Source organism: Microcebus murinus, chromosome 2, assembly GCF_040939455.1.
Source record: "Microcebus murinus isolate Inina chromosome 2, M.murinus_Inina_mat1.0, whole genome shotgun sequence".
Taxonomy (NCBI): Eukaryota; Metazoa; Chordata; class Mammalia; order Primates; family Cheirogaleidae; genus Microcebus; species Microcebus murinus.
The window spans coordinates 113,966,308-114,080,304 of NC_134105.1; the positions used below are offsets into that span (position 1 = coordinate 113,966,308).

Here is a 113,997-nt window from a genome sequence, read left to right on the forward strand (position 1 = left end):
CACTATTCAATGTGCACAAGAGCTTCTCCACAGTGCTAACAAATATTTTTGTGTCATGATGAAGGTCAAGCATTGAAGAGGTCTTTGGCACTCTGGGCAGGTGGAGATTCCAAACTGATGCACTGTCACTGGAATTGCTAATGACATAGCAAGACTGTGCTGGATGACATCGTCTCCTGGAAGGGGAAAGCCACAGTGTTGATCCAGAAAGATGAATTGCTCTTTGGTGTTGCCTCAAAAAATCTGACCCCAGGCAAGGGATTTGATAAGCGAATTTCAGAAGATTTGGCTAGACCCATTGGTTGAAATCCAGGAGATAGTTCACTTCCTTGAGTTAAGGCTGCAATTATACCGAAGAGAGCTTTCTATCCTTGGGAGCTAAGATTTCCCCCAAAGTAAGGAGCTCAATCTTGCATCTTTTATTAGCTTTATGCCCAATTTCTTTTACAAATATTGTTGCTCTTATAAAGACATCTATTTTGTCTGTTACCTTGTCCCCTTATTGTGTATAATTTGATTTGTTGGTACTTTGGAATGAAAAACAGCATGGTGTTAAAGTGCAAGCTCCAGAGCTAGTTTGCTTGAGGTTTGAATCCTGACTTTTCCTAATTTAGCTGTATGACTCCGAACAAGTTACTTAATCACTCTGCCTCCGTTTCCACATCTGAAAAGTAGGATAGTAACACTACTTACTACTTCATTGTTATAAAAATTAAATTATTATAACATGTAAGAGTACATGAAGCCCTTGGAACATGCCAGGCATGTAGTAAAAAAATATGTGATAGCTATTATTATTATGCCTACCTAGTGTATAGCAACACTGCTAAACTCCTTTATTAGTTCTAATAGCATACCTGCAGAATTCTTAGATCTTCTATACAGACAATCATGTTGTCAGCAGATAAGGGAAACTTTGTCTTTTTCTTTCCAATCCTTAGGCTTCTTTTTTCATTTTCTTGTGTTTTTGTGTGTGTTGCCTGGACCAGCACTGTGCATTGGAACTTTCTGCAATGTTCTATAGCTGGGTTGCCCAAATAAGGTAACCACATATGGCTATTTTGCACTTGAATCAGGAACCAGATTTTTTTATTAAATTTAAATTCGAATAACCACCTTTGGCTAGTGGCAACCCTATTAAGCAGCTCAAGACTAGACCTTCCATTACAGTGTGGAGTAGTGGTACTGAAAGTGGGCCTTTATGCCTGGCACCTGGCTTCCATGGCTCTCCTCCTCACAGTTCAGCAAGAAGTATGATATTTGCTGTACATTTGGAAAGGCACCCTTTATTCCCAGTTTGCCAAGAAGCAGAACCAATAAAAAAGGAAAAAAGTATATATATATATATATATATATATAGAGAGAGAGAGAGAGAGAGAGAAAGAGAGAGAGAGAGAGAGAAACAAAGAGAGAGAAAGAGAGAGAGAGAGTGTGTGTGTGTGTGTGTGTGTGTGTGTGTGTGTATTTATTATGGGAATTGGCTCATGTGATTATGGAAGCTGAGAAGTCCCACCATCTGCCATCTGCAAGCTGGAGCAAAAGGAAAGCTGGTGGTATAATTCAGTTCCAGTCTAAGGGCCTGAGAGATGGTGCGGACAGGGACTGGGGAGTCACCAATGTAAGTCTTAGAGTTCAAAGGTGGAGAATCAGAAGGCCCCAAAACCAAGGGCAGGAGCAGATGGATGTCTTAGCTCAAGAAGGCAGAGAGAGTTAGTCCTTTTTGTTCTATTCAGGCTCTCAACAGATTTGATGATGTCCACCCACATTGGAGAAGACAGATCTTTACTCAGTCTACTGATTCAAATACTAATCTCTCCCGGGAACACTCTCACAGAGGTATCTAGGCATTCTTCAGCTCAATCAAGTTGACACATAAAATTAACCATCACAATGCATAAACGCGTCTTGGCATCTATTCAGAGTTACACTGATAGATTGTTTTTTTTTTCTGATGTCCACTTTTGTATCTCTGAGATAAATGCTTCTTAGTTATGATGCATTTTTAAAATATTCTAGGCCGGGCACGGTGGCTCACGCCTGTAATCCTAGCACTCTGGGAGGCCGAGGCGGGAGGATCGCTCAAGGTCAGGAGTTTGAAACCAGCCTGAGCAAGAGCGAGATCCCATCTCTACTAAACATAGAAATTAATTGGCCAACTAAAAATATATAGAAAAAAAATAGCCAGGCATGGTAGCACATGCCTGTAGTCCCAGCTACTCCGGAGGCTGAGGCAGGAGGATTGCTTGAGCCCAGGAGTTTGAGGTTTGTGAGCTAGGATGGCACCACAGCAATCTAGCCTGGGCAACAGAGTGAGACTCTGTCTCAAAAAAAAAAAAAAAAAATTCTACTCTATTTGATTTGATAATATTTTGTATAGATTTTTTTGTATGTATGGTCATAAATAAAATTAGCCTAATAATTCTGAGCACTGTCCTTGTCTGAATATCAAAATTTTATGCATTGCACCATGAAAGGAGTTGGAGAATTTTTTCACTTCTTCTATGCTCTGAAACAATGTTTTAAAAAAGGGAGGGGGACTTCTCTGCTCTCATCGACAATTTAAGAAAATTCCCAGCGAAACTATCTGAGCTTGTTCTCTTGGTAGAGAAGAGGGCAAAATTTTTGAACTGTCCAATTCAATTCCCTGGTTATTTGGGTTTCTTATTTCTTTTTGAGTTAATTTGTGGTTATTTTGTTTGTTTGTTTTTTCTATATACAGTTCCTTTCTCTCCATGTTTTCAAATTAGCTCAGTTTTGACCAGTGGTTATTTTTTTCTATTTTTTTAATTTTTATTTATTAAAAATTATTTTCTTAATTTAATTTTTTTTCTAATTATTTTTAGGGTTGCATTTGCATTGTAAGTGCTTGTTATTTTAAAGCCTGTGTCAAAAGTGAAAATACAATCTTGTGCTTCCTTTGGCAGCACATATACTAAAATTGGAACGATATTGAAAAGATTAGCATGGCCCTGAACAAGGTGTAAGGTTTATCGGCGGCGGCGAAAAGAAAAGACATACACAGAGAGAGAAAGAGTGGGGGCCAAGCCACGTGGCTTTATTATACACTCGTGGACGAGGTTCTGGGGCCCCAAGAGAGGGGGGCCCCAGAAGTCGCCCAGACCAGTGGTTATTTTGCTAGGGTCAGGAAGGGCTCCTGAAGGTGTGTGAGTATCCCATCCCCTTGGTTACCACCACCACCCTTCTTTGCATTTTGGTGGCTACAAGATACACTGTTAACTATCTTCCTGACATCTCAAAGAATGGCCCCACCTCTGGCTTAATTTGCTGGACTTTATTACAAAGAAAACTCAGTAGGGCCACAAGATGAAGGAAAGGCTGAATTATGGGTTCATTAAGTCTGAGTCCTAGCCCTTAGGCCTTTTTTCTTCTTTTTTTAAGAGGCAGTTTATGTTCTTAGATTTGCAAATTCAGTTTAAGCGCTGGGTCTCCTTTTAGGCAACTCGAGCAATTGCTGGCCTGGAAAATCTATGTTCAGCCCCACCAAAGTAAACCCAACCAAGGGCGCCCCAGGGCATCCCCCAAAACTTTCTGCACGGAGAAAGCAGATCCCCCCATCTCGGGGCTGGTCTCTGTCCTGCTTCTTCCAAGAAGCTTAACAGTGGCGGGGCGGCCCGTGGGCCGGAAGCAACAGCGGGCAAGTTCCCGGCGATGCAACCTTTCGCCAGGCCAGCAGGTCTGCCCGAGTCGGTCCTGGCCCTGCTGGTGCGCCGCGACGCAGGCACCTGCCCAGGCGTGCCCGCGCGAAGGACTTTGCGTGCTGTCGCCCCCGAGCGGCTGGCGGAGAGATCAGGGTCCCCGCGCCGCCCCCCCCCTTGGCTTTAAATCCCCTCCTCCTGCAGGAAGCCGGAGTGGGGAGTTGGCTTTGGGTCGGTGCATCTTTCCCAAGGCAGCACCACGGTGCTGCGTCCAGCACCAGAGCGGCTGTGTCCCGAGAAGAGAAGCGGACAGTCAGGGCTGGTCTCCCCGGCGAGCGACAAGTCTCGGTGGCAGTGCATCCTACCTTCCCTAAGGGAAGAAGAGGCGCTCGGGCGCGCAGCACCGCTCCGCCCGCCTGGTGTGCGCCCCGCGGCCGCCAGGGGGTGATGCGCCCTCACCTTTCCTCCAGGACGCCGGGGATGCCAGTGAGCACCGCGGGTCTCTGCATCCCAGCCAGAGCCTTTCGGGCCACGATGATACCACTGGCCACCGGCGGGGCTCTGCTGGCCAGCTGACGCGCGCGCATTCCGGTCTACTAGAAGAAGAAGCCCCTGGGAAGTCCTGGCCTTTGGACTCACACACCTTGGCCGTCCAAAGGTGGGATTTTCGGACCCTTCAAGAATGACAGGGATAGGCTCAAAATCATTGCCCTATTCCAGACAGGGTTATCACCTGCAGGAAGAAATGGACTAATTGCCACATTTGGGAGCAGTCTGGGAGCTGCGGACCCAAGAGACCTTACAGCAGTTGGCTGGTGGAGGCAGGACATACAGGGGGGTCTGTAGAGCTCACCCAGCCCTGAGAGCATGGGCACAGACGAAGGGAGAGGGCAGAAAGCAGCCCGGTGTGAGCGCTCTTTCCATCACCTGCTGTTAATACATAATGATAGCTAACGTGTATTAACCAACTACTAGCCAGGGGCTACTGCATTGCCTCCTTTAATCCAAACCATAACCCAGTGAAGTTTGAACTGCTGCTGGCCCCATGCCACAGGTGAGGAAACTGAAAGCTTAGGAAAGTTTGACTGCTGTCGGTTACACAGTAAGTGGCAGAGTTAAGACCAGAACCCAGGTCTGCCTGGCACCAGGGCCCACGTGCTTATCCACTTCTCCATAACAATCACAGCAGTAAGAGTTAACTCCAGTGAGCATTTCATAGCTGCCAGGCATTGTGCTGAGTCTGTTTTTTGTAATGCTTTCTTAATTCTCACCACAACCCCAGGAGGTAGGTACTATTATTGTCATCCCCATTTTACAGGGAGATAAACTAAGTCACAGAGGGTTAAGAAACTCGCTCACAGTTACACAGTACCTGATAGAGCTGGATTTAAGCCCAGGCAGCCCCACTCCAGAGCTCAAACACCAGCTGCCTCGTTCTGCTGTTTGCCCTATTATAGGTGCCTGGGTGTCTCCACCATCTCTTCCCAAAGATTTCGTCTGAGGCAAGCTGGGAAGGTGTGAAAACGCCTCGATAACCTCCAACCAGTGTAGCTGATGCATCCTTTCAACCATCGGCTTTCCGCTGCACCTCCCTGCAGCCCTGGGTTCCCATGCCCGCTACGATGGGGCTCACACATGCCCTGTCCCCATGTTTTGAGAGATGCCCTCTACAGGCTGCCCTGGCCTCAGTAGGTGCACATCAGCTAGGTGAGAGATTTAGAAGGAATAATCTTTTTCTTCATTACAAATGTCTGATGCCCGACTTTATTGCCTTCCCCCCAGTTACCAAGTGTTTTGCAGAGTACAAACCTAGAAAACAGTATCTGAATGGTTGACCCAGCTTGGCATGATGAGGCAAGTCCCACCCAGGCTTCCTCCATGTCGAAGAAGGACTATACAATTGCCATGTGGTGTTTGAAACGGACCTTGTGAGACTGTGTCTTTATGGTAGAGCCGGGCACAGGCTTTACTCTTACTGTTTCCTAGTAGGATTTGGGCGGCTTACGACATCAACAATGACAACAACAACAACAAAACAGACAAATACCAGAAGTGTGCCCTTTGCTATTTCTGCATTATTATGATCTGTTGGGAGCCTGAGATGTTAAATTTGTGTGTGAAGAGGCTTACAGCTATGGTAAACCTGGGTCATAAAATTTGGCTGCTATCCTCGCAGTGATTTTTAACCCGAGGGATGCCTGCCCAATACAAAACGGACAGTAACTGGAGATCATTTCTTTACTATACATGATGGATTGTTGGGAAGCCTCAAACCTCGTGGTACTTACTGTATTGCTGGCAGGCCTAGATGGCACGTTTTCCCAGAATGCCAATGACAGGAGCCGCAGCCTTTTCTGCTGTGTGCCAATGTGCACTGTGTGTGTGTATTCTAATGCCCAGAAGAGCCAGCTTTTGAACAGATAATAATAATGTTATTAGAAATAGGTGATAGGCTAATAGGTAGAGGGCAACTGCAGCATTAGCCAGGGCAGTGGGGAACCCCAAACTTACCTGGAAAGCCCGAATGTTAGGAAGACTGAATTAAAGGAGGCAAGTTTCAAGATGTTTGCTACGGCTTAAATCAGAAATCCATTTTATAGGATCATTTTCTAAAAAGCTATATGGGCTTGTTGAGGGCAATCTGGGATGGAGGTAAACTAACTTCAGTCACATGGAGGAGGATGAGCCTGGGCCTTGGTTCCCAAAGTAGTCTTGTCTGGTAACTAGTTATAAGTTATTTCTTTGGTTATGCCTGAACATTAAGAAAATTCTCACCCCAAGCAACAACCTGGTTTGAGCTGTGCTGTGGGGAATCAGAGAAGAGTCAAATAAAATAGGAGCAGTAACCTTGTTTCGGCCAATGTGGTGGCTGGACACTGCGGGAGGGGGTCAGCAGTGGTGTGAGCAGTGACCACAGGCAGAGAAAGGAGCAGTGTCCAGAGCCAGGTAGTGGCAGAAATACGGTGGTGTCACAGACTGACTTACAGCCTGGGGGAACCCCTTCTGCCTCCGGGATTACCCCAGTCTCCAGGGCCCCTGAAAGTGAGGCTGGATGTTCTGTGTGAAGAGGGAGAGACAGAGAAGCATTATTATTTGGACATAATGATAAGTGTGTAAAGTCTGCCACATGTTGGTAATAATGAAATAGCTCAATAGTTTATAGCTCAAGCCCTAATCAACCAAGCCCCACTCCCAAACATACATATATATATATATATATATATATATATATATATATATATATATATATGTTTCTTTTGGGCCTTAAGTGTTGGGCAGAAGTCTTTATGGTTGCTGCAGGGAAGAAATGTGTGAGTAGTTTCCCCCAACAACCAAGCAGCCTGGGCATCAGACGTCTAGGACATGGGGACATTTTATATGTAATATGAATTATATTGGATGGCAACTTCTTTGAATAAAAGGCTGCTCTTTAACTGGCGCAGTCATAAGCAGCAATGACTGAATAAAAGCTTGTGCTCCTCTAAATCTATGTCGTTTCTGAATAATTTTTTCTCTAGCCTCCCCTAGGGAACCCTGGGGAACACAGAACACTGGGGGAAAGTGAGATACTAATCTCAATTTGGCCACTAACAGTGTCATTTTGAAACCTCTGTAACATACCTGTTTACCTTTTTCAAAATCCTCACCAACAGAGTCACAGTATCCCTCCAGTCATAATTTCGAGCACTGTGTCTCCATAGTGATGATTCAGGCTCCCGTTGTCATGGTGATTGTTCTATGGGCTAAAACACTTCCATCAGTCCTTCCCCTCCTTCTCATTACCATTGCCAGTTCTTCAGCGCAGGCCATTATTATGTCTTCAGAATCTAGCACTGGGCCTGACGAATAATAGGCGGTCAATGTATTGAACGACCATATCTAACCAAGACTATTAAAAAAGCTCTTACCTGGTCTTTCTGTCTCCAGGCTTTGTCCTATGAGCTATTATGCCTTATCTTTTTTAAAATTTCATTTCATTCATCTAGTTTCATTTACTGGAATTTTAAATTACAGGAGGAAATGCATGCTCATTTTAGAAAACTCAAACAATTTAGATGCCTACAAAGTTAAAAGTAAACATTCCTCTCTCCACCAAAATAAATTCCAGCTGGATCAATGATTTAAACATAAGAAACTACAAAAGCTCTAAAAGAAGTTATAATTCTGTGATGATGAAGGGCTGTTTTAAGTAAGAACAAAATCCAGAAGCCATATAAAGCAGCAAAACTAATATATTTGACCATAGAAATATTTCAAAAAGTTGCATGGGGAAAAATGGCATAAACGAAGTCTGATGGTAAAGACTGATGGTAAACTGGGAAAATGTATTTGAGAAACAAATGGTGAAAAGATAAACTCACTTAGGAAAGAGCTTTTACAAGTCAGTATGAAAAAGATGACCAACCAGGAGAAAATGGTCAAAGGGTATTAATGTTTGAGTAAAAGAAACACGGCTGGTCAGAAAACAAATGACAAGGTGCACTACCCCCTACGCAATTAAATAAATTCAAATGATCAAAACTACATTGAATAAATAAGATTTTTTCACTTCTCTGATTGGCAAATATAGATGTTTAAGGACACCTGGGGGGAAATCATTGGTGGAAATGTGCCTTGTTATTTTTTTTTTTGAGGATAATTTGACAATATCTGCCAGAATTTAAAAGACATATCTCTTTTCATGTGTAATTCCTGTGCCAGAAATTTACCCAATAGATAGAGTTACAAACATTTAGCAAAATGTTATGTACCAGAATGTTTATTGCTATACTGTTTTGTAAAAGCAAAAGATTGGAAACATCCAGTATTCATAAGTGGAGGTCAAGTTAACTAAATAACAGTAAATCTATATGATGGAGTCAGGATGCCTCTGTGAAAAGAATAAGGTAGTTTTCTATCCTCAAGAGTCAAAAGAACAAGTTGCAGTGCAATGTGTAACATTTTTATAAGAAAAGAGAAATAGGTGCACATATGATGTGAATATATGCATGCATTAAAAGAGGTTTTGAAATACAGGAAACAATGGGATGGGAGCTTGTGTGAAGAAAAGGAAAAAGGCTTTCACTTTCATTTTGTATCTTTCACTCATTAATTTTTTCATCTTATACATGTTTCATGCATGACATTTTAAAAAACTGTCAGTAGGGGTGTCCTTTTCTCTACTTCCCCAACTACAATGCCCAGAGATACTTTTTACATTCAGTTTTTTCTTCATGCATATAGGAAAGATGCAAATGTGTATTTTTGAATATGCATAATCATAATCTTTGTTGTTAAAAAATGGGATTATATATAGCTCTTAAATTTTCTTTTCCTAGTTTATATTAATATATCATTCACAGATTTCCATGTAAGGACATACTGCATAAAATTCCACATAAGAATATGCTGTAACTTATTTACCCATTTTCTAGAATGTTCTTTCTAATTTCTTGTGTTTACACTCAATTCTGCAATGACCATAATTTTGCATGATTTATTTGTGTATGCATGCACTTCTGTAGGATCTATTCCCTAATGTGGAATTCTAGGTAAAAATGTAGATAATGGAAGCACAGGAGGTCAATGACATCATGCTTGTCATTTAAAACTGCTATTATCACGTTTTTAACCTTCCATTGGACAACACAAGTCACATGGCCAACCCAAAGTCAATAAAGTCGGGAATTACACTGTGCCCACCATTCAGCAATGGCAAGGATAGAGGAGGAAGATTTGGGGAATATAATAAAAATCTAACTTAGTCTGCCATATTACTGGCATGTCTGTATTTTTGGTTTTGTGTTTTTTTCTTTAGCAGCGTTAATTTTTTCAGCAGTTGCTGTCAATGTTCCATCTATATCCCCTTAACATTCACCTCTACAAGCCAGCGTTCTTCACTGTAAACATCCACAACTCTCTGCCTGGAGACTTGTCTTCAGCCCAGCAAAGAGGACAAGCAGGATGTGCTGAAGAATTAATGACCTCAGAAGCAGCCCTCAGCCAGAGATGGGCAAGGATTTGAGGGATAAATGCTCCAAATGCCTCACTCCTCAACGAGGATGATGGAGCCATTCCCACGTAGCCTCCCAGAATTCCCCATCAGGATTGAGTTCCAGATGCAGGAAATGGTAACTGCCTTGACAATGCACTCTTTACTGACTTCCTTCCTTTCCCTGTCTCACTTCCCACCCTCACCCCTTGCCCTGGGCCACCTCTTTGCCACGAACTACTTGTCCTCAAATTCTTATTTCAGAGTATGATTTGTGGGGAACCCAAGCCAAAGCTGCTCCACTCCCAATATTCATAAAGTAATCTCTTGTGTGTTGAGAGTTGGATGTAAAGACACCTAGAACTATCCATGGATTCTAATTTAGCAGATCAAGAGTTAGGCACAAAATCAGTACCTTAACCTAAATGTTCTTTTGGAGATGACATTAAATTTAAGAGAGTCTTTACCTTATATGATCATAACTTTTTATTTTTTATTTTATAAGTTCACCAAAGTATTAACAAGTGAACTCTGAGAAAAGACTTGGAAAAAGTGAACCAAATATAAGATGGTTCTTCTTTAGAGAAAAACATAAAATTTACTCTACCTTCATGTCTGGCTTGCATCCTTATGAGCTCTAGATATCTGGGCTCACTTTTACTTCTCACCAGTTATTTTCCAGGAATACAGATTTTATTCCCATGCTGCTATTTTTTTTTTTTTTTTGAGACAGAGTCTCACTCTGTTGCCCTGGCTACAGTGCCATGGCATCAGCCTAGCTCACAGCAACCTCAAACTCCTGGGCTCAAGTGATCCTCCTGTTTCAGCCTCCGGAGTAGCTGGGACTACAGACATGTGCCACCATGCCTGGCTAATTTTTTCTATATCTTTTTAGTTGGCCAATTAATTTCTTTCTATTTTTAGTAGAGACAGGGTCTCGCTCTTGCTCAGGCTGGTCTCGAACTCCTGACCTTGAGTTGGCCTGACCTCCCATGTTGGCCTCCCAGAGTGCTCGTGCCCGGCCCATGCTACTATTCTTTACTAGATGCATATTCAATAACTCAATCTTTTATAATAGGGTCTCTGCTGCACTCAGAGCCTAGGCAATAAACAGAAACCATTAACTCCTCAGGCAAAAGGGGCAAGGAGAGGAAATAGTGTTACCAGTGAGAATTGAAACTATGGAGGAGATGTCTCTCCTTTTATCAGGTATACGACCTCAGGGCAGGTGTAGTGAGTTAAATTGTGGCCGCCAAAAGATATATTCAAGTCCTAACCCTTGCCACCTGTAAGTGTGATCTTTGGAAATAGGATCTTTGCAAATATATTTAAGGATCTCAAGATGAGATCACCCTGGATTTAGAATGGGCTTACTGGATCATCTTGGATTTAGGGTGGATACCAATTACTGATATCCTTGTAAAAGAAAGGAGGAGAATTGAGACCCCAAAACAAACATGGGGGGAAAGTCATGCAGAAATGAAGGCAGAGATTGGGGTGAGGTACCTATAAGCCGAGGAATGCCAAGAGTTGCAGCCATGAGAAGCTAGGAGAGAGGCCTGGAAGGGATTATCGCTAAGAGTCTCCAGGAGCCAACCCTGCTGACAACTTGATTTTGAACTTTTTGTCTCCAGAACCATGTGAGAGAATAAGTTTATGTTGTTTGAAGCCAACCCATGGTAATTTGTTACGACAGCCCCAGGAAACTAATACAGCAGAGAAGGAGTGGGGGAGAGACACCCTGGCCTTCCTCTCGTCCTGCCCTCTGCTCTCCTGCCAGTGCTCGCATCGGCCAAACTGAAGTGGCAAGGGAGCCCAGAAGATGCCGTCTGCAGAGAAGGCACAGAGTGGCTCTGGAGTGGGAGCACACTGAAAATACCAGCACCCTAATGGAATCAAAATTATTGTAAACAATAATTATTTTAATCAAGGTAATATGAAAAGCACAACAGAGATAGTTGGTGAATTGCTTCATAGAAGACATAGACCATCAAAGCTAAAAGTAATTCCTTTGCTGTGGGGTCACAAAAGTAAAAGAGCATAGAGATCACCCAGCCTAAATGCTCTCCCATTCTGTTCACAAGGGAACAGGGTTGCAGAGATCAGTGACATGTACACCTTCACGCAGTCAGTAAGGGAGAGGACCGGGCCTAAAACAAGATCTGCCCAAATCCTTGTCAGTTTTCCATTGGCTGATGTGTTATTTCCCTTATCTAGAGAGATTTCTTTCAGTCAAGAACTCCATCCTAGTGTTTAACTTTCTCCATTTGTACAGTATTTTCAGCAATGGAAACCCCCCCTTTTCCAGATGCCTCTCAAGCAGAACTCGACATGCCAATGGAAAGAGTTGCCCCATCCTCTTGGGAGAAAGCGTCACTCGGAGCACCAGGCACCGCTGGTTCTGAGGGTGCTTTCCTGGAGAACCGTCCTGCCAGGCACCCGAGGTACGGCTGGAGGCAAGCATGCTTTAGGGCAGCTATCACACGCTCTGATTCGCTGATGCAGCACGTGTGCACTAAGCACCTACTAGATGCCGGGCCTTGTGCCCAGCAATAGGGAGAAGCACTACACCAGCTCGGCCCCTGCCCTCAGGGGCCCACGGCCTAGCAGAGGAGATGAGCAAGTAAATGGGTGAGTTGGGGAGTGGCCGGTGCATAGAGTACCTACCTCACCCAGCTTGGCATGCAGGGAGGTTCTGAGCCCTGGGGAGCGTAGAAGGCTACTCTTTCCTCAAGCACCACAGAAGCTCATGGACAGATGTTGCTCTCAGCTTCACGAGTAGCTGGGACTATAGGCACGCACCACCATGTCCGGCTAATTTTTTGTTTCATTTTAGTTGACTGGCCAATTTTTTCCATTTTTAGTAGAGACAGGGTCTCGCTCTTGCTCAGGCTGGTCTCGAACTCCTGAGCTCAAACGATCCTCCCGCCTCAGCCTCCCAGAGTGCTAGGATGTGAGCCTCCACGCCTGGCCTCAACCATTTAAAAGTGAAAAAAAAAAAAAAATTCTTAGCTTGGGATAGTATCAAAGCAGGCAGTGTGCTGCTGGGTTTGGCCCTCAGGTGGCAGTTTGCTGACCATGACCCATGAGTGTTTTTTTTAATAGACTTTATTTTCTAGAGCAGTTGTATGTTCATAGGAAAACCGAGCAGAAAGTACAGAGGTTTCCCACATACCCTCCTCTCTCTTATACATATAACCTCCCCCACTATCAACATCCCCCAGTAGAGTGGCTCCCTGTTGCAATGACCCTACAATGATGCTTCAATATCAGCAAAGTCCACAGTCTGCATTAGGCTTCACTCTTGTTGCTGTACATTCTATGGGTTTTGACAAATGTATAATGACATGTATCCGTCATTATAGTATCACACAGAATACTTTCACTACCCTAAAAGTCCTCTGTGTTCCATCTGTTCATCCCTCCCTCCCCACTAACCCTTGGCAACCACTGGTCTTTTTTCTGTCTCTATAGTTTTGCCTATAATCCAGAATGTCATCTAGTTGGAATTGTTCAGTATATAAGCTTTTCACATTGGCTCCTTTCACTTAGTAATATGCATTTAAATTTCCTCCGTGTCTTTTCATGGCTGGATAAAACATTTGCTTTTAGCAATGAATAATATTCCATTGTCTGGATATACCACGGTTTATTTATCCATTTACCTACTGAAGGGCATCTTGGTTGCTTCCAAACTTTGGCAACAAAGTTTCTATAAACATTCGTGTGCAGATTTTTCTGTGGACATGTTTTCAACTCATTTGGGTAAATACCAAGGAGTGTGATTGCTAGATCATATGGTTTAAGAGTATGTTTAGTCTTGTAAGAAACTGCCAAACTGTCTTCCAAAGTGGCTGTACTACTGTCTATTTTTGAAATGACTTAATCTTGTACCCAGTGGTACCTATATGAGGTATGTTTTCCATGACTCAAGAAAACTCCCCCGCTTGGCCAAGTTCTTCCCTCTAATTGTAAGATTCCTCTCCCCTCTGCCCTTTATATTTTATTTTCTTAGTTTAAGTCTGAATTCTGTTAGAATGGCAATCCCTGTACAATGGGTAACAGTTTCATTGTCATTGATTATGTATACCTCGACTAGGAACATTCTAAGAGTGTTTTTTTTGTTGTTTTGTTTTTTTTTTTGAGACAGAGTCTCGCTTTGTTGCCCAGGCTACAGTGAGTGCTGTGGCGTCAGCCTAGCTCACAGCAACCTCAAACTCCTGGGCTCAAGCAATCCTTCTGCCTCAGCCTCCCGAGTAGCTGGGACTACAGGCATGCGCCACCATGCCCGGCTAATTTTTTCTATATATATTAGTTGGCCAATTAATTTCTTTCTATTTATAGTAGAGACGGGGTCTCGCTCTTGCTCAGGCTGGTTTCGAACTCCTGACCTCGAGCAATCCGCCCGCCTCGGCCTCCCAGAGTGCTAGGATTACAGGCGTGAGCCACAGGCGCCCAGCCTTAAGAGTGTTTTGATGAAGCAAAATCAGGTGATGGTTAAGGGAAACAAGAAGCAGTGTATATAACTGCCCTGCAGACTTCTTGTCCCAGAAGTACGTGCTGTGTGCAGGGAAAGAGATTGTCCTGTTTAATCTCGTAAGTGGGGAAGGAGCGAACAGTCACCAGGCATTGACCCAGAACTGAGGACACAAAGCCGAAGAGGGATTGTCTGTGTCCTTGAGGAGCTCACCACCCAGGCATGTACAAACACAATTTCAATACAACATGATAAGTACAATAATTACAAAACACATTTTTCCTTGATTTTCAAATAGTCTGCCTAGATGTCAGTTGAGGTGTCAAATCATGTGTTGCAATCTTTGATGTAGAAAATATATTAATAGTTTGCTCCAAGAGAGGCATTAATGCAGCACAGAAGCTCAGAGGTGAGTGTGACAAACTCAGCCCAGAGGGCCCGAGACGTCCTCACAGAGGAGGCGAAATTGGAGCTTCATGCTGTAGGGGATGAAAGAATATCTTTTCTCCCCATCGTAGGTTCATGGCTGAGGCCCCTACAACGAAAGACAGATTAACAAGGGGAAAGCATACACATTTATGTAATATATTTATGGATACAGAAGCCTGGTAAACTTGTGTATTTTTATGCCTAAGTTTGGTGATTCATGAACAGTCTTGGAGACAAATGACTGGAGGGCAAAAGGGTATCCTCTAGCAGTAATGGCCTGGGGAGAACTTAGCAAGGCCTGTTTGTTCAGATTCTTCTCTGTGATCCCATGTCTTCAGAGATAGGGATGTTTCTTTCCTCTGGGTGTAGGAAGGGCACCTCTCAAATGAGGGTCTTATGACCTACTTCAGAGGGGAAGGGTGGGAGAAGGTTTGAGAGCGAACTTCTTAGGTTTTATGACCTTCCTCAGGGAAGAAGTGTAGAGAGAAGGTGAGAGTAGTCTTCCTACTTTTCCTGTATTCTCAAATGCCAAGGTGCCATATTTTTGTGCACCATGTCCTGAACTCCATCAATACCCAACAATACATGTGACTTTTCCTGGCTTTATTCCTGAGAGACAGAACTTTTAAGGCAGACAGGTCAGTATGGACAAAGGTATAGACATGGGGAAAAAGGCAGTCTGTTTGGGGGAAGAGAGGGTGGTTTGGTGTGGCCAAAGAAAGAGGTGCCGGTGGTGGCAGCAGGAGGGCTGGGGAGGTAGGAGAGGGGATAAAATGGAGGCAAGAGTCAGCACGTAAACGACTTGCCTGCCATGAGCAGGAAGTTGACTCTGCGCTGTAGGCCTGTGCTGTCCACAAGCTAGCTGCTAAGCACGTATGGCTCTTGAGTACATGAAATGTGGCTAATGCAACTGAGGGGAAGAAGTTTTCATTTTATTTAATTTTATTCATGTAAATTTAAAAATAGAAGCAGTCTTAAATGTGTACATATATATACACACATAGATAAGTATATATAAATATATTGAAATAATATTTTGGAAATGTTGGGTTAAATAAATTATATTATTAAAATTAACTTCAAAGTACATTATATTTCTATCCGTCAGTGCTGCTACAGGCAAGTGGCAGCTATTAAGAATTTGTAGCCCATTGGTCAGGAAATGCACGTGATCAGGTTGGGGGTTTAGAATAACAACTATGAGCAAAATCAAAGATGACTTGGTGGGAGAGCACACCTAGAAGCAAGGCGACCAGGTAAGAGGCTGTGGCTATAGTCCTCATGAGAGCTGACAGGGACCTATGCAATGGCAGCAGGAATGGAAGAGAGGAGCTGTATTTAAACGATATTTAGGAGGGGAAGTTGGTATGGCTTGGTAATGCCCTGGCTGTGGGAATTTGTCATATAATAAGGAGTTTGGGTAGTCTTTATCCCTGATGTAATCTCTAAACTCTTGGAATTTCCTGAGTGATAGGAGTGTCTTCATTATTCACAGTGGTCTTCTTGGACCATACCTCATTTATGCTGATGAGGTGGCTCATGGTGAGCCCCTAGATAATTTTAGGATGAGAGCTGCCCATGTCAGAAACACCAACCTTAGATTAGTGGGTTGGAGCTGTGAGCCAGCCTTACAGAGTGGAGGGGATTGGAGATTGAGTTCAATCACATGGACAGTGATTCAATCAATCATGACTAATGGCACCACAATAAGAACTGTTTTTTCATTTTTTATTTCAAAATATTAAGGGGGTGCAAGTGTTTTTGGTTACATGGATCACTTTTATAATGCTTGAGTCATGGCTATAAAGGTGCCCATCACCCAAATAGCATTCATTATACCCATTAGGTAGGTTTTCACCCATCCCATCCTCTCTCCTCCTCACCCCCTGCTTGATTTCCACTGAGTTTTACTTCCCTGTATGCACATGTGCACTCACTAGTTAGTTCTAATTTAATAGCAAGTATATGTGGTGTTTGTTTTTCCATTTTGTAGTTACTTCACTTAGGAGAATGGTCTCCAGTTCCCTCCAAATTGTTGCAAAAGTCATTAATTCATTCTTTTTTTATAGCTGAGTAGTACTCCCTGGTATACATATATCACATTTTGTTAATCCAATTGATGGGCACCTGGGCTGATTCCACACCTTTGCAATTCTGAATTGTGCTGCAATAAACATTTGAGTACAGGTGTCTTTTTGATAAAATGACTTCTTTTCCTTTTGGGTAGATACCCAGTAGTGGGATCGCTGGATCAAATGCTAAGTCTACTTCTCGTTCTTTAAGGAATCTCCATTCTGTTAGAGGTTGTACTAATTTTTTCAGTCCCACCAACAGTGTATAAGCATTCTTTTCTCACTGCATCCACACCTGCTTCTATTGGTTTTGGACTTTTTAATAAAAGCCATTCAAACAGGGGTAAGGTGATATCTCATTGTGGTTTTAGTTTGTGTTTTAAGAACTCTGGCTTCCTGGTTAATCATACACATCAATGACCTGGGAGGGTGACACATTCTGAGGACATGAAAACTTCACATTTGGGACTCTCCCATACCTTGTCCTATGAGTCTCTTCCTTCGGCTGGTCCTGATTTGTACCTTCATAATAAAACTGTAGTTAGAAGTAGAATGTTTTCCTGAGTCCTATAAGTTGTTCTAGTGAATTATCAGGGCTGAAGGGTCATTGGAAACCCCAGAATTTGTAGCCCATTGGTCAGAAGTGCAGGTGGCCTGGGAATCCCCAGCCCTGTAGCTGGCACCTGAAGTGAGGGCAGCCTTGTGGGGGAATGTGCCAGCAACCTGTGAAATTTGCTTTCACTCTGGGTAGCCGGTGTCAGGATTGCATTGCAAGGTGAAAGAAACCAAGTCAAGCATGACTCCATAGTTTCTAGGTTTAACAGTATAAGGAACCCACAGGAAGTGCAAGTCTAATCAGGGATGAACTTGGTGTTATGCGTGTCGACTTTGAGGAGTCTGTCTTCAGGGTTGAGCTGTCTAGGAAGCAGTGCCGCTGGAGTTCAGGAAGGAGCCCGGGTGGGAGGCAAAGATTTAGGAGTGCTCCATATACAGGATGTTAAAACCGAAATCTTTCTGCCTTGGCCCCTTGCTCCTGCCATCCACTTTCCCCCAACTCCGTACATCATCTGGTGTCTTTTCTTTTTCTACCAAAACTCATCCCCAAAGCCATCCTTTCCTCCAGAGTAGCCCCCGGAACTTTCTTGCCGTCTGTGTGGAGCCAGATATCCAGAGCAGCAAGATGCGCAGGTGGCTGGAAGCTCGCCCTCCCCCACCTTGGGTGCAGTGCATCTTCTGCACTCACCGACTTTCATCTGACAACCTGCCCACATGACTCTTTCCCTTTCTCCCTCTTCTGGATAAGGAGGAAACAACCACTAATATGAACCTTTGCATGTTAAGTTTGTCTATTACATGTACATAACATAACACGATGAGACAGTTCATTTTTTAATGCCAAAGACATTCATTTTTTTCCTAACAAACATTGGACTACCTTACATGTGCTTAGCATTATGTGTATAAAGATGAAAAAGATATACTTGCTACCCTCAAGGAGTTTACAGTCTGAGAGAATTTGAACATTTACATGCTAACCAATTTTTTTTTGATCATGTGATTGTATAAGTTGTACCTGAGGGGGTAACCTAATATAAATCCATTTTACCAGCTGACAGGAGTTTAGTGGATTCAAGATGAGCCATGGGCCTTTTTGCTGTCTGCTCAAGAACTCATACATAGAAGAAGCTGGATTTCAGAAAATCAAATATTTCTCCATGTTTTATGGATTTGAAATTGGCATCAAACATTCAAACATTAAGTTCTGCTTTTTAAAACCATTTTCATATTTTTGTGTATATTTATATGCTAGCTTTCCCCTATAAAACCCCCTTTCCCATTGCCCTGCACTTCTGTGAATGTGCACAAGCGGTCTAGGGGAAGATGGAGAATCACCCTAGGACAAGCTCCATGAAGCAGAATGCAAACAGGTGTATGAGAGTTCCAAAGATGGCTGCTTTAGTCGAAGGACAGTGCGAGGCTTGGCTCTATTCCCTTCTGCTGTGGACCATTTACAATCCAGCAGAATCGACATCACCAGGGAGGCTATCAGAAGTGCACAGGCAGGGGCTGTGCTACCTATGAAGTAGGTAGGGTTCTTGTCCTCATTCTAAGGTGGGGAAACCAAGGCTCAGGAAGGCTACATAACTTGCCTAATTCAGAGAGCTGGAAAGTGGCAAAGATGGGATTTGAACCTAGAAGTCTGACTCTGGGAACTGGACATTTCCCTTCCTCCCCTCATCCCAATGCTCAGACGAGAGAATAAGAGAAATCCGTGATGATTCCTAGACTCAGGTTTATTAACTGGGGCTGGTGATGCCACCAACAAAGGTAGGGAAAATAGACGAAAGGGTAGAACTTTTGTTTTGAAGGGAGGTGTGGATAGTTGTAAGTTACTGTTACTCCTACATTCCTACATTAGAATTCCCAGTTTATTTCTAAGGTTAAATTTTTCAATTTCCCTAGCTTCTTTCTAGGTTCTAGGTTGATAACTATTAACTCTGATTTTTAGAATTCCACAGACCAAACTCTCCCTGAAGGAATACAGGGTGATTGGTCGAGCAAACCCAAAACACATTGAGAAGTAGAGGCAAAGCACCCATTGCTTCATGGCTTTGCCTGGTCTCTTTGGCCACCTTCCACTTTTAGCAGTTGGAACTGATGGCCTGGAAGTACACCCTGGGGCTACAGGGGGTCCAGACTCTGTGTATCTGATGCAAACTAATTGGGTACTATCCCAAATGCTCCATGTCCCCTGAGTTTCTTAGGTCTTGGCAGCAACACCTACGATTAGGAATAAATTCTGCTCCCATCCTCTTGGGGGAAAACAGATGGCCTGACCCACTTCTACCTTACAATCATTGGGTGTTTCGGGGTTGTCACAAATGTTAAGTAAGACCTTCTCCCAACAGTCCTCTCTAAGGCCAACTGTGAACAGCTTTTGAACAAGTTTCTTATTCATAGAATGACAAAAAAGAAAGCCACCTGCCCAGAGAATCTGTCTCCCTGGACAGCAGGTCAGGCTTTTGAAACCAAAATGCCATTCTCACCAGTCCTCTCCTCCCCACTCTTTCATCCTGGACCAAGCTTCCTTTTGCCCTCAATGGCACTGCCTCAATTTGTTTTTCATATTTAAGGCCTGATTTCTCAAAATGTCATAGGCTTGACTTACAAAAGAGAGACAGTTTTAGAACCCTTTGTGATCATTCCCTAGCAGGCCAAAAAGACTGGATTCCTAAAACACAAAAAACCAGGGCCAGCAAGAGTTTTATTTTGCCGCCTTCTGCCCTAGTTACCCCACAAGGCTGCTTGGACTCATCAGTTGCAGACAGCATATTGGTGTCACCAAAAAAAGTCACTGAGATTCACATCACCTCGTCTGAGCAGCAGTTTTGGCATAAGGTAAAGCTGACGCTAGGAGTGGCCTTCCCCCTTGGTGCCAGAGAGACTCTCGCTGTATTTTTTTTTTACCAGTTTTTTAGTTTCTTTCTTCTGACAGATGCAAAAATCTCTCTCTCTTCTTCTGTGAGAGCCTGGTCCTCCTCTGTCTGCCAAGGCTGCACATATATCTGCCTCCCACTTTCACAGCTTAGGAGAAAGAAACAAAGAGCTGAAGTGCAAAACATAAACTCTTAAGCGATCCTTCCTCCTGTCCTCCCCAACAGAACCTGACCTTCCCCGGCGTCATACACTGCCTGCTACACCCCAGCCTCACTTCAGACGGCAGTAACGCCACGCCTAGGCTTTGTTCGTCTGAGCCAATCAGAACATGGCAGACCCAGAAATTTCAGAAAATTCAGGCTAGAAGGAAGGACTTGTACTGTATGTTTAGAGAAATGGCTTCTCTCTCTTCCCTGTTGGAGGTGAGCAAAGAAATACATTCCCTCAGTCGCTGACCAGAAGAGGAACCAGCGTCAGGATGAAACTTAAAACTTGGATGGCAAAGAGGAGAGTTAGACATAAGACGTTGATAAGGCATTTAAGCTATTGGAACAACCAATCATTGTAGCCTGTTCTACATTTTGTAGGGTAATAAGTTTCCTTATTGTTTTTTGCCAGTTTGTGTCAAGTTTTCTGTTTTTGTTCTGTTTTGTTTTGTTTGCAGTCAAAATATCCTATCCCATTTGGCACTTCAATCTTCTCCACCTCAGGAAATTCCACCACTGTTTCATCAGTTATTCAAATCAGACGTCTAGAAATCATACTTTTTTTTTCTTTTCTTTCACCTTCTCCAAAATTTAATAAATCAGCAAGCCTACCTGCTCCACCTCCAAAATATATTCATAAACTATATCCTGTATCTCATTCTCTACTGCCACCATCATATTTCACTGTCCCTCACATAAAATCTGCATTATTCTGTTTTCCCTTCTTCTACTCTTGCCTTCCTGCAATACATTCTCCATACAGAAGTCAGAATAATTCTTTTCAAAACAGAGATCTCGTCTCTCATCTGTTTGAAACTTTCTAATGGTTTCCAAGTTAGAAAAAAATCCAAATGTCTGATTGATTTAATTATAATAAAGTCTTTATCACTATAATAAAGACCTCAAAATACAGTGGCTTACATATTAATAAGATAGAAGATTGTTTTTCTTTCATACAGTCCAGCAAGATGGTTTTTCCATGAGGTCATTCAGAAACCAGGTTCCTCCCAACTCATTGCTCCCCCATCCCTGGGGCTAGTATGCTGTCTTTATTTGCAAGGTTGGTCACGCAAAGGAAGGGGAAAGAGAGAAAGTTAAAGACACGCAATTTCCCTTCAATCAAGTGAGGTGGGTGTTGCACACAACGCTCCTGCTCAGATTCCATTGGCAATAACTTTAGTCACATGACCACACTTCCCAGTAAGGAAGGCTGGGGATTTAGTGTGTGGCTAGGCATCCATTCTCCAAGGAAGAATAGGAGAGTAGATTTTGGGAGGTTGCCTAGCAGTCTGCTATTCTTCACGGCCTAAAGGGTCTGGCCCCTGCAGCCCCTCAATATCGTCTTCTACATCATCTCTTATTTACTAATTGGAAGCCACAGTGGCTTCCTGTCTGTTTCTTGAGCATTCTGAAATCATGCCCACTTCTTGCACTGTGCACTTGCTCTCTCTTTCCTTGGAACTCTGCCCAAGATCCTCACAATCTTGGTTTCTTCTTATCCTTCAGGTAATGATTTGAAAATGTCCCTTCCTTAGAGAGTCCTTCTCTGACCTCTCTTCTAATATTGTCCATCCTCTTGATGCTCAAGTCTATACTCCTGATTTATTTTCTTACTAACACCAATACTTTTATGCAATCATTTGTTTACTTGTGTATTGACTTTCTCCCTCACTAGAATTTGAGCTCCATGAGCGTAGGAGGTCTTATTTGTTTTAATCTTGTTCAGTTCTGTAACCTCAGTGCTAAGACCATTGTTATAGATATGGATTAGTGCCCAACAAATATTTTTTTTAAAGAATGTATTTTATTTATTTAATTAATTTATTTATTTTGAGACAGAGTCTCACTCTGTTGGCAGGGCTAGAGTACCATGGTGTCAACCTAGCTCACAGCAACCTCAAACTCCTGGGCTCAAGCAATCCTTCTGCCTCAGCCTCCCGAGTAGCTGGGACTACAGGCATGCGCCACCATGCCCGGCTAATTGTTTCTATATATTTTAGTTGGCCAATTAATTTCTTTCTATTTTTAGTAGAGACTGGGGTCTCGCTCTTGCTCAGGCTGGACTCAAACTCCTGACCTTGAGCAATCCGCCTGCCTCGGCCTCCCAGAGTGCTAGGATTACAGGCGTGAGCCACTGTGTCTGGCCCCAACAAATATTTTTTAAAAGGAGTGGAATAAAAGGATAAGGGATCCTAAGCAATAGCTCCCCATCTCATCCTTGTGCAATTATCTTTCAGATCAAAATGTAAGGTTTTGCATCTATCTCTTCTGATTTCCTTCCGTTAGATTTGGCCCATGGCTCCTGTCTATGGGGCTCTCTTGGGATGTGATTCTGGGCCTGTTCACCGCCAGTGAGTCTGCAGGTCCTTCCCAGCATCTCACGCCAATTGGCAGTCAGCTTCACCTCTGGCACGTGGCAGTGGACACTCGCGACTGCTGTTCGCTGCACCTCCTTTTCATCTGAGCTTCTGCGATCTCTGCACTTGTTTACAAAGCAAGAACTAAGTGTCATGGGGAATAATGGACAAGAATGCAGAAGATCTAACTGCTAGCTCCAGTTCCACTGTTGTCTTTTTCTTTTTTTAATCACCTTAAGAAAGTAAATCCTCTCTTTGTGGTCCTGGTTTTCTAATCTGTAAAACAGAGAAAATAATGTCTGTTCTGCTTTCTGCCAAGCTGTTATAAACATCAGATAACAACATGCATAAATATGCTATGCAACAATTTAAAATTCTATTGGAAGAGAAGGTAGTATTCCGGGACAGCCTGGGCCAGATGTCAGGAGTCAGGGAGAGTCTGTGTCACTTGGGGAGACCAGGGACGCCCAAAGCCCATCCTCTGGAGCGTATCACCAAAATCACCAGTCCCCCCACTTCACTGTACACGGTGGGGCTACTTGGCCTTTCTTCCCCTGAGTTTCATGTCCAGCATGGAGACGCTTTCTCAAAAAAGATGCAAAAACACCCTTTGTGCTAGATGACAAGATAGAAGCCTTGCTAAGAAGAGAGACTTTTGAAATACTGTTATAACCAGTTTATCCCTTGGCATATGCTAAACTCTCTGAAAAATGCCAAAGGGCATTGTGTTCATAACAAAAAAAGAAACCCCAATCCTTAACATCCTCTTTTAATATGTCTCTCAAAAATCCCATATAAATGATGGTTATACTCCAAATCCATTTTTTTCCCTCTCCAAACTCTATTAGCCCATCCTGGCCACGATCGTTTATCCTCTTCTGTCCCACAGTCTGCTCGTTCCATGTCAATCAATTGAGCCAGGCCAGCCTCCGTTGGTTTCTTCCCCTGTGACCCCATTACATCGGTTTATACACAGAACTGCAGAAGTTGAGCTGGCTGTTGAGAATTTGGTGTGCACTGAAAAAGAAAGAGGTTGAAGAGTGCTCGTGACACTGTTATTTTCTACCAATCACACTGATTGGTTGCTTTTTGGACTAAAAGAAATTGAAGCTCAGATATGGCGGAGAGGAAGGGAGCAGACTCGGGGCCTCCCAGAGGTGAAGTGGATTTCTCCGTGCCTTAGACCCCCCTCTGCCTGGACAGGATGAGCAACACTGATATCCTCTCACATATACAGCTTATCCTCTTTTGTAGTTCTCTTGAGTGTGGGCACAGGAATTGCTAGTCTAGGTGCTGATGGAAACATGTGCAGCTTTTGGCCTACGGACTGGTTGCCTCTTTCATGTCCCGGCCCAGCATCACCAGGAACCTGTATAGCTATAAATAAATCATCAGCTGGAGTAGGCAGCGGTGGCTGACAGCTGATATAGGGCCTCAGGTGTTTCTGCCTCCAAAATACATGGCCATCCTATCTCAGAACTTCTTGCCCATGGCTTATAAGTAAAAACGATCCTCATCTCCTGCTCTCCAAACTCCTCCATGCGTTTATGTAAAAGGTACACGTTTCTTGCCAAGTCCCTTTGAGAAGTTTCCTAACCTCTGCTGCAGTGTACAGCGAGGCCAAAGCCTTAAAGTGACTGAGATCATTAGTGCTGGCTGAGATGTGACCTGGATGTAAAGGGGTTTGGGCATATTCAACCTGCATAGCAGTGACTGCTTCCCAGCACTCCCGAGGTGAGAGCTTTCAGAATATCATCAAATGATCTCACTCTGGTTTAGTTAAGCTAACACTGCAGAACCTACTGTGTGCCACACATCATAGTGGTATGAAGGATACGGAAAAAAAAAAGAGAGAATAATTTCAAAGAACTTACATTCCAGTGAGTAGCCAGACACACAAAAAAGACTTTTTTGAATTAATGTATAGAATGCAATGACAGGATGAAGAGTGCTGAGGAACCACAGAACTGGGGCTCTGAGCTCAGCCTGGTGGGAGTGGGGCTTCCTAAAGGATGAGACACCCAAACCAAATCCTAAAGTGTGTGTGAGAAAGTGCCCAAAGAGGGGGAGGAAGGCATTGTGAATTAAGGAACGGAGGTGCAAAACAGCACAGTGTACTCCAGCTCAACAAATGGTTCTGCGTATTGGAGCATAGCAAGGAAGTAGAAGAGGTAGAAACTGTCAGTGAAGCTGTGATGGCAGGAAGGGGTTGCATCACACAGATCCTCGTGTGTGTTCTAAGGCACTTGACTTTTTGTCAAAAAAGACTGTGGAGAGCCAGAGTGGTTTTCAGTAGAAAGTGACAAAGTCAGACTTTAGTCTTGCTGGGTCTCTTAATTTCAACTGAATTACTTATTACTTACGTTTTCTGCTTAGCATGCATTTGCACGTCTGGAATTTCACTGCCGAAGGTCGTTATGAGAATATGACGTGGCTGCAGGTGAGAGTTCAGGCGTACCCTCAAGCCTACCCTCCTAGATGGACTATGCGATGCTCCAGGCTTTTCCCTCCATCCTGGGAGCCCAGAAACCGTCGGCACAGGGCCTCCATGGAATGCAGCCCCGGCGCCCCGGCGCCCCGTCCTCTGGGCCTGTCAGCACCGCTTACAGCTGGGCTGCCCTCAACCACAGCCAGAGGCAGGTAGCTCCCTTTCACTCCTTATAATTCTTACCGTGCGAGTCTTGAGGTCAACTGTTTCTTTCTCATTATGTGAAGAGCATTTGGCAGCTTTCTCAGAACTGCTGGTCTCCTTAAGTCAAGAATTTAAAACATTTAATTTAGTTCTGAACTTCCTTGAGAATGAAAAAAAAAAAGTGTTGATAAGTCCCTTGGAACAAGAAATACATTTGCTGTGATCAAGAGCTGTCTGCCAGTTCTTGAAGACTTTTCCCTCTGAAGCACCGAAAGTGTACACAAGAGCCCTCAGACACCTGGAGAAGAGCTTTCCTTTTGAAAATCCCCCATGGCCTGCTCAGAGTGACTTGAGTGTGGATTGTTATGAAAATCTACTGTCACTTGATAGAGTCATTTAAATCTGAAGAGTCACCAGGAAAAAAATGAACACTTTCCGAGTTCTCCTCCTGGTGAGTGCCCTGGGCATGGTATTCACTTCTCTTGAGGGAACATCTCCTAATAAATGGACTTCTCCCCCAAGAATCTGCCATTCTAAATTTTTTTTACAACTTGTCCAACATATTTTTTGAACTCCTGTGTCAAATGCTGGAATGGAAAGAAGGTGTAGTGGGTATTCCATGATCAGATGAGTGTGAAATATTGGTTGCTTGAAAGCAATTAATGAGGTTTTTAAACATATATATATATATTTTAAAAGTTATATAATATAATGTAAAAATTACATATGTACATATATATATATTTTTGAGATAATCTAGTCCTATTTTTCCATAACCAATGTTGCATACACATAAAGATTACAAGTTAAATAGGAGTTCACTAAGGGACAAATAACTCCCCAAATGCAGGGTTTCTGATAACCATGTTAGAGAATGTAGCTTTGGTCTGAAGCTGAGATGCATAGGAAGGACTCTGCTCAGGGAATGTGCTCTCCTCCATGTGAGAGAAGGAAGCACAGAGGTGCTGTCCCTCCCCGAGAACAGGACGTGCAAGAGGATGTAGGAATGTGGGGCGCATAAGCACTCACCTTTACGCTGTGAAATGTGGCACAATGAACTTCAGGCTCTCACAAATCCACTTAGCTCTCCTTCCTTGCTTGTACAGAAAAGAACGAAGAGGCGGATACCTGTCTTAGTCACTTTGGGCTGCTATCACAAAAATAGCATGGACTGCGTAGCTTAAGCAACAGAAATGTATTTCTCACAGTTCTGGAGACTGAGAAGTCCAAGGTCAAGGGACCAGGACATTCAGTTCCTGCTGAGGGCCCTTTTCCTGGTTTGCAGGGGCTGCCTTATTGTATGCTCACATGGCAGAGAAAGCAAGGAAGGGATCTCTCTCGTATCTCTTCTTGTATGGGCACTAATCCCATCAAGAGGGCTTCACCCTCACGATCTAACCACCTCTGAACATCCTTGTCTCCAAATACCATCACATTGTTGATTAGGGTTTCAACATGTAAATTTGGTGGAGACACATTCAGTCCATAGCAATAAAGAAGCAAAATGTTCCTTGTTGTATGGAAATTAGAGAGGAAAGAGGAAAGCATCCTGTTTGACATCAAGTATTTTTCTTGAAACTGTCTAGAATCTCTGGCAACAACATAGCAGGTAAATAACTAGAAGACATTGGGGGTAGGAGAGAAGAAACGAGGGTGTTGGAATAATCCAGGGAAGAGATGAAAGGTCCAAAGTGAGGCAGCGACACACAGATGGATTTCTAAATTCAGAATGAGTCAAGTGTAACCAAGGAGATACGCTGGCATGTGGAAGGCTCTGGTGGGATTTGTCACTGAACTGCAGTGAAAACAGCCTCCCTGAAGCCCTGGGTAGGGATACTATGTCTGAGGAGTTTGGCAACAGAAGGAAGCCAGAAGGGCTGGTTGTTCAGGGCTCTGTGGCTACAGAGGAATGTTCTAGATGCAGTAGTGGATACCTGTTGTTGTTGTTGTTGTTGTGTACATGTTTTGTCTGCCCAGCACCTCCTTTCCCATTTCCATTAATAACGCCTCCCTCTCTCCTTTGGAGAAATGTTCCTATCCCGCATTGCAACCCATCGCAGCCTCTCCTTCCTGGTCACACGTGGACTTGCCATCTCCCTGTCTACAACGATTGGCTCAAATATGGGCACAGACTCGGTATGGGTCAATCACAGGCTTCCTCCACTGTGCTCATGCAGAAGGCCTTTTGCCTGTCAAATAAGTTGGGAAATTGTGACTCTCAGACTTCTGTTGGCTATAGTCTTGCCTTGTAGAGAAAGTCTATCTTCCCTGGGAAAAATATAGATGTAAGAGGACAAGCAGATATGGGTGATTGACAGAGAGAATCTTACTACATCAAGACCCAGATTTGTCCTCAGTCCCTACAGTTCTTCTTCCATCCTGTGAGCGACTCCAGGATCTCTTGAAAAAACTACCTCCATCCCCTCCTTTTTTTTTTTTTCTCTTAAGTTAGTCTGAATTAGCTTGCTGTCATTTGTGACCAAAAGATTTTCTGCTAATATAGCTTTCAAAGGAAAGAAACTTTAGTGGCTATTTCCCTGGCCTGAAGGGATGAGAAAGCTAGTTGCCCAGATCATACCAGCAGCTCTAAGAGGCTAGGAGGAAGGGGCAGCTATTGCTGCCCATTATCAATGAATTACTTTCAGCTGAACATAGGGCTTTTCTAAGAACAGTGCTAAACAAAAATTTATATGTATATATATATATATATATATATATATATATACATACACATATCCCTTTAGCTTTGCTCTACTGGAGACTGATATCTCAGGAGGGGTAAAAAAAAGAACCAGGAAGAATACACTATGCACTGAAAAAGATATGTAACAAGACATAAGCAAATATCTCCTGAGATCAAGGATTGTTTTTTTAAAAAGTGCTTTAACATGAGACTGTGGAATTTTCTCCTCTGCTTGTTATATAGAGACAGTGAGAGTAAGGACAAGAAAGAGAGAGAGAGAGACAGAATGAGAGAGAGAGAGATTGATTCATCTTTGTATAGCCAAAGGCCAGGGAATGGACGATTTAGGTCCTTTGGTTGCATAGTTCAATGACATAGTTTTTCTTGTTACAGAGAAACTGGCTCCACTATAAATCTGCAAAATCAGAGTCCTGACCTGACTTCAGAAAGCATTTGTAACTCAGTGGTGTTAAAAAGCACACTTTAAAATAGCCTTAAAAAGCGTGTGCCTAATTCCCACTTGGTCCCAAGCAAAAAACGTGAGGTTTGCCCACGTGGTATCCACAGAAGTCTGTCCTGAAAACATAATATGGCAAGTTCTAAACTTGCAAAACATACAGAAAAACTTCTAAATAAAGAGCTCCTAATGCATTTAATTAGGTTTTCCAAAAGTTAATCCATATATAGCTTTTTAAAAATACATCTCTTAAGTAATGTGAAGCACACTTCTATGCAGTACTTTGAGTACTGGAAGATTACCAATCATTCCTTTGGATGCATGCCACTAGATGGCGTGTCAGGCTAACTCACTCGTCTCTTAGTTACTTGCTAGCTACCTCCACACCTCATGCCATATTTGGTGAGTCATCTCAGGCCACTTGATATGCATTCAGGAAATGATTATAACCAATTCAGCAGAAAATGTAACTGTCACCTAAATGGTGTAATGAATATTATTAGAATGTTCTGCCAAAATTTTCCAAGAGAACCTGATATCAGTCTCTTATTTCTTGAAAGAATATAAAAATTTGGACTAGAATTAAGCAGTTGTGAGGAAAAATAAAATATTTCATTTTGGCTAACTCTAATCCAGCCTATGAATCTAGTCCTTCCTTGCTTCTTGAACGAAATATAAATCCATAATAATTTCTTTGGCTACTCTTAACAGTTAATGGCCTTCTGTTCACTTTGAATCCCTAAAATAGTTTTATGTCTTAAGAGATTCTGCCATTCTCTTATATTTATCAAACTCTGAACAATATATAAAATTAGAGCATCTTGCTCTCCCTATCTTAAGTTTTTTTGTTTGTTTTGTTTTTTCAGTTTGGAGCTTGCATTAGTGAGAAATGTATGTACCTTTTTTCCCTCACTCCTTCTTTACTCAATCACTCATTCCTTTTGGGGCCTCCAGGGTTGCTGTGTATATGTGTAGTCATTATGGAGAGAAGGAGAGCAGATAGGAGCAGGAAAGGTCTTACTTGACTGGCACTGATGTAGTATGGCATTCTACCAAACATGAATTCACAATTAAAAACTATAAAACACATAAAGAAACAAAATCTAGCAGTGAGAGTTAGTAGAAGTATCAGTAACAAACTCCAAAATTAGATGTGCAAGGACTATAGATATTGGAATTACTGAATATAAAATTTAAAATTAGTATGTTTAATATATTGAATGAAATAAGAGAGAATTGTACACAAGAGTATGCAGTGAGACACTATCAACAATGACTGCAGATTTTAAAAAGAACTAAATTAAACTTCTAGAAATGAAAAATATATTAATCAAAATTAAAACTCAATAAAAGGAGAGTAGAGCTAGTTAAAGAGAAAATCAGTGAACTAGAAGATAAACTTGAAGAAATTACCCAGAATACGGAACAGAAGACAAAGAGAGAGAAAATACAAAAGACAGATTAAGCAATGTGGAGGATAGAATAAGACCTAACATTTAATTGAAATTCTCAAAAGAGAGTTTAAAAAGAAGAGAAAATATTTGATGTGTTAATAGCTAAGTGTTTTCCATATTTGATGGAAAATCCAATCCACAGATTCAGGAAGCACAACAAAAAGAAATCTATACCTGGTCCCCTGTTAATTAAACCAAAGAACACTAGAGACAAAAAAAAAATCTTTAAAACAGCCCGAGAGAGAAAACAGATTGCTTACAAAAGAAGATTAAATTGGTAATTGACTTTTCAAAAATAACAAAAGTTGGAATAGAGTGGCATAATAACTTCAATGTGCTGAAAGAAAATATCTATCTAGAATTGTATACCAGTGAAATTATCTTTCAAGAACAAGAATGATATAAGACTTTGTTTTAGATCAACAAAAACTGGTAAGTATCCCGCCAACATATCATCACTAAAGAAAACTTCTTTCAGAAAGAAAAGATGTCAAAAGGAAGATCTGAAATATAGGAAGAAAAGATGTATAGAAAAAAACACGTGGGTGATTCTAAACAAATACTTTATAAATAAAAACAATATATTTTATACAGCTGAACAAGCAAGATGGAATTAAAACATTAGAATAGCACAAAATTCAGAGGAGGTAATCAGAGTCAAACTGTTTTAGAGTCTACATTTAAGTCAAATCCACACATTAACCTTTTAGGTTAACAACTAAAAGAAAATAATTGAGCCCACATGCTTTAAGCAAGGAGAGATTTTCCATTCAACCACACCCATAAAATCTGGAACTCTCTTAAGGGGGTCTGGCTATCAAGAGAGGATTAATAGTTCCCTGAGGTACTTATCACTTCTTTTACTAACAAAGGTTTCAAGTTGCCTTCTATTAATTATGGTGCTGTGGAATTTCTCAACTCTTTTTAGAACTTAAAATATCCTCCCATGAATAGCTTCCTTCCTCCCATCCCTAACTATAATTTCTTGTAGGCAAATGCTTGTGCCCCTCTTGAAAATGAGCTAGGTACCATTACCTTCTCCAACCCCACCTCTCTTACCCCTCATCTCCTCCTGAACGTTAGACAGTCTGTGGTGAGTAGCAGAAGTGGCAACAGAACTTATCCAGGCTGCAACTTATTATAATCTGTAAAAGCATGTATTATTCTCTATCAGTACTGGTTTCTGCTATAACCCTACAATAGGTTTTCCTCTATTATAGTATTTTAAACAATCTGAGGAAGGCAGGTATTGTATGATTCTTCTTCCTGCTGAGGCCTTTAATGTCAGATCATGATTAACGATAGTTGTTTTAATTAAGACTTCTTGGTAACAAATGTAGGTGAGAATGCTTTATTTAGTTTAAAACATTACAACCAAATTCACTTCATATGTCTGACACAGAAAAAACAATCATGGGCAACAATGATATGAACATTTCAGTTCTGATGTCACAAACAAGGCACAAAAACAAATGGACATGTGACTCATGAAGCAGACTTCTGACCCTCTTTGTCCCATCGTTTCTTCTATTCTCTATTCTTTATTCCCATAAGGACATTTCTCATGGGGTAGTGTCTAAAACTTTCTTTTTCGAATGATGTGGCTTTTCTTTAAAGCCAAAGTAAAAAAGAAGCTATGTATGTCTATTTTAGCCTTCCCAGAAGAAATAGGTCAGACCACATTTACCTTGTGTCCAGCCTCACCAAGAAACGCTGACGAAACTTTTAGCTAAGCTGCTGCATCTTTCTCCTTCTCACCTTCCTTGTTTCTCTCTATATACGGCCCCTCTTAGTTCTACTTAAAATCTCAAAATGTAGTGAAGATGCCAGATATTTTGCTTCTAAGCAGCTCCTGCTCCCAATCCTGGATTTTCTGAGCCTAGATAAATCTGTAGTTTTGGTTCAGAAATTCCTCTTCAAGGATTTCCAAAAAAAGCTGAAGCACATATTTACCAAAGCCTTTTCCCCTTACAGCATGACTAATGAAAATGAAACTCTCCTTGAGTGAAGCCAACTCCCTCTTAGAAGAACATTTGAGGAATGGTGCTTGGTTAGATGAAGCAGCAACAGTGCCTGTCTTCATAGCTTCACTCCACCCATGACATGAGTAAGCATCAAGTCTAGGTCTCTTTTCACCAGATGTTTGGCTGTGAAGAGAATTAAACCAGACTCTGGTCTCTCTGGTATTGTAGGAATTGAAAAGAACCCTATGTGGACAGTCAGAAGGCCTGGCTCTATAATTTTTAAAGCTATTTAACTATAGGCAAATCACTTAGCCTTTTTCAACCTCGGTTTTACGTTCTGTATGATGGGATCACAACATCCTTCCTACCTCTATCATAGGGGTTGATGTTAGGATCAAATGAGACAATGCATGTGAAAGTGGCCTGTAAACACTAACACACTATAAAAATAATACAAATTATTATTAACTTTCTTATCACTCTCAGGCAGTGCTAAAGCTCAGGCTGCTGCTTAAAGCAGCTAAACGTTATCTTTGCCCCACTCTGTTAAAAGCCTCTTATTTTGACTTCATTGATCAGTTTCCAAGGTGCCTAGGAGGTAGGATCCTGGTGGAAAAAAACTAGGCACTTTTTCCTTCTAGGACTTTAATTACCTGGGCCCCTATTTTAGTGATTTGCATTTCTACATCCTATCAATCAATTTCAAACACCTGTAAGATTCTGGCAGCATTTAAATCTGATTTTGGAAAGTCATATAATGTAGATTTTATTATTCTTGCCCACCCCACTTTATTAAGCCAGGCTTATAATTTGTGCACTTTAAAAACTTATTTACTTTTGCCATTTCCCCAATGGCCTCTCTTCTTCCTATTCATGATCTAAGTTTTGTTCAGAATGGCATCAAGGGAGTGAGAAAATTACCTGTAATCTTGTTGTCTGATCTAAGATTGTCACAACAGATCACTATTCTGGGAATAGAAACATCTATAGCAGCCTCTTGGGGAGTGCTCCTAACTCTCTTTCTCTCTGCCTCACAGTTTTCCACTTAACAGGGTCACAGCCAGACTGCTGGAAGCCTCACCACTGCCATCCCTAAGGGAGTGAGAGGGACCTCACTAGGACATTTGAAACAACAAAAAAAAAGAAATTCTAAAGCCCAGGGAAGCCTCAGGACCAGCTTCTTAGGGTACACCAGAGGTATGACCTAGGGCGACATTTTCCAAATGCATCTGACTGCAGGACTCTCCTGAAATGCGCATTAAAAGGATGAACCCACCCAATCAATCCCCAAGGCCCAACAATACCTTTTTAACAACAGCAATCCAGTAATTCTTATGGTTAGGTAATTTTGGGAAACACTGATCCAGCAGAAAAGGCCCAAAAGTTAGGACTCTAAAGACCCAACAGGTTTGCGACTTCACTATTGACAGTGATGGTTTCTCCATCAATTAAAAAAGTATGTTGAGGGGGTGAATTACATGTTACTTCAGCCTCTCTCAAAGGCTATCTAAGATCTAATCAGGTTGTCTACGTTAAGTTTTGCAGACTATTCATAAATATTTACAGTATGGCTGGGCACCTCGAGTTTGAGTGGCAGCCGTTTCCCATCCCTACACCCCCAATGTGCCCAGTCCTATGCCAAATGCAGAGTAGGATCATAAGAAGGGAGATGAGAAGCCACCATCTCTGTGAGACCTGCCCTGTGTTATGAAGGTGGGTAGCAACACTCAGAGCTGCAGTAACTAAGCCCCTGGTGAAGCAGACAGCAAGCTCCTCCCTGAGCATGCTTGGGTAGAATAGCTGACATGCATCACCAGGTCCATGGACACTGTCCCCAACTTCCTAATGAGTCTATGCATGGCTTAGAGAAGGAGTGCATCTACCAGGGGACGCCTCCTGCCACCTGCATCCACACTCCCACCTCCAGCACATCCCTGATTCAGTTGTGACTCACAGGCAAACACAGCTCATGTGCCATTGCTCTGGGCTCCCTGCAGCTCACCTCTCCTGATCCTAATTCACCTCCTTTCAGTTCAGACTTTTGAATATTGGCTTTTCAAATTACTGAGTGTATCTTCAAGCAGGATGATGGACAAACACACACAACACTTAAATATCAAAATATTCCCATTTAAATGTAAAAAAACCTTTAAATCTCTGCATTTATTATAATTTATCCATAGCACTATTTCATACTACATGTATAAAATCTAATTCTTTCTTGGGCATGTCTTATTTCTCTATTAAATTGTAGGGTCCCAGTGGACAGAGACTGTCCTACACAGACTTACTTTGTACCCCAATAAAACCTAGGAAGGAAACTAACGTGTACAAGCACTTTCTATGCAGGACACACTATTCAAGGGAAAGGAAACAAAGGGATACATAGAGAAAAGTCCAGGGTGCTGAGGATAGCCAGTTTTGCCTTGTTAATTCAACCTTATCTCCTGTGCACACACCCAGAAACAATTGCTTTTTCTCTCTGCTGAAGGCCTGGAAGTCTGAATGATTCATGCAGCTCCACACAGGACAACCTGGTCCCAACCCCTCAGGATATCCAGTAGCCTGCTATCTTCTTTGTATTTTTTAAATCTTCTGTCTGTAGTTTTGTCGTCTTTGGAATTACAGTTTCCAATTTTCATAATTCTTTCCCACTGCTACCTTCAACCTTCACCAAAATCATACATGCCCACAACTGAAAAAAAAAAAAAAACAAGCAACATTTTTGGTCTCTGTAGTTGGTGCTCTTTGGTGGTGAGAAGCCTGACACAGTGTATAAAGTGATACTTGGCTACTGCAGCTACCCAATATTCTCCAAAATTGCCTGAGCAAGTTGAAATCCAAAGCTGGTGACTAAGAAATATTTTCATCATCTTTTCCATCTGAACTGGGGCCCAAACAGACTCGACCTAGGCTTTCAGAGACCAGGGACACTAGCAAGTCTAAAACTCAGCACCAGGGTTATGGCTTGTGTCTTCCAGCCCTTGGAAGTGCCAACACTGGGTTGAACTGTCCTGCTGATTCCTCTGGGATAAGCCAAAGCAACTGTGAAGTCCTCTGATGGGCCAATTCTCCAAGCAATGTTACCAGTTCATCCTTCTGACTCTCAGCCAGCTGTTTCTTTATTTCATTGCAAACATGGGACATTTTTGGAAATACCATGAAGTACAATGGATACTAGTGAAATGATACTATGAAAATAGGGCCCAGCTCCAGTCAGGTGGTTCTGGAGAAAACCAAGGAGATGCTGAAGAAGAAACATTCTTCAGAGGTTGTCCATGGATCCACAGATAGGGAATGAGTCACTGATGCATTAGGAGATAGCAAGGTCAAGCATTTTTGTATTCCAGTGATTTCACCCAACCATGTGTCCCACTATAAGAATGCAGGGTGAAATGCTTTGATAAAAGCCTATCAGACAAAGTAGAGGCTGTGAGACACCTCAGTGTGGATGGAGTAAGGAATTCAGGGCTGAACACTAAAAAAGAAGAGTCAGTTTTGTCCTTGAATAGAAATGAACATATAAAGTGTGTCAACTTCTCATAGGACGAGTAGGAATCAGAAATTTGGGCTGGGCTCAGCTAGGCAGTTCTTCTGTTGGTTTTGGCTGGACTCACTCATGTTTGCAATCAGTTTAGAGTTGACAGGCTGTCAAACAGTATAACGGGTAATTGGGCCCTTTTCTGTCATCATGCAGCAAGATAGTCCAGGCTCATTTATTTGGTGGTGGTTTTAAGGTTCCCAAGAGCAGCAAGAGAGCACAAGCCCCATGCACAAGAACTTTCAAGTCTTTACTTGTGTCACATTTGCTATTGGGCTATTGAACAAATCAAATTACACGGCCGATTCCAGATTCAAGGGGTGGAAAAAAACACTGTACTTCTTGATGAGAAGGGAGGAGTTTGTGGCCATTTTTGCAATCTACACAAATTACAAAATCCAGAGAGATCTAGCTTTGAGATTTAGGCAAAATGTATCACTTTGGCAAGGGTGAGAACAGGAAGTGCTCCTTCCTGAGAAAGCAATATCCTTCATCTCCTGAAAGCATCTACAGAGTTGCCTAGTTAGGCCAAGAGATACATGCTCCACATCCCTGGTGTCCTGGAATAGCAGAAACGATTCATGGTAAATGAAATACAGAACCAGAAAAGGCTGAGTGGAATTTGTGGAGGAAATGGCCCACATTTCAACTATGTTATTTTCCTCTTAAATTCATTCTCATTCTTTTCTATTTGCATTACTGCTTTCTCTTCTTTTTCTCCCTCTTCTCTTTCATGTGTGTATTTTAAGCATTTATCAAAAGGCACCTGATGACAACCTACTCAGAGTGCAGAGGGAGGTGAGGCTCTGTGTGTGGCACCAACCTGTGGAAAGTTGAGAAGAGGAAGAGAAGAGCCCTTAATGTCCAAGACTCAAATACTGATGTGTACTGCATACGGAGAAAAAGCAGTTTATGTTCCCAGAATGGAAAAAGAAATAACATTTAGACAGCTTTCAAAAGGTATACTCTCTCTTGTCCCAACCACTCAAGAATTGTCATTCAGAACAGCAAATTGAAGTCATTTCTGTGACTGTCCCAGAGGTCACTGTCACTGAGCTTACCAAAGGCTTTTTGATTTTAGTGTAACAATAGTCATTGACTAGTGACGGGGAAGTGATGGGGATAAAAGGTATATTTTGCCTTGAAGCTATCTTCCTTTGTCAGCAGAAAGCCTTCTTCTAATAGTAGTAATAAATTCTTCTGTCTCTAAGCATAGCACAGGAGGTATAGAAAAGCATACTGTAGGCATAGACACTTTCTGGAGATTAGCAGTCCAGAGCTAATTCTCTTTTAAAACTGGAAATGGAATCCTGGTTCCATTAAGGAAGGAGGTTTAACTCTATGGGCGAGAAACTCTATATGTGGGAATATTCCCACATGTTGTTTTCTTGTTAGATGGCAACAGAGATTTGAAATCAGCCTCCCTTGAAGGCTGCCTCCCATCCCTTGCCAAAGCAGAGGTCAGCAAATCTTCCAAGGTGATGGCCAGAGAAGGTCCCGGTCCTGCTGGCTCTTGGAATTGTGTCTTGTCCCCGTAGGCTGCATCTTATTTCTAGTCATCCAGAGAGATGTCGAAAACATCAGACCACAAGAGACATCCTGGTTGGAAAGTCATTCTAGGGAAGAGCAGAAAGAGCCCGACATTAAACCACACGCTAGGTAAAGAAAGCAACCAACAACAGATGGTTCACTGGGCAGAGTCCACAACCTGTTCAGAGCCAGGCTCACCCTGACTCAGGACGTTTCATTAGACTTATGATGACAGATCCTAAGCCTCAACTGGTGCTGAAGCCAACATACACCTGATAGAACTTAGTTCTGTGGCCAGAGAATAACTTCCCGCCCTCTGAGGGTAACTACAATGCTTATAGCTCCACAAAAACAAGTGTGGATAGTGTACTGTAAATCTGAAATCATTTGAAAGTTTCTTCCCTATTTATGGTACTTTGGTCATTGCATTTTTCTATTTAAAGGACAAAAAAGACACTTAATTGTTTTGGAGAGGTTAGTGATAATGCCAAGATCTCTTTATGTTCATATTCTTTCTCTCCATACTACACACTAAAGAAAATATCAGCTTGAAATCACTAAAAACAAAATGGCGAGGAGGCAGGAGCAGAAACACTGGTGCTTGGAGCGTGGTCTCCAAAGCATGGAGGTCAGAAGAACTTTTGCACCCCACAGTAGACATCTATGGCTGTCCCCCAGTGTTTCTCTGAGGTCCAGAGCTCACATCTGGGGGAGTAGGTCATAAAGTCTGTATAAGGCCACTTACAGAAGAGACGGGGAACTGGGCAGGCATCATAAGATTTTCTTCACATACACTGTACCCAGTATACAGTTTATACTCAATAAAATGTCAATGAGGAAAGAAGTAGTAAGTTGCCCTTTGTAAACAGCAGTGGCTCTTAAACTTCTCAGCGACGTGGATTCTCGTGAATTTGATATAAGTTACCAAACCCTGGCCTCAAGAGGGGTGACTGTGGGGAGGAATGCACATACAAACACGCACTGCACATTCCGCGCACAGATCTCTGAAGCACCCCCAAAAGGCCTATTGTTATGATGGTGCTTAGAATCCCTGATGCTGAGTGCTTCGTAAAGCTGGTTGCTAATTACCAAAGGCTCTGTGTAAAACTATCTACACACCTCTATTTTCTGCCTTTATTCAACTCTCCAAGGCCTCACGCTTTACTTCCTTCATCAGACCCTGGACAGAGATTGAAAAAGACCCCTGGCTAACATCCACGGGACAAATTCCCCAAGCAGGACGGCAGGACCCCCTCACCCTGGCCCCCAGGCGACACCTCAGGATGGGGGGGTTCCTGCTCTGCTCTCCTTCCTCACGACCCCCAGCCCTCCCGCCATGCCGGGCGGCTCCCTGCTCAGCCCACTCGGAGGGGGGGCACCGGACGCGGCCTCACAGTTTTCTTGGCGGGCTCCTTTTTCCTCTTCTTCTCCGAGTTGCTGTGGTAGGGCAGGTCGCGGCTGCGGTAGGACGGGCCGCGGCTCAGCTCGAGCTCGCTGTAGGGCGGCAGCGCGTCGTCGGACGCGTCCTCGGGGTCGTCCTGCGACTCGCCCGCCTTGTAGGTGCCGGGCGGCGACCAGGCGTAGTAGGAGGCGCTGCGCTGGCTGAGCTGCGCGCTCAGCTTGGACGGCGTCTCCAGGCTGCCGCCGCGGCTGGCGCCCTCGGGCCGCGGCTGGCGCTCCAGCACGCCGCTCAGGTACGAGTGGTCGTACTTGGGCGCCGTGCCCGGCGTCCGGCTCACCAGCCGCGGCAGGTGCGCGTCCTCGGCCGGCCGCCGGCGCGGGGGGCTGTAGGACCAGCCGCGGTCCGCGTCGGTCAGGGGCTCGCGGCTGCGGCTGCGCGGGCCGTAGTACTCCTCCAGCGAGCCGTCCTGGTAGAAGGCCCCGTGCGCGCGGGACTCGGAGCGCTCGAAGCGGCTCCCGCCCCGGGCCTCGTGGCTGTTGCCGTCGGCCCGGCGGGGCCGCTGGCCGTAAGAGTCTGCGAAGGCCGCCAGCTCGTCCATGGAGACGGCCGGCACGCCCGTGGCGAAGTTCTTCCGGGACAGCATCTCGGATTTGGAGCGCTGCTGGCTGCGGGCAGAGGAGGCACTGGTCAGTCGACCCCGAACCGCGCATGCGCGGGACCCCGAACTGCGCATGCGCCGGACCCCGCCGCGTGTAAGGCGGGGAGCCCGAGACTTGGTTCTAAGAGCGCCCACTGCGATCTGGGGCCTCGGCCAGGAGACCTCGGTGCAGGCCTCAGCTCTGCTCCTGGCTGCATGAAATCATCTCGGGCACCTCTCACGCCTCAGAATTTCAAGTGAGGGTAAGCGTGTATCTCATGGGTTTGTGCGAAGGATCAAAATGGAGTTGTGTGGCTAGAAACATTTCGTGGTCTACTGAGTGCTGAAACACCGTGGGGCCGCCTTCTGACCATCAGGATGTGACCTCTGGTTGACAGCCCCACATCTCACTCCACCCACCCTCAAAGCCAGCGTAAGAGGCAACACGCACAGTTGTGGCCCCGGGAGCCCCTGTAGTATATTGGTAGCACACGGGCCTTTTCCTCCTTCAGAACCAAGGGCCAAGTTACCTCTTAGGGCAGGAGGCTACAGGGACCCGTGCAGTTGGTAAGAGAAAGGCAGTGTCCACTGTCTTTCAAGGTAAAGGACAGGAAAGTGGTGAAGGTGCTATTCAGGGGGAAGTGGTCACACAAAACTGAGTGCAAATCTTGGCCTTGAATACCTGTTGGCCATATCACCCTGGTAAACTCCTTAGCATCTGTCAGCTCACATTTCCCCAGCTTAAAATAGGGACATTAAAAGTAGCTGCCTTTTAGAGTAATGAGAATTAAATCCAACAGTACAAAGTGGTTAGCATTTTACCTTTCACAAAACAAATGATCAACAATGATGGAGATGATGGGTGGGACTTATGAGAAGGGCAGAGATATGTTAAGGTTCCTCAAGGGGTCTAGGGCACCCATTTCAAAACGTCTTGAATGATTTACACATTGTGTCTCAACTGTCCCCTTGCTTAATGAATGTGCGACATTCAACAGCCTATAGAAAGAGATATGGCAGGATAACCCAGAATGGTAGACAGAGATGGTATTGGATAACAAGAGCCTCAGATCTACTCTGCCTTCCAGTTCCTGCCCCATCATGTCCAGCACCAAGTCTGCCCCTCACAGCCATCACCTGTGCCTGAAGCTCTCCCGATCCTCTTTGTTATACTCCACAGCTGAAGGCCCCCGGCTCGTCCCGCTGTTGCCGCCCATGACACCTGACCAGTAGTCAGGATTGCTCTCCAAGTCTCCAGACACAGGGAACTGCTTGCTTCGCATCTGATGGTAAGACTGGCGGAAATTGCTGTCCTCCTCATGCAGGGAGCTGAGTTCTGAGATGGTGTTGTTATCTGCAACAACAAAATCAGCGATGATTTAGAGCTTTCTACGTGGAACAGTAAGGGAATGGAATTCTTCTGTTAAAGGCTGAGATCACAGGCCCCAGGAAACTCCTGCCTGAGGGCCTCAATCCTGTCCAGGGTGGGTTATAGACATTAACTAGTAATATTTGTGTTCTTAGCTCCACAGGAACTGGCTCCAGTTGGAAGCCTACTTGTTTACAGAGAGGGAGGCTTCCTACATGCTCTGTTCTTGGAATAGAAGAACCACTGTTATTGCTGCACCTACGGCAGGCTTTCCAGAACTTGGTTATCTGTAGCTGGCCCCTCCTAGTACATCATCATCCTTGCTCAAATGTTTTCTTCTTCCTGTATAATTCTGTGATGAGCTGTGATTATCCCAGGCATGTTGGGCCAAAAAGGGAGAGAGAAGCTACAGAATCCTCCCTACTGTTGGCCCAGTCCCAAGATGGGCCTTCAGAGCCAGTACCACCACATGCTTTAGAGGCACCCCACTCTGGTCTCCTTGGTCTGTGCACTCCCCACACAGCAAGAAGTGCACAGATCAAGGGGAAATGCACAGCTAGTGTCCATATGCCCCTCTTCTAGCTCACACTCATCCAGGAACCTGGAATATCCTGCCTGAGTGGCACCAAGACTATTTCCAGAGCCTGGGTAGGCCTCTTCCCCTCTAATCCAAGTTTTCCTGGTATATATGACCTTGGGTGGCCAAGCCAGCTGTTTAGAGGTTTGGGAAGAAAAGGAGGGTGGGCTATACTTCTGGCCTGTGTGCCTCTATTTTTACTCTGGCCCCAGCTCAAAAATGTAAGGGGTGGGGGTCTAGTCATAGCCTCCTCATTTTCTAAGGTGGCATCCGTTAGATTTTTACAAAGGCACTTGTGAACAAGGACCAGAATTCTAGAAAGAAAAAAAAAAAACCCAACTATTTATTTATAAAGCCTTGAAATGTACTGAATTTCATTGTACTTTAAAAATAAATCTAGTGAATCTATTTGCAATGTAACTGAATCCATTTGTTTTCTAAAATGCTTTCATCAGAACTTCAAAATATTATCCAAAACAATATTCACCAGGTTTAAGGCCTGGCTGTTGAGTGAGAGGTAAGCCAAGATAAGATGTGGAAAGTACAAATGTGTGTCTCAGGTTCCTCCCTACTTCCCCCTTCTCCATCCCCAACAGTCCTTGGAGGAACAGGGAATTTTTGCACAAAGATGAGGGAGAACCTCCCAATGCAGCCTCCTAGTCCAGGGACATGGGGATTTACCAGGAATGATATTCAGTTCAATCATGCAGTTTTTAATTATAAGTTTTAAACCTTTTCTTCCTTCTAAAGAGAAGGGACTATGCTTATTTCAAGGAAAATAACTCAGATACTATTGATCAATAAAATCTAGAAATTCCCCTTTCTCATGATCCCTGTGAATCCAGGGACCATACAAAAGACAACTTTAAAACGTACCAAGTAAGACTATGGAACAATAACATTGTTGGTTCACCACTTTCCTTAAGCTTCAGGTAATACTTGATCTTCTTCATTTCTCAGATATCGAGGGCTATCTGTGTTTCACTGTTCACAGTGATGGACCGTCTGAATTGTATGTTACACTAACATTTCTGCCAAGTTGAACATGAACATTAACATCTCCAGCCTCACAGACACCAAATAATGTAACTCTAAGACAAGGGTAAGCAAACCTTTTTTGTTAAGGGCCAGAAAGTAAGATTTCAGGCTTTGTGAGCCATACTGGCACAACTATCCTGCCATTACAGCATGAAAGCAATCATAGATGGTATGTAAATGAATTGGTATGGTTGTGTCCTAAAAAAAAAAACTTTATTTACAAAAATAGGGAGTGGAACATACTTGGCTCAGGAGATATAGTTTGCTGATCCCTGCTCTAAGACTTCTCACACTAAAAACATCCTGAAAACAACTCCCCCAGTTAACAAGGGCAAGGCAAATGAGGACCACCCTGGCTAGCAAATTCATGAGTCTGGACCTCAAACTCTCAATTCATACAGAATCTATTACTCAATACCCCAACCTGAAACCATGATCTCCATTTTATAATGAGATTGTCAAGATTTGTCCCACTTCCTTGATGTACGCCACTGTTTACTTTGCTCTTCTGGAATAAAATCTCCAAAGTAAACAACATTCCTACTTCATGTCTACACGGTAATGTCACCCTGCAGTTTCCAAGAGATCTGGGTTCCCGTTCTGGCATTGGCACTAAGCACTGCTATTGGTTATTTTCCCTCTCTGCCTCACGTTCTTCCTCTGTAAAATGAAAGAGATGGATTTAACAACCTGAGTCCCTTCCAGCTCTAGCGTTCTAAAGCTCTATGAGCTAGATGGCTCTGGTCTCCAAACAGAGTATCCAGCCACACACAGTTTGCTCAAAAGTTTCTTGTGTAAAGAGCACAGAACTAGGAATCAGAAGAACTGGGTTCTAGTCCTGATTCCGGCTTTTGTCTCCTCATCTTCACACTGCAAAGGCTGACTGACCCAGGCCATCTCTGAGATACCCTTTGACTCTAATAAGATTCTATTACCTTAAGACCAGCCAGCCCTTGGAGACCATTTTAATCAATGTAGGCAAACAAGAGACATGACCCAAACCAGAATCACCCCTCAGCTTTAACCTTAGTTGTCAACTTTTTCTCTGAGCTGTGAGATTTACAGATTTCCTGCACAGGCTTCTCCTTGATCCCTGACTCACTCTGTCCCTGGCCTCTTACAGGGATCCATGACAACACTGTTACAACTAGCTTGTCAAGTGCAGTGACATCTGCATTCCTGACATTCCAATCTGGAGATGGTCTTTTTATAGCCAGTGTGGTGGGAGGATACAGCAATGGATATAACGCAGACAGGATGAATTTAGAATTGCAAACTGGGTGGAATATGTTGTCCTTAATCTGAATAAAGCTCCTCTAGTCTGGGACTGTTTCCCCAACAATTCCATCAAGCCTCTTGTTGGTTCCAAGAAGAGGAGGGTTCAAAGAGAGAGCGTAGTGACCTCACTACCATGCCTGCCAGCACCCTCTGATAATTAGCCTGTCCATGTCAGACTTGCCCTGTGTTGCCTCCTGTGATAGACGGTAATTTGGAATCCACCCCAAGAATCAGCTGTGTCAGCTACAAAGTCTCCAAGGGCTGGGGGCTAGTTAAGTGTTGGGGCCTTGCCACCCACAGACTCAGTAATTAAAAAGTTCTTTTGAGAAGAGGAGCTGCCTCTTTGCTTGCCCTTAATCTTTGCTGTTAGGCATCTCAGAGGAATGCCAGCCTCTTTTCCCAGATTGAGTTGCCAGACTTGTTCTTTCACTTTCATTGACGCCTCCATGCAGCAGGTTGGCGGCTGGACTGTTCGATGCTAGGGCACTTCATGTTGGGACAAACCGATACTCAAATTTCCACATTTTAAGTCATTGTTTTGAATGTATTTTAAAGGGAACAGTAGGGAAAGACTTTTAATAAAGCATTCCAAACTCCAGGACTACAAAGCCCCAGCAATACTGACTGCCGCGTGGAGAGATACAACATAAACCAAGGTGGTACACGATTGCTCTACTCTTCACATCATGAGCGAATTTCTTCGACAGTGTCACCAGCACCCTGCTAGTTCTGACCCTACAAGCTCAGAGCTGCCCAAGTTTGGTAACCTCCAAATCCCCTTTAGCTACTAACTCTTGCATGATGCACAGATCACATAAAACCAACAGATGCTCACATCTGCCTCTCATTCTTCTGGCTGGATCAAACTGAGCCAGCTCCTTCTCCACATAGTACAGGACCTTCATGGAGTCTCTCTCTTTGTCAGCTTGGATCCGGTAACCTTTGCGAACTGTTGAGAAAAGTACAAGAAGGTGAGCTGAAAAGGGAAAATATCAGGAGAAGGAAGCCTCCATTCATTTTACCGAGTAGAAAGCATGGTTCCCAATTGTAACAACTCTTCTTGAAATCACCTAGAAATAATAATCTATATTTATACACATGTGACCACACCTAAGATCCCCTTTATTAGATGGTGCGACTGGAATGAAGGATCTAAAGGTCAACAACAAAATTCCAGTGCAGCACATTTTTAGTCATTTGTTAACCTCTGTTTCCTATCTTCTGACCTCTACCGTTCTACGTAAAGCTCATCTTCTCAGAGCTTTTGAGTTCCATTGGAGGAGAACACTCACACCAAGAAAAGACCACTTTCTAGACTGAGGACACATGTCACTCTGCAGTCTGAGGAGCACATCTTCATGCTGTGGGAGCACAGGTAGCTTTAAAGCAAGACACTCAAACATCAGGGACTTTGACAAGAGTGGCCTGAAAGCCTCTAGTTGCCTGGGAGGTACTGCAAAAATTCCTTAAACTGAGTGGTACATAAGAGCTAATATTAGATTTGAGACCATATACACAGTAGTACAAAACATAATACAAAATGTGTGGATTTTTAATCATGGTCCGATTTTATTTCTTTAGTATTTTCCTTTTCGGAAAAGGAATACTGTATTTTAGACATAATTAATTCAACCTGCATCTATGTGGTTACAAGCAGGTGTTATTTTCAGGGCTTAATGAAAAAACCAGAACTAAAGCAGGAGAGATAACAGCATCTCCTACATACCCACCACCCATACTGTCAGGGACAAAGGCTGTTTAAGCTCCATGTCACTTAAGTATCAGTGTAGCCCAACACCAGCCCCAAGGGTGATCAGACACCAGCAGGCCTCAGGCACAGAGAAGAGAAAGAAAAAAACAAAAAACGAGAAGGGAATGGTGGGATGCAGACAGAACAATAATGGTACTTAGACAACACTGGGCACTGAAAATGTGCCAGGTACTGTGCTAAATGCTTTACAGGGACATCTGTTCTTCACAACCACTTAAAGAAATATTGTTACTAGCTGCATGGTATAGTTGAGAAAACTTTGGCTCAGAGGAGTTTCATAACTTGTCCAGGAATAATTCGGCAGTGCCAGGGCTGGAACCAGGTAGTGTGATGGGTAGGCATTTAGCTGTATCAGGGCACCTTGCTTCTCTAGAGTCCAGGAAGAGAGACAGTAAGCAGAGGGAGGTGAGGAAGTCAAGGAAGCACAGCCCAGAGTAGGAAATGCTCTTAGGGGTGCCATGGATGTATGGTCTGCAGCATGGCTCGATCTTCCAATGGGGCAGGACTGTACAATGGGATGGAAACTGGTGACCTAACTCTACCATTTCCTGTTCCCCAAATGGGGCAAATACGTAAAGAAGCCACATGACTGCACGTGCCTCCAGAGAAAACCCTGCTTTATAGTCTCTGGTCATGTTACCCTGGCTTTGGACAAAGCCCTCCTACACAAGCTATTTACATGGAAGACTGAAATATAAAATTCCACAGCACTTTAATCACAGCCCAAGCACTGAAGACAGAGAAGTCGCCCACACACTCATTTGCAGGTGCACTGATTTTCTAGATGAGAACATACTGGGCAGTACACATTCATCTCAAATTGTGGAATTACTTAGAAAAAAATTAACGAATCCCAGCACATGCTTTTTAGTGGCACCTTCTCCCAGAGGTTAGATCCATAATCCTTGTGCAGAAGCAGTTATTAGCAGAAATGATTTTATTTATTGAGCTACACATTCTTCCATCTCTGCAGAGGCGTTTCCAGAGTAGTACAGACAGTTCAATTAAATTGCAATTATCCCACGGAACTACTATGTCTGTTCTGGAGGCAGTTATGTCTGATGGATGAGGGCTGGGAGGTGGGGAACTAGGCATCTTGTAGGCATGCTACTTCTGGCTTATTAAGGGACCTCAAATGATGATCCAATGCCTAGGACTCAGTTTTCATGTCTGTAAAATGCAACTGATACTTCCCAACTTCAAATAATCTCTTAAAGAGAGGACAACTAAGACCAAATCAGTGGAGCATGTTGAGTTCTTTGTACGTATCAGGACCAGCTCAAATGCTGCCTCATCCAGAGGGCTTTCTTTGATTCTCATAGCTAGAAAAGCTCTGTGTTTGTCTCTCTAACTTACAAATCATTTAGTTCAAACTTTTATAATGGCCCTTATTATAGTTTGTTTCAAGTTATTTGTATAAATATTTAATCTTCTCAAAGATTCTTGAAGGAAAAGAACCCTTATCACTGTGGATCTCCATGGGCCTAGAACTGTGTTTTACACAGAGTGGGCACCTTAATAAATATTTGTGGAATTGCAGCCAGCCTGAGATGGGGGCAGGGCTAGTAGTTTCTTTGAAAAGTGTTATTTTCAGTAGAGCGTCCCTCTCTAGACTGTAAACTTCCCGAGGACAAGGACTAGGTCTCTCTGCTCACTTCTGTGTCCCCAGCACCTAGCACAGAGCCTGGCACATTGTAGACACTCAAAACATGTGAGTTCACATAAAGTAATGAATGAATGAATGAATGAGCAGAAGTTGGGAATAGAAACTATGTTACAAGAGATTACAAAGGATGGCAGATGTGGCTATGTAGGTGGTTTACTGGAGAATTTTGACCAGGCAGGGAAAAGCATGAATGGTAGCCTGAGGAAAGCAGCAAGGTTTCAGTAAATATTGTGGTATTATTGATGATTTTTTTTTTTTTTTGAGACAGAGTCTCACTTTGTTGCCCAGGCTACAAAGTGAGTGCCGTGACATCAGCCTAGCTCACAGCAACCTCAATCTCCTGGGCTCAAGCAATCCTCCTGCCTCAGCCTCCCGAGTAGCTGGGACTACAGGCATGCGCCACCATGCCCGGCTAATTTTTTGTATATATATTTTTATTTTTTTTTTTTTGTTTTTTTTTTTTGAGACAGAGTCTCGCTTTGTTGTCCAGGCTAGAGTGAGTGCCGTGGCGTCAGCCTAGCTCACAGCAACCTCAAACTCCTGGGCTTAAGCAATCGGCTGCCTCAGCCTCCCGAGTAGCTGGGACTACAGGCATGCGCCACCATGCCCGGCTAATTTTTTATATATATATCAGTTGGCCAATTAATTTCTTTCTATTTATAGTAGAGACGGGGTCTCGCTCTTGCTCAGGCTGGTTTTGAACTCCTGACCTTGAGCAATCCGCCCGCCTCGGCCTCCCAAGAGCTAGGATTACAGGCGTGAGCCACAGCGCCCGGCCCTGTATATATATTTTTAGTTGGTCAATTAATTTATTTCTATTTTTGGTAGAGACGGGGTCTCGCTCAGGCTGGTTTCGAACTCCTGACCTCGAGCAATCCGCCCGCCTCGGCCTCCCAGAGTGCTAGGATTACAGGCGTGAGCCACCACGCCCGGCCGATGATTTTTTTAAGTAAAGAAAACTAGCATGTTTGTAGGCATTAGGGAAGGGGCCTAGTCCACCTGCAGCTGTGGCTTTATCTAGGTGTTCTAGTATATGGTAAACATTCAGTGATACTGAGATAAAGTCATGGGGGGGGGGCTGTTGCCACAGGGAACGGTGTGCCAGCTGTCCCCTGGCAGTGAGAGATGGCTGCTGCCCTGAGCAACAGCTGGAGGATCCTCAGTTAATTGCAACTTGGACTAGAACTTGGATTGTTGTCTATGTCATTATAACAAATTACACTCCTCATTATGATACAGATTTGATTGTGTATGTATAGGTTATGATGTCCTTGAAAAGTTAGAGTAACCATTTATAGCTTCAAATGAAGATAATAGTTTTGCCTTCAATACTGGCATTATAAAGAGACTCCACTGTACAAGATACTTTCAGCTTTGATGTTTCAGAAATCTAAATTCCTTCAGTTTTTTTTTTTTTAAAAAAAGGCAGAGGCAAAGTATTGATCTTTAGACTTTAGGGGTAGCATCTATTTGGTTTCAGTAGCTAAAAATCTAGGCAATTCTTCCTTTAAAAGGTGTTATTAGGTTTTTTAAAAATGGTAAGCTACAAGTTTGTGCAGCACACTAAACTATTCTCTCACCCTGGTAGAATCTGGCTCTATGTCACAAATATGCTTAGAAAACATCAGAAAACCTTTCCTGATTCCTTTTCTCCAAGGGAGAGATTTTCCTTTCTGAGCCAGCATCATGGAAGAATCTTATCATATATTGCCTTGTATTACTTACTCAATTTATTTCCATTCACGAACCCTTAGCAACTACCCTGCTAGACTGTAAATTCCTTGAGGACTTGGAAAATTTGTAGGCATTCATTAAATTTTTCTTGATTTGAAAGCAAATAGAATGGTGTCAGATTGATTTTTATCTGTAATTTGTCTGAAGATCAGAGAACTCTCTGATGTATGGTGATGTTTTAATGGGAAATGTCCTAGACTATTGGCCAACGTCCAGCATATTTGGAAAATGGCTTCTCTCCTGATGATGTTTCAGTTTAAGGTCGATGGATGATTTATTTCTGTTTTTGAGTTCAGTCTGGTCCAAGTCCTTTGGTTGGTGTGGCTCTTCACACTTCAGCTCCTCTAATTTATTAGCCTTGCCAACTTTGATTTTACTGAAGAGAGGATATTGGGATATTCACTTTGATGCCAAACTATAATTTCAAAAAGTCTTCCTGTTAAAGGATTTGAGGTGATACTTCTGACCCAATTAAGGCTCAGCTATTTTTCAGCTAAGTTCCCCTTTATAGCCAAAATTCAACTTGTAAAACTTGCAAAAAAGAAGTCTTTAGGCAGATACCCATGGATATAGCCTTGCTCTTCCTGTCCTATCTTAATGAGCTAAGTAAGGCTGTTTATGGATGATGGAACAGCTGCCAGATTCCACCCCCCAGGTGACAGCAGCTCAGTTGTGGGAGGAGTGATTCTTAAAATTTGCATATTCTCTGTATACATACAGTAGGCATATATATATAGACACACATCCTTATTAATTTTGAAAATGACATTTAAAAACCCTACTTGCCTACTCAATTCTTTTACAGAAATAAGAATTCACAGGTATATGTGGAATAAAATGGATCAGAGCAAAGCAAGAGTAGATTCGGGAAGACCAGGTAGGAGATAATGTCATTAAGCAAGGTGGGAGAAGATAGCAACAAGGACTAGGATAGTTGCAGTAGAGACAGAGGAAAGTAAACCAATTCAAGGTTATTTTGAGGTACAATCTAAAGGACTTGGTGACCAATTGGATGAGGGAAGAGAGGGAGAAGGAAGAGAAAAGAATGAAGTCCCTGCTTCTGGTTTGGGCTGTGGAGGTGGACAATGATGCCATCCACTGAGATAAGATATATAGAAACTGGTTTGAAGTGAAGAAGCAGCAGATTGATTCAGTTTCCTAGAGGCTGAGGTAGGAATGCCAACAAGACATCCAGATGGAGATATTCAGAAGGCAGTTGGATACACAGGACTGAGGAGCAAAAGAGAGGGTAGAGATGATTATTGGAAGACATCAGCATATAGATGATGGTTGAAACCATGGGAGTGGATTAGATTTCCTAGGGAGAGGACATCAGACAGAACAGGAACATCTGGAAGACACAGCACAGCAGAAAAACAGCCAGCATATAGAGAGATGTTAGGAAAAGTTACAAAGTCCAGTGTTGAGAAAGGCAAAGAAAGATCAGTGGGTCAGGAGTGGCAAATGCTTTTGGGAAGCCAAAGGAAGTAAGGATTGAAAAGCATCTGTTAGATTTTGCAAAAGGCAATCTTGGCAAGAGATGGTTTCTGGAGCAGTGAAAGCAATAGCAAGATGGAAATTAGTTGGGCACTTGGTGAGAGCAGAGGGAAGGAGTTTGGCTATGAAAAGGAGAAAAGGAATAGGGAAGATATAAGAAGACTATAGAGTTTTTTGCAAGTTGTTGCATTTTAATGGGAGAGATCAGAGCATATTTTGAATGCTGATAGAAAGGAGTCACTAAAGAAGGAAAGGTTGGAAAGGTGAGGTGGGAACACAGTGGAGTGTGGGTATTCAACAAAGAAAGGGCCTTAAAAAGCTGAAGGGGATGGATCCAGAATAGCACAGGAGGAGACAGTCTTCTTTCACTGGAACAGAGAAGGTCTCAAGTAGCTGCCATGAATGGGGGAAGGAATTAGGATGCCTCTTACCTCTATCCCTTGCAGTAACCAACTGGCTTAGCTCATCAAAGATGCCTTTTCTAACTACACAGAGTGTTCAAAAGAGTATTGTGTACAAATGTAATTTGAAAAATTACTGTTGCTAGATAATTACCCTAAAATTGAAGTAGCATATAAATATAAAATAGGCTAAATTTACATTTTTATAAGTCAGCATTTCTCAACACTTTTAACGTTCTTTAAATAATAATCTACATGGAACATTGGCCTAAGCCACCTTTCTTAAAGGAGGACTAGCCAAACACCATCTCTACTGCCGCCCACGGGACCATGAGTGCAGAAATGTGCCAAGTGGGGGTCACGAAGAGCTCTGTCCTGGCTCGGCCAGCCAGCCAGTGTTGACATGAGACAAACTAGCCGTGGTGACACTGACTGCCATCTTTCCCCTTTTTCCTTGCTAACAGAACCCCGATTTTGTTCACTTCCACAGTCAATAGCTGTTTAGGCCTAAGAGGTAGTCTACCTCTTGATTAGTTCAGGCCAATCTTGTTTAGGAACAGGTAGGGACACAATTCTTGCAGATAAAACTGCAACAAGTCTGCTGAGTGGGGGAGGAGCTCCTGGAAAAGTTTCTTTCACTCTTGAGAAAAGTGGCGCGAGGCAGAGTCAGACCGTTTTCTATCTCTGAATGCACCTAATACCCGAAACTACAGCAGACATCAAGGGATCACGAGTGGAGCCAGCCGAGTAGGACAGAGGATGTGCTCCGGGTGACAGAACCAAAACTGGAAAGATGCCACCTGAACCGTTCAATTAACCAACCCTAGAACTACCCTACCTTGGCATTTCTTGTCATATGAAATAACACATTTTCCTATTTTTAAAGCCACTTCTAATTACAGTTGGTTAGTATGGCAGGATGGGGCCAAAATGATTGAACTACAACAAGCAGGAACTGGAAAAAGACTAAAAAATGGGAAAGAGGAAGTATTTGCTGTTCTACAAATAAGAATAGTTTTGTTATGAGAATCCATTAAATAAAAAGTAAGAGGGAAAGGATTCTGGAGGGAAGGGAGGAGAAAGAAGATTGGGAAAAAAGCAACAGCCAATAAAGAGCGTGAGACAAGTTCCATTAATGTCTCTTTTGCCCACACCATCCTTCGGGGAGAGGGACCATATTGTCTTTATCTCTCTAATTCCCTGTGTGTCCTTGATCATTAACTTTTACTTCTCAGTCTGTGACTCATTTTGCCTCAGACGTCAGAATTCTACTAATAGTTCCAGGGAGAGAAAAACCCATACACCACTTACTCACTGAGGATATCTACTCCTTCCACAGTCAGGCACCGGCAATTCATTAAGTGGGCTTGAGACTCTTCCCCACTGCCCCCTGCAGGCACTGCAGACACCTCCCGGGGAGACATGTCTGTGTTACCAAGCCTTGTGGCTCATCCACATCTAGGGATTTAAAAATCACCTAAATCTACAACACATACAATGATTCACTACAGGGTACTTCACTGCCCTGTAATCCTATTCAGTGCCACAGGAAAGCTATATTTTCATGCCCCTCCACCTCCCTGTCCTACCCTGTCCCTCCACCTCTACCCCATACCCCTGCCAATAGCTACAAATTTATCCTGCTGCAAATGGGGCTAATCTTCACCCAAATCAGCTCTCCCCACCAATTACTTCATTCCTGTCTATGATCTGTACCACTAGACTACTTGGGGTCATCTTGGAGCCTCCCTTTCCTTCATTCCCCAACGTCTCATTGCTTCTTTCAAAGTGTCTCTCAGATTTACCCACGCATTTCAACTCCCATGGTCTCCATCATAATCCGGATGCTCACGCCGGCATGGCTTCAATCACGTCTTAGCTCATGCTCTCTGGCTCTACTCTCTCCCTTTTATCACTTACCCTGTCTCGGTGCCACCCCTGCCTCAGGCATCTGCCTGCTGTGGCTCTCACACCAAGCCCGGCTCTTCTGGAGGGGTTTCAAGGCCCGCCCTGATCTGGCTCCCCCATGCCCCGCCACTTTCCTCCACCAGCCTGACAAGCTGGACACTGCCAGACACCCACACTGTGCCATCCCAGCCCTGGGACTTCCCCACACTGGCCTTCCCACTTGGGGAGCTCAGCATCCCCCACTCCACTTTCCTAAATCCTGCTCATTCCTAGGCCCAGCTCAAATCTCACCTCCTCCCTGAAGATTCTATAATCACTCCAACTCTCTTCTTGGACTCCAAGTACCGTACTCTTTAGTATCTAGTTGTCTTAAAGGTCCATTCTCTCTCTCTCTGATTAGGCCACACTGCTTGTTAAAAAATATCATGTCCTACACTTCTACTGACCCTCATGGTACCTAGTGCAGTCCTAAACATGAGGCAGGGACGAGATAACTATTTATTAACCGAGTGATCAGCATTCAAGGGATACCTAGTCTCTTTTTCTCATAATTTTAGTTATTGAGGAGCCTAGGAAGAAAGCAGTGGTCGGCAATGTCGCAATGTCCTACGGCCCTTAGAAAGACTGACGTACTCCAAAAGACATCTTACATAGCTGGAAGGATCCCACCTCCGGAATGGAGATAGCCATTTTCCAAAGATGTGTCACTGAACTGGCTACACTTGTCAGCAAGGAACCAGGCGGGAGCCCAAGACAAGCACGGGGCAGGGCAGTCTGGAACTACATTTACCACTGTGGCTTCCTCCAGTGGAGTCACTTGGTGCCAAGGGAGGTGGATGCGGCTTGTCCATCAGCATGCCAGATGAGGGGGTTCCTCCCAAAGGGACAGAGGGGATGGAGTAAGGGCCAGGGACACCGGAGACAGAGGGAGGGTACCCGGCCTTTGCTGCTTTCCCTGCTTCATACACTGTGGAGGGAGATGAAGAGCAAGAGAGATTATATTGTCCCACCCACCGCAAAAATCCCACTCACACCAAACATCCCTGAGGGTGCACTTAAGGGAGCTCCTGTGTGTGTGTGTGTGTGTGTGTGTGTGTGTGTGTTCTCCTAGGACTGACTTGATTCATCAGAAGCACTCTCCCACACTCCCTTTGACTCCCCTCCCACTCTACCAAAAGGCAATGACATAAGGAATTACAGTGTTTAGTACCTGGCAACTGAGTAATTAAGCGGTTCTGGGAGCTGTCACAGCAGTAGCCTCAGTGACAGTAGCAACCCACTCAAAACCACACTGTCTTTAGGCTGTCTCAGCCCTTCTGCAGGAGGCCTGGCACAGGGGCTGCCCAGGGCTGCTTCAAGGAGGATCCTGAACCCCTTCTAGAGAAGGAAAGCAAGCAGTGAACTTGCGCACAGCCTCTGCTCTGTGACTTCACACCTCATTCCTCCTCGAAACTGCTTTACTCCTAAAGATACTAAAGATACCCGGTGTGCCTCTCTCTTTCAAGATGTGTTTGGTTTATGGCAGGGGTGTCAAACTTAATGCCTTAATGCTTAGACAGTAAGGTGAAAATTGTGACTCCCCAAATGATGACTAGTCCCTGTTGTGGCCCATTTCATCATGGGAGTAAATAAAACTCATCTGTGGTTGGGTGGTACCCAAAAGCCAGTTTGCCCACTCTGCTTATAAAAAGAGGAGGTTCTCTGCATGGGAGAGGAGGAACAGAGAAGGTCTCCTCTAGTTTGAATGCTTTGAGGAGAGGGCACAGTCTTACCCACAACCTCACCACCCCGAACCTGCCCTTCCGTTTTATCAGTAGCGTCAGTGAGGGTTCCAAATGCACTGGGTGACAGGTATGGATAAAAAGCACGGAGAGGCACATGTAGGTGAGGAGCAAGCAAGGATGGTCATCCCTGAAGCCAGGGCCTCCCAGAGGAGGAGAGAGTCTGGAAAGACCAACTCTTTGGGTGGAAGGAAAGGAGATGGAAGAAGAACTCTGTCACATGTAGAGGTGGCATTTCCTTTGATCACCCCACGGCTCCCCACTGGTCACTCTACTCACAGGCCTGAGGGCAGCAGCAGGAATCTGGGCAGCACGGGCAGCGGACGTAGCAGCAGCAGCTGTGAGGGCAGCACTGGCACCAGCAGATCCCCACCAGGACGAAGAAGAGGAAGACTCCCAGGATCACCAGGCCAACAAACACCCACTCTGGAGGGATGCACAGAGAAATCCATACTTGAGGCAGCCCACCTTCAGGGCAGGGCGCACCCTGACTGGCACCTCCCTAGTGAAAAGGGTTGTAAGGAGGAGGAATCTGGGGAAGAAAGCATTTCTTAACGGGGAACAGAGGCCCCAAACTCAAGAGAAACTCTGAGAGTGAGGAATGCAGACCTCCCTAGGGCCGGGGCGTGGAGGAAAGGGAAGAAGGTGATCTGCATCATATTGGGCACATGTAATGACCAGCACAAAGCAATGGGGGAGTTTCAGGGTCTGGTACCGGGGAAAGGGTTTACCAAATCGACTGTGTCAGAACAAGGATGGGACAAGGGTGGAAAGATCTTGGCTGGGAGGAGGGGGAACCTTGCCTGCTGAGCTATGAAGTGGTGCGTTCTGTGAATACCTATATTTTGTCATCGAGTTGATCTAGTTTACAAAAGTGTAAGTCCTGAGAAAAAGGTCTCTATGTCTATGTGGTCAACACACAGCCCATATTTAGGAGGCTCCAGGCCCGTTCTGTATTCATCAGCCTTCCCTGCCGATCACTTCTATAACACCTTTCTTGAACTCAGCACCAGTGCTAAGATCCAAACCTTTTGCTTAGACCAGGACAACAGTCCACAGCTACAGAAAACTGGAGACATAGACTTAAAAGAAGACACTGCCCCCATCCCCAGAGAATGGGTTTGGTTTGATCACACTCAAGCTGACCCTGCTAGACAGTCAGCATAGCAAAGGGCTAAAATGGCTAGGAGCTTTGATGAGTGGCAAGGCTGATGTGTATATATGGGTATGTTTGTCAACTTCTGCTAATTATCACTGCTCTGCCAGAAGCTGAATGTGAATTATACTTCATTCACCCACCCAAAAGATTAAGAGAAAGGAAAGAAATTCTGATTGGCTTAGATAAAAATGACTGCAGCCCTCAGGTGACTTGTCTCAATAGCATGCTTTTAGGACTTGGCTAATAGGACCAAACTTCCCCCTGGAGGCCTGGACAGACTGTGAAGTGAGCTGTGCTTTCCTTTAAAAGCTAAAAAACTAAAGTGGTTCACTTTGGTTAAAAGCCACCCACCAAAAACCCCTTTACAATGACCCTCATTTACATACTGTTTTTCTTAAATTTTGATCATTAAATACTCCTTCAATTAAATGGACATTTAGTTGGGAGTTTGAGAATATGACATTTTTCTTATATAAAGCGTTTTGTGATAATAGCAAAATTGATTTTGGTGAAAATGAAAGTGGTAAAAAAAATTTGACTTTGTCTAGAATATAATTTCCTTAGCAAACAAGCAACTTATACTTCCTGAATGTCCCTCCTCACTTATCTATCTGAGATACATTAAAATTTACAAGGTCAACCTCTCTTCAGTGAGGGAGCAAGAAGGCCTCGTGACTCGCCAGCAGGGTCTGCAGAGCATTCGTGCCAAGGACGTCAGATATCGGAAGCCTTTGGCCTAGGCCATAGCGAGAGCACAGTAACGTGATACAGCGGAGACAGACAGGAGCCCTGAGGTTTAGATAAACCACATGGACTGGTGGCTACAACTTGGGTCAGGGAGTCAAGGATTAAAGACTGGCAAGTTATATTTGAGAAACAAAAGAATATTATCTGTAAAAGGATTCTTAGAGTCAAAAGGGAGGGAAATTCAGGTGTATAAGGCCAGATATGAAAAATATAGTAACACTTTCTTGGGACAGGAAGATATAGCATCTAGTTTGAAGCATTACAATGTAACATTGTTTTTTTTTTTTTTTTGTGATGAACAAATGCTTACACATTGGGAACTCTAGATAGTTCCCAAAGAGGTATCTAATTGTGTCCTTGGGAGCAACATTAATAAGAATGCCTACGTTTGGGTTGGCCAGCTAGTGGGAAAGGACTAGAAGAAGTCATGGAAGAATAATTAGTGAAGCTCAACTGTGAAGACTCTGGATGTTTTTTAAAACTTGAATTCAGCCAAAACCAATGGCCAAGAATATTTTGTATTGTATCTCTGTTGCTATTAGGCAGCCTTAAAACTTTGGCAGAAACCCTCCAAAGCAAGACTGAATCATACCCTTTCCTACTCCTTGAGTTTGGATATGTCCTTCCCCTCAGTTCATTCTTGCTTCTTTCTGAGCCTCCTTTACTTAGGGACTATAGTGATGTGGGTTGCTGTAGGCTGGGATGTTCAACTGAAGCTACATAAAAAGACAGAGATGCATATTTGAGGCAGGGGTCCTTGACATGTGGCCCATGGACCCCTAGAGACTTAAGGCAACTAATAAGCCCCTAAAATTGTATATAAAATAATAAAGGTCTTTCAATGTGTATTTTTCAAGTGAGAAGGGGTAGACAGCTTTCCTAAGGTTTGAAAAAAAGTTGATAATGTTATGAAAGGCAATTCAGAGTAACATGGTTGTACAATAAAAATGAATGGGTAAACATATAACTTAGGAAATAAGGAATGTAGATAATTATTCTGTTAAGAATACGTATAGCTACTGGGGTACAGGTGAGATACTAAAATGGGCACGGAGATTGCCAAAGAGCCTCTATGGCTGACAATGAAGGACTAGGTTCCCATCTCAGCCTGTTTTTAATTATCATTATTCTTTTAGGGCCTAGTAACAGAAGGAATACAATATAAAGGCTCTTTCGATGGGCTTAGTTCATCCTGGAAAAGATCACAGATGTATATAGACAAATGTGCAAATAAATTAAAGGAGTAATTAGTGACTAATGCAGAAGCAAGGCAGATGGAGTCATAGCAAATTAAGTAAATAAAGAGTTAAATGACTGAATACCTGGCATAATCTCCACAGCAAAACTGGGCAAGAGCTCAGCAAGCAGCCCTGTCCTGCCTAGAAGAAGTGGAAGGAAAAGAAGGAAAGCGGTTAATCCAAAGGAATTACACAGCCTGAAGCCTGGCTCCAGTTCACACCATCCCTACATGGGGCCACTGGTCCCTGGCCTTTGTGGTATGAGAGGCACATCACCAAAGCTGGGCTCAGTCAAGAGAATGACCTTCTCCATCAATCTCTGGCAGCCATCTAAGTGAACGCTGTACCTAAACTAGGCAGAAGCAGAAACAGAACTTTCTCTTCAACTATTTATAGGAGGAGGAAATCTCTGCTTCAATATGAAAAACTCTGCGTTGAACAGATTGACATACACCATCCCCATTCATTTATACACGCTCTCCATACACTTCATTGAAAAGTCAAACTTGTCTGGATCTAAATGTTCAATCTACATTTTCATACATTCATACACAGTCCTATGTCCATATAAAAACAAAAGTACATATTTGGTTTTAACTCAGAATTATCTCACTACATGATTCCATTTATGGCCTAAAGATATTTCAATGATTAAAATTTTCAAAGGCAAGGAAAAGATAAAGCTAGATCGGTTACACACTCCTCTACACTCCTTCTGGCTTCAGAAACACTCTGTACATATGTATATGGTATGGCTTTTCCATATGGCACCCACAGCTGGCGTTGTATGGACCCAAGTGCCTTCTGTATGATATGGCACAGAAGCTTAAAAGCTGGTGTCAGAACAGGTGCCCCTCAGGGGTGCTGGGAGACAAAGCGCTGTACAGGAAACAAGATGCTGGGAGATGTGAGGGGGGAAATTATTCCTTTTTAAAACTAGCCCGATTTATAAAAGGATGTCCTGAATGTTTTCACCATGTTCTCATATCAAGGTAACACTGTATTATGAACTTCTGCCCCTGTACCAGATACCTTTACCACACTGAAGCCCTCTTGATAATCTAGTAAGTTGCACTAGGCAACAACTAGCAAAATTCCCTCCTTTCAGACTTGGGACGGCAAAAAGCCACTGTGGCACCTAAGCACAAAACTAAATTCTACATCAAGTGGGTACATGACGGCCGCCTCTAGAACAGCAGTGACTAGAATAGAAATATAACGTAAGCAACATGGGTAATTTTAGCTTTTCTAGCAATTATATTAAAAAAGCAAAAATAAACAGATGAAATTTGTAGAATACCATTTTTAACTTATATGAGTATCACCAAAATATTGTCATTTTCAGGGTTCAGCACCCACATGTTGTTACTGGACAGCAGCTCTAGTGGTCTGTGCCGTGCATATAGATTTGGCTCGTTTAGAAAACAACTTTTTCCTGTTAAAGTTTGTTGAGGTGCATTAGAGAAAAGGTTGCCCATATGTACGGTTCATATTTTGAGTCTAAAGGTCATGGTTGGTCACTGATCCGCTGCTCTGTCAAGCTACCCCACAGAAAAGAAGCTCTGACAAAGGTCAAAGGAAAGGAAGTCCTCCATCCAGGACACCAGGGGAGGACACTGTAGCAGCGGCAAGGTGTTACTGAGTGGGGCAAAAGGGGTCTTTCCTCAACTCTCTGAGGCCAGTGTGGTAACATGTATCCTGGTCTATGTGGGTGATGGTCCCATGTTTAAAAAGCTAATTGGGACTAGAGTGTATTCCAAAGGAAAGGAAGTACAGGGGTGAGTGGCTTAGGCCAACTCTGCTTTTGGCTTTAACAAAAAGGGCTTCCTTCTCTCTGTTCTCCGTCCTGTGCAGCTTTCGACTTGCTAAGATGGCTCTGCTGCTTGCAAGGTCGCTTGGAAGGACAAGTGGAAGCCACGTGGGGCACTGGAAGAGGGTGTCTTCCTAGGCTAGCCTTTGATCGAAGCCTTCACCAAAGGTTAAGAGGGGCCCCTAAGGCTTACACGGTTCGCTCAGGTAGGACACTAGATAGGGATTTGGGGCCAAAGTTTGAGCAAGTGATTAAGTACATGCACTGGTCCCATCTGGAGTGTGCTCTGTACAAATATCTCTTGGAAACTCAATAAGGCAATAAACAGATGGTCAAAGATTTGGGAATTTGGGATCTTGGACATCTCTTGAAGACCAGGCAATAGCCAGTGATCAAGAAGTCAATACAGAGTGTTTTTTTTTTTTTTTTTTTTTTGAGACAGAGTCTCACTTTATTGCCCAGGCTAGAGTGAGTGCCGTGGCGTCAGTCTAGCTCACAGCAACCTCAAACTCCTGGGCTTAAGCGATCCTCCTGCCTCAGCCTCCCAAGTAGCTGGGACTACAGGCATTCGCCACCATGCCCGGCTAATTTTTTGTATATATATATTAGTTGGCCAATTAATTTTTTTCTATTTATAGTAGAGACGGGGTCTCGCTCTTGCTCAGGCTGGTTTCGAACTCCTGACCTCGAGCAATCCGCCCACCTCGGCCTCCCAGAGAGCTAGGATTACAGGCGTGAGCCACCGCGCCTGGCCCAGAGTGTTTTTTTGTTTGTTTGTTTGTTTGTTTGTTTAGCAAGCCACTTATCAGCTACTTACTTAAGGTAAACAGTTACTGGTTTTTTTCCCCCAATCTGGAAAATTAGCACGTCTAAATACATCTCTTGTATTAGTAAAATAAGAAGCTTTGCTTGTGTTTACTCTCTAGTTCTCAAGCCTATCAATGTTTTAAACATCTCTGGATGTGCTATGGTCCAAATCATTACTCAGATGCATAATAGAAATGTCATTTATGATATAAGCTACCAATTTGTGAGCTCTTGCAGGAAATTATCTATGTGGTAATTATAAACTATAAAAAAATCCATACATTCAAGTAGAATACAGTGCTCATCCTTATTATATAGAGCATCTTATACTGGAAAAAGCAATGGACTGGGAGTCAGAGTGCTTAGGGCAGCTTTGTCATTAACTCATTTGGTGACTACTACAGGCAAATTACTGCCCCTTTCTAGGTATTAGTTTTCTCATTAGTAAAATGAAGGGGTTGACTGAAGTGGTCTATATATAGAAAGACCATATATCTTGGTATGTCTGGGACGGTCCTAGTTTATGCCTGTGGTCCTGATATAATTGTTAATAGCACCCCTTTTTACTCTTAAAGTGTCCTAGTTTGAACAGTTAGTTATATGGTGAACCTATCTATATCATTTTTGGTTCTCACATCTGATACTCAGAGATTGGAGTTGCAAACTCAAATGTCTGTAGAGGGCAAGAGGTAATGCAAATAACACAACATGAGGCAACTGGGGGTGTGGCAGACGGCAGATCATTTATCTTCAGGGGGCTGCTACTACTCACCTCTAGCCACTTGCCTGTGTCTTCAGGGTTATAGGTCATCCTATTTGTCAAGATTCACCAGACCCTAGACTTTATGTGAAATATCCTGATTTCCAAATGTTGGCAACCAATTAATATACATACATTTTTCAGTTCTGTAAACCCTTTTACCTGCATGCTGACCAATTAATGTATTTTTAAAGCACTAGACAAGCCATAAAAATATGTCTTTGGGCTGTATAGAGCCCAGAGATCATGAGTTTGCAAGCTCTGAAGGGTATATACACACAGATGTATTTATGAGAGGATAAAACATAAAAGCTGGATTTCCCCATAGGTTTAGGTTACTTTAATGGTGTTCTGACACTGCTTCTACACACAGAATGATAATGAATAAAAGCTCTAGCCACCTATGTTCAAATTAAAATCTGAAAGCAACAGTATTACAAAACGAATAGCCCTTCTTATTTCTGGGGAGCTAGAATGGGCGTCATAGAAGAACAATGGAGGAATTTTCATTTTTTACCTTAAACTATTTTACTTTTGTAATTAAAAAAATTAAAACAAGGAGAGGGTGTATCAGAAAAATGGAATACGATTCACAAAGCCTGTCACTCCAACAGGAAGACATAGATCAAGCTTCTCCTTATCGCTGAAGCAACAGTCAATAGCTAGTGCTTCAGAAGAAGACGAAGACTTCCCACAATGCACCTGTGTAGGTAGTGTTAGCCCACAGTAATATGAACAACAGAGTCATGCAGTAGGGTAGGTAAAATTCAGTGTCTTCACAATTCAGAACATAGTAGGAATTTTGGGAGAGCGGACAGTTCCAATATATTGTGTCAACAGCAGAGAGAGTGCAAAGTTCTCTCTGGCTTTTACACCATGTCTTACATTTTATTGGAACTAAGGTATCTTAAAAAATGGATTTAATGGTGGAATCCTATATTTCCGAAAGTCATTTTACTTCCAGCTTCTTCCCTAACAATTTCTAAGAAATGTTACCACCAGTTAGAGAAATGCTCTATCTTTTCTTCTTCTATGAAGGTCTGATCTTGGAGCATCTGAACAATTGCAGTAAATACATTCCAGATTTCAGCAGCACTTTACCAACACTTGTGAATCACTGTCATTCTTGCAGGATTCAGTTTAAGAGTGGCAATTACAATTCACTTTAATGTCTGAGAAAAGGATGGAAAGCAGGCCCTGCAAATAGAAGGCCACATTTACTTCTTTTCAAACCATAGCTCAAACTATCAGTGGAAAATACAGTTTTCATATAAGCACTCAAACAGTTTTCCCCAAAACTTGCAGAATCCACTACTTTTAAGAAATTTCCACATGAATAGACCAAATGAATCAGGCATACAAATAGTTTGTATATGCACACACACCAAGTGCTAGTTTCATACCATACTGTCACAAACTCCATAGCCAAACACGTTCACACACTTTGGGCTGAATGCTCAGGGTAGAAACACACACTGTGACTAAAATAATTTACATATCTTACCTATAAAGTTTTCTATTTCAGTTGTTTTTGGCCACTGCTACTTTGAAGTTATCCCCAGCTGAACTCTTTGTACATGTTCCTGCTCACTTCTGGAATTTCTCTAATTCATTCATTCATCATTCATTCATTCAACAAACAAATGTATCCTGTGCTACGTGGAGACACAGAGAGGAACAAGACATGTTCCCTCAAGACACTGGAGAGGTTCAAGGTCCAGCCCACGCAGCTTGTCCGACTGTTCATATACTCACCAACTGCATGAGTATAAGAACTCAGTTTTAGATATCTGCTTCTATGTCACAAGACTTACTAAAGTAGAAAGACTTTCTTCCTGCCAAATCTGTTTTCATCAACTGTCTTTGCATTTTTGACATCAGGTTCTACCTGGCCTTGGGACCTTTCCCTGGAGACACAATCCTTGCCTGGTTTCCCACTCCTACTCAGAATGTTATCTTTGCACATTTCATAACAAATCATGTCCTAGTGGCATTTCCCCAGGGTTTTTATATCCTCTTTTCTTGGTAGGTCAGCCCCCTCAAAGCAGAATTTACTTATCTTCCTTGCTAAGATAAGCACTTGAACTGCTTTGTTCAATCCCTTACCACACACAGTCCACAAGACTCAGATATATTCTGGAAGAGCCCTGTAAGAGTACTGCTCTGAGAAGGTGCTTCTTCCTCCCTGCTCCCTAGGACCACTGTATATAGCTTCATTAAAGCACTTATCTCATGGTTGATCTGATTATATGTGCCTCAACTATCAGGACAGAAACTCCTCCAAGGTAGGGACTGTGCTTGATGCTTGGTGTCCCCAGCAGGAGAAGTCACCTTACTCGGCCCCATCAGGACCTTGATGTGTGTCCAGTAGCAAATCCCCATTGTTCGGTATGCTGAGCTTCTGGCTGGACTTCTGATCTGCCGCTCTTTATAGTGCCTTCTATCAACCCCAGATGGAAGTAGGCTCTTAATACAAATATTAAGGAACTATCCACTCATTCATTCATCACTATTCTATGTGTTGCAGAGTGTTTAGCATGCCTGGACTCAGGGCTCAATGCAAGGAGCATCCTCCAGTCATTGGATCATCCCATCTTGCTATCTAAGGGGATGGAAGCACCACCCCACCCCATACCCAAGAGCTGAGAACCACCAGGCTAGGGTATTTTTAAGGAAGTCATTACAGAGATATAATATATATATATATATATATATATATATATATATATATATATATATATACACACACACACATATACATAAATTTTAGCTAAGGAGATTATTTTTGTCTTGGGTCTAAAAAATTAAATCCAAGCTCTAATTATTAATCCAAGCCTTCAAAACGCAAGGGAAAGTGCTGAAGTTCTGTATTTGGGACAAACTGATTCTCAGATCCTAGATCCGGCTACTCAATCACTTAATGATGACAGACACATTGTTCACTGCATTAGAAATTATGAAAAGGAGGGATAACAATGTTTCCTTCATCCTTATGATGACACCACTGCTGGCAGCATAGTTATCTCCATTCATTTCTTTGAACTTATTAACTTGGAGTCCTCCTGGGCTTTGCCAATACTACACAAATGAACCTTCTGTTTAGGACAACGAGGAATGCCTTTCTTCCCCAGATCCTTGTGGTTCCCTTCTTCTCCCTTCTGTTTAAGGCACATCTCAGATTCATCCCACTTTCAAGCTTTCCTCAGATGCCCTAGATCCATTTTCAGGATGTACTGTATCCACCCCCTGTTCTCTCAGCTCCTAACCCTCCAAAATATTTCTCTCCTAAGTTTTTGAGAAGAGCAGATGCCTTTCTCTGGTCCTTTTAAAGTGTAAAGATGTTTCTATGGCTATGCTTTTAAGTGTTGTTTCTATGGCTATCTGGAATCCCAAGTAGACTGGAAATTTCCCAAGGGCATACACATCCCTCTTTTTATTCTATATTCCCATGGTAACCATGCATTCAATCTAGTTTATGACTATTTATCATAAAAGTGGATACAGGCTCCCTTTCTTTTATATATATTTATAAACTATGTTCTTAAGAATTTCATGTATTTACTTTTGCTTTTGGGGTCTTTTGCATTTTAGTTCACTTTATAGTCTTAGAGGAGAATAATGCTGACAGTGAATTCTCTTCATAAAATGACTAGCATTAGACCATCTGCAATTAACTGTTAATAAATACTATGGGGGGAGGATTGGGCAGTGATTATAAGCTTGGCCTAAGAAATTGATTTCTTCTATTCACATGGAATTCAAGAGCAAGATTTTTATAGCTAGAAAGGATCTCAGAGGTTATCTAGTCTATATTCTACCCCATATTTTCAGAAACCTTTAGGTAGGAGGTTAACAGTCTTACCTAAAGTCACACAGCTGACTAATGATCAAGCCAGGAATAGAACCTGGGTCTATTCACCCCCATTCCAGTATTTTTTCCCAGTATCTCACCACTCTTCAATATTTGCTGATCCTTGATTTAGAAATGTACAACAACTACTCTTTAAGTCTCCTAGTATTTGCAGTAAATGGCCCTGAAATTTGTGTTTGTGGCATTATTGCTCTATTTATATAATTAAAGTATAGTTTTTGGATGTAGGAAATGTTGGAGATCATTGAAATTCTCAGCACCTTCTAAAGCTGCAACTGGAAAATGATTACTGAATATATCATAACACAGTATGATCTAATTAAAAGGCATTCACCATGCTGCTGCAAACTAATAAACAATAAAAATGATTGCAAAGTACTCTGTCTTTGCAAAGTGCTACAGTGATCCAACCCCACCACCCCCAGAGAGTGAACAAATACAAAATATTATTAGTAATATGGCATGCTCCACTTTGCCTGAGATGAAATACAGAAGACAGCTAGATTTCACTCAGAAATGATGTGGAGGAGGGTGGGATATCAGGGAAGGAGGAGGTTGAGTTTCTTGGAGCCCAGTGTGACTTCCTGAACTCGCTGTGCTCCATCCATCAGACCAGCACAGATAGAAAAACACCAACAGTGGCTGCTTTCCTTAACCAAACAAGGCCCTGGCAGTCTCAGGCAGGCTTCAGATTGTCAAGAGTTGCTGCCCTCTGCTCTGTGGCCTGCCAGCTCGTGGTGCGAGGGGTGAGGGGGCTTCGACCAGGGAGCCTTTCCCAGGCCCTCTCTTGGGAAGCCAGTCCAGCCAAGCCAGAGGCAAACCTGCACGCTTGAATAGCGGCAGCTGGCTTGGGGGGGAGAAAAAAAATGGAACGACTGTCTCCCGACCGGCTTTCAAGGGCTGCGGTTCTTTCTTCCCAGGGGCCGAGCCGGTCTCCCGGTGCCGCCCACTCTCCGCGCCCGCCCCGCGCCTCCCTCCCCCGCCAGGCCGGCGTGCGCGGGGCCGGCGACAATGCAGCGCGCCGGCTGACCCAGCCGCTCCCGCTCCCGCCGGGGTAACCACGGCAACCGCGGCCGGCAGGAATGCGCGCTGATTGAAGGCCGAGCTTCCTCCCACGGCGCCGAGCAACAAGTGAAGCGAAAATAGTGAGGCGGGGTAAAGGCTGCGGCCGGGGCGGGGGCTGGGGACTTGGGAAGGGGAAGGGCGCCTTGCAAGCCCCTCGGGTTTGCTCTCTCCACGACGCGGGGCCGTGAGCGGCCGCAACACACGCCCTTCACCGTTCGGAAATTTTAGGGCAAATTTTTGGGTGGACGACTCTCACGTCAAGCCCTCATCGCTTTGCTGCGCCCGTCGGTTTGGTGGAAGTGCGCAGAATGGAGAAGTATGTGCACACTGTAGGCCCCCATTAACTAGTGGCAAGGGTTCAGCAGGTGACAGTGAGCTGACACTAACTTGCCCTCAAGTCCTCTGGGTCTTCTGTCTCTTCAGTCGGTAAGATAATCCTTCAAGGTGGTCATCATATAAAGATGGGTGGCAATCACACCAGTTGGTCTAGACAGTTCCGGTTTAGGCCTGTTGTCTTGGCATAAATTACTACGAGTACCTCCTCCCCTGGACTCTGAACAGAGCATCCTGGTTTGGGTCATATGTTATGAAGTCGCCCTATCTAAAGTCTTCCCAGGCCCACACAGATCCTAATCCAGGTCTTAGGGGTTCTCCAAACCCCTCCAGACTTCACTGAATGGCTTGTGTGACTGAATCCTTGTATTTAGGTTAGGCAATGAACACCCTGCAATTAACTAAAGGCCATCCACTGAGAAATGGGGGCTCCCAACAGCCACCAAAATACAGCAACCAGAAGCGAGCATGCTGGGACACAATGCCCTCAAATCCACCAGCAGGAAGATTTCCACAGGGCTGATTAGGGTCACCACTGGCAAGCCACAGCACAGATGTCATTGAGAAAATGTGAATCTAATAGTAATAGGATTGCCAATTCACAGATGGCCCATTAAAGCCTCCGCCTATGGAAGGGGGCAGGACAAGCAGCCCTTTAGCAGGAGTCTCCACATGTAGCATTCCCTAAAGAGGGTTCCCTCAGATTAGGAGTGACACACTGGCAATGAGGTGTAGGAAATAGGAAGGAGTGGGAGAAGGAAATTAACATTTACAGAGTTATCACATGTTACTTAATCTTCACAACAGGTCTTCCATGTAACTTTTATAAAACGCTCCCCCATTTAACAGATAAGGAAACCCAGGCTCATAGGTATTGACTTGTCCAACGTCATATTGCTGTACTGAGTCCAGGGTGGCCTGACCTCAAGTATCCAGACAGACTTATCCAGTATCCAGATAGACATTTGGTCAAAATCAGAGTTTCAAAACCTCAGTGCTATTGATATTTGGAGCCAGATAATTCTTTGCTGGGTACAGGAGGGCTGCCATGTGTATTAGAGGATGCTTAGCAGCCTCCATGATCTCTACCCACTAGATGCCCTAGCACCCCAAGTTGTGACAACCAAAAAATGTCTCCAAACATTGCCAAATGTCTCCTGGGAAGACAAAACTGCTCCCTCTAGAGAATCAATGACCCACATATTTAATATCCAAATACAGATTTAATCATTTTTATATTCTTCTCTAATTGCTTCAGAAACATAACTTTTATCATCACCAAAAGACAGTAATTATTATAGGGACAAGATACTGTCATTTATTTATTTTGTATCCTCACTGTGTTAGAGACATAGGATGCAAAAATACTGGTCAAATTTAAAGGATAATTTAAATACAAATCATACTTGAAGCAAAACTGACTCCACATGTTGCCTATCAAGAAGCAAGGTTGAGACTATGCAATAAAGAGGTCTGAAGGCCAAAGGAGGCTTCTTACAAAGAATAAAAGGCATGGTCCCATGTCTTTGGAGAAACCATAAACCCTACTCCTTATTTATTAGAATGCTTCTTATTGACAATCATTAAACCTGAATCAGATTCTAGTTGAGGCCTGGCTAACTTTCCTGGCTCTTCTTTCTCCTCCATCCCTTCAACACATTTTTCTGGTTCTTCTTTTTAAAAACAAGACCAACAGAGGCATCTAAGTAAGCTCAGTGCAGAGCAGGCCAGAGCTAGGAGAGAGTGCTTGAAGAAAAGGGAGCAGGGCTGAGGCCTGAAAAGTCACTTCTCATTTGTTTTCTGTCTCTTTTTTCATGGGAGCTGTGGAGTAATTTCAGCTGTTCTGGAAATGTAAAGGCACAGGTGTCTGCTGACGATAGAATGGATGATTCTGTCAGTGGAATCAACCCCACTGACGCATAATCTGAAGCATATCTGAAGCAAAATCGAGTCTGCAAATGAAAATGTGGGCACAGCCCAATCAGATGTTCCAAAGAAGTAACCTTCAGATTTATGGTTAGAGTGTGGCTCTGTAATTAATTCCTTCTCTCCCTTCTGCCAGGAGTAAACTTTTTTCTTTCTTCTCCCCCAATTCTTTTTCCCTCTTCCTCTGTTTGTAAATCTTAGAGAGAAACAGCAGCAGCCACTCTCGGAGATCAAAGTTTTAGCAGGCAACAAAGACCTCCAAGGAGGCTGTTGCCATGGGAACTCTGGGAGCTGAGGCCCTTTTAATCATCAAATCTCCTTGGTTAGCAGCACCAGGCTCGGGCTGGCAAAGAGGGAAGAAGGGGGAGGGGGAGGCTTGGCAACAAGTAGCCTTTCTGAGCAGATTTAACTGAAGTCACAGGAGTGGAGGGTGGACAGGATTCAAACCGAGGCAGCAGTAATGCAGGGGTGGGTGCTAGGGCATTTCTGCACAGCCTTAGGAAGAAACACACTCGCATCGAGCATCCCTAAAGTCAATCACAAATTCTGAGATGTTCCCTCCCAAGAATTCATTGATTTCTTAGTAGGTTCTTAGTGGCTCTTTAATACTAATGGGCAGAAAAGTTTATTTTAGACTAGCATAACAACTTCAGGCACAACATGGTAAGTAACTTGATTTTTAAAGAAATCCATGCCTGCCCATTACTTCACCACTTTCTAGGTAAAATACTGTGCACTTCTGGGTAAAACACAGGAGGAGATAGAAGAAAAAATAGGAGCAGGGCAGAAAAATAAAGGAAATTCTGTGGCACTGCATTCCTGGGGAAGAATCCATTCCAAATTAGCGCTTACTCACAAGGACCTGCTGGGAACGTACCTATTTCTGGCTTCCAGGATTAACATCGCATTTGGCCCATTAAGACCCAGAAACTGACGAATTTCCCCAAATGTTAACAGTATTTGTTTTTGCCTTGCTGGGATTCTTTTTCTCTTCATTTGGAGACAAATTTCCTCCTGATTTTTTCTTTAGCAAGTGGCTCCTTTTCCCTATTCCCTTCAAATTCATATGGTTCAGTTGGGGCTGGTGGTTAATTACGTTCCTCCCACAACATACAGGCCACCCCCAACAACAAGACTTTTACTAGAACTATGGGGCAAGGGGCACTTGATCATCCTGAAATGGAAGATGCTAAAGACCATGGAAGCCTAGACCTACTGGGGGCCATCTTTGCCCCATATGGAGAGAGCCTGCCTGAAAACAAAATGAACCCAGCGGAGTGCAGCCCAGGAGAGGGAGAAAAGGAGATAGAGATTCTTTAGCACATAATCCAAACAGCGGTGCTCAGCTATGCTTGAGGCTAGTAATACCCCTGGATTTATCCGTTACCTAAACCAAAAAGTTCACCTGAGCCAGTTTGAGCCTCTATCCCTTGCAATCAAAAGAGTTCTGAGAAATATAACAGTTAGCTCTGGATAGTGAGATTTTTAGGAGATATTTTCTTCTTTTGTATGTTTTGAATTTTTCACAATAAACACATATCTTTTTTTTCCCCTAAAACAGAAACTATTAAAACAAAATGAAACAGCAGTATTTGATGCGTCACCAGCTATAGAGAATAAATTCTGCAATCTGTAAATCTTTTAAATAAAGTCAAAATCATAGAAAGGACTCTGAAAAACCATCTTGTTTAACCTAATATCCTAGACAAGAGAACCTGTTCCATGTTAAAAGCTCATCAGAGAAGGAGTTTCTATAATTTACCACAACCACCCATAATTTCCAAACATTGTTATTTACCATTAGGAATGTCTTCCTTAGCTTCAATCTAAACACTCCTTGGCTCATATCCTTTTATTCTATTCTTGGCCCAGGGGCAGGGGTGTCCCTCCAGCCACATTTCCACCAGGGCCTTTCCCCCCTTTTCTAATTAAAGGCCCTTAAAAAACAAGCTACCACATGGGACATCAGAAAGAAGGGGTCAAGCCCTCACATTGTACATAGAAAGAAGAAAGAACAAGGAGAGCTGCTTTTAGGTTTTAAAATAATAACTTCCCTGCTTGAGCCTTCCTGAAATGGTGAAGTCCTTTTCCTGCCAGCTGGAGATGCCCCAGGGAACTTTATTCCTATCCAAACAGTGGCATGGTTCCAGGTTATAAACAGCCTGTCCTTGCCATTGATCCTAGACCAATGTTTAATCTCAGAGTGGCAGGTTTCTGGACACTCCCACCTTCTGTGACTGCTGGTATGGCCCTGTGTCCCAAATGTCTGTCTGAATTTTCTTAGGTACCTGTCACTGTCATCTCAAAGCACCCAAAACACTGGGTGCATTTCCAACTTCAGAATGACTTTACCTTCTGAATAATCACAAAGACATTAAAGGGTGTTCAGTATAGTTTTCATGTTTAATGTTGAATCAGTGGTTGTCCTCCCATTTCTGTGAATCACATGTCTTTGGATATTTCTGAAACCTCTGAAAGAAGCATCCATTTGTGGATGGTTCAGATGTATGGGGTGGAAGGAGGTGTGAGTCATGCTCAGTGGGGAGGTATGCAGTCTAGATGAGAACTAAGAACAACTTTGAAGTGAGGCTTCACTTCACCATACCACAGTACCACAGCCCGCTCATGTGGCGCGGTGGAAGGAGATGAGGCTAGCAATCAAGACACTTGGGTGTGATTATTGACACTTTTTAAAAAAAATCTGGGACAATAGTCATAAAACTTGGACATTAATTTCTTCATTTGGAAAATAAGGAAAATAACCTTGTCTCCTACCTTATACGATTATTATAGAAAAACTTTGTGAACTACAACTTATTAGTTAGTGTATACTAATATTAGGGGTAGATATAGTAATGGCATCACTTTGGTAAACATATAGTGCTTTTCTTGTCATCCCATATCTAGTCTTTCTCTTTTTAAACAGTGTTCTAATTTACTCTGGGGAATTAATTCTTCTTCATTTCTTGATGGACTAGTCCTCAAAGCCCCTGATCTCCCAAGGCTAAGCAATAGACAACTGACCAAACTGGGCCAAGTAGAACTTCTGTCCTGAGACTTTGATTCTTTAGTGGGAAAATGTAAGAACAGGAAAAAAAAAACAACAGTTAATTTTGTCTTGCTATGGAGACCTAAAGATGTTGCCCATTCATTCCTGCTACACAGACCCTGGAGTATCTCTGGCAGGTCAGACTGTGCCGTGATCAAATAATTTTTATTTTCTTCCAGGGCATACACAAAACGACAGCAGAAGTGATCCATGTCACTATCAGACAGCAGAAGTGATCCATGTCACTATCAGATATGTCCCCTAGAAAGTCTCACATGACCTTTTTCACTCTCTGTGCAACAGGGAGCAAAGGTCTCCAACACAGCAGAGCCAAACAACAGAGGAATTCAGATCCCCGCAGCACCACTTGGAAGGGAGCTACCCAAGTGAGCTTCCTAACCTACCTCTGACTATGACAAAAAGAACTGATAAATTTTTAGCGTGGTAAGTCCCTGAGGTTTGGGGGTTGGTTGTATAGACGCTGACAAGTATTACCCTAATATCCTATTCTTTTCTAAGATGGATTGTCCAGCCTTCTTTTCAAATTTGATATCCTTCCAATGAACTCCTTTTCTGCTTAAGTTAGCCAGAGCCTATTTGTGTTGCTTTCAACCACGGTCCCCAATGAATCTATCACTAGTAATAATTTAAATAACCAGACAAAGAATTATGACCAATGAGATTAAATCATGTTATCTCACTTGAGACTGTAAATGTTTATTGTTTGGACACTGTACAAGTCAACAAATATACTCAGCGTTGACTAATACTTAAGAGGAACAAAGTAAGTATGAGTTACAGATTATGCCTATTTATCATTCAAGAAAACGTTCACTGGTACCTGGCCAACATCAAGTGCCTTTATAGCTGCAAGAAATGCAGTGTGGGGGGAAGTTCTGTATGTGTGGAGGAAAAAAGGAAAAATAAAAGTAGATTTGAAAGTGATATCGAGGATTTTTTGTAAAATTTATTTTTTACATGCTGAATTAGTCTGTGGGTCTTTTTGATTAAGAGCACAAACTTTTGGTTGTAAAACATGTATTAAAGAACGGATGGGATTGTTTTTAGTGCAGGAACTAACTCTCTTATGAAGTATTTTAGACCATCGATGAAATATAATATTTTTAGGTTAGCCAGTATAAATATACACCTAATTTTTTATGAAATTAAATTCATAAGACTTATATAATAGTTTGTGAATTATCTTGTTACAGCTTTTATTTAGCAGACTCTAATAAAAGATATAAATTATAAAATATAAAAAAATAAAAAACATTCACTGAAGCTTCTTTCTTGCAGACATTCTGCTAGCCATTGCAGATATAAACACGAATGGAAGTTGGTCCTTGCTCTGAAGAGCTCACAGTCCAGCATTAATTAAGAAGCTTCCAATTTTGTGAGGGAAATCAAGACAAGTATACTTGTAGTACCAATGCTACCACTCACACAAGGCAAAACTAGCATATAAGACCAATGGGTTCTCTCCTTGACCCTCTTTACTTTATATAATCTTCTTTAGGTGACTCATCTGTTTTTTCATGGTTCTATCATTCATGATTCTCAAATCTATTATCTCTAATCCTTACTTCTCCACTGAGTTCCAGACTTACATTTTTATTTGTCAGCAAGACATCACCATCTTGGTGTCCCACAAACATCTTACATTCAACATGTCTAAAAGCAAACTCATTCTCCTGCCTACCCAACCTGCTTTCCCGCCAGCATCCTCTCCCTTAGTTGGTGGCCTCTCTGCTAGCTAGAAATCACGCATCCTCTTTGATTCATCCTTCTTCTCTCTCATTTTCTTTCATACATTAGTCACCAAGATCCATTGCTTCCATCTCAGAAATGTTTCTATGTTGTCTCTTCTGGTTCAGAGTTTCATACCTTTCAGTTGTGCTGCTGCGGCAGCTGCCATCCCACCTGAACAGCTCTCTGGCTCTAGCCCTCCTCTCTCCAATGCATTGCCTACCCTGCTGCTAACCAGTGTTCTGATGCTAAGATCTAATCTCATCTCCTCTGTTTAAGGTTTCTTTACTTGCTCCCCAAAGTCTTCAGAATGAAGTCTAAACTTCGTAGTCTTAATCATAAGATACTTCACAATCTTGCTCCATCAACTTTTCCATCCTCACCGTTGTGAGTATAATGAGGAAATGAAATTTTTCTTAACTTTGTCTCCAATTTATCTCTTTAACTCATCTTTCCTTACTAATTCACTATCTGAAATTCCAGCCAGCTTTCTGCTCTCCATTTTGTGATCATCTCTAAGAAGAGCTAAAGTAGTTGACTCCTTCACACCACCATCAATAGTTTCTTTAATTCACTCTTGGGAGATTAGTCCTATCAGCCCTGACCTACTGCAGAAGACCACAGTTTATTCCTTCTGGCTTCCTTGTGAATGGGCATCACCCTGTATGTTTTTGTGACCAACCTGTAATACTCTTTATCTCCATCATAAGGACTGAATTCCCGGGAGGTCATTTTCTTATTCATCAAGGTAGTCACATCAATCATGTTCATCTACTTTTTAATCCAAGAATTTTAGAATCAAAGTAAAGCTCTAAAGAAACTCAGCTGAGTACCTTTTCCTATGCATAAGTGCCTGATATACTAACTCCGATAAGAAAATTTCTATCCTTTTGAACACCTCCCTCCAGAGACATAGAACTTACTACTCCTAAGAACACTCATTCTCTCTCTCAATGTCTCCAGTTGTTAACAGTCCTTTTACACTAAGACAGACTCCCTCCCCTTATAACTTCCACCCTAGTTCAATTTTACCTAGCCAGAGTATGTTTTTATTCCCTCTACACAATTTCACTTCAGACACTTGGAGACACTTCCCATGCTCTCTGTTCCAAATCCTCGTTCACTAGACCAAATCCTCCAATCATTCCTTATATAAAATTCAATGACTAAACCGGAGGCTCATGGACATAATTAGCAAACTGTGGGCCCCAGTTATCTTCCCACTGAGGTCTTCCTCTCTTTAGGGGTTGATCTCAGAAATCAGTTTGTTCTCCTGGTCTCACACAAAAAGAGCACCTAACAAATAGGCCTGAAGGATGTAACAACTACAAAATTAGAATTTTTAAAACTGTGACAGCATTTTGAAAAGTTTTATAAAGGAGTATCAAGACAAGCCTCCAGAATTATGTATTTGTATAGTAAATATAGTAGTACTTGATGCATCCAGAAAATTTTCTTGGGTTTCAAACTAACCCCTTTAAAAATAAGTAACACAACTAGTGTTGCCCTTGAAAGTTTCCATGACAAATTAATCATGCTTTGAATGCTTCTAATTAATGTGGAACATAACAGAATTATGTGTCTCCTCCCCAAGAACCCCAGCATGTATGCTTATTTCACAGATGTGCTACTTCTACTGCCGTGAGTTTTGATCTGCAGCCTTCCCAGTTTGCTTTATGATTCTTTTAGAGTAACACTGATTTCTGTTCATCTTTCCTCCCATCATTGGTGACCACTGTCATCTGAGTCTTCCTTCACCCACCTCTCAGCTGCTGACCCCTTTTTGTCCTGAGAATAGCATCTTTACCCAAGTTGATTTGTATGTTTTGATCCAGAGGAATGCCCTCCATACACTTCAGAACATCCTTAGGTGACAGTGCTGTCACTCTACCCGTTTCCCCACGTTTGCAGAACAACTGGGACCAAATTATTTAAAGTGGTTTTTACCTGGCCTCCTTTTTACATCACAGGCAATTACTTCTCTGCAAATGGCTGCCCCGGCCAAATAACTGTGTTCACAATTAGCTAATTGCAGGCTCAATGAACCACTTGTTCCTTCAAACTTGGCCATTAGAGTTGTATGATTAAGCAAAAATTCATCTTCTTATTCCCTTCTGATTTACAGAGTCACAGCGGATCCCAAATCTGATCTCCCTGTGTTATTTGACAATGTCAGTATGAGTCTTTTACTGTTTCATTTCCTATTGAATATCTGACATATTTCCATTCTTTTATAAGTCACAACAGTTATACTTTATATACTGGACCCAAGGATTATGTTTGAATTAAAATCAACCTTCTTTGGGTGTTGAGCAGGTGGGAGGGGGGAGGAGGGGATGAGTATATACAAACACAATGAGTGAGATGTGCAATGTTTGGGGGAGGGTCACGCTTGAAGCTCTGACTCGAGGGGGGAGGGGGGCATGGGCAATATAGGTAACCTTAACATTTGTATCCCCATAATATGCTGAAATTAAATAAATAAATAAAAGCAGAGAAACTTCTTTCCCAGAAAAAAATAATAAAATAAAATAAACCTTCTAAATAAGGTAGACCATTATTACCTTAATTCAATTTGGAAAATATAACACTAAAACATCAGAACAGTTGTTTTGCCAAAGTCACACAATTATGATAAAGGCTAAAACTAGAAATCCTAAAGCAATGCCATGTTCTCCTTGGGAATTGAGTTTCCCACAGAGGGTAAAAAAAAAATCAACCTTCAACCTCATTTGCCTTTAGAAGGAGGTACCCTTATTTTAATATATTCTCCTAAATTGCTGTCACCTGGTTTCTTGGAAACCACAAAAAATGTAATTTCTTGTGAAAAATGGCATCAAGTATATACCCTGAGCTACCTTTTCTCCCCAAATTGATGCAGTTTCTTTTCTTAATTTTTTTATGTTTTTATTCTAATTTTCTTGTTCACCCAACAATTATAAAGCACAAAATATGTGCTCAATTTTCAGTTTCGTACAAGGAAGCCAGCTCCCACTGACATTCCTCCAATCCACGCAAAAGGAAAAGTAGCCAAAAGTAATGAGTTTTCATTTATGAAGAAATTAATATTAATAAGGATTAGATATATTTGTTTTGAGAATAACTCAGACACTTTTAGGTTTCATGAAATTTGCCTTCCAATTAAACACTTAGCATCTCTCAAACAGCTCTTTCCATTGGCTACTTTTTATCACTAAACTCTCCAGTTTATAGCTACCTTTCTTTATGATTGTCTTAAGTGGAGGTAATTGAGTAGGAAAAGACTCCTAATGTCTCCAGAGGTCCTGACACATCAATGAATTCTTATCTTCCAGTAATCCGGGAGTACCCTGCTCAAGAAGCCTCTGGCATTTTCTTCAAAATTAGCATATAAAAAGACAAGTAAATTATAAGAGAAGAGAGAAATCAGGGTTAAAGGTGAAAGTGGAAAGGAGGAGGAGAAAACTAAGAAAGCAGAATAAATATTAGGGACACTAACAAAAAGGGGGTCAGAGCCTTCAAGCAACAAGGTATAATAAGTATAGCTACTGCTCATAAAGCACATATTCTAAAAAGGTTTGTCTGTGCACAAATGCAACCTGCTGACCCACACCGGGGTTGGAAGCAAGAAAAGAGGCAGTGCAAGCCGTCTATGACGAAAATGTCACCTGTGGTTCTCACTTACCCAATACCAGCAGTTCCACGAAGTCCTCGTTTTTGCCCTCCAGGTCATCAGGGGTGGTGATAATACAGTAATAGAGTCCACTGTCTCCCCACATGAGTTTTCCAATTTGAAGATCTGCATCTGTTATCACAAAAAGAAGGACCCAGTCCTAAACCTGTCCTCTGAAAGAAAAACACTGAACAATGGGGGGTTGGAGGGGGGAGAGCCCTTCTGGGATGTCTGTAGTGTCCTATTTCTTTACCTGAATAGTGATAGAAAGGTATATGCTTTATTTAAAAGAAACAAACAAAGGACAGAGAATTAGAGCACAGCCAGAAACCAACCATCTAGTGCTAGTCCTATTTCAGGAGTAGATGCTGGCTTTGAACCAGGCCTGCAGAGGCCTCTGAGAGCTAGATAAATTCTAGAATTATTCTGGACTCCTGGGAATAAGCTCACTTTACAGGAGTTCTTCAAAATTCAAATAATCAAATAGGTCATATCAGACTTTTGGGACCTTTTGTTGTCCAAAGCTTTAGGGAGCAGGAGAAAGGGTGGAATTGACTGATGAGACCACCTGGGACTCAGGCCAGGGCAGCTACCTGGCTCTGTAACTTGTACTAATTCATCCCTTTTCCCAGCAGAGGACTCCTTAGGAAAGTCTGCTCTGCTTTCTACATGTGGGAAAGGGCCCAAAGGCTGATGTCAAAGTGTAGGATGTTTGTCTGAAGTTCTTTCCCTAGAACCCATTTCAATTCAGTTCTGATAAGAAGCCCCTGAGACTTCATGTCGGGCTCTGGAAAGACTGTTCCCAAAGCCCATGTGTTTCTTCTCTAGATACTATACTGCCCACCCTTCCTCCCTTCATCATCTCATTAAAGCAATCTGCTAGGTCTCTTGATGCTCCCATCTCCAAGAAATCAACATCTTGAGGGTCTGAAAGGGTGAGAGGTTGGCATCCCCTTATAGACGTAAGGTAAGGGAAGAACAGAACCCATTTCCTAGATTCAAAACAGGGGCATTATTACCATGAACAATCGTGATCTCTCTGCCCCTGTAGAAATCTCCCAAGGTGACAGTTGAGCCCTGTTTTGAAGCTACCACTCGGACAGTCCTCCTGCTGTCTAAACAATCCAGGTAGGGGTCCCACTCCAGGTTTCTCTTGCTGAGAGACTGGGCCCGAAGAGAGGACATGCCCAAGGATTCCCCCATGCGATCCTGGCAGTAGGACTTGAACTTCCACTGCACGACTGCAGGCTGATGGGACGACGTGGAGAAGTGGCAGCGAAGCACAGTGGGCTGGAAGAGCATGGCCACCTTCTTCTTGTCGGGCACTGTGACCTGAAGGCCTTCAGCCATGGCTGCAAAACAGAATGAACATGTCCAAACGGTGTCCATATCCTGGATCTCACCTTCTACCACATGTCTTTCCACCTCACTTCCCTAACCTGTGTCCCCCACCCCACTTTTGCTCGTACAATTAATGGCATCAATATCCATCTGGTTGCCTGTCCAGAAACATGCCCTCACTCCCTATATCCAATTAGTCACTAAGTCATGTCAACTTGATCTCTTAGCATCTTTAATATTTCTTACCTTCTTTTTTATCCTACTACCATTGCTTTTGTTTAGGTCCTCTTCATTTCTTGCTTGGATTATTAATATTACAATAATCTCTTGTCTGGTCTCCTGCCTTCAGTCTGTCCATATCCAGTACATTGTCCTTGCTATAATTTAGGTGATTGTTCTAAATTGGACTGTTATAGCTCTTTTTTTTTTTTTTTTTTTTGAGATAGAGTCTCACTCTGTTGCCCGGCTAGAGTGCAGTGACATCATCATAGCTCACTGCAACCTCAAACTCCTGGGCTCAAGTGATCCTCCTGCCTCAGCCTGCTGAGAAGCTAGGACTATAGGTGCATACCACAACATCTGGCTAATTTTCCTATTTTTAGGGTCTCACTCTGGCTCAGGCTGGTCTCGAACTCCTGAGCTCAAGCAGTCCTCCTGCCTTGGCCTCCCGGAGTGCTAGGATTACAGGCATGAGCCACCGCGCGCAGCCATGGATCTCTTTCTTAAAACACTTCACTGGTCCTCCATGGTCTTCAGGATAAAACCAAAAATCCTTGGCAAGGAATCCAAGGTACTCCATCCCCTAGCTTCTTCTACCTCCTCAGCCTCACCTCTCACCTCTTTCTTGAAGCAACTCTATCTAAGCACCAAGCTCCAAGAATATCAAAGAACTAACAGTTTCCCCAAATGGGACATGTGGTTTCACATCCATAAGTCTTTGTATATGATCTTCCCCATTTCTGGAATGCTTTTTCTTCATGTCTCTCCTTGGGAAAATTCTTTCACATCTTTCAAAACCCAGTTCAAGGGCTAAAGCCTTCTCTGACCAATGAATAAGTTTGTCATACCCTCCTCTGCACCATCAATAAACCCAGCGTTCTCTTCTAGACATGTCCTGTAACAGTTTCGAAAGTATTTGTTTTCATGCCTGTCACCCCTGTCAGATTTGCCAGGTAAGGAATGTATCCTATTCTTGCTGCCCTGCACTGTGGAGCCCACAGGTACTTAACAAATAGTTGATAAATAATGACAATGAAACCAGAAAGTGTGACTTCAGGAGGAAGTGACTTCCCTTCCAGCTGGTGACCCAGCAAAAGGGACAGAGATGAAGGGGAAAAGAAGTCTTTGAGAGAAATGGAGGATTGCAGATCAGAAGCAGTAGACTAAGTTCAAAAGCTTTGAAGGGTAATCAAAAGAAGAAAAGCAGATGAGAAGTATAGGTGGTAAAAAGATCCAACCTGAGGCTTGGTGGCCAAGAAACAGAGAGAAATTTCAGTGAATGAGAGACCGGTGGAGTGTTTGAGAGGCAAAGGATTTATATGAACTCAACGGTAAGATCTACAAATTCCAAGCAAAGAGAACGTAACTTCCTCAGTTGAACAAGAGAGTCAAGAGTTACTAGCTTGATCGGAGGTTAGAAGCAGAAATAGAATTATAATGGGAGGCAGAAAAAAGGCAATACGAAGATATGATGAAGAGTTTCTGAACTGAATCCAGGCAGCTTGAGGAAAACTGTTTCACCTAGAACCACAGCACGGACTTGAGGCATGCAAGAAAGGACTACTTTCCATGGGGTCCTGTCCTTTATTAGTGCCAATGTTCACTATGACATCCTACAAAGCAATCTCACTTTCAACAGTCCAACCATACACTTATTTATGAATATGCTTCTTTACTGAAGCATCCTTGACAAGGGCGAGATACCATGTTTGTGCTCACATCTTCTGATATCCAGACCAGTGCCTCTCTTCAATGAAAGACACAATGAAAAACCAGGTCTTAATTCCTTTTAGGAGAAAAAGGTTTCCGTATTCTGTGGAATTCGGAAGTGAATGCAGCAGAGTATTTGAGATTCATCAAATCTGGACCTACCATGTGCTTAATAACTACATAAGGAATAAAGAAATGGATGAGCAAATGAATTACTATTGACATGGGAATTTCTAGGACTTTGCAGAGGAAACTAGTTCAATGTCATAGATAGCCTGCTGCAGTAAAATAGTGTTGGCATCCAATAGGCAGGGCTTTGAATCTCACCTGGCCATATGCTAGTGGTGAGGCCTTAATGGAGTTTCTTAAGCAACCTGAGACTCATTTTCCTCGCTTATAGAATGAGCCTCATAATGCTTACTCCCAGGGTAGTTAACAAACATTTCCTCACCTTCAGAGAGTACACACAATGGAAGAGCCCCACGAGAGGTAAACAGTAGATCTCAGATACTCATCCTCCCTCACCTTTCCAGCCTCTCCCCTCACCTCCCATTCTGAACCTTAATGACCATTCACCACCATCAGGTTTGATTATATCCAGATTTTGTAGGTCAGCCCCATCACAGGGCAAAAATTTCCATCTGGAAGCTTCCACTGAAGAACCCCAGTTCCCAAGCTTCCCTTCACCACCCCTAAATGTTGATGTGACAAATTCCATTCTTCCTGACTCACACAGCTGGATGAGGAAAATAAATTTCTTTACAGTTTCTTCTTAAATTCTATTGGGTTAATTTTTTTTTTAACTCTGTAATTCTTTAAACCTTATTCACATGCCAATTTTTGAGGTAACAAAATGGGATAGAGAGGCGAAATGACTTCAGTTAGCAGCACTTAAGGTTGGATAACCAACCACAGGCATTGTACGCTGTTGTGTGCTTGACCACACCACCTTTCTGCTCTGCTACCTATTCAGGCTCTACTTGGGAAATCACATTTCTTAGCCTTTCTAGGATAAACAAAATCAGCAAAGGAGGCACATGCTACACAAAAGTATTGTTGCAAGGATTGCTTATTTGTTTATTTATTTATTTAGAGAGTTAAGTTTGGGGTTTTAGTCATTAAATGATTACTAAGAATAACCTCCTTTCCAGCTCTGTTCTCTGTTATTGAGAATAGACACTTGAGCAAGCCACTGGACTCTCTTAATTATTAATAGAGGTTAGTCAATTCTCAGCTTCTTCCATGACCATACACATAAAGTCATGTTCCAAAAAGTAAGGAATGCGTCCTCAGAGATATCAGCATGGGAGCTAAGGGCATGGATTTTGGAGTCAGTCCTAAATTAGAGTCCATGGTTTACTACCTCACATGACCTCAGACAAACTACTCCGCTCTTACCAATTTCTGTTTCCTCATCAGTAAAATCAGAATAATAGTAACTACCTTATGGAGTTGTTTGAGGGTTAAGTGAGATTTTATCCTGAGTACTTAGGATAATACCTGGTATACAGTAAGCATTCAATAAATGCAGTTGTTGCTGTTGTTGATACAGTTGTCAAGAACAGTCTGCTGACTTCAGTGAAGCTATGAACCTAGAGCTATGCAAGCATGGATATCAAAGTGTGAGATGCTAAGTGCATATGGCAGAAACTGCACAAGAATGCTCGAATATGCCAGTTGGAGTTCAACAGTAACAGTGCCTGGGGGTGCTCATCACTGCCCATTACTCATGCCCCCCCAGAAGTCAGAAGTGGAGAGCAGCCTTGTGTGTGTGTGTGTGTGTGTGTGTGTGTGTGTGTAGACATGCACAGACATGTATACATGTGCAGGTACCATGAGAACCCCGAGACTCTAAGCTAAGGACAGATATGGATAGCTGGAGACAACAGAACTAGGAATTCCACGTAAATGTCAGTTTATTGGATCTCTGGGGATCACAAGAGTAAAGAGTTAGAGATAAAGGTAAAAATGCCAATCTTTGCTTCAGCTCTATAGGTTCCAAACCATAAGATGAATGCCTGCCCTGACCAAACTTAGCAGGAACCCCATTCCCACTGGAGGGTGGGATCTAGAACTGCTCTTCTGGCCCTAACCCTGGATCCTGGAAGACAGCTTGGGTTTCCTATACCCATTGAGTAGCATCTTTCTCTCAACCTGTGTTTACCTTATACGGTGACTGTTTCCACCTTAATGTCCTGACTTGCAATCTAGTTGTACAACTGGGACTGAAGCTTTGCCCTGAACACTAGCTTGCTTGCCTGGGAACTGATACCAGCCCCTTCTCCTGAGGGTTGGGTTTTGCTTCCTATACCCCTCATGCATAGCTGATCAAATTCTGAAACTGTGATGCTGCTATTCACCCAACTTCCAAAAATATCTCTCAAGGGACCCCAGTGCTACCCACAGATCAGGCCCCTTAGAGATAGTAGCTAATTAGGATGGGGATCAGGATTGCCACACCCTATGGACACTGAGGTTTGACTTGGAGACACCCTCTCTCTGGCTCCCATTACCAAGAGATCTGTCCTGATCCTGGGGCTAATTTAATGTCCTGAGCTGAGATCCTGCTTCTTAGGGTGTTTTGTTTTGTTTTTCATTTTTCTAATTCACCACTTGACAGATGCCAAAAGCTGAGTACTTCTTATTATGGAGTCTATACATGGTAATAAGAATATATAACTATAAATTTTGAAGCCAGATAGATAAATTAACATCTTCCAACTTCTTTGTAGTATTAAGCTGTGCATTTGATCTGAGAAACCTTATTCACTTCCATGGTTCCAACTACCAGTTAAGTCTCAGAACTCCAACTTCCTTAAGCTTCATTCATGTTTAACAAATATTTCAAATTAAACATGTCTAAATCTCATTCATCATCTCCTCTCACTTCCCACCCCAACTCTTGCTTATAAACTCATCCTTCCTATATCCCTAGATCTTCTCACTATCTACCCATCCTATTGCCCCAGACAGAAATCTTTGCTTTAATAAATTCCTTTGTCCCTGACCATATTCCTTTGGTCAGTAAGTCTAAATATCTCTCAAATTTGATCCTTCTTTATTTCCACTGTCACTCTCTTAAATCAGGTTTCTATTCCTCTAATAGATAATAGTTATAAAATGCTTAATTTATATAGTATTTTAATGAATTCTCTCAAAAATCCTGTAAAGTAGGCATTATTATTATACCTGTTTTATAGATGAAGAAACTGATGCTTGGAGAACGTATGTACCCAGCCTAACGTCTCAGGCTTAGCAGGTGACAGTCACATTTGAACCCAGGCTAACTGGCTAAAAAGCTCTTATCCATCACTTTGCACAGGTCCTCATCACTTCCTGGGTTTGAGAATAGCCTCCTAACTGGTCTCTCTACTTCTAGTCCCATCCACTCTCCACACTTCTTCTAGAGTATTCTTTGTAAAACTCATATCCAATGATGTCGGATCCTGCTTTAAGGCCTCCGTTGATTCTCCATTCCTTCCATGCCTTGACATAGCATATAAGGTCTCATCCGTGACTTGGCCCTACGCACGTTCCAGCCATAATGCAATATTTTTCATCCTTTGACTATAAGTATACTATTCCCTTCACCTGAGGAAATATTAGGGCATGTAACTGAAGGAGTTTCTGGGAGTCAGACAAAGAGAAGTGTGGAGAGTGGGTCTTGCATACACATGAACAAGCACGTGATGGCACAATGGGAATGCCAGAACTGGTAACAATAAGTGCTTTTCCACATTTGCAGAGGACAGAGTCGTCATTCCTAGACCACCAGACTATTCTTTGAATATATCTGGTGCCCCCACCACCACCCCCCCGGGAAAATCGCCCTTCACTAATTTTAATTCAATCAAAAACATTTTAAAACACTGTGCTAGAGTCTGGTAAGAAAGATTTAAAAGACCAGTCCCTGATCTTGAGAAATTGAATATAAACTTGGTTTCTAACTATAAGGTCCCTGAGGGCAGCAGGGGCCAGGATTTGGTTGACTTTGTATCCCCAGTACACAGCAAAGCCATAGAATACAGTCAATGCGTAAAAGACAGGGAATGAATCAATGAATGAATGAATAAATGAACCTGTGGGTCTGAGGAGTCTTTTCTTAGCAGGTGGTCTCCAGCGTAGAGGATGGATTCTGGCCAATAACTAGGAAAGCTGCCTAAAAGTGGAATGATGAGGGACAGCTCTGAGCAGCAGCCCTCACCTCACCAGGAGTAGGTACCTAGTCACCAGGCTAGGGAAGATCAGCTCCAAGTATAGACAATGCTTCCCTATGTGTGGCAAAATAAAGTCCTGCCCCAATTCTCATGTAAAGAAAAGGAGTCTATATATGACAAACTGTGTTCTTGCAATAACAAAAGCAGACTCTAAGGCAATGATGTTCTTATTTATAGCACTTTCATTTTTTTCAAAGCAACTTCCTTTTCCCCACTAGTTGTAAGCTATTCCTGCCAGCATCTTTGAGAAGTAGATCTATAAGCACAGCCCCACTTTAGAGAAACAAAGATTGCCGCAAAAGGTCATGGAAAATTATCATCATTAGAGATAGGCATCTGTAGAAATTTTGTATAAAGCTCACCCATCCCTTATCTCTTTAAGTCTTCAAAGCAAGATGTGACCTCAGAATTGCCCATGCCCCAGTATACCTTGACATTCAGACTCCTAAGGTTTTTCTGCATTCAGTGTTAACAATACAGGTTGAGTATCCCTGATCTGAAATGCTTGGGACCAGAAGTGTTTTGGATCTCAGATTTTTTCATATTTTGGAATATCTGCATATACATAATGAGATACCTTGGGGACAGGACCCAAGTCTAAACACAAAATTCATTTATGTTTCATATACACTTTATATACATAGCCTGAGTAATTTTATACACTATTTTTAATAATTTTGTGCACGAAACAAAGTCTGTATACGGTAAACCATCAGAAGGCTAAGGTGTCAGGCGTGGAATTTTCCACTTGTGGTGTCATGTCAACACACAAAAAGTTTTGGATTTTGGAGCATTTTGGGATTTTGAATTTGCAGAATAGGGATACTCAACCTGTACAAATCTTCCTTTGTCTGCCTTCAAGTTAGGTCTTCTTTAAGAAATTCACCTTATGTTTTAAAATTTTTTAACATGTTGTTCCAATTTCCTAAGACATTTTTTAGGAAAACTAATAGGCAGGTTTTCTAAGGGTAAGTGATGATTAGAGGTGTGTCTAAACATCTCCTCTAGGTTTGGTCTATAGCTCAGACAAGAAAAGAAAGCTTGTGCATTAATAACATTGTCAGGGTGGGAGCAAAACCTTTTGGGAAATGTTGACCTACAAGTTAAAAGTTTACAGACAAAGAAACTGCATATTGATTCTTTTTTTTTTTTCCTTCCAGAAATAAGAACCATTCATCTTCTTGATAAGCTTCAGTTAAAAAATAAAATAAAAGGGCTTTCCCAAGAATAGAAAACATTGCCTTGGTATCTGCCTATTTTCTGAGACTTAGTCTCCAGCTTTCCTATTGATTCTGTGAGTTAATCAACTTCTTTCCAATAAATCCCTTTCTTGCTTAAATTAGCCAGAATTAGTTTCTCTTGTTTGCTACCACGGTGCCTGATTGTTTGGTCCACTTTAGGGTTAGCGTGACCAGATGTACCATTTTGAAATTTTTAAAAAACATGACAGCATTTTTGCATGTTTCCCCCCAAGAGTCCCAAAGGGCAGCAATATGTTCCCCTTTCCCATAGGGTTATAGTCAATGCCAGTGCTGCCCCTACCCAGGTGGGCTTTCCCCATGGCCTAGTTATTATTTGCTGCTGACAACTCTGGTGCTTGTGCACACAAAGCTTGCCATTCATTAAGTATATTTTCTATGTGCCTGCTTTGCCATGCTTTCCTATTCTCTGCCACCACTGTGTAGATAAAAGTCAGAAGCATATCTTCTTTCTGTCTGATTTGCCTCATCTTCCACAGATCTGAAATGAGTTCATGGGTAATGTCCAGCTGCTCCAGAGGGATCAAAGTAGTGCTAAAAGAGGTCAGTCTTTACTCTGCAATGTAGAGGTACTTTGGAAACTGTCTTGGTTCATTCAGGTGGGTCAGATTTCTGGGATGGATCAACCATTTTGGACAGAAAAAAACTTCTCTAAGAAAGCTCTTATCAATCTTTACCAACTTCTTATCTGTATTTTCTAGATCTCTTTCCTAAGCTCCAGACTCAAAAATACAACTTCAGTCTTCATCTGGATGTTATGCAAGCACCTCAAACTCTTCCCTCTGTAGATGGAGATTCTCACCATCTCCTTCCTCCTTTTAGTAACAGAAGTTCCCAGGTTTGAATTTGGCAGCTAAGTCAGCCAAGTACTACATGTCCTAGCCTCTCTTGCATCTAAGTCACACTGGCCATGTGACGAGGTTCAGGACAAAGGTAAGTGAGGAGAAGTGATGTGTGCATCTTCCGAGTCACCCCTTAGAGCAAAGCTGCTTGCCCTGGAACTCTGCTTTCCTTGCTACTGCTGGCTGAGAAATGGCTACGACTAGAGTAGTCTTGGGAGCCATGTGTTAGAAATGGCAGACTCAACCCCACAGAAGACTGTGATCTGGACTATAGTCTGTAATCTGGACTATTAAGGGAGAGAGAAATAAACTATTCTGTGTGTCACAATATTTTAGGGTCTCTTAGTTATAGCAGCTTACACTATACTTTAATATAATGGAAGGAAGGAAGAGAGAGAGGGAGGGAGCCAGCTTCATCTCCCTCCCTTAACCTGTTTCTCCTCTCATACTAGTTCACGCACATCAATGGCATCCCCAGCAATCCCAAGCCTGAAACCTGGAAGCACTCTAACATTCCTTCTCATTCAACCTTCACATCCAACCAAACCAGTCCTACCTCTTCCATCTCTGGTCACTCTGTCCACTTCTCTCATACCCTCTGCACCATGTGAGTTCAAGATCTCAGCGTGTCTTGCCTCACTTTCTGCAAGTGTCTCCTAGTTGATTTCTGCTGCAAGTCTTGCCCATGTCTAAGCCACTCTCCACACTAAGGCCCAAATGATATTTCTAAAATGTACATCTGATTCCCTTGCTCTGACTCTTAAAAGACTGCCTCTAGTCTTCAGAAGCACAAAGTCTCCTTTCAGATGAGGCTATTTCCTTCCATTCCTCCTACAGGATGAAATGCTCCTACCATACTAAAGTATTCGTAGTTTTCAGAAAACATCATATCCTCCTTTGATTCTTGGCCTGTGCACATGCTGTTCCCTCTGCAAATTTCTCTTCCTTCATCCCACTTTTCTCCTACCAACTCCTACTCATCTTTCAGGACTTGCTCAGCTATTACTGCCTCTGGAAGCTTCTTCCTCCTCTTACTGCAGTCACTGTACCAGAGAGAATCGCATCACAGTGCCTGAGAATTTCCTACTTAGTCATGTCTCTTCCATTAATAACGAGCTCTCTTCTGCAGGCTTCTAAGGACTCTGCTACATAGTAGGTACTGGATACATTTGTTGAATAATTTAACCCAGTTGATAGATTGCATTGTTTATTCCTAATTATTTGTTTCCTCTCCCACCCTTGCATTGGTTCCTGTAGGCAGCAATATATATACTTACCACCACACAGACTATAGGCTTGGCCACATGACTTGCTTTGGTCAATGGAATGTGAGCAGATGTGCCATAAGCCATGCCCAAGCAGAAGCTTTAAAGGTAGTTGTATGGTTTGGCTCTGCACCCTCCTCCTTTGAGTATTTGCCCTCCATGGTGAGAACAGCATGTCCAGATAGTGGCTACTCCTTCATTCTGGGTCTCGGAGTGAGAAGATAACTGGAACTGAGCCAAATCCACCAAGCCTAGCCAATCTACAGCTACCTGCAACTGGCTGCAGCTCGCATACAACAGAAGGGCAAGAATTAAATACATGTTTTTGCAAGCCATTGAGATTTTGGGGTTGCTTGTTGTTGAATCAAAATGCTGACTAATACACCTAATTTGGGTTCATAATAATATCAAGTACCTACCATGTGCTAAACATTGTACTAGGAGTTTTACATAATTTTATTTGAATTATCACAACAACCCTACAAGATAGGTTAGCTTTCTATTTTAAAGCCAAAGAAAATAAGGTAAAAGATTAAGCTAGCACTCAAGTCCGCGTCAGTTTGAGCCTAACCATCCCTCGCTCCACTGCCTCTGAACCTGCCTCCTGATGAGCTAATGGCATGGGCAGTGATAACACAGGATCTCAGCTGAATGTGCGGGTCCTACTCCTAATTCAGAGCACCACTTCCTATAGGGTTCCAGATGCAAAGGGAGAACAGAGGAAGCAGCAGTTTCTTCTGAGTTCTCCCTTGTTACTTGGCCCATAAAAAACTCTAGTCATCTAAAATGCCTTCTTTCATTTTCAGAGAGCCCAAAACCATGTTGAACACCAAGGCCTGAAACATGCATATGCCACAGCTACATCCTGTGTGGCTCCTGGGAGCACAGCCCTTACCCCAGTCCCAGATGGGCTCTGGTGTGCCAGTGTAACTGCTCTTGTCACTGGGACACATCCTCTGCCCTCATGTGCCTTGCTGGAGTACTTCTCATTCACTCCTTTCCCATATATCTTGGGATTTCAATAGGAAAACCTAACTGCCATTCTTTCTCACTTTTCGTGCAATATTTCCCTGAGTTCTATGAACTCTGAGCCTCAATATCCAAGGTCTCGTAACAGACACCATGTTTGTTCACGTAAATCAGCTCTAGTTTGACCCATCTTACCAAAAAAGAAGGTTTCCCCTGGATTCAAGAGCTTAAAATAACCAAGTGATATTAAGGCAGTAACTCTATTTCTTATTCTTTCAATTAGTAAGATATCATGAACTTGGACAAGTCACTTACCTCCTCTGAGCCTTGGTCCTGTTAAGTCTAGATGGGTAATTCCAGCCTTACTTACTTAGAAGGATCAAATGGAATAATGTACATGAAAGTCATTTAACACACAGAAAAGCATTATAGCATGTAAATAAGCCACAACAACAGCAATCACCACATCATACTCCTGATTAGGAAAAAGGAGGCATGAGATAAAACAGTTGGAAGGGGTGAAGAGGTGAGTCTTGGAACAAAAATTTGAGACTGGAAGGGACATTCTAGGTCTATGTTGGCTGAAATAGGATTCATCCTATCTGATCCAAAGTACTTGCCTCACTTTACCAGTCCTCAATATGACCACATTTAACCATATGTAATTCTTCAGAGGGGACCCTATCCTGTCCACCAAGCACTGAATGCCACTCCATTTGCTCTTCTGAAAATTCTAACAAGAACTCTTCATTTCCAGCTGGTGTTTTTCGTTCCAATTATTAATAGCCTGTGAAAGGCTGAAAAAGAAAACAAAAAAAAAAACCTGGGTCTCTCGGATGGCTCTTCCTGGGTGAACTATAAAAGGAAGAATGGACCTGTCATTCTTTAGCTTTGATTTCCAACTCATCAAAATTAAATGGAGAAAGGTTCAGAATCCTACGATCTTAGAGCTGAAAGTAACCTTAGAAATCACCTGGTTCGGCTGGGCACGTTGGCTCACGCCTGTAATCCTAACACTCTGGGAGGCCGAGGTGGGAGGATTGCTCGAGGTCAGGAGTTTGAAACCAGCCTGAGCAAGAGCGAGATCCTGTCTCTACTATAAATAGAAAGAAATTAATTGGCCAACTAATATGTATAGAAAAAATTAGCTGGGCATGGTGGCGAATGCCTATAGTCCCAGCTACTCGGGAGCCTGAGGCAGGAGGATTGCTTGAACCCAGGAGTTTGAGGTTGCTGTGAGCTAGGCTGACGCCATGGCACTCACTCTAGCCTGGGCAACAAAGTGAGACTCTGTCTCAAAAAAAAAAAAAAAAGAAAAGAAATCACCTGGTTCAACAGATTGTAAGACCAAGATCCAACCCTGCCCATGCCTATACAGTTATTAATGAAGCAGCTCAGACTAGAACTCAACCCTCAACTCCCACGTCAGGATTCTTTCCACTAACTGTGTCCCGGTACTAATACTACTTGCACAAGATAACTAGCTAGTACTAGATAAGTGTTTGCACTAAGCCTACTAGTACTAATACTCAAGTCTATATAAACTAGCCACTCACCAAATTCATATGTCTAAAATGTAAAGAGTCATGAGCATCCTGAAACAACCTCCCTTTCCTAGTCTAGAGAGAAGCACTGGGGCTGGGGGAAGGCGCAGAGTGGGGAGGGCTGTGACAAAGGTTTGAAAGAAGGTGCCCTGGTATGAACAAGGTCATTTCCATGGAGGAAAGTAGAACAGAGAAGGGAGAGACATTGGAAGGTATACAGGACAGGAAAGGAGATAACAGGAGTTGAGGTGTCAGCAGTCTCTCAAAGTGACTCTTCCTTTTCCAGGCCTGATAACACTTTAACTCTCCACACCCAAGCCTATCCTCACACACTCACTACATGGAGTCTTCCTGAACACAAACCGGACCAGGGAACAGCCATTCCCTGCTACCTCCCTTCCCACTGCAGGCTAGGTTAGGAGCCTCCTCAAAGTACCCCAAAATAAATAAACGGATGAGACCAAAAGGGTACCAAAATAACAAAGCAAGCAATCTTCATCACAGAGATGCCCAAAGGAGTCTGCAGGAAAACACGCTGCTTGCTCCAGGAGTGTGTTCCCAGAGTGTAGACACAGCTCCAGCGTTTCTCACAGCCTCTGCTGGCTGCCAGGAAAGGATAAAACGCCATCTATATTCAGGAACAAAGACAGAGTGAGCCCTCCTTCAAGTCTTACTGCTAGATGGCACCTGTTGCTAAAATAGCAGCTGGTAAGCATTTTGTTTTGTTCAAAACAACAACAACAACAAAACCAATATATTACAGGAAGCAGCATCACAATGACAATAAGAAATCACAGCAAAAAGGAATACAGAATTTTAGCAATGAAAGACAAGGAAGGAGCTGCTAGAGCCTGAGGGGGGAAAAAAACTGAAGTGTTGATTAGAAATTGCTCAGCCTGCATTAAAAAAGAGAAACAAGGGGGGGGGAGGGGAGGAGAGAAAGAGAGAGAGCTGAGGAGGGAGAGAAAAAGGGAGGGAGAGAGAGAATGAATGTTGTTTTTTTTTCCTGGCTCTCCTCCCATTTTTAATCTGTCCTTTCCTGTCTCCCTCCCTTTCTACCACCCCCTCAAGGGAGAATTCATTGATTGGGCTGGACTAAAATTTCTCACCTTTTCTCACGTGGTTTCTCGGTGAAGAACGAGTCTGAATCCATATCCCCCTTGGCTGCTCCTGTCTCCTCCCTCCCCTCCCTGCCGCCATTGTTAGCTCCTCTACTTTGCTGAGGCTGAGAGGCAGCTTGTCCCTCTGCACCTTTGACAGCAGTGATGGGATGTGGGGGGAGGGGAGGAGGGGGTGTGTGTGAAGCGGGAGCTGGGGGGCCAGGATGCCAGTGGGTGGACAGTGGGATCTCAGCAGTCAGCCTCACTTGTGCAGCAAAGAAGCTCCAGCCATCTGACAGCTGAGATGGCCCTGATAACTAACCTGTTGCCTGCTTCCAGGGAGAAGTGGCCTCTCCAGGTGCAGATGGCAGGAACATCGCCTCCCTCAATACAAAAATAAGGCAAAAAGCTCTCCAACAAAAAACCCAGAGAGGCAGTCTAAGAGAGTGCAAATAGGATTGGCCCAGGGTTTGAGAGAACTAGGACCCAGTCCCTTTTTATCAGGAATGTGCTGTGTGCATACTGCTCCCTGGGCCTCCCTTTCTATAAACTGAGAGTGCTCAACTAGATTGCCTTTGCCCCCCACCCCCCTCCAGTGATATGATTCCATTTCATAAAAGCTGTTAGCCATCTAGACAGGACTATATGTTCCCCTTCTTCACCCACTCCCTGCAAATCCCCAGAGTCTCTTGGGCAGACCTTGGGGTACCTGGAAGAGCACCTCTGACTGAGGGACACCTCCCCAGATGGCTGACTTTGAGGAGGAGGTGACACAGGTTCAAGGCCTAACTTTCCCCCTTGAGTATGATAACAAAGAAGTAGAGGAAAATTAAGGAGGTTAAGAATCAGTGAGAGTGGAAGTGGAAGACACTGGGAGGCCAGGGGAGGAGGGAGGCATGGATCAGCCAAACCCTGAAATTAGAGATGATTCATATTTGAATAATGTAGGAGGGATGAACTCAAAGCAGCCAAAAGAAGAGGCTAACTCCGTTGAGGGTGCCCCTCCTAAAAAAACCCAGCAGGGAGGCAAGAGCAATGTTAGGGACCTTTTATAGGAAAAGAATAGGAAAAAATTTTAGGCAATCAATAATCTTATTCTGAAGCTAAGGGAAATGGGGATTTGCTTTTCTTCCTTCTTTAATGTATTTTACCCTCTTTGAATGCCTTGCCTTGGATATTTTAAGCTTGTTCCCCTTTTGCTAGTGACTTGATTTTTCCCCCAGATCTTCAGGTTGGTGCCCCAGAGGGAACAAAACTTCTTCCTTTGTGGTGCTATTTTCCTTTTCTCTCCTGCCTTTTACCCCATCCTGTCCTCACCTTTCTGACCCCATGTTCTGTTTCTTCCATCACTCTGTCTCCACCTTGCTTTGAATGGTTGCCTCTGACCCAGTTCAAGCTATCAAAACGGTCCTCACCCCCATCCCACCCCCCCACCCCCAGCAGGGCTGCTTTAAGAATCTCTCAGGGCTGGCCATCCCACCAAGGGCCACTTGTCCCTTAACCAAGCAGAATCACCATGTGGGCAAACATGTCAGAAACAAGAGCATTTCCTGGCCCCGGGAGAATGGGGAGAAAGTTCACAAAAAGGGAAGGGAGGACAACACAGGACACAGCTAAACCAGTGACTCTGGTGCTAGGGAAAAGCCCAACGCCTCTAAATCTCTCTGCAAATTATCTTTGTGTGTGTGTGTGTGTGTGTATTGGGGGGGGGGCACCAATTAGAAAGGCTCTTTTCCTTTCTAGTATCATTTGGGACCACTCCTCAAATGGTAACAAGTGACAGCCAGCCAGACACTAAACTCCACGACCAATCAAGCCTCCATCCCCATCACCTTCCCAACCCCCTCCCCTTCCCAGGGAACCACGGAGAGAAGCCCCTGGGTCTCCCTCCTTCTCTAGGGGAGGAATTATGGAGACAGTCCATCCCCCACATCCAGAAAACCAGTTCACTTAATTAATCTGCTTCCTCCCAGCTTCCTTTTTTCCAGCCAGGCTTTTCCCAGGACTCACGGGATTACAAACTCAGGATAAGACCGAGAAGAACCGCTGTATGCAGGGGGAAATGCACATTGGAAAGAACAACCTCACAGCGCCAATGAGTCAAACACCTGCATCAAGATCCGTCTCACTTGTAACAGGGCTTCTCCCCCGCCTCCCCCATCATTTTAACACACACACACACACACACACACACACACTCTACCCCCATCCCCCACTTACCACCAGCCCGCTAAGCAGCTTTAAACACAGTCAATAAGGAAGAAAATATGGGGGGGGGGGGTGCTGAGAGCAGTACCACTCCATGAATATATATAAAGTTATTCGTCCCTGCAGAAAATGACTCTTACCTGTTAGCCAGAAGAGAGCAATCCACCTCACCACGACCCTGTCCATTTTCCCCAACTTCCCATCCAGCCCGGGAGCGGGGAAAGCGGGAAGCGGCTGCCAGGGGAGGACGGGCAGCAGCCCGCGGCGGCAGGCGGCGGCGGAGCGCCGGGCTTCCCGGGGTGCCGCCGGCCGGGCCGGCCGCGCAGGCGGGGCCGGGGGCTGGACCGCGCCGCCCGCCCGCCGAACGCGCGCTGCCGCGGGCTCCGGGCTCCGCGCGGCGCTCCCGGCGCATTGGCTGCCGCCCCGGCGCACCCGCACGCCCAGGCAGCGCGGCGCGGGGCGAGCGCCTCCCCGCCGCAGAGCCCGCCGCGCGGGGGAGCTCGGCCTCCTCCCCGCGCCGCCTCCCCGCGCCGCCCGCCGCCCGCCGCCGGGCTGCCAAAGTTTCTCGGTCACGTGCCGGCCCCTTGCAACCCCGGGTCAGCGCGGAGCAACAGAGCACACCGGCGGAGAGGGCCTGCGGGGCGGCGCGCGGGGAGAGCGCGGGGGACGCAGGCGCGCGGGCCGGCAGCGACCATCGCGGCTTCTCCCGGGGAAGCCGGTGATTGGAGACCCGAGCGAGAACGCGGGTTAGGGACTCGAGGAGGGGGAGTCTGTGTCATGCATGTGGCAACAGCCAACATGAACAACCTGAACTGGGAGAGAGGGACAGGGCTACAAAGGTGGGGGACCTGTGCGGACCTGGCATAACTTCTTAGGGGACTGAGGCTAGCGAGTCGTGTAAGCAAGGGTGCTTGCTTTTGCTGTGCCCCCGCCCCTCCGTCTGCTTCCCTTTTTGACAGTGCAAGCAACCAGGAGGCTCAGCAGAATTGGAAAAGGTAGGCGGGAATCCCGCGTCATAACTTTTCCCTGTTAAAACATTATGAGGTAGAATAAGGGCATGCATCCCTTTGGCAGAAAATATGTAAAACGAGAATGGAATAAACAATTATAAAGGCTTAAATATGTCCAACACCTTATAGTTTGCAGGACACATTTACATGGATTATTTCTAATATTTTTAGACAGATTTGTCTGTGTCTGTAGGAAAAGAGTCAAAATGTATATGGTAAGAGAGAACTGAGAAAATGTGTGCTTTGCTTAACAAATATACACTAAGCATCTACTAGGTGCTAAGAACCAAGCCAAAGGATGAATGACAGACTTCCTGCCCTTAAGGAGCCTCATCTTGGGTGCAGGAGAGGGAGGGAGGTCAGACTATTAAAGGTATAATACATGTTCATAGTAAAATAGGGCAGAGGTGGTAATGGAGACATAGAGAGAGGGCCTTGGGAACAGAGAGGAAGGGGCGAATTAGTCTTGGATGGGAGGAGGGGGGCAGCACAGCAAAGGAGAGGTAACATCTCAGTTGGCATCTGCAGAATGGGCAAGAGTTGGGCTTTTCATGGACTGGTGGTGGAAAGGGGGCAGGCAGGGAGCATTCTGGGCAGAGGAAAGAACGACAAAGCAGAAAGGTCTGAAAGTGGTTGAAAACAGAGTGGTGCTAGGCTGGAGGGGAGTTCCCGAAGCAGAAAGACTCCTTAGTTAAGAATGAATGTAAACATAGAAAGGGATAATAATGTGAACACGTGAGAAATGGTGAGAGTAGACCCTGGACGGTGGTCTTTTATGGGAGCCTGACATCTGAATTTCATTCTTAGTTTGAGGAATTCCAACTACAGAAGCCAGAAAGTCTAGAGCTGCCATGCTGACCATCACAGCTGGGATGCAGGCCTGGGAATTCAGAGCTTTTTAAATCTGGAGGAAGTGATACAAGAAGCTGGGACAGTGGAGAATCGGTTTTGCCACTCCAGCTCATCTTCTGCACCTGGCTCTTCAGCTTTCCTGGCAATTCTTTGAGCCATTCAACATCCTTTCATCAACTTCCTCTTCGCTTATTTTGGCCAGGATGATTTCTGATGCTTGCAGTTAAGAACCCTGACTAATACATTGTGTGAGAGAAATATGAGCACTATTTCTTTTCATTTACAAAAATAAAAATAAAGGAGGTACCTAATATTTGTGAGTTTCCCATTAGGTTCTAGGCATAGGCCTAGATGTTTTTACAAGTTTTTTCATTTAATCCTAATGAAGAAACTTACATCCAGATAATTTAATTAACTTCTCTGAGATCAGGTAGCTAGTCAGTGACAGAACTAGCATTTGAACTCAGGTCTTCTGACTCTAAAGCATATGCCTTTGCATCATAAAAGGGACATCTACACCAGAGGGCTGAGATGATGATATATTTGTATTATGCTTTGCCATTTACTGCATGTATATGTGTGTGTGCATACACACCTTATGCAAAAGAATTTGAATAGTGTTTAGTATCTAAGTGCACATAACGACTTTTTGTGCAAAATTTGGATATAAAAGCAAGTTTATACATGTGAAAACTGGGAGATGGACTGAGTGAAGACAGCCAGGATGTGCACACGAAATGGAAAGTGAATGCTCACAGAAGTGAACTTTAAATGTGTACCCAGTGTATGTGCCTATGTGTACTTCCACAAGGAATCAGGAGACTTGCAGAAGAGCATGGTACCAGAAAAAATCATAGAATACACGTGCCTAGTCCACCATCCCAGGAATTCATTTTCTGTGTAGCACCCTGCATATCTACATTATAGCTAGAGAGGTATAGTTAGTCTATCCTGGATATTCCTGAGTGGGTGGGTCCCCAAGCCAACCCTAAGGGAATGCTAAACTGGGGTGAATCACAGTCTGTATTCCTCCCAAATGTACATATTATTACCAAGGTGATGGAGGTTAATATAAACTTTAAATTATACTTAGTGATTCAAAACATATAGCCTAAAAGAAGGAGGTGGAAGGAGGGGGGAGCAAGGGTATTATTTTGCCATATTGGTGGTAGGTATGACACCCAGAATCCTGGTGTTCCTCCAAGTGTGGTTTCTGAACCTCCAGCATCAGAATCACTTTATGGTGTTTGCTTAAAACACAGATTCCCAGGCTCTACTAAAAATGATGAGATCAGACACTCCAGGTGGGGCCTGGAAATGTGCATTTTAACCGCCTTTCCCAAGTGCTTCCAGTACACATTAATGTTTAAGAAGCAATACCTAACCATCTTTTTGTTCTCCTGGGAAGATGTTAAGTTGATGTTTTTGAATGAGCTTCAGCTCCAGCTGTCCATTTATCCTGGCCAAATAGGACAGGACTCCAACTAGAGATTGATTCATCATAGCCAAGAGGGGGTCTGGATCCCCAGCACTTCAAACTTTCTCCTGCAACCAGAGACAAACATGTCAGAACAAGGACCTGCATGAGACCAGAGCAGGATTCCCAGGAAGCCGCAGCTGGGGTTGTATGTGGTAGGGGGCTGGTGGGGTGTGGACTAGCAGGCTGCTTTCTCAAATCTGCACACTTTAGAACAGAATTAGGACACAGAGCAAAGAGAAGTGAACCACCACAAGGAGACATGCTGGTAGCTGGTAGCTGGTAGCAACCACATGGTTATAAATATAATGCAGCTGAATCCTCTTTAAAACATGATTTCATTGCAGACACACAGGCATGCATGCACACGAATTCTGCTTAATGTGGGTCTTTTAAAAACACACAGATAAAATCATATTTCTACTTCTCTCTGATCTTGCATTCCAGGAGGAATATATGAGGTATGACTTTAAAACAGATACCATGGTTCTTATCTAAGGCTAGTTCATCTTTCTTTTCCTTGTGCTACCTTTTAGGTTTGTTATCTTTCCCATCCTCCATACCTTCAAAACCACCCTCAATGAATTATAAGTTTAAAAAAAAAATCTAAATTAAGTAAACCAAGGCACTAAAAAAACTGGCGACTCTAGGCATCCTGTACTGAAAATTGGAAATATTTTCAATATGGAAGGCCTTCCATATTGAGGAATAAATTGTTTCATTAAGAAAATGCTTTAAAGAAAGGAAATGCAAATATACACAGTGCATGATGCCAAAAAACAAAAAGAAGAACAAGAAAAAAAACCCTGAACTGCCAAGAACAGTGGTAAGTATATAATAAGTAAAAGACTGGGAGAATGTGCTGAAAATTCCATATACTTCCGGCAGATTTAACCCAAGACCCTGCAGTCTCAGACTTCACATGCAACTGTGGTGGTGCTAGGTGTTGAATTAGGTGATGCCTCTGTACCCTATCTTGAGGCTAGACCCCACTCAATAGTGGGGCAGTCTCTGTCTGAATTAGCTGTCCAATGCTTTCCCTATAAAGGTCCACCCAAAGATTATGTGCAGAAAAAAAGAGAACATAAAAGTATTTATAGAGCATGGTCTCAAATATAGAGAAATGCATTTAAAAGGGACGAAGAAAACAACGACAAATGAGTAACAATGGTTATTTCTGGGTTGGACTGTCATTCATTTATGTTTTCTTCTTTATAATTTTCTATATACTTTAATATTTCTACACTGTAGAAAAAGATGCTACATAAAAGATACACCCATGCCAAAATTCACTCAGTCTCTAGGGCACCCCTGGAGAAAGGAGTGAGGCAGGAAGAAGGAGTGACAGGTGTTTTGTCAGGCCAGTGTCTTTATCCAGATACAAAGCTCCCAAATATACACCTGCTGTCATTATGTCTCAATCATGAGCAGTTAATCAAGTTAATTATGAGCAGTTGAGGCCCTGGGAGCCCTTACTGACTTACAGTTCAACCTGTAAGTTCTAAGTTCTAAAGCCAAAGATGAAGTAAAGCTGCTTCTCCTTTAGGACCCCTGTCTCTGAGCTTTGCCTTTGTTTCTGTTTTTGTTTCAATGTTAGCATCCTTTGGAGACCAGAACAGCATTGGCAGCCACCAACATGAACAGCAGAGCAATTCTGATTCCACTGGTCAAGTAGCTTCCTACAGCCCAAAGGCCATAGGAAAAAAAAGGGGGCCGGGCTGCCTGTATTTTATAAGATCATGCTGCGAACGCACTAGGTCTTGGTGATTAAGCCAGAAGATTGTTTCTCAGGGCCCTAAGCATTCTCCTAGACGCCTCCTTCCCTGGCACAGCTCAAAGATGGAACCTGAGGGAGGGAAGTGAGGCAGAAAAAGTGTGTCATCCGATTGACCTCACCCCCAGAAAATGGGCAAGGAAGGGAGCTGGAACAAAAAGGCCAGAACATTGTGGCATCATGAAAAGAAGCAGCTCAAACAAGAAAAAGGGCATGTGGGCTCTCAAGGCCAGTGTTAGAGAGCAGCAGCTTTGACCTTGGGTTGAAGTCATGGGGTGAGAACCTCTCACAGAAGTGTTAATTCTGTACCCCTTCCCTAATTCTGAGTGGGTGCCTTACACATACATAGAGATGATCAGTATGTATTTGCCTAATTAATTACAAACGGTTCCAGTATATTCACCTTCCCTTTTCCTCATCTTTTCTCTTTCCTGAATTCATTCATTTATTCAACACACATTTATTGAGTGCCTACTCTGTTCTAGACACTATGCTATCTAGAAATTCAAGATGAATGGGAATTCAAAGATGAATGCGTCACAGCCCCTTTTGTTAAAGAGTTTACATTTAGTGGTAGCCGTGCGTGGACAGGGAGGGAGGAAGGCACACATGGGGTCTTTAAGTATGACAGTGTGACAGGGCTTATCTTAGGACATACACCAAATGTGGTGGGGGGATAAAGAGAATGGTCAATTATTTATTAGCAGTGCCTGTCAGAGATGTCTTTATGAACAGGTAACCCCTGAACTAAGTCTTAAACATCATCTGGACAGAATCTCTAAGGGCAGAAAGGGAGGTGGAGGTAGTACAGGTGCACAAGCAACAGGCAGAGGTCAGAGTGGGACCTGCTACTCAGAGTACAGGTTTACAAAGGGCAGAGTCAGCAATAAGGCCTGATAGATAAGCCAAAGTCAGAACAAGGGAAACCAGGCTACCAGATCTGGACTTAATTCCACAGGCAATGTAACACCCATGAAAATTTCTAAGCAGAAGAATAAGATGAGACCTATGTTTCAGCAAAGTTATACTGGTGGGTTCAGGATGAATGGATGAAAAGAGCTCATTACAAAAGTCCAAGAAGGAACAAGCACCCAAGAAGGGGTAGCGTGAACAGGAAGCAAACGTCAGTTGAGAGGGACATTCCATGGAGTTACAGGAGGTTGAATTCACACCACCTGACAACAGGCCGCATGTATGTAGACTGAGCAAGCAGAAGAAATCAACCAGACTTTAGATTGAGTTACTCCAGAATGTGATAGTACATTCAGGTAATGTCTAGATGGTGCTTGGAAATTCCTCCTTTTACTTTGGCAAAGCATCAGGTAATAAATATTCTTGAGCATCTCTGATGAACAGATTGAAATGAGTGTTATAGAAGTAGGAATCTCACAGAGCTCAGAGTCACTCACAAGCTGTGTGGCATGGGGAATTCACTTCACCACTCTAAGTCTCAATGTCCCATTCCACAAAATGGGGATAATAATGGAGTCTATGTTACAGGGTCGTCATGAGAGGGAGATGAGAGAACCTTTGTGGAATGTTTAGCAGAGAGTCCGACACAGTAGCTTTCAGTGATTGTTACCTATTATTATTATTATTAGCACAGGATGGAGGATGCACACTGAACAATATCAGGGCCTTAACTTAAATTGTCATCATGAAAAAACTCAGCCATGTTTTCCAAGAACATGCTTGGTGTCCTTGGGTGGTTTGTATAACACTTACTCAGCTGAAAATCACACCTCATACTCATATTCCAAAAAGACAAGTAGAAGTCATCCAAATCTTCAGTGGCTTTCCCCCATTTAGACTAAACTCTAAAGTCTTTATGGTGGCCTTGTAAGTCCTATATGATTTGGCCCTAGCTCCCTCTCTAACATCCTCTCTACTTTCCCCTTCACTCATTTCACTCCAGCAGAAGTCTTGCTTTGCTCTCCCTCAAACATACCTGATTGTGCTCCCACTTCAGAGCCTTTGCAATTGCTATTCCCCCTGTCTGGAATGCTCTTCCTCCAATATCTTCATGGTTTGCCTCCTTCCTTCCTTCCTTCCTTCCTTCCTTCCTTCCTTCCTTCCTTCCTTCCTTCCTTCCTTCCCTCCCTCCCTCCCTCCCTCCCTCCCTCCCTCCCTCCCTCCCTTCCTTCCTTCCTTCCTTCCTTCCTTCCTTCCTTCCTTCCCTGAAATTTCACTTCCTCTTATAGCACCTTTTCTGACCACCTGGAAATCGCACCCTCCATCAGTCACTATTCCCTATCCTGCATTATTTTTCTTCCTTGGACATACTCTCCAATAAGATGTTATGACTTCTTGTTATATACTTATTTCTTTATTGCCTGGTTTTTTTTTCCTCATTACAAGTTTTGTTCTATCCAACCTACCCTTGTGCCTAAGATAAAGCCTGGTACTCAGTAGACTCTTAGTAAGTATTTATTGAATAAATGAACCATTTCCTACTGAAATCTCTCTCCTCTCTTGTTTTTCCTACTTTTCTGCCTACTTCTTCACATGTTCCCTCTTAGTTGCCTTTACTGGGTCTTCCGTCTCTGACTTCTAAATGCTAAGTTGCTCAGGACTCCATCCTGGATTCTTTTTCTCCCTCTTCACTCTCTCCTCAGATGATCTCGTCTAATTCTATGAATTCAAATACCATCTTTATGTGGCTTACTTCCAAATTCTATCTCGAGCCCAGAACTCCAGACTTACATGGTCAATTGTCTACTTGACATCTCCACTTGAATACACACTAGGCATCTCAAAATTAACATGTCCATAATGAAACACTTGATCCCTATGCCCCACACACATACTCCCACCAAAACCCACCACTGGCTGGACATGATCGTTCATGCCTGTAATCCTAGCACTTTGAAAGGCTGAAGCGGGAAGATCAGCTGAGGCCAGAAGTTTGAAACCAGCCTGAACAACATAGCAAGATTCTGTCTCTACAAAAAATAGAAAAGTTAGTTAGGCATGGTGCACACCTGTAGTCCCAGCTAGTTGGAGGCTGAGGTGGGAGGATTGCTTGAGCCCAGGAGTTTGAGTTTGCAGTGAGCTATGATGACACCACTGCACTCTACTTTGGGCAACAGACTGAGACCCTGTTTCAAACAAAACAAACAAAGAAACAAACAAACAAAAAACTACTGTTGCCACCCTTTAGAATTTCTGGATAAGAAAATCTATCTTATCAGAGTGTGGGAAAAACTGTTCTGTTTATATTTGACTTAAGTAAGATTGAAAAAATCTATTCTACCAAGGAAGGAGAGAGGCAGGTCATAGAAATTATAAGGGAGCATTGGACGCTCCTTGGTATTAGCACTGTCTCCCCACCCCCCAAGTCCTCCTGATTTTAGTAAATGCACCACTTACCACTAGGTTACTCAAGCCAAAATCCTAGGATTCCTCCTTTTCTCTCACTTCCACATCCAATCCATTAGCTAGTTCGATTTTTCTAAAATACAATTTGAGCTCATCCTTTCTTCTCTGTTTTGGGTCACCATCATCTTTCACATAGACTCCTGTAGGAGTCTCCTAATTGGTTTTGCCATGCCCATTCTTACTGCTTTGAACTCGTTCTCCAAATAAGACAGATCTCAAACTGTTTACCATATCAGGACATGTATTTTTAAAAACCTTAAGTAGATTTTAAGTGTTCTTACAACAAAAAATAAGTATGTGAGGTAATGCATGTGTTAAATAGCTCAATTTAGTTATTCCACAATCTATACATATTTCGAAACATGTTGTACACAATAAATACATACAATTTTTATTTGTCAATTAAAAATAAAAAATATTAAATAAAACTCTTAAAGGACCACCCATTGTACTTAGAGCAATACTTTAACCCCTTCCAATGGTCATGCCCAAATCTCTGTCGATCACTCCAACCTCAGCATGCACTACTCTCCACCTGCCTGGACACACTCCAGCAACACCAAACAGCCTTCCGTCAGTTCTAAAGACATTCCTAGCTCTTTATCATCTGAGGCCTTTACATGTATTGTTCCCTCTGTCTGAAATGCTCTTCTTTCAATTCTCCACACAACTAACTCTTTTCTTTTCCATCCTTTCTCATTTTAAAGTCACTTGCTCCTTGGAGAGGTTTGCCCTGATCATCTGTCTAAATATTTAGTAGTTAAATCTGAATATTATTTTTAAATGTTATAATATGAAATGAATAATAGGAAATAGATTTTTCCAGTAGTCTGAAAGAACTAAAAAACTGGTCAAGCAGGGTGTGGTGGCATACACTTACAGACTCAGCTACTTGGGAGGCAAAGGCAGGAGGATCACTTGAACCTGGGAGTTTGAGTCTAGCCTGGGTAACATAGCAAGACCCTGACTCTAAAAAACAAAACATAACAAAATTGGTCAAAACATATGAAACAATGTTTTCAGACGTTAGACATCAGGGAGCAAAGGTGAGTAATCCCTGAAAGAACAGAAACAAATAAGATAAACTCTGTGATTGTCCCACTGTGTTTCCCCAAAAATAAGACCTACCCATAAAATAAGCCCTAGTAGGATTTCTAAGCATTTGCGCAATAGAAGCCCTACCCAGAAAATATGACCTAGTGATGGGCGTGGCTACGGAGCGTATCTGCACAACCCATGCATTTCGTCTTGGAGAGGGAAAGAAGACGAGTAGCCCTTCTCATCTGCCCCACCGTGACAGCTACTATCCCAGAGGTGACCAGAAAGGTGTGGGCAGCCCCACCAACAAGGTCGGCTCCCCCTGTCAGGTCCCGGCCATCCTGTGTGTGCTCCAAGCTGAGGCTTTGAGGGGAAAATAACACATCCCCTGAAAATAAGCCCTAGGGTGTCTTCTTGAGGAAAAATAAATATAAGACCCTGTCTTATTTTCAGGGAAACACGGTAGGCAGCTTCCTGGAGGTATCCAGAATACAGTATCAAGGTGGATAACCTAGGCAGAGCTCAGTGATCTCCCTAGGGATTAAGAAGATGGAGTTAGGTGTCCAGGTAGGCCACAATGGCTAGCGTTTGCAGGGCAAAGTGCTAGAACAAAGGGAGCAGCACAAAGATTTGAAAAAAAAATAGCTCTGGAGACCTAGTAAGGCTCTCTCCTTTGAAGCTTCAGCTAAATACTGATCAGTGCATGTGTGGGAGGAAACTACACAATGCCAGAGAAAGAACAACCTGAAACAATCAAAAGGAACAATCCTTGGAATTCACATAGGGCTAGAAATAGTTTGTGCTTCCATCAGCCAAAGTGGAAAAACCTCCAAATTCATGGGATATCAGATAGAGTTCTCAGAAGGGTGTTATATTGGTAAAGGAGAAAATTAGACCTAAAGATTGCTCTGATCTCAAATAACAAAGCATTTAAAAAGCCTAGAAAGAGCAAAAATCAGCCTCAAACTGTTTCCAACTGTGTCCCAGAACAAAGCACAAAAATGTTTATAAGAATACAGAAATATGCAGCATTCAGTAGGATAAAATTTACAATTAGCATCCAATCAAATATTACCAAGTGTGCAAAGAAGCAGGACAATACAACCCATAATAAGAAAAAAAACAGTAGAAACACACCCAGAAATGACACAGATGATAGAAGGTACAAGGACAATTAATAGTTAATATAACTATATTATATATCATAATTATATTCCATGTTAAAGAAGGTAGAGGAGGGCTGGGCATAGTGGCTCACACCTATAATCCTAGCATTTTGGGAGGCTGAGGTAGGAGGATTACTTGAGGCCAGGAGTTTGAGACCAGCCTAAGAAAGAGTAAGACCCTGTCTCTACAAACTAAAAAATAGAAAAATTAGCCTGGCATGGCGGTGCCCAACTATAGTTCCAGCTACTTGGGAGGCTGAAGCAGGAGGATCACTTGAGCCTAGGAGTTTGAGGTTGCAGTGAGCTATGATGATGCCATTGCACTCTAGCCAGAGCAATACCCTGTCTCAAAAAAAAAAAAAAGAAAGAAAGAATAAGAAGAAGAAAATTGAGGAAAAATGGACCATATTAAGTAGAAATGTGGAAGTTTTTTTTTAAAGGTCTCAACTTTTAGAGATAAAAATAAATAATATGATATGAAAAATATACTAGATGGAATTAATAACATATTAGACATTATAAGAAGAAAATATTATTTTTTTTTTTTTGAGACAGAGTCTCACTTTTGTTGCCCTGGCTAGAGTGAGTGCCGTGGCATCAGCGTAGCTCACAGCAACCTCAAACTCCTGGGCTCAAGCAATCCTGCTGCCTCAGCCTCCCAAGTAGCTGGGACTACAGGCATGCGCCACAATGCCTGGCTAATTTTTTGTATATATATTTTTAGTTGGTCAATTAATTTCTTTCTATTTTTTTTTTTAGTAGAGACGGGGTCTCGCTCAGGATGGTTTCGAACTCCCGACCTTGAGCAATCCGCCCGCCTCGGCCTCCCAGAGTGCTAGGATTACAGGCGTGAGCCACTGCGCCCGGCCAGAAGAAAATATTATTAATCATGAAGACACCGCAATGAACACTATGCAAAATGAAACAGAATAAAAAGGAAGAAAAAAATGAACAGAGCATGAGTGAACTGTGGGCAACTTCAAGCAGTGTAGCGGGCTGGTAAGGAAACTTTTCAGGATGGATATGTTGGTCCCTCACCTTGGTGGTGATGGTTTCACAGGCGTACACATGTCAAATCTCATCAAATTTTGTTCTTTAGATATATTCAGTTTATTGTACATCAATCATGTCTCAGTGTTGTTATAAAAAAATCAAACTGGAACTAAAATCCCAGATGACATAAACAAGGAAGATGAAAGTTGGGATGGTGGAGGGCTGCAGAGGGAGACTGAGAGGGAAGGAGTAATAATTTCCTGAGTTTCTCATCTATTTGGAAAGAGAGGAGATGGATACTTATCAACTATAGAAGTTATTACAAAAATGAAAGTTTTAAACAAGTACCTTAAGATGTATGGGTAAATTTATGGGAAAAATAAAATGTATAACTTTAAAAAAAGAAGATAAAGTAGAGCAAAAAACACTGATCAATCCAACTAAAGCAGAAAAGGGAAAAATAAGAGACCTAGAAACATAGTAAGCAGATACTAAAAAGAATTGAATAAATCTTTTTATTCAAGAAACTAGAAAAAAGAAACACAAAAACAGACTGAAATGAGTAGAAAGGAACCTAATAAACGTAAGGCAGAAATACATGAAAAACAACCAGGCATGGCGGCTCATGCCTGTAAATCCTAGCACTTTGGTAGGCCGAGGCAGGAGGATTGATTGAAGTCAGGAGTTTAAGACCAGCCTGAGCAAGAGCAAGACCCCGTTTCTACAAAAACTAGAACTATTACTTGGGCACGGTGGCACGTGCCTGTAGTCCCAGCTACTTGGGAGGCTGAGGCAAGAGGATCACCTGAGCCCAGGAGTTTGAAGCTGCAGTGAGTTATAACGATGCTACAGCACTCTAGCCCAGGCAACAGAGAAAGACCCTGTCTCAAAAAAAAAAAAAAAAAAAAAAAAAAAGAAGAAATTAAAAAAGAAGAAATGAATGACAAGGAAAAGAAAAACTGCTGTAAAGTTGATCAATAAAACCAAAATTTAGAGTAGAGTGGAGACTGATGTCAGCAAGGGGCTAACTAAAGACACCTGGTGTTCATCCCGCCAAGAGAAAGAACCAAAGCAATAAACAGGTAAGATTTGTCTGGAGTGTCTAAGGGAGAGCCCTGGAGTTTGGCAGGGGAGGGGACACACACCTGTGGTGACTGGAAGTTCAGGAGGGCAGCGTGGAGGCACCCAGCCTCTGCAGCCCTGTGTTCCCCACATGGCTCAGATCTGCCTCAAGTCAGGAAGGACTTCCTATTGCAGGGTAAAGGTAAGCAGAAGAATCCCACTAGCTTTCATTGCCACCACAAACACCTACAGTCCTTACTACAGGAGAAGCCCACAGACCTTGCAGGCTCTGAGCCCAGTTTGGAGTGCTTCTGGGAATTCATGCATCTGCACTGCCCCAGGTTAGGGGAACAGGGTATGCACTCCCCACCCCACTCACCCACCCACTGTGCACTCCCTACCCCACTCACCCACCCCTCTGATCTCAAGATGGCAGCACAGCACCGTGTTAGCATCAGAGGCACCTCCTGAGTGTACCCTGCTCTGGGGGCAAGTAGTCAAGACACCTCTCCAGCACTGGGCTCCATCTTAATTCCATCCACCAAGCCTACAGCAGTGGCTGAATGCCACAGCCCCAGCAGCATAGAACCAGCTGGGCCCAGAGTTGGCTATGACTCTGGGCCTGCACAGTAGGCAAACCAATTCTCAATACCCTCACTTCCAGCTGGAGGAATAGTCTGGCGGTCCTGCCCAGGGTGAACTCACCTTTGAGCTGGCCAAACTGCTGCATGCCTTCCCCTGAGCAGGAAAGGCTTTAAGCCTCTGAGCAGCTGACATACTCCCAGGCCAGTGGAGCATCTACACACCCATGCCCCTGACAGTCCCCTAGGCCAGCCAAGCAGTTGTGCACCCACATCCTAAGTGCAAGAAACAGCCCCACAGGACACCCTGGTGGGCAAGTCCCCAAGTTGGCGGAGCAAGTATGTGCCCGCATCTCAGGCCTAAAAAACAGCCTTGTGAGACCCCTGCCTACCCCCAGCAGACATGCCCAAGGCCAGCTGAGCAGCTATGTGCTAGCAACCCACATCTTAGAAACGGTGTCACAGGCTGCCTCTAGAGGATACACAGCCAAATCAGCTGAGCAACCTTGTGCCTGCATGCTGTTTGCAGGCTGCTCTTTGTAGGCATGACATCAGGTCAGCCAAGGAACTGTGTGCATATGCTCCCAGCAAGAGTAACAGCCCTGTAGCCCCAACCCCATTCCCAAGTTGGCAGACCCACCATGTGCACACATGTCTCTGACTTGAAAAACAGCCCAATGAGCCCATTCTTAGCAAAGCTGAGCCACCACTGCCACAAACTCTCTCAGCCTAGGCCACTGAGATACTCACAAATGTCACTAGCATTGATTATAGCTAAAAAAAAAAAAAACAAAAAAAAAACTACATGAAGAATATATTATTGTATCCACCTAGAACCTAAGCCAACATCTCACCAAAGTGAGACTCTAAGATACACTCATACAAGTTAAGTCTTTCCCTATGAAACCTATTCCATAAAATTAGAAGAGGCAATTTTTTAACTGAATGCGTAGAAATCAACATAGGGACACATTAAACATGAAAAAACAGGGAAACATGACACCTCCAAAGAAACGCAATAATTTTCCAATAACAAATCCCAATCACAAGGAAATATATGAAATCACAGGAAAAGAATTAAAAATAATAATCTTAATGAGATACAAGAGAATACAAAAAGACAATTCAATAAAATCAGGAAAAAAATTCATAATTACAATGAGAAATTCAACAGAAAGATAGATATAAAAAAGATCAAAATATAAATCCTACAGCTAAAGAATTCAATGAATGAAGTAAAAAATACAACTGAGGCCAGGGGCAGTGGCTCATGCCTATAATCCCAGCACTTTGGGAGGCTGATGCAGGAGGCTATCTTGGGGCCAGGAATTTAAGACTAGCTTGGGCAACACAGCGAGACCCTATCTCTACAAAATTTTTTTTAAAAATTAGCGGAGTGTGGTGGTTCACACTTGTAGTCCCAGCTACTCGGGAGGCTAAAGTGGGAAGATTGCTGGAACCCAGGATTCAGAGGCTGCAGTGAGCTGTGATCATGTCACTGTATTCTAGCCTCGATGACACAGCAAGACCCCATCTCAAAAAAAAAAAAAAAAAAAGTACAACTGAGAACTTCAGTAACTACCAAGTAGAAGAAACAATTCTTTGGACATGAAGATAGGTCATTTGAAATAACACAGGCAGACAAAAAGAAACAATAAGAAAAAAGGAATAAAAAAGAACAAAGATAGCCTATAGGATTTATAGGACACCAATAAGCTAAAAAACATTTGCATCATGGGCATTCCAGAAAGAGAAGAGAAGGCAAAATTTATAGAAAACACATTTAGTGAAATCATAGTTGAAAACATCTGAAGTTTTGGGAAAGAGATGAACATCTAGGTCTAAGAGGTTCAAAGAACCTCAGATAATACCCAAATAGGTCCTCTCTGAGGCACATTGTAATAAAATTGGCAAAAGATAAAGACAAAGAAAAAATTCTAAAAGAAGCATGATAAAAGCATCAAGTCACACATAAAGTGTGGATTTCTCAGCAGAAACCTTATAAGCAAGGAAAGAATGGGAAGATATAGGCAAAGTACTGAAAGAAAAAAAACTTGCTAGCCAAGACTATTCTACTTAGCAAAGCTATCCTTCAGAAATGAAAGAGAAATAAAATCTTTCACAGACAAGCGAAAACTAAGGGAATTCATCACCACTAGACAAGCTTTATAAAAAATACTCAAGAGAGTCTTATATCTGGAAGTTAAAAAACAATAACCAACACCATGACAGCATGCAAAACTATAAGATTCACTGGTAGAGCTGATACACAAAGAGAAAAAGAAACAAATCAAACCTTATCACTACAGAAAATCACCTAAACACAAAAATAAACAATAAGGAACAAAGGATAGACAAAACAACCAGAAAACAATCAATAAAATGACAAAAGTAAGCCCATACCTACCAGTAATAACCCTGAATGTAAAGAGATTAAATTTCTCATTTAAAAAACATAGACTAGATGAATGGATTTTTTAAAAAAGACCCAATCCTGTGCTACCTACAAGAAATTCACCTTACCTGTAAAGACACATATAGGCTGAAAGTGAAGGGATAGAAAAAGATATTCCATGCAAACAGAAACCGAAAACAAGCAGAAGTAGCTATACTTAGACAAAACAGGCTTTGAATCAAAAGCTGTAAAACAAGACAATGAATGACATGATATAATAATAAGGGGATTAATTCAGCAAGAGACTAACTATCACAATTACATAAATATGTATGTACTCAACACTGGAGCAACTAGATATATAAAAGAAATATAATTAGATTTAAAGGAAGAGATAGACTCAATACAAAAATAGTTGTGAACTTCAACACTCCACTGTCAGCATTGAACAGATCATTTAGGCAGAAAATTCAACAAGGAAACATCAGATTTAGACTGTACCATAAACCAAATGGACCTAACATACATTTACAGAAAATTTCATCCGATAGCTACAGAATAAGCATTCTTTTCTTCAGTACATGGAACATTCTCCAGGATTAACCATATGTTAAGACACAAAACAAGTCTCAAAAAATTTGAAAAATAAAAATCATACCAAGTATCTTAACTGACCACAATGGAATAAACTAGAACTCAATAACAAGAGGAACATTCAAACTATACAAATACATGGAAATTAAACAACCTGCTCCTAAATGACCAATGGATAAGGGAAGAAATTAAGAATGAAATTAAAAAATTCCTTGAAACAAATGCAAATAGAAATACAACATACCAAAACCGACGGGCACAAAAAAGCAGTATTAAGAGGCAAATTTATAGTAATAAATGCCTACATCAAGAAACTAGAAAGATTTCAAATAAGCAACCTAATGATGAATCTTAAAGAAACTAGAAAAGCAAGAATAAGCCAAACCAAAAATTACTCGAAGGAAAGAAATAATAAAGATCAGAGCAGAATACATGAAATTGGGATTTAAAAAACAATATAGAAAATCAATGAAATTAAAAGTTGGTTTCTTGAAAAGATAAAATCAACAACCCATATAGCTAGACTAATTAAAAAAAGAGAGAAGATCCAAATAAATAAAATCAGAAATGAAAAAGTATCACAACAGATACCACAGAAATACAAAGGATCATTAGAGATGGGTATGAACAACTATATACCAATAAATTCAAAAACTCGGAGGAAATAAATAAATTCCTGGACACATACAATTTACCAAGATTCAACCAAGAATAACAGAAAATCCAAACTGACTATACCACAACTATACCATCATACCACCCTGAGTGTGCAAAATCTCATCTAATTTCAGAAGCTAAGCTGCATCAGGCCTGGTTAGTACCTGGTTGGGAGAAAATCTGGATAGACCGATACCAAGTAATGAAATCAAATCAATAATAAAAAGTCTCCCAATAGATAAAAATCCAGGCTTCACTGCTGAATTCTGCTGAACCTTTAGAGAAGAATTAATACTAATTCTTCTTAAACTATTCAAAAAATTAAAGTGGAGGTATCTCTTCTTAACTCATTCTATGAGGCCTTCATAATCCCTGATACCAGAAAAAGACAAGGACACAATAAAAAATGAAAACTATAGGCCAATATGCCTGCTGAACCTAGACTCAAAAGTCCTCAACAAAATATCAGCAAACTGAATCCAACAACACATCATAATCAAGGGGGATGAGGAATGCAAGGATGGTTAAATATACACAAATCAGTAAATGTGATACATCATATCAGTACAATAGACAAAAAAATCCCATAAAATCACTTGATAAAATTCAACATCCTTTCATGATAAAACTTTCAGAGAATTAGGTACAGAAGGAAAGTATTTCAACACAATAAAGGCCATAAATGATAAACTCACAGCTAGCATCATACTGAATGGGGAAAACCTGAAAACTTTTCTTCTAAGAACTGGAACAAGACAGGGATGCCTGCTCTAATACTCTTATTCAATATAGTACTAGGAGTCCTAGCTAGAGCAACCAGACAAGAGAAAGAAATAAAGTGCACCCAAATTGGAAAGGAAATAGTCAAATTGTCCTCTTTTACAGATGGCATGATCTTATATATAGAAAAACCTAAAAACTGCCAAAACCCATTAGAACTGATAAATTCGGTACAGTTCAGGACACAAAATCAACATACAAAAATCAGTAGCATTTCTATACACAAACAATGAACTAGCTGAAAATAATACCAAGAAGGTAATCTCATTTACAATAGCTATAAAAACAAACAAACAAACAAACAAACACACCTAGGAATAAATTTAAGAAGGTAAAATACCTTTGCAAGGAAAACTACAAAATACTGATGAAAGAAATTGAAGAGGATACCAACAAATGGAAAAATATTCCATGGTCACGGATTGGAAGTATTAATATTTAAAATGACCATACTACCCAAAGTTATCTACAGATTTAATACAATCCCTATGAAAATGTCAATGACATTCTTCACAGAAATAGAAAAAACAATCCTAAAATTCGTATGAAAATACAAAGCACCCAGAATAGTCAAAGCTATCTTGAACAAAATGAACAAAGCTGGAGGTATCACATTATCAGAGTTCAAAGCATACTACAAAGTTATAGTAACCCAAACAGTATGGTACTGACATTAAAACAGACCCATAGATCAATGGCACAGAAGAGAGACCCCAGAAATTCTTCCATATATCTATAACCAACTTATTTTTCACAAAGATGCCTAGTACATACACTGGGGAAAGGACAATCTCTTCAATAAATAACACTGGGGAAACTGGATATCCATATTCAAAATGAAACTAGACTTTTGCCTCTCAACCAATATAAAAATCAACTCAAAATGAAAAAAAAGTGAAATATAAGACCTAAAATTATAAAACTACTAGAAGAAAACTTAGGGCAAATTCTGGAAGAGATTGGTCTGGGAAAAGATTTTATGAATGAAATTTCAAAATAACAACAAAAAGCAAAAATAAACAAATGGAATTATATTCTGCACAGCAAATGAAGCAATCAACAAAGCGAAAAGACAACCTATAGTATGGGACATAATATCTGCAAACTATTCACTCTACAGGATACCCAGAATATACAAGGAACTCAAACATTTCAACAGCAAAAAACCAAACAATCCAATAAAAAAATGAGCAAATGATCTGGAAAGACATTTTTCAAAAAAACGCCATACAAATGGCTAAAAAAATACATGAAAAAAAAAGCTCAACATCGCTAATCATCAGGGAAATGCAAATCACAACTACAATGAATTATTATCTCACCTCAACTAAAATGGCTATTATCAAAAAGACAAAAAAATAACAAATGGTGTGGAGGATGTGGAAAAAAGGGAACTCTTATATACTGTTGGTGGGAATGTAAACTAGTATAGCCACTATGGAGAATAGTATAAAGTTTCCTTATAAAACTACAAATAGAACTGTCATATGATCCAGCCATCCCACTATTGGAAACTTATCCAAAGGAAAGGAAATAGGCATATCAAAGAGACATCTGCATCCACATGTTTACTGAAGCACTATTTATAATAGGCAAGATATGAAATCAATCCAGGTATCCAGCAGCAAATGAATAAAGAAAATGAGGTATTATATACACAAATGGAATATTATTCAGCGATAAAAAATAAAATGAAATCCTGTCATTTGCAGCAACATAGATGGAACTGGAGGACATAATGTTAAGTAAAATGTTTAACAAAAAGTTAAACACCATATGTTCTTACTCATATGTGGAAGGTAAAAAAAAAAAGTTGATCTCATAAAAATAAAAAGTAGAACAGAGGATACTAGAGGCTGGGAAGGGTAGGGGGAAGGGAGGATAAAGAAAAGTTTGTTAAGGGACACAAAATTACAGCTAGATAGGAGGAGTAAATTCTAGTGCTCTATTAATATACCAATGTGGAATGACTATAATTAACAATAATATATAGTTTCAGATGGCTAGAAGGAGGGCAGTGAATGTTCCCAACACATTGGAAAATGATAAATGTTTGAGATGATAGGTATGTTAATTATCCTGATCTGATCACTATATATTTATTGCAACATCACTATGTACCCCATAAATAAGTACAATTATTATGTATCAATTTACAAAAATTTAAAAACAAAACAAAAACCCACAAAAACTTATTGTTTTTAAAAGAGCAATAAAATAAACAATATTTGGCAAGTACTAAGACAACAAAAACCTGGTGGACATAAATAACATTAAGAATGAAAATGGGATGGTATTAGTATATGTATATTTAAAATTACAAACAAATGCTATTTTTATGCCAATAATTTTTTGAAAATCAATTTTATTGAGCTATAATTTACACAGTATAAAATGAAAGCATTTTAATGAATTTTGATAAATATGTACCGCTTATAACCACCAATACCACAATCAAGGTATTTCTGCTAACCCACAATGTTCCCTGGGTCAATTCTCAGACAATCCCCTACACCTACCTCCAGGCCCCAGGTAACTGCTAATGTGATTTCTATAACTACAGTTCTGCCTTTTCTCAAGTTTTGTATATAGTGAATCACATGATATGTATACCTTTATGTATACCTTCTTTCACTCAACAAAATTTCAAAACTGATCCATGTTGAATATCAGTAATTCATTCTTTTTTATTCCTGAGTAGTAGTCTATTGTGTGGCTATACCATGATTTGTTTATCAACTTACCTGTTGATGAACATGTGGGTTGTCTAGTTTGGGATTCTTATGAATAGAGAGATGCTATGGGAATTCACCTACAAGGCTTTGTGTGGATATGTATTTTCATTTTCCTAGATGAGTGGAATTGCTGGGTCCTATGATAAGCATAAATAACTGTCAAGCAGTTGTCCCACCAATAATGTATGAAAGTTCCAGTTGCTTCACATCCTTGCCGAATTTTATATCAATGAACTTGAAAACTTAAATATACGATTTCCAAGGAAAGTATAAACCACAAAAATTGGGTGAAGAAAACTAGGAAAACTGAAAAGACTAATAGCCATACTTGATATTGAAATGGTAGTTAAAGGTCAACCCTCCCCATCCCTCCCCTCCCACCCCGCACCCGAAGATATACCGGGATCAGAGAGTTTTACTAAGAAGTGATACCGAACTGTCGGGGACTAGGTAATTCCCATCTATTATTCAATCTGAAATAGAGAAAAAGATGCCAGCTTGTGTATGAGACTATCATAACCCTAATACCAATATTTGGAAAGAAAAATACCACAAGATTCGTAATTCAGTATATCTACAATCAAGGAAGCAAACATCCTATATTAAGTATGTTTAAAAAATAATCAAAGCCTCATGATCAAGAAGAGTTTACACAAAGAATGGTAGGATGCTTCAACATTAGAAAAAGCTAGCATCATTTATTACGTTAACCAATTAAAAGATAAAAACCATGTGATTA

At 42.5% G+C, this 113,997-nt stretch overlaps 1 protein-coding gene and 1 pseudogene across 2 annotated transcripts; one reads left to right on the top strand and one right to left on the bottom strand.

The window, feature by feature from the left end:
* The first annotated feature begins 2,908 nt into the window (after positions 1–2,908).
* On the top strand, positions 2,909–2,979 carry LOC142869784 (uncharacterized; annotated as a pseudogene).
* A 28,188-nt stretch (positions 2,980–31,167) lies between these two features.
* Positions 31,168–93,041, bottom strand: ILDR2 (immunoglobulin like domain containing receptor 2). 2 transcript variants are annotated; one of them, XM_012745308.2, is made up of 10 exons: positions 92,907–93,041; positions 77,112–77,444; positions 76,105–76,224; positions 57,155–57,211; positions 54,206–54,352; positions 52,936–53,112; positions 44,004–44,117; positions 40,044–40,260; positions 38,262–38,934; positions 31,168–36,953 (listed from the first exon to the last, which is right to left on the bottom strand). In XM_012745308.2, exons 1-10 carry the CDS (start codon positions 92,950–92,952, stop codon positions 36,918–36,920), a joined length of 1,920 nt encoding a protein of 639 aa, XP_012600762.1. In that variant the 5' UTR covers positions 92,953–93,041; the 3' UTR covers positions 31,168–36,917. The 2 variants fall into 2 exon arrangements, with proteins under 2 accessions (XP_012600762.1, XP_075856470.1); XM_076000355.1 differs by lacking the exon at positions 57,155–57,211.
* Between the last annotated feature and the right edge of the window lie 20,956 nt (positions 93,042–113,997).

What these genes read in the sequence shown, in the direction of transcription:
- ILDR2 (XM_012745308.2), bottom strand. Translation starts at nt 92,952, where the DNA reads ATGGACAGGGTCGTGGTGAGGTGGATTGCTCTCTTCTGGCTAACAG. An exon ending in CAGAAGAATGAGAGGCAGAT is followed by an intron (nt 40,261 to 44,003) that starts GTGAGCATCTGT and finishes TTGTTGTTGCAG; the next exon opens with ATAACAACACCATCTCAGAA. An exon ending in CGGGAGAGCTTCAGGCACAG is followed by an intron (nt 38,935 to 40,043) that starts GTGATGGCTGTG and finishes CTCTGCCCGCAG; the next exon opens with CCAGCAGCGCTCCAAATCCG.